At 34.1% G+C, this 104,448-nt stretch overlaps 5 protein-coding genes across 10 annotated transcripts; 1 reads left to right on the top strand and 4 right to left on the bottom strand.

Annotated features, from left to right (window-relative positions):
* Positions 1–2,649: 2,649 nt before the first annotated feature.
* On the bottom strand, positions 2,650–7,074 carry LOC126978493 (actinia tenebrosa protease inhibitors-like). Its single transcript, XM_050827326.1, has 5 exons — positions 6,868–7,074; positions 6,172–6,265; positions 4,855–4,964; positions 4,027–4,120; positions 2,650–2,823 (listed from the first exon to the last, which is right to left on the bottom strand). The coding sequence occupies exons 1-5, from the start codon at positions 6,950–6,952 to the stop codon at positions 2,697–2,699; spliced, it is 510 nt and encodes a 169-aa protein (XP_050683283.1). The 5' UTR covers positions 6,953–7,074; the 3' UTR covers positions 2,650–2,696.
* Positions 7,075–10,276: 3,202 nt separating this feature from the next.
* LOC126978474 (chitinase-like protein EN03) lies at positions 10,277–33,070 on the bottom strand. Of its 2 annotated transcripts, XM_050827296.1 has the most exons (10): positions 32,891–33,070; positions 25,131–25,381; positions 21,858–21,990; positions 17,299–17,469; positions 16,035–16,203; positions 14,818–14,948; positions 13,258–13,383; positions 12,713–12,745; positions 12,249–12,348; positions 10,277–10,554 (listed from the first exon to the last, which is right to left on the bottom strand). In XM_050827296.1, the coding sequence occupies exons 1-10, from the start codon at positions 32,997–32,999 to the stop codon at positions 10,443–10,445; spliced, it is 1,335 nt and encodes a 444-aa protein (XP_050683253.1). In that variant the 5' UTR covers positions 33,000–33,070; the 3' UTR covers positions 10,277–10,442. The 2 variants fall into 2 exon arrangements, with proteins under 2 accessions (XP_050683253.1, XP_050683255.1); XM_050827298.1 differs by lacking the exon at positions 12,713–12,745 and having other exon boundaries at positions 32,891–33,069.
* Positions 33,071–45,732: 12,662 nt separating this feature from the next.
* On the bottom strand, positions 45,733–61,207 carry LOC126978463 (nucleobindin-2). 3 transcript variants are annotated; one of them, XM_050827278.1, is made up of 11 exons: positions 60,949–61,207; positions 60,487–60,602; positions 56,558–56,665; positions 56,181–56,288; positions 55,495–55,662; positions 54,224–54,346; positions 50,721–50,823; positions 47,367–47,600; positions 46,948–47,051; positions 46,144–46,648; positions 45,733–46,110 (listed from the first exon to the last, which is right to left on the bottom strand). In XM_050827278.1, exons 2-11 carry the CDS (start codon positions 60,592–60,594, stop codon positions 45,911–45,913), a joined length of 1,761 nt encoding a protein of 586 aa, XP_050683235.1. In that variant the 5' UTR covers positions 60,595–60,602; positions 60,949–61,207; the 3' UTR covers positions 45,733–45,910. The 3 variants fall into 3 exon arrangements, with proteins under 3 accessions (XP_050683235.1, XP_050683233.1, XP_050683234.1); XM_050827276.1 differs by having other exon boundaries at positions 45,733–46,648; XM_050827277.1 differs by lacking the exon at positions 50,721–50,823 and adding an exon at positions 50,880–50,979 and having other exon boundaries at positions 45,733–46,648; positions 60,949–61,206.
* Positions 61,208–64,084: 2,877 nt separating this feature from the next.
* On the top strand, positions 64,085–72,608 carry LOC126978485 (N(G),N(G)-dimethylarginine dimethylaminohydrolase 1). The gene is made up of 5 exons (XM_050827316.1): positions 64,085–64,506; positions 67,105–67,207; positions 69,108–69,205; positions 70,994–71,221; positions 72,436–72,608. The coding sequence occupies exons 1-5, from the start codon at positions 64,255–64,257 to the stop codon at positions 72,562–72,564; spliced, it is 810 nt and encodes a 269-aa protein (XP_050683273.1). The 5' UTR covers positions 64,085–64,254; the 3' UTR covers positions 72,565–72,608.
* A 6,414-nt stretch (positions 72,609–79,022) lies between these two features.
* Positions 79,023–97,846, bottom strand: LOC126978469 (sodium/potassium/calcium exchanger 4). 3 transcript variants are annotated; one of them, XM_050827287.1, is made up of 10 exons: positions 97,630–97,846; positions 85,813–85,992; positions 84,006–84,193; positions 83,380–83,566; positions 83,225–83,311; positions 82,876–83,153; positions 82,001–82,163; positions 80,234–80,335; positions 80,039–80,160; positions 79,023–79,694 (listed from the first exon to the last, which is right to left on the bottom strand). In XM_050827287.1, exons 1-10 carry the CDS (start codon positions 97,646–97,648, stop codon positions 79,467–79,469), a joined length of 1,554 nt encoding a protein of 517 aa, XP_050683244.1. In that variant the 5' UTR covers positions 97,649–97,846; the 3' UTR covers positions 79,023–79,466. The 3 variants fall into 3 exon arrangements, with proteins under 3 accessions (XP_050683244.1, XP_050683247.1, XP_050683245.1); XM_050827290.1 differs by having other exon boundaries at positions 83,225–83,293; XM_050827288.1 differs by lacking the exon at positions 97,630–97,846 and adding an exon at positions 97,467–97,620.
* Between the last annotated feature and the right edge of the window lie 6,602 nt (positions 97,847–104,448).

Here is a 104,448-nt window from a genome sequence, read left to right as displayed (position 1 = left end):
CCTGGGGCTCCTCTCTATACGAGGGATACCACAAGGGTCTATTCTTGAACCGTCGCTCATCCTTATCTACATAACTGATTTACCTTATCTGGTAGAAATAAATGAATTAGTAATGTTTTCGGATAACAGTTTACTCATATTCAAACTAAAAAGAAACCAAGTTACTATATACTAGTCTATAATACATTTTACTAAATACTTTTAATATTAATAACCTACTAACCTATTCTGCTATTTTTAATTTCACATCTTTATTAAAAGTAAACACACTGTATATCTCTCACTGTGGAATGTATCTCATTAGGATACCGATGTGGTTCCCTGTATACGTACAACATAACCATTATCTGAACGACAAGGTCAGCCAGCGGTGTAACAATTAATGCCTCATATTATAAATACAGAGGTCAAACTAGAATGAGAATTTTCTAGACCTACAAATAGTGTTATTTCAATTAATAATTCACAAAATTCTGAAAGCTTTTATTTCCGAAATAGCTATTGATGTCGATTATTCTTAGAGTGTTGAAAGTATTGTATGGATTATTAATTAAGGCGAGGATATAACTTTTATAACAATTTCAGATATCTGATTGAGCTAAAATTTGGTACACGTGCATAATTTCAGTTGCAATGCAATAATATGATTTATTTGATAATCTGACGCCAGGATTATCTCTTCAACAGGGAACTAGTTATTAGCAGGTTATTAGCAGGGACGCGAAACATTGTACGTAAATTTAATTTAACTTAAAAAATAATGATTTAGTGTTAATTCCGCAAAACCTTCAAAAAAAACACATTGACACGTGTTTTGCCTCTACACGAGGCATCTTCAGGAGCTGTCGACTTGCCAAAAGCTGGAACTAGACTTCTATAGATTTTCTTAAATTCATTTGCCAAACATGATTTTCACAATGAACTGCAGAAAGAATTTTCCTCACGAGGGAACTCCTCAACGGCTAGTAACATTAACACGAAATTGTTATTGCTTAAGTTAAAAAGCATTTTTAATGAAAGTTAATAAATGAATGAAAGAAAATAAGAACCATGACATCCATATGTCATTCTTATTTCTTCTCACGAGCTCTACTTTACCAAAATTTTTTATGACTATTCAAAAGCGCCTAGTTTAAGTCTTATTGAATAAAGTTAATTTCACTTTGAATTTAAACAATTAAGAAAAAGAAATCTATGCTAAGAACTAAATATAAGATGAAACAAATTAATTACCTAGCGGCTTTCACTCCTTTGATCTCTGCGCTCGTAAAATCGAGATTTGATGCGAAGTATATTGTCATCATAAATGCACCTATTTTCGGTAGATTGTCCAGTTGTGTTTTGACAAAACCTGTTGCAGTCATCGTCCTAGATTCACTAAAAATATAGATACACAAGAAATCACCACATGAATACAGTTTATTTTTGTCACAAACACCACTAACACAGTATAAATATCGAAACCGATAAATCCAATGATGTATCATTTGATGTCACATGTTGTTTCGACCAATCGTCACACGTTTTGTAAGTTTTAATTTGCCTCCCTTATTTTTCACTATGTATAGAATATTTTATAGATTAAAAGAATAAATTAACAAAAAAGTACCTTAAAATTACAATGTGACGGTAATAAATAATCGAAACAAAAATGTTTGAGGCAAGTTTAAATTTCATGTATATTCCCTATTATGTAATTATATTAGGTCCTTACATATGAAATTGGTGTTTTGCATGGTCGGAACATAATGCCGATTTTATATATATTTATATATTCAATTAATCAAAATATGTACCATTGCTATCTATGCCCTTTTTCCATTTTATTAGTAGTTCATTGATACCTTTACTAAAAAAACCATTCGGACGGGAATCAATAAAATGTTTGAAAGCGGTTTGGATTGCCCCTAAGGAGTTGAATTTTTTCCCTTGCAAGAAGTTAAATTTTGAGAAAAATGGTAATCTGTTGGAGCAAGGGCCAGGGAGAACGGTGGATGTCATAGACATTCCATAGTGATGGATACTCTTCTAAAATAGCCTTTATTTCTTCATTATAAACTTTGGTCTGCGGCCGTCCACAGGGCTGGTTTTGCACGTTGAATTTTCGAGATCAAAAACGTTCGAACCAAAAACGCACTGTGTTTTCTTTAACGACACCGCAGCCATACACATCATTAACTCTTCGAGCCGTTTCTGCAGCACGAGTGCCACGGTGGAACTCGTACTCGTAAATAACACGATATTTCAAGTTTTCTATTTTAACGTTGCTAGGTGGCCAGCAGCGCCATTCTGGCGAGAGTCTGCGGTACTAAAATCAGTAATGACAGCCACAGCTAAACAAAAATCCATAGGAAAAACTATTTACAAAAAAATAGTGTACTTTATTACGTTGATTCCTGAAGAATAAATAACACGGAAAACGACCGAAATTTATTTAAAATGCAAAAATCCTTCAGAGTATTGTACGCTTCTCTCGCAGCCATTGGTATTATACGTCAAAATTACTTTTTTGGACGCTCGCGAGTGACGCTTCAAATTGGCACAAAAAATTTGCTGTAAAACATATGGAACCGCCTGTCCAGTGGTATTGATACTGGTCAGTGGTGTAATCTACACTCATCACTCGATGTCAGAAAAATAACATTTATCAAGTAACTCTTTATTTTTTATTGCTTAATTTGTAACAGAGAATCAATTTAATATTCGATTTTAGAGAGGCAAGTTGTTACGCAATCTTGATGAGTCGGAAATCTGTTTATATTCCCTCCACATCCACTGTATGAAAATCCTCTGCATGTACGAAGAGTTAAATCAAAGTAAAACCTGTGAAATTAAAAATAATGGTGTTTATTAGCAGTTAAGCATAAATATTGTAGTGACAAAGAGGCCCCTCACTCAGTTCTAAAATACTCCTTAACAATGTTATTTCTTACCGATGTAGTAGAAACGACAACATTCCTAGGCATTACATTAGACTATAAGCTACAATGGGGCGCACATATAAAAATCTCATGAAATAGACTAAGCTCTGCAGAATTTGCGAAAAAAATAATAATTATATAAGACATCATATTCGTGCTGCAGAAAAGGGCAATTCGAGCAGTCTAAAAAATGTGTTCAAGAGATTCATTGAGAGCCAGTACATATACGAGAACCTCCTGTACGCTCATAAACATATAAACCAATTTAAAAAGAATAGTGATGTACATAATGTCAATACTCGAAACAAACAAACTCGCAATTCCATCTAGTAGGTTAGACGTAAGATTGCTAAATCTTTTAAAGTTTGTGTTATATTTTATAATAAACTCCCAAATGATATTAAAATGTTACCAATCAAGAAATATATGAATGTATCGTAAAAATAAATTAACATCTAAGGCCTATTATAATGCGAAAGATTATTTGAATGGTTAAGATAGTAGGGATGGACTAATATTTCAAAATATATTGTTAATGTTATTGTAACTTTTGTACTTCATCCTTACACTAGATAACTTATAAAGTTTTACAGTGACTAAAGTTTTTTTTTTAAATTGAATTTGATACTGTTTTTTGATTAATGATAAATTTGATGAGTGTGTGGGTAACCAGGTGTAAGCAACTATCGGCGCCTCTGCTGCACTGACACCAGACCTGAGAGGAATCGTAAGATTGTTGCCGACCTTTGAAGCTACTCTATTGATGAATGTAGTCATGGAGTTTCAATCTAGATACACTGCGGAAGAAATTCCACAGTTGATTCCTACGTGGAACGACTTATGATTGGGAATGGCCGCCATACATCTGGATGATAATAAACATTTTCAAAACGGACATTTCTGAAATTTTGCGGCAGGATTAAAGTAAGTTAGCTGTTCGGAGCTTACTTTGTGATAGATGCCATAGAATATACCAAGTTCTCACTGTATCATACTACATAGTAAATAATACAATTCGTAAATAATATTTTTAAATAAAAAGAAACATGTTCGCTATTAGTTTTGTATGGTGATTTGTTGCTAGCAAAGTAATACATGTACTTACATTGGATGATAACCGTTACACTGTCCAAAATCTGGCTGCAATCGGCAAAACACGCTGGCAGTTAGGTTCCCTTTCATCTCCTTACGTGAGGCATCTATAGCGTACATATTATGAATTACTTACAACTTAAGTTATATACCCTACTCGCCCAGATTCAACATAGAGCCATACTTTTGTGAAAAAATAATCAAAATATCGGCACAAGTGTATCAAGATACCACTCTTGAGAAGGTAGCAAAGCCCCTTTACAACACAATGTTTGAAAACCAAGAATGGTCCTTCTAACAAGACTCGTCGCCGGGTCATAAACATCGGTGTACGCAGTCTTGGTTCAAAACGTACGTTTCGGACTTCATCAGAGCTGAAGACTGGCCGTCGTCTATTCCCGACCTTAATGATTTATGGTCAGTTTTAGAGAGTACAGCTTGCTCTAAACGCCATGATAGTTTGGAGTCCCTAAAACAAACCGTTCGATTGGCAGTGAAGACATTTCCCATGGAAAGAGTTCGTGCTTCTATTGATAACTGGCCACAACGTTCAAAGGACTGTATTACAGCCAGTGGAGACCACTTTTAATAAGCTTTTATTTTTAAACCGTTTTATATTTATATATTAAACTAACATACTGTAAAAGTAATAAATGTTATTTTACTGTAGATCTTTTTAGTAGTGCCTTGAAAATCGCACTGTAGAGGAACGCCACAATTCCAGAGGGCAGATGGTAGAGATGATATCCAGGTTAGTGACATGTTGTGCAATGGTGGAAGTCGGATCACTCCCCGGGTATATATTAGTGATTAGTATGAATGGTGTATAATGGTCATTTACCTCGGCAGTTAGATTGACACGCCCGCAGGCTGCTGAAACTGTTATATTGATGGGCACAATCTCCAACGTATTTTGTTTTACAATCCTCCAAAAGCACGTCATAGTAGAATCTAAGAAAATCAAATCTTATCATCTATTTATCATGATTTTATCACTGTATACCTGGGTGTTCTATGCTTTTTGTCATTAAATATATGTGGGTGTTCACGATTACGATGATTACAAACTCAAAGGTAATATATTCTCTTCCTAGTTAGTCTGTCACAAACTGTCTATTCTAACAGGATAGACTTCTACAAATTTTAATATGTTGTCCTAGCAAATGAATCCTATATAATTATATTATAATTATATTATATAATTATATTATATATATAACACTACAAAATGAGGGATTGCTTGTAACTAATTCTAGTAGGCTTCATAAGATACATACTAGCTTTATGGGTAAATGTATACACTTTTATAATAAAGTCCCAGCCACTGTTCAGGCATTATCTATAAATAAATTTAAATGTTTTATTAAAAAACGGATCTGTCGCAAAAACTCCACAGCTAATCCAAGTGATCGGACAGCCTGCGACTAGATTATGATCATTTTATAGCAATAGCTATGACAGTATAATATTGTATATTTTTATATAAAACAGCGCAAAATAAGAATGCTGAGAGAGTGAGAGCGCCGCTTCTTCTCTCTCAGAGCGCCATTTGTTTCCGAAGCGTTAGTAGTATCTAATATATTAGAAATGACATCAAAAAGAATTCTAAAGGAATGTAATAATAATAACTGTAAATTATCAAGCTGTACCTGAAAAATATTTGAATAACAATTTTTAACTCAATATGTACCACAACAATGATTTGTTCAACTGATTTGGATGTAATATCTCTGACATGTTACAAGTAGTGAGCTTGGGGTAAAATATCTTTAACAAGCGTTGGTTGTATTGTTTCAACTGGTTCATAAAACCATTTAAAAACACCTGTGTCTAATTAACAAATTTGGAAGGCTTTGCTAACGAGGAAGCGAAGCGAGCTAAAGGCTGTACTAAAAATATAAAAATAAAAAGAGGCTTGTATATAGCATGTATGTAATTATATTGACGTTTCACGGATGAAATATGCTCACTCACACAAATATGGCACTCCCTCTTGGAGTTTTCTGGTGCCGTGTTTCCAGGGCAAACCGACATTGGGTACCTTCAAAAAAAGCGCGTACACCTCTATAAAAGGCTGGCAACGCTTTTTTGATTCCTCTATTTATTTATAAAGCTACGCTTAAAGCTGATATAATTATTGAACTAATATAGCACTCACACTGGAGTAAACTTTCCTTTATTGTCACAATTGTATCCATTTGGTTGTAGGTGACATTCTATAATGCGATCCAATTGCAATTTAACTATCCCACCTATGAATCAAAGTTGATAATTTATTTTTGTTATCTTATACTTAAGTAACTAAAATGACAAAATTAATATTTAAATTTTTTAAAAATAAAACTTTAGTGAGACATGTTCGAATGGTTTGACACAAGTCGGTACTGACATAGATGAACATATTTTTTTTATGATAATAATGGACGAGACGAGCAGGACGTTCAGCTGATGGTAATTGATACACCCTGCCCATTACAATGTAGTGCCGCTCAGAATCCTTGAAATACCCTAAAATTCTGAGCGGCACTACTATAATTGCGCTCGTCACCCACGTCACCGTCACGTAAGATGTTAAGTCTCATTTGCCAAGTTATTTCACTAGCTACGGCGCCCTTCACACCGAATCACAATAATGTTTACACATTACTGCTTCACAGCAGAAAAAGGCGCCGTTGCGCTACCCATAATCTAGCAGGCATCCTGTGCAAAGGAGCCTCCCACTGGGATCGTATCGATGAACATGACGTTGATTTAAATAAATAAAATAATTATTTTATGTTTAATTATTACTACTAATTTCAAAGGTTTATTTTTACTATAATTAACATGTGACCCAAGAAAATTGAAACATTACCTTGTGAATTTGTTTCTGTTGTATTGAGTATAACAGATGTAACAAAGGTAAACAAAGATATTGTACAATACAACAAAAGTAACATATTATTGACAATCTTTAATATTGTTCACAAGCCATCGTCAATTAAAATCATACTTCCTTAGATGAAACCTTGAAACACTATGATTGAAATATTGTAATCAATTACATGCATACACGAGTATCTGTAGAGCATTTTTTAATTTTGCTTGAACGTAAACAGAGATAACAGAATTTATTTATTATCTTAGATTCGATATGCACAAAAGCAATCGTGCGGGCCATCGGTATAAACCTTAAGATCTCGCTGAAATTGTTGCCAAATCAGCGATTGCTCTTTCAAGTGCTTTTTTTTCGAATTCTGGTGTTATAGCTTTTTGAACATTTTCTAGAATCCACTGTAGCATCCACTTTTGATGAATTCTATTTAAAACTCTTTGTCTCTTCACTTGGTATTCCAGTCTACCCTTGACTGCGCTGTATACCTTCACCAATCGTTCCCGATAATCCGCTTCGAGCTGCATAGCCACATTTTCCTTTTTAGCGTCCATCAAAAGCTTCTGCCCTTTTGCTTGTTCTTGTGCTAACTTTGCTTCATTAATAATTGCCTCTAAATTATTTAGTTCATCTTTGCGGCTTTGTTCTAGTTCATTAGCGATTGCATCGATTTCGCTATCCAGGGCCGCCGCTGCACTCGGGCCGAGCCTGGTAGTTGCAAAATAACAAATTACAAATATGGATAATCCGGTATAATATTCGTGCTCCATTACGTAAATCTCTTTACTAATAAGGTAGTTTACTATACCTATACCAAATACATATGGTCCACTTACCCCCGTGTAGGGATAAAAAAATGTAAACCATTCATCCGGAAAAATAGCCAGACGTACCTGCCCTGGTGCTAAAGCTCTCTTAAGACCACTAGATGCTTTTACGTCTGTTTTCGATCCTGCAGAATCGCATGATCCAGTATTAACCGGACATTTTGACTTCGAATTTGCTGGACACGTCGTGGTATGTCCATGCATTATTATAGGCATTCTAAATCGAAATGGATTACTAAGCCTCAATATAGTTGTAAATATCATATTGTTTCCTTAATAATCGTTTTAAATTTATATGCGGCTTAATAAAATAATATTGAGGTTTAAAAAGCTAATGTTTCGTATGTCACTGTCAAACAATAACAATATTAACTTAGTAGACACCAAATAAACATAAAATAGCGATACATAAGATACATATAGTCTGTGCAACATTCATACTTTTAACTATATTATAATTTATATAAATAAGAAAAATTTAACTAAATATTTTATTTAAAAATATTTAATACTCACAGTTTCACTGTGTTATTTTAAATTCGCAGTTTTAACATAATAATACTAAATGTTAATATAAACATATATGAAAAATGGCCCAAAAATTATAGATTAGGCATAAATATAGAAACCACGCAAATTTAAAGTTTCCTTATTTACGGGTTTGATATCTGTTAAAAAGTATTTTTTTTTATTTATTTAGGATACATACAGTCTTCAACAGATATTCAATATTATCAATAACGTTAAAACGATTTAGTAATATGACGCCCGCAACTTCCCACGCGAAATACCTGGTTTATTTTTGTGCGGGGAACTTCCAATTCCATTTATTCTTCTTCATATGTGGTAAAAGAGGACAAACAAACATATTATGCATTAAGTAAGCAGCTGTTAATTTAACCGTTACTTTTACATAATATAAGCAAAGATATAATAAGCTTCATATTATTGATATTGGCATTCATATAAATTAAATTTATAATAGTACTAACTTCTACCCGCGACTTCGTGCGCGTGCAACAGTTAGTTTGGGAAGCATTTTTTATTTTTTAATATACTCACTTTGCAAATAATACACTACAAACTGCTATGGTTAATACATTTTTATAAGCTACAAACTCTCGAACTTTTTCCCCCTTTTTCACCCCACACAGGTCTACATTTTAAAAACGCAAGAACAAATATTATAATGTTTCATGGTGCTATCTTCGATAATGACGAACTTTCATACAAATTTCCACCCCCTATTTCAACCCCGCCAAGCTTTTTATTCGCGATAAAAGATAGCCTATGTCCTTTCCCAAGCTCTTGTCTACCTCTGTAATAAACTTCATCAAAATTGGTTCAGTGGTATAGGCGTGAAAGCGTAACAAATAAACTTACATTCACATTTATTATATTAGTAGGGATTATTTTGTTTCTAAGCGTATTAACGACTCATATAGCCGAATGGTTAGTGACCCTGACTACTAAGCTAGAGATCCCGGGTTCGAACCCGGTAGGTGCAATCATTTATATGATGAATATGAATGTTTGTTTCCGAGTCATGGATGTTTATATGTATTTATGTATGTATAAGTAAGTATATCGTATTAAATATATCGTTGTCTTGTACCCATAGTACAGGCTGTGCCTATTTTGGGGCGAGATAATTTGTGTGAAAGTGTGTCAAAAAAATTAATAAAAAAATATATAGTATTGCAGTCGTATGATTCATGTGCCTTAAGTTAAGTCCTGTTGGAGTTGGTATTTTCCTTGTTTTGAGACAAAGTCCTTATGCATATAACCGTCGTGAAAATCGTAACAATTTCCCAGTCTGACAAGTCTAACAGTCTCGCGTTGCAAGAGAATAAGTGGAACAATATTTAACCAACGATTTTTTTAAATGAAAATAAGAGTCAAGACGGGCAGGACGTTCAGCTGATGGCAATTGATACGCCCTGCCCATTACAATGCAGAGCCGTTCAGGATTCTTGAAAAACCTAAAATTCGAGTGAGCGACACTACAACAGCTGCACTCGTCACCTTGAGGCATAAGATGTCAAGTCTCAATTGCTCATTAATTTTACTAGATACGGCGCCCTTCGGACCGAAACACAATAATGCCTACACATTACTGCTTCACGGCAGAAAAAGGCGCCTTTGTGCTACCCATAATCTAGCCAGCATCCAAATGCTATCTTTTCAAAGATTTTTTGCCTTTTATATTTATATAAATTTTTTTGCGATATATCCTATTTCATTTATTTGAATAGGAATTAATCAGAAGTTGCATCGCCTAACGTACGTGCTTACATATGTAACTTACTTTGATAAGGTTTAATTATTCTCAATTAGTACTATTTCAACCAATATACATAAAACCAAATACAAACCTAAAGCTTCCTCTTAAATGATTCTGTATATGAATCAATAAGTGATTATTGAAAATGTAAAATTAAAATCACTTTAGTAGGTTTGACTTTATCACGAACAGACGGACAGACTGGCGGAGGCTTTGTGCTTTAATACTGTGACAGTGTGTGTGAACAGGACACTCGGTGACAATAAAATACGACTGGCGATATAGTAAAATTGATATTTATTTTATTTTATAAAGCAGTTACAACATTAACTACTATACACATTTGCAAATCCATTAAATAGCTCAAATTATAAGAAATGACATCAATAATTATCGCGGTAATTGGGATAAGAAGCACTTATGCTATAAAATAAATACAGGACGTTCTAGGAGCGGTACTTTGCTGCTCTCAGGATAGGATACTTGTCACCAGTGCATAGACCTCGGAAGTCATCCAGGGACAGATCCACGATGGAGATACCGCCAAGATTCTTTGACCTGAAAGGTAATTAATTATTTAATAAAGATAACATTCTCACTTTACTTTAGGGACTATATTATTTTTAAGCCGAAGGAAGCTATTAATCTTATGTATAAAATTCTCGTGTCACAATCCTCCGAAACGGCTTTACTGATTTTAACCAAATTTTATATGCATATTCAGTAGGTCTGAGAATCGGCTACTATCTATTTTTCATTCCCCTTAATGTAAAGGGAAGTCCAAATTTTTTTTTAATTTTTTAATTTTTATTTTATTATGATTCAACATTGAAAAATACATACAAATTTAAATTTTCGTCCTTCTACGATCTACAACTATTTTTGTATCACGATTTTTATATTATTCTGTTCTGGGTTGCAAGATGGCAATCGAATAAAATAATTGTAGTACGATATATTTGGTAGGTCTAAGAATCGGTTGTATCAAAATTTTAATAATTTTTTTTTAATATGTTATATGGCAATACAACGTTTGCTGGGTCAGCTAGAATTTAGATACAAATGATTATTTAGATTTTTAAATCATTAACCATTATTTCAAAATTCAGCAGCTATCCTTAATTATATAGATAGTTAAATCGTTCACGTAACGATCTTCAACTTTTGTGATATTCATAACTTTAATATCAAAAATCCCGCATCGTCAAAATGAGGGACATTACTTAAACTTAACAGAATCTTTGTAAGTAGCACTGTCCGGCCTCTACAGAGAGGCTATTCAGCAAGGACTCACGAGCGAGCAGTAACTGTCGCGCGAGCTTTATTCGATACCTACTTAACCGGTCCGGCCGATCATGTAAAAATGGAGAAACAAAAAAAAATCAAAGCATATTTAGGGTCAGTGCGATCCTAATAAAAAAAATTAAGCTTCCTAAAGATGCTGAAACAATCGAATTTAAAGTGATTATTATTATAATGAAACTAGCTGACCCAGCAAACGTTGTATTGCCGATATTAAAATCGCGATACAAATGTAGCTGTTGGACGTAGATGGGTGAAAATTTGAAATCGTGTGTATTTTTTAATGCTGACTCATAATCAAACAAATAAAAAAAATGTAAAAAAATTAAAAAAAATAAATTTGGTGTGGACCACCCTTAACATTTAGGGGGATGAAAAATAGATGTTGTCCGATTCTCAGACCTACCCAATATGCACTCAAAATTTAATAAGAATCGGTCAAGCCGTTTCGAAGGAGTTTAACTACAAACACCGCGACATGAGAATTTTATATGTTAGATTAGCATGATAGCTACCTATTTATTTCCAATATTAAGTATAGGTTTGACTATGTCACGTTCTTCCAACGCATACATTAATATCTGTAACTGATGTAGGTTTGACAACGAAAGAATATTGATTTAAGATTACCATTATATACATATTCATTCTAAAGAAAAAATTGAGCTGTTTTTCTAAGTTGCCCTTATTCTAGGTAGGTACAGTTATATGTAAATAAGATAACCCTAATGTCTTCAGAAGAGGTAAGAGTCACGCGATAGAAAGAGAGGCAACGTATAGGTGAATAAAAATGTAGGTTAATAGCGTTGTGCGATCTGAATTACACCTTACTGTATGGACGCAAGAGTCCTTATTTCTTTGATAGATTTTGAGTAGTGGGACTTCTGTACTTGTACTATTACATATTCTATGGCACTGTACCTATTCAAGTCAATATCAATCTAACTTACTTCACATAGCTTGCCTTTTGACCGGCTGTGTCAGGGTCTTCGTAGCTCACCCAGAGACCGGCTTCCCCATTGTCGTCGGGCAGACGGAAAGCGTAAGTGCCTGGAAATGAAAATTATTTCAAAATATAGAACTAAATCAGTTATTAGAAATTAAATTAGTTATATGTGCAATAAAACGCAGGCTGAATAAAGATAATCAAGTGATAGTGCGGTTAAAATACCTACAGCAGATATCAATCATCATACATACACGTAATCGGTTTAACTAACATCAGTGAGACTTATTAAGATTTTGTAACTACGCCAGACTAAATAATAATGAAGAATTTCAAGCTATATTTAAACACAATAACTCGAGAGCCAACTACACATTTAAAAGCTAATACTTATATTAAACAGACATAATTATTACAAAATTCCTTCACCACACAGAACAAAAAGCTAAAGTAGCATTAGGTACCAACCAAAGAAGTCTCCATCCTTAGTTAAGCCCACGTCTGAAAACGTAAACCAGCTGCTAACATCCATGTATATATTTAATAGAGACATATTCAAGTTGAGCGCGTACATCGTCACAAAAAATTGACACAGCAAGTGAAACAGGCAAACTTAATTGTTAATTACTAGCAGCCTAGCGAAACTCTCTAAAAAAAAAGCGATTGTATGAAACGTGCAGTTAATAGATTGAATTATGACGGCATCTTATCTTAGTAAAAAACGGAGATATCCGAAATAAACTACGTTTTAAGCAACTGTTCGCTTTCAAACTTAGCCGGATTATACTTTGTCGCCTTTATTGCTATTACTATTTCAAACTAATGTCAAATCTCACTGTACGTTTCATACTAAACTAAATTTTAATTTTTACTTAGGCATTCCCGCCTCTTATTGCGTAGTACTTACATTCTCTTTGACTACTAGAAAATGATTGGTATTAGTAGCATAAAGAGCATAAAGCTATAGAGTAATATCATTGGATTAGTAAACTATCCTAATTGGGCAGCCTTACCAAAACGTTTGCTTGGGTCAGTGACCTTCCTTAAATGAGGCCGCATGCCCTTTTGGTGGTTGGGGTTGATAAGCTTAGCGCACACTTCAGGGTAGCTTAAGAGACCCTCCGTCTTTGTGTATGGACCTGCAGGATAAAAGCTTAATATTAACGAACTTAATCTATTTGTATTATAAATCAAAAGCTTGCCAAAGTGATAGATATACTAAACTAATTAAAAAAAATTAAGAAATGATAGTAAATAATACACGTTGTAAGTTGGTTTATATCAGTGTAAATATTCACAAAAATCGTCATCTTTGTGATATAAATAGTGATTTTCATTATTATAACACTAGAAATAAGGGATTGCTTGTAACTTATTCTAGTAGGCTTCATATGATACATAATAGCTTTAAGGATAAATGTATATACTTTTATAATAAAGTCCAACAAGCCACTATTCAGGCATTTTCTTTAAATAAATTTGAATGTTTTATAAAAAAAATGGTTGTCGTAAATCCTACTACTCCACAGCTGAACATCTAAATGGTAAGTGTAAAGCCTGGGACTAGATTATAATTATTTTATAGCAGTAACAATGACAGTACAATAATATTGTATATTTTATTTAAAAAAAAGGGCATAAAAGAGAATGCTGAGAGAGTTTCTTGCGCCGCTTCTTCTCTCTCAGAGCGCCATTTGTTTCCAATGCGGTGCTAGTGTTAGAAATGGTATCAAAAATAATTTTAAAGGAATCAACATAATATAGATAATTTTTTGAGACAATTGCGTATCATCGAGCTGTGGCAAGTGACCTTGAAAGGGCGTGTTTCATTACAGTCGGCTCACAAATAAAATAAACCTTAAAGGCCGGCAACGCTCCTGTGATTCCTCTGGTGTTGCAAGAGATTGTGGGCGGCGGTGATCACTTAACAATAGGCGACCCATACCCTCGTTTGTACTCCTATTCCATAAAAAAAAAAAGAATGCACCCGAAGGTACCGTACATATTAGTAGCTCTCCCCTATACTTATGAAAATGGGAAATGGTTTTTTTTTATTATTCGTTATCAATCGGAAACTATACATAATTAAAATAATAAAAAAAGCTATTTAAGCTTATGCCAACTAAGCTTTTTCAGACTATACCCCACTTTGGAACGCCATTCCTTGCGTCAAGATCCTGCTTTTTTTATGATTTAATTACAAATGTAGATATAGTTTTCAGACTTCTCCCTATATTTGTAGTATAAGATGTTAGATATACTTGCCAAATTTCGTAGCTATAGTTGAACGGAAAATACCCTATAAATTTTGATTCCCTTGAGAGTATCGAGATATACGTAGCTAAGGCCGTACCATTTTTATCTTAACTTAGAAGTTTCATTTTTTAACAAGAAGAGGTCTAACTCCAAGAGGCTTGTAGACTTGAGTATATTTTTTAATTTCAACTCGATACCTCCACGCGTTCCCGAGATAAAGGGTCTTAACAGACAGACACTAATGTGAGACTTTTTTTTCCACATCCAATTTCTAATCGTGTAGTTCTTTTATGAAACAACGAAAAAAAAAAATTTACCAGCTTCGCCGGGTCCGTCGGCATGTAGAGGTGGAACACCAGAGATCTCACTCTCGGAATCCAGTTTCCAAGTGCGCGCGAATGTTGCGATTGCCACTACGATCTTGTTAGATGGCGCACCAGCTGTTAACCTGCGTCAAGTTTAATTGATTATATAAATCCTAATATCTTAGATTAAGGGTTGGTCTCCGCTGCGCTCAAACTAGATACCGCAGGCATAGTCGCAAAGTGAAATTCGAAAACTCGAGCTATTCTCGTAGTGACGTTGACGTGCTACAGCACTGTCCTCTTAATCTTTGCTAATAATTGAAACTAAAATGCCGGGTTGAGTAGTAAAACATTATTAATTAAATCGACAAGAAAATAGAAAGAGACTGGGATCATATATCATCAGTAAGTATTTTGTATTTTATTAATTTCAATGGGAAATAACACGATGCGTATGTTACGAAATTTGAAAAATGCCATAGGGTGTTAAAATGCCACGCACACATGCGTCTAATAGTTGCTGTAATAAGAAGAAAAAGCGCAGCGGAGAAAAATCCTTAATCTAAGATTAAAATGATCATATAGTTTATCTACAATAAGTTCAAAATATTTAACTCTTTCTACCAAATTTGAAATAACGTCAAGAGATGTTTCTCTCTAATTCTGTGTAACAAATAATACACAACGATGTTATTACAAAAAAAATATTAAACATGGCAGCAATGTCTTAACACGTGTTTTGTTAAACAGTGACCAAACAATAACAACATCAGTTACCAACAATAACGACGTAAAAATGGAGCTTATCTTTTTCTACTACAAAACATTGCTTAACTTGTGTTTAACTAAAACGTCGTTAAACACAACATAATCTGAACACGAGACCCATTAAAGGAATGAAACGCAATTTTTGACAGCTGTCATCTATTTGTCTTCATATAATCGAAACCTTTAAGAAACCTTCCATATGAATATAATCTGTCAGTTAGATAAACCTTAGACAAGCTTCGACTCGTGTTTAAATATAATCAATCTCTAGAGATTAATGTACGCTAAGCAACAGAAAGACACAGATTTGTAATAGAACTTTCTTAAAACAAGTGAACATGTTTAACTTTTTTGTAATAACGGAGTCATTATTCTTGGACAGAATATAGAATTAAGATGTTGTCGTGCATCTAGATCAGCCTATTGAAAGTCGATAATTGATTTGATTTGAATAGTATTACCAGTAGGACACAGCGCTGTCAACGTTGAGGAGCTCGTTGCGGTTCTGTGGCTTGTACGTGGGTGCAGTGTAGTCTGCCTCCTTGGGGTTACGGTAGGGCGTGTTGTAGTCGAACGCTTGCAGGTTCACGATGTCAACCAGGTTGATGATAGCGGGCACGTCGTAGTAAACTGACAAGTAATTAATTATACATTTTATTAAGGACTAGCTGACCCGACAGACGTTGTTCTGTATATAATAAATAAAATAATGTTTTTATATGAATTTGTCAATTGTAATATATCATAACATCAAAAATTACTTCGGAAAATATTATGCACCCTGCTGTCGTAATGAAAATATTGTTTCACAGCAGAACTGTCAAACCGTGTGTCAATAAATTCTCTCATAGAAATTATGTATGGACACATCAAAGTAAAAACAAATTTGTTGTTTTTATTTAACTTAGTAGCATTTTCCTATTTGTTCACCTTTTTAACCTTCTCTGGACTTCCACAAATAATTCAATACTAAAATTAGCCAAATCGGTCTAGCCGTTCTCGAGTTTTAGCGAGACTAACGAACAGCAATTCATTTATATATATATATATATATATATATAGATATAGATTGCCAACGAAAGATTAATTGAACAGCGCGCTCCAATAATGACAGCAGCATGGAACCCACCTTTATTCATAACCATTGAAAATGGCTGGCCGAACAGGCTCTCAATCCGTCCTAAGCATCAGATTTATGCGTTACACGAGAGCGTCAGATTCAGGACCGTTACATGATATATATATGTCGCAGGCAAATTTCATAATTTGACGTTTTACCTAAAAGCTCGTCCGTTTACAATTTCAATTGTTATATTTTCGGCATTGACCATTGTAACTGTAGGGTTGAAGTACAAATATAAAATGCGAAATCATACAATGTGCCTGCGTCATATTTTTATATGTATGTAGTGAGTGGTAGCTGCCACGCGCTCCCCAAAAACAAATCGTAAACAGTTTTCGGTATGGAATGACGGTTTTGACAACTATTTATTTATACTTTATATTTCTGAATACCCAGAGTATTCTTATTTCTTCACGTTGCTGTGAAATTATATTTGGTTGCCGCGTCAAAATTAATTACTTAAACATTCCTTCCGAAATCTATCGTATGTGAATTGTGAATGGTGGTTCGTTGCCGCGACGGACTTTATTAGTTAAATATTCAAGCACCAACATCGCAAACAAACGATGGAGAAGATCATAAATAAAATATTATCAACTTACTTGATGCGTTCACGTTTGGCAGTACTGTGATGGATAGTTGCATGTTAGGTTTCACACTAAGAGCTTGTTTCATCTCGCGGACTAGAGCTGTGAATCCTTCACGATGCTCCGCTTCTTTCTCATCAACTGGTGTGGTTCCGAAGGTCTTCTTGATGCCATGCCAGATTGATCCTTAAAACAATTAGATTAAAATAATAATATAATAAAATTGACACACTTTTACACAAATTATCTTCTCCCAAACTAGGCGTAGACTGTACTATTGGTACAAGACAATGATATATTTAATACAATAAACTTACTTAAACATACATATAATAATACACATGACTCGGAAACAAGCATCCATATTTATCATATAAATTGTAATTGGAAAGCTCACGTTGATTCATTATGCAAACGTCTTTAAGTTTGTTTTTGCAATAAGGAGAATAAAAAAAACTATATCGGAAAAAGCGGCTTTAACGGCTTACCACGCTTACGTAGAATCTATAATTAGGTATGGTATCATAATATGGGGTACCTCAACAGTAATAAATAGAGTCTTAATAGCGCAAAAAAAAATGTTTGAGGGCTGCAGCGGGAAAAGGACCATTTGAAAGCTGCAGACCCATATTTAAAAAATATAACTTATTAACAATTGTTGAATTATACATATTTGAGTGCTGTATGTTTGTTCGAAAAAAATTTAGCGAATTCAGTAAACAGGAAAACACTTTCCCATCCAGGGACCCCAAACTACAAGTACGTTGCTGTATAACTACATTATTTCAGAGAAACTGTTTTTGTATGTGCATAAAAATCTATAATCACATTACAAAAATAATAAGAGAGGTATCGTCAAATAGGAATTTCTCATCTAAATTGAAAATATACCTTAGTAAGAACTGCTTATATTCATTAGACGAATATTTTCAACAAAAAACTTGACTATATATTATATAATACTGCTAATAATCTTTTGTTAAATTGATATTATTCTTACTAATGATGTAGAAATGTATTTTATAAAATTTGCACGTCATAAATGTGGCAAACGTGTACTTTATAATATTTATGTAACATCAATCTAACATGTTTATGCAAATAAAAACTTTGTCTTTGACTTTGACTTTGAAGGAAATATACTATTTTCAAAGAAATACGAAAAAAATATCTAACCTAAAACGGGTAAATCACGTAAATAAAACGCTACATGGATGGCATGGCGGCGGGTGGCTTAAAACTGTCAAGTGTGAAAAAACTGAAAGGCGAAAAATAGTCTGGGACTTTAGACGGCTTCATCAATAATCATTATTAGACTAAACAGGCTAGAACCTGGACTTGTAAAGCCAGTTAAAAAAAAAACAATAATTATTTTTCTTTTATTTCTTATATAGTTTATTCTGTTTCTACCGTAGTTGCATAAATATTCCTGTGTTCTGTTTCGTGTTGAACTTTTAGCCTCTTTTTATTTACGTTTGAGGTTGGAATTTTGTTTCATTATTTTCTTGAATACTGTACCTATCTTGTAATAAGAGTATTAGCCCTATAATCGTGGCCCAATGCTCTATCAACTTCAATTTATAAAAGTAGGTTAGGTTATGTTAGAAAAGTTACCACAACGCACGAGCCGAGCGTAGCGTGCCGCGGCAGCGGCCGGCGATTTTCAGAACCAAATTGTAGGCGTTTCCCTTTCTCTCCTCCCGATTTACAAATAAGGGAGGGAGGGGGGTTAACCTTGACTACCCTTAAAAATTTAGTAATTTGAGGTTAGTTTATAATGATTTTTTTCTGAAACGGTGCATAACCTTGTAATAAGAGTGGTAGCATTATAATCGTGGACTAAAGCTCTATCAACTACAATATAAAATAATATAAAATTTTACCTCCTACTTCGTGCTACGGGATACTAAGTCTTAACCGTATTTAATAATACATGAAATAAATAAACAACCTAAAGAAAATAAAACAATAATAAGATTAAAAATAAAATTAATGTAATCAAATCATGTTAAGTGGATTTGGTAATCAGTCTCGTCTCGTCTCGGGCGTGTTGCGTTGTATTTGTATGGTAACTATAATAATAATGAATTACTTTTTAAATGATAACTCTCTGTGGGAATGGATCCCCAGACTACTTATTGAATTGATTTAATTGTAATGAAAAAATATAAATTAAAAAAAAAAAACAGATAAGTGCGAGTCGAACGCGCCCATCGAAGGTTCCGTACATATAATGTGTGTGTTCATATATTTCACTTTGCAGCTAGAACTGCACATCGCAGACGCATAGTTTTTTGTATGTTACAATGTAGGTAAAAGGCTCCCATCGTGTACTATGGTACTGGTGGGAGATGGTGGTTGCAAGTTCATACCTATAACGGTGTAGAAGATACGGAGGTTGAAACATGTGATTTCTAAAAATGTGTGATTATCATTAATCTTAAATGATTTGGATTGTTCTAGAAAATTCTAGGATGATCTAGAGATTTTTCGTATTCTTATGAAAGATTTCGAATGTAACCTATAAATAAAAATGTTTTAGAAAATTTTAGAATGATCTATAAATTTCTTGAATAATTTAGAACATTCCAAAATAAGTATTCCAAGGCCCCAATTGATTTAAAAATGTTCGAAAATAATCTTGATTGACCTAGAAATATACAAATTTACATTGATATAGAATATTCAAGAACGATTTAGAAAGCTCTAAAATAGATGCCACTGTTCTGAAATTAATGTTAGATGATTTAAGATATTAATGTCTACTTAGTCGTAAGATATTGATTTAAAAACAAGTGAGATCAATAAATTATTGAGAAAAAAGAAAATGTGTCTTTTACATGAAAAAAATTGTGTAGTAAGTTGTGGTAGATTATTAACATTTACTATACAATTAAAGATGACCCAGCGAAGCGGGTATTGACAGCTAGTTTTTTTTTAGTTTATTGGCCAATACAGTACAAATACATAAATTTTTATGAAATAAGTACCACGAAAACCTCACGGGTTTATCTGGGTACCTAGAGCCATTCAATTCTTTTTTTCCAAATCCTATTCTTTTTTCAGGAAGTATCTAATTTTAATGTTAGGTTTTATAATAGCTACCTATAGTTATAAAAAAAGGTAAAAAGTTTCTTCTTTCATAGCTATTCTTGTACCTATTGGCGAGATATATAGCGACGACCTGTATAGCCGAGTGGTTACCGATCCTACCTACTAAGCTAGAGGTCCCGGGTTCGAATCCCGGTAGGTGCAAGCATTTATATGATGAATATGGATGTTTGTTTCCGAGTCATGGATGTTTAAATGTATTTATGTATGTTTAAGTAAGTATATTGTATTAAATATATCATTGTATTGTAACCCATAACACAGGCTATATATGCTTAACTTGGGGCAAGATAATTTGTGTAAAAAGTGTGTCAATATTATTATTTTATATATTATATAATATATTAGGTAGATATATTATATAATATATTATATTCGTTCAGGTAGATGCTCTTGGACGCCACGGGTTGTCCTGCCTAAAATCGGCAGGCCGTATCAGTCGTCACGCCAGCATTAATGAAGTCATCCGCAGGGCATTTGCCGCTCTTAATATACCAGCTGTTTTAGAGCCAAATGGTATTACCCGCCGCGATGGCAAGCGTCCTGATGGAATGACGCTGGTGGCTTAGGCACGGGGAAGGGCGCTGGTGTGGGACGCTACTTGCGTCGACACTCTGGCTCCTTCTCATGTCCATGTTACGTCATTTGGTGCTGGGGCTGCTGCTTCGACTGCCGAAGACAGCAAGCGTCGCAAATATGTTGGTCTCAGTGAGTCATACATCTTTGTGCCGTTTGGTGTCGAGACACTTGGCCCGTGGGGCCCAGAGGCGCGGAGAATGTTCAAAATACTATCTTCGCGCCTCAATAAGGCTACTGGAAACCCAAGCGCTGGCAGCTATTTCGGTCAACGGATCAGCCTTGCTATCCAACGGGGTAATGCTGCCAGTATTCTTGGTACGCTTCCACGTAATGATAGTTTTAATTTTATGTAGTTGTAGTATTGTAAATATAGTTATAAGATTTGTTTTGATTAAATAAACATTTAAGTGGTAACTTATATTCATTCTTCGTCATAAATGGAAAACATCATAAAAATAATTAAGACTTTTCATACGATACTTCACATGTCACGGTAAATTTGGCCCGACGTTCCTTGCATAAGGACCCTGTATTTTATAAATTAATTACAAATATAAAGTTTTCAGACTATACTTGTAGTATAAGACAGTATTAACTGCAAACATAGTTCTAGGTGAACGGAAAATACCCTTTTAATTTTGAATCCCTTCAGAGTGTCTTGTTTTTCTTGTTAATTTTTTCAAAGCTTTAAGAGACTGCATCGTTTTAATTTCCACACGTACTTACTCGATACTTCTGCGCGTTCTCGAGATAAAATGTCTGGACAGACAGACAGACGGAAGGAAAAGTTCCTATACGGTTTCCTCTTGAGGTTTCTTGCGCATGTTCTTTACAAAATTTTAATATGCAGGAATTCAAAGAAGAAAAATGATGGAACCACTCACCCCACGTAGAGCGAATCTTTTTGGGCTTAATTCTAGCAAACTGCCACGCCAAGTCAATTCCATCGAACCCGTGCTGCTCAGCCAGAAGTACGCCGGAGTTGACAAACGCTGTACGCGACTGTGGCGACTCCAACTGTGGAAATATATTATTTTAGTGAGCTATGACATATCGGGAGCACATCGTAAAAGTTAAAAGTACATTTTAAATGATTATGACAATACAAATATTATATCACGTATAAATAGTCTAACCTATTGGTTTTTGACCTCACCCGTGAAATACATATATTATGAAACATTTTCTCCTCATTTGCTTTTTTTTTAATAATTTAACACCCAGAATGGTTCAGAGAGGTAGTCAGTCACTCAAGTCTGTGCATAGATTTGCACTAATGTCAATCAGTGTTAACCTTCATAAGAGACGCATTCTTCTCTAGGATATTATCTCTACATGATATTCATGACATTATACAAAACAGTTTATATATCTATGTACAATTAAGGAACCTTATTGCTACAGACGAATAAAATAAATTAGTCTACGTGTCGTTCAGGCAACTGTTCTAGGCAATACTACCGCCATACTTATTTCTGCCACAAAGTGTAATCTGTTTAGTTCAGTACCGTTCGATGTGTTCCGATTTGAAGAGTGAGGGTGTCAGTTAATTACAGGCTTCTGGGGCTTTGAAACCTATATATCTCCGAGGAACAAACAGATTATTAATCTGATCGCATTTCTTGTAATGAAGCTGACTACAAAGCTGTGGAATGAACTTCCTTGTGCGGTGTTTCCGGGACGATACGACATGGGTACCTTCAAAAAAAGCACGTACACCTTCCTCATGGCCGGCAACGCTCCTGTGATTCCTCTGGTGTTGCAAAATAATGTGGGCGGCGGTGATCACTTAACACCAGGTGACCCGTACGCTCGTTTGTCCGTTTGCTCGATGGAAATGGATTCCATAAAAAAAAGCTGAACAACTAGTTGGACATATGTGCGTTTTCTCTTATTTTATTTCTTTTATATAATAAACCATTTATGACAATTATTGATATTAACTACCCTTAACACGTTTCGACTTATGTTGCTTCTGCAAACCGTTGGAAGGTTGTCCTTACAACGAGTCACCTCCAAAGCTTTGTATGTATCTAGTATAAATATAATAAAACAAGTTCCTTGTAGAATGTTTGCGAGACGGGACACACGAGCAGAATAACAAGTGCAGTGTAACCTTCACATTTGAATAAAACGTTGAAGTATCACGCGATTTATATTTATATTTATGGAACAGAGCACAGGAGTTGGAGAGAGTGTACTATCAAATGGAATCCTAACTCTCTTGCAGCTATTCTCGAGTTACGAGACAATTAAAGGACTCTCACATTGCTATCAAAGGTTGATTTAAAGGTTAACAGTTACGGGACGAGCAGGAAGTTTGACGTGGTAAGTGTATGCTTGTACAACAGGATACTGAAAATGTGCAAAATATAGGTGCAATCATTTAAATGATGAATATGAATGTTTGTTTCCAAATCATGGATGTTTATATGTATTTATGTAATGTTTAAGTAATTATATTGTATTAAATATATTGTTATCTTGTACCCATAGTACAGGCTATGCCTAGTTTGGGGCACAATTATTTGTGTAAGAGTGTGTCTATGTATACCATATCATATGATTAATAACATTAATTTATTTTTAAACGATATTACAGCAATTAACACCAAACTAAAAATGAATCGTTTATCACCAGGCATTTACACAAATAAAATTTGAAAAACAAAATTTTATGAACGATGCGGGACTCGAACCCACGACCTCCGGCGTTCTGTGCCAGTGCTCTAACCAACTGATCCAACCGTTCGAGTACCGCCTCGTTACAAAATTTTTTTTTCTTTGTTCAACTCTCAGGTTGTGGCTTCATCTACAGGATCTACTTTACAGTTGATAACCTGCTCAATCCCAATATTTGCATATTAGGAAATTGACTTGAGATGTCGCTCTTGTAAATCTCTAATCACCAGGCATTTCATTTAATAAATAATTTATGTGATTGGGTATTATCTTTAACGGTTTACTACAAAATTAAAAAAAAATTGATCTTTAACTAATTTCTTTGGCTACATCACATCGCCTTTCAACCCAAAACACAACTAGTTCTTAAATACTACTTGGCGATGGAAAGAGGTGGTTATTGTTTTAAATGGTTTAAAAAAAATTCCATTTCGTTTTAAATGTCTTATAATGAATTGGTTTTAAAAAAAAAACAATCCATTGAGCGTTTCTTTATTGGATAAATTGTGTACAATTGAACGTTACGTGATTCATGCATAAATATCAATTCAACTGTGACAAAAGCTGGAGAGTCATGCAAATATAACTTCTGTGTGAGAAGACAATATAATATGATACTAATATAAATAAAAATGATGATTTGTTTATTGGCTACATTAAGCATTTGTTTCCCTTATTCATCTTGAATCACTTGTAAGTTATCTCAAATACGACCAAACTACGTGGACTATTTCAATATCAATAAATGGAGAGCCGGATTTTTGCTCGCCTTTACTGCAAATCTACTAAACCGATTCGATTAATACTTATACTATAAGATATATTGTTTGGGAGAGGGTTTTAGTATATGATAATTATGTTGGTGATTACTTATCCGAAACCAACAAATAATATATATAACTTAGAAATTCGTATATATTTACAATATAAATAGTTCAGTCGATGACATTTCATCACATAATAATATGACAATTACTAGCTCACCCGGCAAACGTTGTTTTGCCATATAAATTGTATTGATCTTTTGCTTGCTAGTGGATAAGAGATGGCGCTAGTTGTATTAATTAGCAGCAATCACACTTTTTTTATATTTTGTATAATTCACACTATAGTTTTATAAATTATAGCCTATTTGTTATTCTGGTGTGTAAGCTATATTATTGTAAAGTTTCATCAAAATCTATTCAGTGGATTTTGCGTTAAAGAAGTTCAAACATGCATCCAGACATACAAACTTTCACATTTATAATATTAGTAGGATTCATACAGTGAGCGGGTGCGGGGTACTTAATTTATATGGCAAAACAATCTTTGCCGAGTCAGCTAGTATACCTATGTAAGTAATAAGAAACATATAAGATTACATGATGACTTCCAGCTAATGCTATGTAAAAATATTAGTATAAAAATCCGCAGTATTTAATTTTGATAAGTATTTTTAAATAGACCTGCTTTGTAATAAGGTTTCAACTCACCAACACATTGTACTTCAGGGTTTCGTCGACGTCTGCATCCCCGCCAATAGACAGCAGCACTTTCAGGCCAGGGTACTTGCTCTTGAAGTTGGTGATGGTGCGGTAGTTGGCGTGCGTCTTGTCTACGTCCAGGTTCTCATTGAGGGGGACCATCTTGAAGGTGTCGGGCTGAATACCGGCGTAGCCGTACACCAGGTGGGTGCAGAACGACAGTGCTGGATCCAGGTCCATGGGTAGCATACGGGCTTGAGCTGGATAAATGCATCCTTCAACTTTATTAAGATGTAATATTTTGGGACTGGGCTGGGGTGATCATCTACCGAAAGATGAGCTCAAAGTCAAGGTTGACGTATTGACAGACATGTGGATTAAATTTAAAGGGGTTCCTTTAGTTAGTGTTGACGAAGTCTAAATAAATAAACGCATTTCGATCCGCCGCTGAACTACAATATGACACAATAACAACAATAGGGGACATATTAACACTACTTCGTGGCTAAATGGGTTGTTTATTTCATTTACTGACATATAAATATCTTGAAAACAGACATAACGGTGTCGGAAAAAAATTAAACAGAATTATAGGAAATTTCAGAATCTTTCCCTGTCCATTAAAATATACTAATTTTATACAATTTTGGTTCATTCATTAATTAATTTTGGAATACTGCCAGTATCTTCGGAAACTTGCCTTAAGGGACTCCATATAAAAATATATTTTAGTTTTTATACTATTCTGTATAAATAAATATGTATTTAATACTTATTATAATGACTTAAAAATGTTGGTTATTGTTAATAAAAGTACCGACCCTCGTAGTTAACATTAAATGTATAGTGTATATAAGTATTTTATCATTATCATTGGTGGTGTGATTATTTAGTAGGGCCATAATAGAAAACTGTGCTTAACTCGACATCCGTAGATTTTCTCATTGAAGATATTCGATTCATAGTCAGATATATTTACGTCTGAATATTATGTAATCCAATGTTAAAGTATATAGTTGTCTCTTTTATTTACAGTTATCAAGACGGTGACAATATTAGACCAGAGTACTGAAGTCTATACAAATTCACATTGATTGATCACATAGTCTGTAGAGTTTGATATTCACAAGTAAATAATCCAAGTGACACACAAAGAAGCACCGAAAAAAGGAAATAGAAAAAAAAAATCTTAATATTTGTTATGTTTTTAAAGTGATAATGCTCACTTCTAGGATTAAAACACAAAAAAAATTTGAAAACAAAAATTTTTGGACCATGCGGGACTTGAACCAATGTCCTCTGGCTTTCCGTGCCAGTGCTCTGCCAACTGAGCTAACCGTTTGAGTGACGCATCGTCATAAAATCTTGCTTGCTTAGTATGCTTTGTTCAACTCTCAGGTTGTGGCTTCATCTACAATATCTACTTTACAGTTGATAACCTGCTCAACCCCAATATTTGCATATTAGGAAATTGACTTGAGACGTCGCTCTTGAAATATGTTTGTATTTCTAAAATAATAGTACAAAAAAACAAAAGTATCAACTATGCAACCCATTAGCTCATTTGGTAATCGGAAGAGCGTATTTCATGCTATACAGATGATTGATGAAGATTATTACCGAGAAGATGGAATACCAAATATGGATCCACCATATTTGGCGAAAGACAAAACAGTGGATTGATGACCTAATGCAGATTTCAAAGAAAGGTGCATGGAAAAAATATATTAGCTGCAGGCCTTTCCTTAACGAGATCCGTACCACAAGAAAGTAGAAACGTAAGCAACTAATCTTACTAACCATCCCAATTATCTAGATTTTAACCTGCTAATAATATTACTAAAATCTTTTGAATTGTCTAAGAAGCATAAAGGAATAGCTTAGGTTTTATTATTATTATCTGCAATCGTGTCATCCGAGGTTAGTCTGCTAGTAATGTTATACATAATGCTTGTAACAAGAACAATGGAGCTGACTTGTTTGGTGTGGGTGTGAATTAGTCTGAGTCAACGGAGATCATTAGAGCATGACGCAATAGAAGGATGTCTCGTATAGATTGCTAAGTGATTCTTCCCTTGTTCGTTTTTTTAGCACTAGCGCAAACATAAATTAACGTTAGTCCCATATAATGTAGTCATGTTAAATTTATTTACTGATATACATTATTTTAACTTTATTTTACTACATAATACTACTGACTGTGATGGCTGGATGATCTTGTTACGGGGAGGTCTGCTTGGTGTATTTTTAATTATTATTATTTCCTTTAAAGTTATTATATATTTTATTTTATGAAATGCTCACATAATGCCTCTATTTATTTACGGTATGTGTGGATTGATGCATCTACTATACTCAATAACTCTTGTGTTTATAAGTATTAATTTACTTTTTTTTTATTGTTTTTTTTCTTACGTTTGTAAGCCTTTCATTTTTTGACATTTGAGTATTTTTGTTGCGTCACTTTGCATATATTGAAATTGAAATGATTTGTAAAACAATTAAAATGTAAATCTTGACTTAAAAGAGTGGCAATGTGAAACTTTTCTTGCTACTTCTTCTCATTAGCGCAATCCTTTACGAAGTAGCGGTAAATTCAATAAGAAACACATTTTTTTTTTTACAAACATAAGAGTCATTTCCGTGACCTACAAGAATAAAGTGTTTTTGAATTTGAATTTGACATATTTGCTGATTACTTAGCCAAACTCCGCAAGACCATTTGCAGCATCATTGGTAATCTTTAATAATGTTATAATTGGAAAATTAATGTAACTGTGTATAACTATGTAGCATACTCATTTATTAATTTAAATCAAATGTTTAGTTCGTAACTTATTCTATATAATACCTAAAATTAATTATTTCTGTCCATGCTGTGTTTATTTGTAAGTAATCACTACATTTAGTTCCTAGTTTTTAGTTCTACTTTTATATTTGTGTGCATTATTGTAAATGATTGTAAATAAACTTAATAAATAAATAAATAATACTTCTATTATTAATATTATTTCATTAATATATCATTTATTTTAGTACACTAGTAAAATTTTTATCACAAATTAAACTCAAATGGCCAGTGCATAGAATCGCAGTGAATTTTTACACGGTTGTTTTAACATTAGAATAATTAACGGTGCATGATGCAAATAAGAATTCATATAACAATGATATAAAGTGGAGCAAGTGACGTAATCAGCAAAATTGCAATCTCCTCAATTTAGTACAATAAAAGTAAATCGTCACGCCAGTCTTCATTTTACCACCTTGTAGCTTTCTAGACAATGAACACTTTTCACTATGCATTGTCTAGTTAATACCCACTTAAGCCCTTTAATTGGGAGATTAAAGATAATGATAATTATCAGCGATGCACTTCTAAATATATTGACATATATATTTTATATTATAATCAAGTCAAATTTTTCTTCTATGCAAGATATGCGCTTGGTTGCGCTCGTGAGGGTTACCCCATACACTTTTATACTCACTTGTAGGTAACATTATGAGCCTTGCCTTAAGATTGTCTTAGTGGCAGATTCTAACAACGGGTCCACATGGAGCGATTTTGATTGAATAATTACTACTGATGCTCACCAAAAAATTTAAAATGAATTCGAATGATATATACATAAATATAACTTGTTATATAAAACAATATAAAATAAATGGTTGAAGATATGTGTTAAGTTTTTAAATAAATGCATGCATTTTGAAGGACAGTTGACTGTTTACCTGTGGGAGGCTCCTATGCACAGGTAGCAGGCTAGTTAATGTTAATTTAAAATTAATTTAATCTTAATAAAACATTAATAAACTACTATCAAATAAGCATACCAGTGGGAGGCGCCTTTGCACAGGAAGCCGGCTAGATTATGGGTACCACAACGGCGCCTATTTCTGCCGTGAAGCAGTAATGTGTAAACATTACTGCATTTCGGTCTAAAGGACGCCGTAGCTAGTGAAATTACTGGATAAATGAGACTTAACATCTAATGTCTCAAGTTGACGAGCGCAATTATTTTAGTGCCGCTCATAGTTTTTCAAGAATCCTGAGCAGCACTGCATTGTAATGGGTAGGGCGTATCAATTACCATCAACTAAACGTCCTGCTTGTCTCGTCCCTTACTCTCATTTAAAAACAATTCAAAATGTGAGGTGATGCGGTGAACGTTGAAAGGTTTCAAACTTTGATTGAGCCATTCGTGGTTTGGATTTTTTTGATAGTCTATTCAGACAGTTCAAATCAATCTATTGGACATATTATAACATTCAATCAATGATCACAAAATACAATTTGAATTTGCTGTACCAATGCGAACATTGCCCGCATCGTTGTCAATCTACTTCAAACATTGAGTCGATGGCCAAAGTTTAAGTATTGGATGGCCAAATATTGACTCAGTTGATATATGAGTAAAACACCACTATAGGTAATTTTCAGGGTGACCGGAATGGAATAAATAAATTTAGATAGGTCAACGAACCGAATGTTAAGTTTGCGTTGGACGTTTGAGACACATACCATTTACCAGAGGGAGGATGCTTTGCACAGGATCCCGGCTAGATAAGGGGTACCACAACGGTGCCTATTATCACTGTGAAGCAGTAATGTGTAAGCATTACTGTGTTTAGGTCTGAAGGGCGCCGTAGCTAGTGAAATTACTGGGCAAATGAGATTTAACATCTTATGTCTCAAGGTGACGAGAGCAGTTGTAGTGCCATTCAGAAGTTTTGGCATTTTTCAAGAATCCTGAGCGGCACTGAATTGTAATGGGCAGGTCGTATCAATTACCATCAGCTGAATGTCCTGCTCGTCTTTTCCCTTCTTTTCATAAAAAAAAACATACTTTATCTGTTTTGGCCGTCTCGATATTTGATAATAATTTACAAGAAATACTCTTTCGGTTGTCGGTTGTTAACATTAAATACTAAATATCTACTCTTATGCTTGAACAAATAGCAAATGACGTAACGCTTATCAACGAAGGCAAATGGGCGACGTGGCTTTTCTAGAACTTTGTTCTTTATCTTTTATTGTGTGTCTCGACACGGACGCCGGGTCAGAAACATTTATGTACACACAATCAACACAGCCGGACCCAATAGCTTTATCACACTTGATAATAAATATGTAATAATAATATATAGGTACATACTCACATAAGTTTTAAAACATATAGTCTTAAAACTTATGCAAAACTTATAAAACGGCTCTACTTTTAACCTTACTACGCAATTATGATCTTATGGCGATGACTTTATAGTTTAATAATGTAAAAAAATTATAATTTTTTCTCTTTAAAAAATACTGTTTTATGAAAGATCGCAACTAAAAAATACTGGGAGAATTTTATTGCGAATTTCTTCATTTGTTTCCGAAACGGCTACTGGAATAAATTTTAAGAAAATAAATGACTTTAATAATATTCAAGTCAAGGATCAGACCAAGCCAGAAACGAGATTCCTAGGAATTGTATGATAGTGAGACCATTTTTTTGTATTAGAAACTATTAAACCAATATTGGGAGGAAAACGCCGAGAAGCAACACCGCCAATTGGGTTGAAAAGGTGACCTATAGCCCAATATGGAAAACATACATATATGGAACACAAAAAAATTGGCCAGCTAAAGGAAGATTCCACCATTATGATAGAAATGGATTAAAGAAGTAGAAAAGAAACTTGGATCAAACAATAACATAGAGTTTATGAAACTATGATATTTATAAACATAATCCTTTATTAGATGCAGCGATCCTACCAAATATGGAATATATTACTACCAAATATATTCCATATTTGGTAGGTCGCTGCACTAAGTGAGCACCGCCGCGTATCCAGTTGGCTACATTATTCCACAATACCCGCATAATATCAAGCAACAAAGAACGTACATGTTTAAACTTTAAAATCTATTGTGCTGTAAGAATGATGAATCACTTTTCACATCACATAAGTAGATATGATATATCACATCTATCTAGGCTTCTCAGCCAAGCTAATAATCATATACAATAATAAAGCATTTTATTAGTATTTTGTATTTAAATACAAGATTTATATCGATGATATAATGTGATGTCACATTGAGATTTCTACCAGCTTATAATATTCTGATAATATTTTAATAACAATAAATAGAAGTTTGGAAATTCTGAGTAAAAAATATACTTATATGTTTAAAAAGTTCCACTGTATTGTGAACATAATCTGATTCAGTAATTAAATCGGCCAAACAAAGTAAAATATGGATAAAATGCCTGATGTAACTATGTGCTTATAATCAGCTCATTATAATGGATATATTTAAATAAATAGGCAAATTAAAAAGTTTTGCAGCGATTCATAAAACACAAAAATAAATCCTTTGTAATGAGTTTTGTGTTTGTTAACGTTGTAAGTAAAATAAATGCTACGTATTTTTATAGCATACGTAAAACCGTAACAGCACAATGTTTGGTTTTGAAAACAATAATATACTTCAGGTGTACAAATAGAATAAACAGTGAAATAAACAACTTGCAAGACTATCTCAGATTCTTGATTCTTCAACTGGCATGGTGACTAGCTAAGGTATATTACATAAGGTATATGGGTAGGTACATATTAGGTGCGTTGGCCTCTGACATTTAAATTGGTGCGCGGTCGCCGACGGACACCAAGCCAACTCAAAGGAGTGCCATTGTAGATGTTTTATTCTTATAAGTTATATTATTTATCTTTTTAAGTAACGCTCAAACATGACGTAACCTGCGATTGTTGCGGGTGCTCCTACCGCCACTTGCTTGGCTGTGAACTAAGAGACGGTAGCTAGTCCTTGAAACTGGTAGAACACCCATCATAATGGGTGCGTTGTGTGTTCTATGGTTGTGGTCACTTGCCATATTATGTAATAAACTTGATAGACCACCTTGTTTGTTTCGATGTATAAATTAACCTTCACAAAATATTTAGCGAAGGCGCTAGACAAACTGGTTCAATTTTTTTAAACAAAAACCTGACAATAGCCCAGCTATGTTGAATTGATTGACGATCGTTTTGAATACTTAAATAATTATAATATGTGTGAACAAAGAAGTTTACTTTATGAGTCATACGTAGTCCATACGTAGATAAATACAAGATCTTTTTTTGTTTCATTTTAGTTTAATTAATAATCAATACTGTGTTCTCTTTGTAGTCTCTTCATCATTCAGATCTCCGAATTCAGTAAACTCTGACAATAGTAAATACATTATTATTTATTATATTACACATCGTTACCAAGAACATGTTAGCTACAACAAACACGTTAATAACAACAGGTGACACTATTCTAGTAAAGAGTCAAAGTAAATATTAAATAATTGATAATATTATTGGTAGTAAAGCTACAAACCAACTATACCTACACATAACCATAAGTTGGTGATTGCCTCTTTAACTAAAACTATTCTGGACAAAATAAACTCTAGTTAATATATGTATTGAGTGTTGTTTGACCCTGTACTCACGTTTACGACAAACTTAAATACTTATTTCATTTTCGATATTTAGAAGCTTGTTTAAAATAATATGATTTCAGTGTCGTTTATGGGGCGGAAATAATGCGAGCAGATATACAGCCAACCGTGGGTACGTTTTCGTTGATTATAAAATTATCAGCAAGTTCTTTTATGAGATGAAGTCTGCATGTAATTTGAATCCCCCATTGTTACGAAACATACTATATTTTAATTCGCCTTTTAGAAAGTCGCTCAGCTCTATAAAATAATAAATAAACTTACATTCTCGTACATAACTCTTGCTGTCGTAGTAACAGATGACTTTGCTTGGGTTGGGCTGGTTGGCAAATGCCAATGCCAGTACGCTGAAGAAAGTGATGAGGCTTCGCATGGTGAGAGGTTGCACCGTGAACGACTAGTCACCACTGTGAGTGTGTGGCGAGTGAGCATTAATATCGGCCGGCAAGCTAAGATGGCGTCTGCATAAGAAGGTCAAAGATTAAAGATACACAGCAACGACAATAAATTGTCTTGTGTCTTGATATGGAACCCTGATTGAGACGGGTGCGAGAATATACAGGTTTTTGATAAGATAATCAAGAAAAAAAAATGATCGTATAGCCACGATTTATATTATCATAAGCGTATTTTATTTATTATTAATCAGATATTTATTTAAAGAAAAATATTTTTTATATATTACCGAAACCCCAGTAAGCATTTCATTAAACCACTGTCAGAAAGATAAACGCTTTTTACCACTAATCTCATACTATATATGTGTGTTTAATATCAATATTTTGGATACTTCTGGTTTGATTTTGAAATAGTTATTAATGTCATTTTACTGCTTAACGGCCGTTCCTAATATACTACCTACAGATAGAGATAAATTACTACCTGCTACTTTCAGTAATTAGCTGTCAATAATCTGAAGCTGTCCCAATATACCCGATAAGTCATTCTTATCGCCTTATATTGGGACGCGTGTATTGCAATTTGTATACAAACTTGACATTCTGCGTGTACGGATAAGGTGAGTTACCGTCGATAAGTCTATTGGGACAGAAACGTCAACGATGGTTACGATTTTTATCTCAAGTAAGAGATATTGGGAACGGCCGTAAGTAACGTAATTTCGATATCACTCTAAAGTTTTTTGATATCGATAATAGTTACGGAATAATCGGCTGGTCACACTTAATGTTACTTATCTATTTTTCAGTATAATTCAATAATTTCTTCGTATGTATATGAAATTAGCTCACTAACGAATTATGAGATACACTCTAACAGACGGATATACATTCGTCCCCTTTTCTTAAACCTTTATGGACAATGACGTTCTTGTGTTTATATCATTGCCTACGAAACCGAATTAGTTAAATCGCAACAAACAAAATACATACTTCAAACACAGGCAACGACAAATGACCATGAGCGGCCCGGTTAACATTAATATTATTATATGTATCAATATATCGTACTGCATTGAGTGGTAAAATGATACCATTGACTACAACGAGATACAGTAGGCATTATACTATAAGATTGTCGTATAATTAATGTTCTTTGATCATGTTACATTGAGGTTGACTTCGTTGATGTCACGAACAAGCTAATAAAACATTGTGTTCTAAATTGTCTTGTTTGTATCAACTCTATATAGAACCTTAAAGGTCAAATTTTGTTGCCATCTATTGTTTTACTTTAATATGACCAATGAGAAACATATTTTAAAACGACCTTGACTTAATAAAAAAGTTCAGTCGTGGATTTTTTTCGTTTTTTTACTTCAGTACTCCGTCGGTTATGTACCTAATGATTAGATTCGTTGTGCTTTGAAAGGGAATATATAAAGCTTAAATAGCATTCCTTGGGTCGGATTCAGGGGGTTGAAAGTTATCTTCTCTAAAATATTATGAGGAAATCACGGGCTGGTCCAGACCTCATAATGAAATAAAGTGAACGGGTGCTACTTGTAGTGCCTGGTCGCTCCTGTCATCAAAAACTCTGTTCTTATTTATATTACCAGTGGGAGGCTCCTTTGCGCAGGATGCCGGCTAGATTATGGATACCACAAGGGCGCCTATTTCTGACGTGAAGCAGTAATATGTAAATATTACTGTGTTTCGTCTGAAGGGCGCCGTAGCTAGTGAAATTACTGGGCAAATGAGACTAAACATCTTACGTCTCAAGGTTACGAGCGCAATTGCAGTGCCGCTCAGAATTTTTGGATATTTCAATAGTCCTGAGCGGCACTGCATTGTAATGGGCAGGGCGTCTCAATTACCATCAGCTGAAGGTTCTGCTCGTCTCGTCCCTTATTTTTATAAAAAAAATATATATTATGTCGCAGGCAAATCGCATAATTTGGCGTTTTACATAAGGGTCCGTTTACAAACGCTCGCTGTTATGAAATATGCCTTGGACAAATTGGCAACTCGTTCAGTTGTTATATTATCGATATTGATAATTGTAACTGTAGCGTGACCATCATAAAAAAACAGGTTGAACAAAGTAGATTTTACTTCAGTAATTAGGTACCATGAAATCTAAGTCAATTCTTTGAAGTCTGATATTTTGATGATATTGTGAAACATCTATGTAAAGAAAAAAATTAATACATCAAAGAACTTTTACATTATATAGTATTTCCATCCTCCTTGATTTTATACCCATCCCAAGCAAAGTGTTCAACGCCGCTAAAGAAGTTTTTACTTCTAATACAATGGTAGGTACAAAAAAAAAGAAACATATTTTCTTTGAAGTTTTAAATTATCATCACACCCAGAAGACAAAATATAAAAAAAAAATATTAATTATTTATTTGCAATTGTCAAACTTGAGTGACATTTCGACAAAGAGCATTCTTTTTAGAAAGACAAAGACAAAAAACATTTATTACTATTCTTTCGTCAGACTCTATTAATATTCATTAGTATGTTACAATATCCTTATAAGGCTCGAGTTCATCAACTACAATATAATCGTTGATTACGTAACCGATCTGTTAACAGCTTGTAGTTGTATAAACAAGCCACATTTTTTTGTGTTTATCATTTATTTTTATCCAACGGTTTGCTAACCAGGGTTTATGTATGAGTTACGAATTACCAAATGGTATAACTTTACTGTGTAAAGATGACATATGTTCAGTTAAAATTGCTTTTAACCAAATTACATCAAAAATGGAAGGGTAACATAATAATGCTGCAAAATGTAATGCTCGTTTTGTTAAAGTTATGTCCATAGCGAGAACAGCTTTTTAATTTAACTTTCCTTCTGTTAATGTAATTGACATTGTTGTTGTTGCCAAAGAAACAAGTAAACAAAAAGAAAGACGTCAATTTTGTCTTTCCCTTGTATTCCTTTTGGAAAGTGAAAACGGAAGAAAAACAGAATCGGACAGTTAAATTATCTAATACGTCTTCTACATAAATATAATTCAAAATATTTTGCATTTTTATATTGAAACAGTCATGTCACAAAATTTACCTTGTCATACGTATAGCAAAACAATTGTTAAACTGCGTGTGCTACTTCGTTTAAGTTTTTCAATCGGTTGAAGTACCTTTGCAATGTTTAGTGCACGATGAACACAAAAATATTAAAAAACTTAAAAAGTGCAAGAAAGGACAAACGAGAGTACTGGTCACCGGATGTTAAGCTATCACAGCCGCCCACATTCTCCTGCAATCCAATCACAAGAGCGTTGCCGGCACATACCCTAAAACCGTTAAAATGTGAAATGTTACGATGTTATTGTACTTTATTTAAATAAATTTACATAAGATGTTGCACTAAAATGCAAAAACGATTTAAAGGTTAAGTCTGTTACATCACATCTGGTAAATCTTGAAAGTTTCTCAGAAAAATCGAGAAGGCAGAACAACGTAAATACATCGTAAAGCAATTAAGGCTTATTACAACATTATGTATAAGCAGAGTAGAAAGCAGAATCTACTAAGTTGTCTTGTACTTCGAATTACAGCAGTACAGTTAGCAAAAATATAAAACTTGCTATAAACTGCAGTTCCACTCGCCTTCCCGAAGATTTTGAATTATTAATCATTTATTGCTGACATTTTTGCACGTAGTACTGCATCGTGTGTGAATAAAGATGGCAATGCAGATTGAGTGAGAAATAATTTTAGCTTCAGCTAGATAAACTTCCCAACACCATTGACTCTGACAAATTAACCACTAATAGATTATTTTGGTACTTTATTTGAAATACTGTTCTTAGTGCTCCATTAAGGTGTTCATATCATATAGTAGTATATATATATATATATATATATATATATATATATATATATTATATAGTTCATATCATAATAGTGTACATTGGTGGAAACTGCCTGTGATCCTACTACATATTTATTTATATTTCAGCCTGAATGTTGTGATAATCTGAGTCTTATGATCTTTCTATAGTATCTCTCGCCGGTGAAGTTTCAAGAGCTAATGCAGTTGGTAGTCGCCCCGGTCTGGTGACAACATTTAGGATATAACTACATTAAAATTTACGAAACCAACAAGTCACTGTTGCTATAGCAGTGACAGACCCAAAAGCGGCTTTTTAATTGTAGTGAGGTGAGTTGAAGCTTTTAGTTATAGAAAATGGTCGCACATAAAACATCCTGCGAGACGTCTAAAAAGCAAATATTCTTTATAAATAACTAAATAATGTTTGCCAATGATTTTGATCAACACAACTGGCAATAAATTGGGTATATTCCAGTCTGCAATAAGTATTTCTTTTCCAGCATAAGTGTTGCGAAATTTTTGTGTTCAAAATATGGGCTATCCATCTCTTACAAAGCTTCCTGTAACTCAATTTATTATGTAATGTAATGACATGATGAACCAATGCCTAACAAATTTGAATGAACCTTGTGTGACGCCCATAACAAGATATATTATAATTGTTAATAAACAGCTTGATTTCGGTTGTGAACGTACTTATGATGTGAACCATCGCAATAAACCAACCCTGATGTCTATCTATTTAAGTTTATTAATAAGTAAACATCGATGATTTTCTAAACGACAAACAAAAATAAATATGGGTATAATGTATATAATATACTACGGTCTGCTGTTCAGATCAAATTGCGACATCCAAACTGGATATCCTTAATACTGCCCTGTACAATTATAGAATTTACTCCAAATCTTATATATAAGGAATGTATTTATGGATTTGCAATAAATTGAAATTGAAGCAGTGATGTATCCCGTCCAAAGCTTTACTGTAGTCAGGGTTAACTACGTAATACAGGATATAAGTAGGACTGTATTTGTAGGAGTAGACCTATTTCTTAAAATCCGTGTTAATGGGAGCTAAGAGAATATTTTGAAGCAAGGTAAGCCCCAGATAAATATTTTTTTCATATGTACAACAACACATTTAAGACTCACAGAATATACATATAGAAATTGGTCGGTAATTTTCAGTATACTTTTCTATGAATAAGAGTACTTAAGGTGCGAATAAAAGTGGTGGGGAGGGACAATGTCTTTAGCTTACGATCATTGGAACAAAATCGCGAGACAGATAGATATAATTGGTAGATTATGTGGACCTGAAGATTTTTAGAGATCCAAACATAACAAAACCATTTTTTATAAACAAGCATCTACCTCAATATTTGATCTGAAATAGACCTATTGATTATCTAAATTATAAAGTATCTAGACAAGTAGAAAAAAAAGTATAAATGACTAGGAAATTGCATAAGAAATTAGAATAGCCGTAACCTTAACATATATACAGACAAGCAAAAATTTTAAATTTCGTAGACTTAAAACAAACATCTTTCAGAATATGATGGTATGTGAAAAAAAAAAGTTTTATTACAATTTGTAGATAAATATTATTAGAGTGAGACTATATTGACATTCGGTCAAAGAATACGTAATAGTACAATTAATAGTGTGTCCTATATCGTAGTATTAAGTACTTAATATCCTTGCAGTAGTTACAGTTTGTATTAAGAATACAAAGCGGTGAGTCAAGTGGGTGATGCAAACACAAGTTGTTATCGACTGCCTATTGTTATGTGGTGCCCGCCACACTATGTTATACAGTACATAACTACAGTGGAATACTAGTGAGTATTCGGATAACAAATTAAGTAGGATAATTATTATTATTATAGATAGCAATTCTTATAACTATATTTACAAAACTATTATTATGTGGAAGCGTACTAAGAATACTGGCAGCATTTCAGCGCTGGATAGCTAGGCAGCGCTTGGGATTCCAGAAGCCTTATTGAGGCGTGATGATAGTACTTTGTACATTCTCCGCGCCAATGGCCCCATGGGCCAAGTGTCTCGATACCAAATGGCACAAAGATGTAAGACTCACTGAGACCGACATAGTTGCGACGCTTGCTGTCGGATAGTAGGTTTGTTTAAGATTTACATCAAGCATCTTTAAGCAGGAAATGGACTTATTTTAATTTTTACATTTACGAAATTCAGCAGGACTACACAGGTTTGTGTAAATGTCAAATGTTTTCTTTTTTTCACATTTAACACCACTTTGGAAAAGATTGAGCTTTAATAAGATCATTTAAATTATTACAATATAAGCAAAGTGATGTAAGAAAGATACTCAAACGTCAGGATCTAAATGCCTTATACACGTTAGTCAAAAAAAGTAAATGTAAATTAACAAGTAAAGACACAAGAGTTCACCACACCGTAAATAAATAAAGGCATACTGGCAGCATTTTAAACGCGGTTATAAAAAGATATGATAACTTTATCTTTAATAAAACATGTTGAGTTGCTGGTAACAGGATCATCCTGCCACCACTAGCAGCCAGCCATCACCTCCCTCGACCATATTTTAGGGATGGGAAGACCCGCCTTCTCGTGAGCGTCGCCGTCACCCTGTCACAAGAACTCAACCAAATAATAAAAAAAAACGTTTATCTACATATTATGCAATACTCACTAAAATCCTCTACTTACAATTGTATACATTTTTTTAATTTTATTGTCATTTTTAGAGCTTGTACTAAATTCATTTTTCTTCATTAATTAAAATAACTCCTAAATTGTAACCATGTGCCCACTAAGTTATCAACAAGCTGATAGTAGAGCGTTACTATACCTACCATTATTTAGTTAAATGTTTTAAAAGTGATATAATATAACAATTTATCTCAGCAAGTCAACTGAAGGCGATCACCTTCACCGCTGGGGCCGGCCGATGAGGTCACTTCTTTAAACATTGTCCAAAAAGTTGAGTAACTTATTGTTGAAAATATTCGTTTAAAGCAGAAACAAATTACATAATAGTTGAAGCGATCACCTTGGCATGTCAAGGTCAATACAAGATTGGTGTGGAAAATGTTATCAACGGTTCTATAAACTAGAACAGGGAAGAATATTCTAGCACCTGAGTCAATGCACTGGCCAAACAAACCCGCAGTTTAAATTATGACAACTTTGGGATACATGTATGGGAATATGAAGGGTGTAAACAGACAACCTCTGAATATGTTGAGTCTCAGTAGGCCATTCATGTGTAAATAGAGCTTGCAGATTGCACAGTAGTCTTCAATCGAATGTGTCGCTTCTTGAGCCTGCTTGCCTTTCATATCATAAGTTTTAAGTTTGTGACACCTGATTGCTCCTTGATAATAGGTACATGAAATATGAACGGTCCTCTCTCTTCCTAGTGCTCCGAAACTTACGACAGTAATATTATTTTATTTAAGTTTGAATTATAATAGGTCACTAATAAACGAGTACCAATGACTCAATAAAATAAAGGTTTTCAAACGGCTGGTTAAGTGGTTTTTACTCGGATAAGGCTACTTAGCTGGTAACAATTGTAATGTAAATATTATTACACTTCTCTCAAAGTATGTTACAATGATAGAAATTACTTAGTAGTAGAAGTTACTAGAAATCTATCTATATATATAAAAATTAATTGCTGTTCGTTAGTCTCGCTAAAACTCGAGAACGGCTGGATAGATTTGGCTAATTTTGGTCTTGAACTATTTGTGGAAGTCCAGAGAAGGTTTAAAAGGTTGAATAAATATGAAAATACACGGAATTAAATAAAAACAACAATTTTGATTTTCCTTTGATGTGTCCCTCGTGCGTCGTTAAGAAATCAAATAAAATGAATAGTTTAAAATGAATTTTTATATCTTTCTAACTTTCTCAGGAGATAAAAAATAAACTTCCTTAAAACACGGGTAATGACACTTAAAAAAGGATTCCTTTTGTTTGTTTTAAGTTTATTTTATACAAAAGTTTAGATCGTTTATCGATTGAGGCGCTACGAAGTCTGCCGGGTCAGCTAGTACTTTATAAAATCTTAATTTATATGAATTACGTGACATGTTGTTTGTCCGCGACGGACTCCTAAACTAATGAACGGATTTTAGTGGGGATTATTTCATGGAGTCCAACTTGAGAGGTAGGATACTTTTTATTTCGATTTGAGACCCAAAATTTTTTTTTTTCAATATTTGTTTTGGCTGGACATATTTTCTATGAGATAATTTAGTGACGCACGGTTTGACAGTTCTGCTATGAAACAATTTCATTATAACAACAGGGAGCATATTTTACAACATAATAATTTTTGATGTTATACAATATTATTGAAAAATTCATATAAAACCGTCTTTTTTATTATCTACAGAACAACGTCTGTTGGATCAGCTAGTAGTTTATAATTTTAGGTAGGTACTATTGATGGAGATAATTAAATGGTTCTTTTTTACAATGGACTGCATTTTGCAATGCATAAATATTATACAAAATTAAAAATAATCTGCATGACATAATATATTTTGGTAACATTCATAGCTGTTTTTTTTTAATGTTTTTAAAACAAGATGTAATCAACCGTATATCGTGGGTACAATTTGTGTTAGAGACGGTTATTTAGTTATTAAAATGATACAGCTAGAGTCATCAATTAGAAACATGATTATATTTGTGTTGATAATATTACTAGCTTGCATTTGATAAATTTGTTTACGCAAGCTGCAGATGTCACGAATGACCTAATAAAATGATCAGTCGGTCTGATATTTATTGAGATTGTACCTATTGAATAATAACAATTGTGCGTCACGTTGATCCGGTGCTAGGTTCGAATGTAACATATGGATTTTATGATTAATTATTTTTTCAAAAAAACATACTGACAATTAGTATCTATAATATTCATTTATTTAAATTGTCCTTTTTAGCCAAGGTTTATCCAAGCTAACCACTGATATAAAACTACTAGTTTTTGGTTACCAAAATAAAATCAAGCTAGGCTAATTATGAAATCATAATGATAAATTTCATCGTTGGTATTTCCACAATTCAAAGTGCGTTTAGTCGGTTTGACTCTTTAGGTATCTAGACAGGTTATTTATTATATAGATACATACTTAATATTATACTCAAACGTTTAAGTATGAAGTAACATCCAATGGCAGTTGTTATGACTATTGTTATCAAGTTCGGCATGTTATAAAAACATAACTAAGTATTATTTCTACAATTCTTGTTAATCACTTGCGGTACTTTCCAACTATCAGCCTTTATCACTGACCTTTACTCTTGACTTTATACCGAAGTAATTACGATTAGTACAGTAGCTACTGTGTTAGGATATCTCATACGACACTTAAGAATATATTGTTTTAGGCTTTGTAAAATCAAAGTTAAATTTATTATCTACAGCAATATTTCTGAAATATTAGTATCTATCTCGTACCTACCTCTGACCTGGTGCTATCTATTACTCAAGATGCTCACCACCCATGTTCGGAGTTTCCCTGCGAGATCGAATCAGAAATGAGGAAATCAAATGTCGGTGACTTGGCACATAGCTCGACGGACAGATGGCCGTTGGGGAAGTAACGTCCTCGAAAGGCAACCACGTACCAAAAGACGTAGTGCTGGTAGTGCCCCCACAAGATGGACCGACGATCTGGTCAAGATCGCCGGAATAGGTTGGATGAGGGCAGCACAGGACCGATCTTTGGGGGAGGCCTTTGTCCAGCAGTGGACGTCTTCCGGCTGAAATGATGATGACAATGCTCAACACCTGGATTTTGATTGTCAAATAACTTGTACTCCATGTTCTTCCACGAACTACCCAACCGGGACATGAGCTTAGCGCTCGGTGTTTACAGGACGATACATGGCAACTTTCAATAAAGCTTGTACACGTTCCTTGAACGCCGGCAACGCTCTTGTATTCCTCTGATGTTGCAGGACAATGTGGGGGACAGTGATCACCTAACATCAGGTGACCCGTACTCGCGCTGGTTCTCCTCTTCCATAAAAATAAAATTACAAAATATGTGAGTGCACTCGTAAGTACTAGACAGCATACGAGTACATTCGGATTCTGGTTTACATCCGAGGCCAGAGTCCGTGAAGCATTTGTCTCCGAAATCAGTATTGTCATGTAACTACCTAATGTCAACAGAATTATTTCTGCTGGACTTTTATAATGTCTCTATAATAAATAACACATCATAAAACGGTCTTATAGACGAGTGCTGAAGCCTTTGAAAATGATTAAAAGATGAAACCGTAACCGAGGTAGGCTATGTGAAAAGAGTGCAAAATCAAAAGTTGTAGATCTTTTTACTATCTACAACTTTGCTATCAAATTATTTTCCATAGGTCTATAGATTGTATCCGAAATGGAGTATCGCCAGAAATCTATATAAGCCTTTTTTACCCTTAAACACATCCACTTTTCCTCTTTTCGACATAAGATTGACCCTAAATTATTTTTTGTTTTGTTATATTCTCTTTCATTTCCAATGGATTTCATTCTACTATTATTTTTTTGGTTTTAAAAATTATCGACGCTTCTCTATTAGCCTTACTCCGATACACACTGTTTAGATCATTCTGCACTCGTCTTCTTGAGAGTTTAGACGAGGATGTAACGTCTCCTTCTTTTGCGCAAGAATTGTATTATTTAATTCTATAAAATAACTGATAAGTTTTTATTTTTGTCTAACTTATATTATTATTCTTTGATAGGAGTTCACGTAATATGGATAGAACCACATTTGTCAAAATAAGTATGAGCTGCCTGATCTCATATATTTTTTATATAAATATATATAATTAATAATATAATATAATTGCTCATAAAATGCTCACAGAATACTTTTATTTATTTACGGTGTGTAGGGTGTTTGTTTTGAATTAATTCACATTTATTTTCTTGACTTACTCGTGTAAGGCATTGAATATTTGACGTTTGAGTATGTTTGTTGCATCACCTTACATATTATATCTATTGTGATTGAAATGATTTGTAAAACGATGAAAATGTAAATCTTGATTTAAAAGAGTGGCAATGAGTTTCTTGCTACTTCTTCTCATTAGCTCAACCCTTTACAAAGTAGCAGTAGATTCAATAAGAAACTTTTTTTTTTAGATTTATAAGTGTCATTTCCATAACCTACAATAATAAAGTGAGTAATGATAAAGTGATTTTGATTTGATTCATTCCTACTACGAGATGTAAGCTTACATCCTCACGTTTTAAACATTTTAAATCATTCAATATAATAGGATTTAAAGTATGAAATTGTCGTTTTATTGTAATAGTTGATTCGAATCGACATAGAACCTTCATGGTTTGAGATTTTAGAGTGAAATTTTTTTCACGTGGTACCTATGTAGTTCTTCGTTTAAAAATGTGCAACATTCGAATTTGTTGTTTTCTTTATTCAGCTTAGACAAGAAAGTTGGATAATTCGAAAATTCGAGTGATTTTTGAATACGAGTCTTTTCGCGGAACTAACGCGGACGAAAACAGCTCGCAATATCAATGTTGCATTTGGAGAGGGGACTGTTAATGAACGCACCGTGCGATTTTTTTTAAACGCTTTCGTGCCCGAAACTTTCATTTGAAGAACGAACCACGTGGAAGACCGCTCACACAGGTGATTAACAATGAATTGAAGGAGATGGTAGAAGCGGATCCGAGCCAAACTATTCAGGAATTAGCGACATGTGTTAACGTTACCTTGCCAACAATATTAATCATTTTCATCAAATCAATAACATTAAAAAATATGAAAAATGGGTGCCTCATTATTTTACTAATCTGCAGAAAGAAACGCGTGTTAAAACTGGTATTGTCTTGTTGAATGGATACAGAGATGAAGGAATATTTATTAGAAGTGGATCTTTACGATAACAGTAAGCGAAAAATGCAATAGCTGACCCCAGGTCAAACGCGGCGTTTGTGACAGTGTCCTAAAGCAAAGCTTACCAATAAAAAGGTAACTGTTTGGTGGTCTCAGTATGATGTTAATAACGTCATAAAAAGTTTTCTTCTCAGGAGGCAGTAGAAAATGCTTTCACAGTTTGTCGAATCTAGATCACCACAGTTCTACCACAAAGGCATTAATGACCTTCCTATAGATGGCAGCAATATATAGATAAAAAAGGTAATTATTTTGAATAAATAAAAGTAAATAAATATGTTAAATTAATAAAAACTAATTTCAATTTTTCGGTACAAATCGGCAATTTCATATTTTAACCCCTAATGATATTATTATAGTTCTCCAGTAGTGCTCCTGTGGCAGGGTTTGGAGTGGATGCTAAAATATAATTGCTCGTGGGCGTTGCTTGAGGTGAGATGTCATTAACTTGCATTTCAAAGATATCATGTGTTGCAACTGTATGTATGCTGAACTGTATATATGATTATGTAATAGATGATTTACGAGACTGGCAGTTTCTTTCAACTTTTAATTAAACTTTTTTTTTAATTTAATTATAACAGGGGGTCGTAGATAACAAAACGTATAATTTTGACATTCATAAGCATCGTTTATGAAATTTCATATAATTATAATTATGAAACAAATGCTTTTTCAATCGTAAGCAACTGAAATCTGAATCCGGATTAGTGAAGAAAACTCAAAAAGCCAATTTCGAATATTTATAATTAATAAAGCATAACTAATTTCTTAATAAAATAAAACTCAAATCATTTGACGTTTTTTTAAGATTAGGTGATAACACCTGGAGAAAGTAAGAGGAATCGCAGGTACTTTGCCTCCTGCTGTTTATTAAAAAGAAAGGAGACTACAAAATAACATACCAATCATTTATTTCATACTATAATATTATTAATCTCGATACAAGATAGATGTAAATATTAAGCAGGAGTATGAGTGTAGTACACAATATGCAGATGAGTTCGGCACTGGATTAAACAATGATAAAACTAGTATTGACACAACACATATAATTAATTAAACAGATACTGATTTAGTGTTTTATTTGTGCATTCTGGTTGGCTTGGTTTATGTTAGCGTTAACAGGAGGTTGACCCTGCACTTGGGGCTGTTGGAATTGACCCTGAGGTTGTTGAGCTTGTTGCTGTTGTAATTGACCCTGGGGTGGCTGACCCTGTTGTTGTTGGAATTGACCCTGAGGTTGACCTTGTTGCTGTTGGAATTGACCCTGAGGTTGACCTTGTTGCTGTTGGAATTGACCCTGAGTTTGTTGAGCTTGTTGCTGTTTTAATTGATCCTGGGGTGGTTGACCTTGTTGTTGTTGGAATTGACCCTGAGATGGTTGAGCTTGAGCTTGTTGCTGTTGGCCTTGTTGCGATTGGAACTGTGTCTGAGGTATTTGACCTTGTGCTTGGGCCTGTTGTGAGTGGTGTTGATCTTGCGAGGCTTGACCTTGTACTGGTGGTTGCTGACCCTGTTGTTGCGGTTGGAATTGTCCCTGTTGTTGATATTGTTGTTGTTGGTAATTACCCTGAGGAGGCTGTTGTGCTGGAGGTTGTTGACCTTGGTGTTGAGGTTGGCCCTGGGGATATTGTGGCATCTGATTTGGATGTTGTTGATAGCCTTGCTGACCAGGTGGGGCAAATTGTTGACCTTGATATTGTGCTTGTTGGTACGCTTGTTGCTGCTGCTGATGATAGGCCAATTTTTGTTGTTGATACTGATGAAGTTGACGTTCAGCTCCTGGTACCGGGCGGCCATGAGCGTCAACCTGGAAAACGATTATTATTTTATCTTTCCACAAACTGATTTTAATTTTTAGTGCCCATTTTTAAAGAATGTAATTTAATAGGCATTTATAACACCCTACAACTCAAACAGGAATTACTAACCAAAAAACAGCAAAAGAGTATCTATAGTGCGAGTTCCAGCGAGAAATTATTACGTACATATCAATACCTACAGATACCTATTGAACGAACAGACTTTCTACAGAAGGCGAAAAGTAACTTTGTCTAACTAGGACTTGTCAACCTTGAAAGTGATGTAAATCTCTAGTTAAATACGAACCAATCCACGTTGTTGTAAATATGCCAACTCTTCCAGCCTCCTACGTTCGTACTCAGCGTATTCTGCTTGAGAGTAGATTTGATTCTCATCAATCGATTTCCATCCTGCAACATATTAATTAAAATCAATCAAAAACAATTACATATTATCTGTTGCTTAATTCTTTATGTTCCTATCTTATAACATTTTATTTTACTATCTGCACTAACACGTCTAGATTGAGCCTTTTGCTGCTAGACAACGAATAAAAACAGCCAGATTTATTACTTTAGTGTGCGTGACAAGCTACCTCTTACACTCAAGATTCGAACGTCACTTTGTGTTAGTGTGCGCTCATTGTTCAAAATATAGGTCTGTCAACTGTCAACCTCAATTTTGTCATAGTCTATCTAGACGTATAGATGATCTAAGATTATTACCTTCGTCCTGGTTAAAGTTGGCGCGCTGCGTTTCGAGCATGAACTCCTGGAAGTCGATGAGGCCATCCCGGTTCTTGTCGTACTCCTTGAAGACGTGTTCCCTCATGCGCTCCATCTCCTCGGCGCGCTCATGCATATCCTTATTGGGCCCACCCGGCCCGTACACTTTGTCCAGCTCCTTTATAAACAACGCCTTCACTTCGTCGGCATCCCAAACACCGTTCCCGTCCACATCTACATATTACAATACCAACACACTTATACAATAAATTAATATTATAACTTATGTCGTGGTCGCAAAATATGGGCTTTATGAGGAAGCTCATCATCGCTCAGAGGGCAAAGGAGTGCTATGCTCGGTCTCCATGCGAGATCGATAGATAAATGAGGAGAACCCGAGAAGTAGAGGTGGTCGTTAAATCAATAAACTGTTTTTATTAACAGTTTTATATTCGTTAACGAATTAACTGTTTTTCTTCAACGAAAAAACCTGAACCTGAACATAATAAGCTAATAAATTCAATCAACGTCTTCGCCCGTAACTCGCAATAAATGAAGAATTTTAATGCCTCACGAAAACAGCTTAATTCAAAAGAGTTGACGAATTTGCGAACGATAACGTTGACTTGATATTATATTGACGAAATAAAAACCTAATAAAATCTAAATTATTAATAAATGCATTAACCGATTTTTCAAAACCCGTTGACGAATTAACAGTTTTTTCAACCTGTTGACCATTGACAAAAAACAGTTACATTAAATTAATTTAAAAACCTTCAATGACACACCTCTACCGAGAAGTTACCGAGCCCATGTGGTTGCGAAACTGAAATGGCAGAGGGCAGGGCTTCGAACGGCGACCACGTACCGGAAGATGTAGTATTGGTAGGCCTTCGAGTAGTTTGGATGAGGGCAGCGCAGGACCGATCCTCATCTAGAAGTTGCCTCTCTTTCTATCGTGTGACTCTAACGACTCTTCTGACGACGTTAGGGTTATCTTCTTTGAAAATTTCAATCTGAATAAAACACTTTTTAAATGATTAAAATGCGTGTTATTGTAACTGTGTTTTAAATGTATTTGTATCATTAAATTTTTGAGTAAGATTTACATTTTATTTATTAATTTAGTTCACCCGACATTTTGAGACCTTTCCGCATCACGTTTTCAGGTCGACTACTCTCTCGAAACGTGGACCGCCGTTTCACTTAGTAAAAAACATGAATAAGTGAATAATTTTAAACATTGTCTAATTTATATTATTAATGAAACTGAAACTACATTTATTGACTTCTTAATGTAAACTTTTAGATTTTTCACATCGGTTACAATAAAATAGCCTATTACTAATCCCCCAAGAAGACCCAAGTTTAAGCGTTCACCGCTAAAAAGTCTCCCTTTGTCGTATGTCCACAACTGCATATCACTCTTCTAACTACCACACCTTTTATCCACATACTAGGCTTCGATTTAACGATAGACGTTCAGTTCCGTGATACTTGGAAGGGAAGGCCAATTAAGCCTCTAAGAGCCTGGTGTACTAGCCTGGTGTACTCAATAATAAAACAGATCTTTGATCCTTCATGATGTATTTTGTTCGATAGGTGTTTGTTATGTTTTCATCAAACTATTTTAATTAACAGCAACTTTGTAGTTTTCGTCAGTGTGCTTCAGAATGTCGGTGACATAGTGAACTTGGCTGCATTTGGTGGAATAAAGGTGTACTGGTGATAACTGATTAGTCTACAAGAGCACAAAAGAATTAAGAATTTATTAATAACATCTACAAAGTGCTTTTATTAATACAAATTGAAAAATTAGGTTGATTAATTATAAATACTTTCATAAATACTTTCTTTTCTAATTGTAAATAAAAAAATAAAACTATTTTACGGCTACCTATATAGGTATTGCATATGCAATACTCTCATCAGTGTTTTTAGTATACATGAAAAATTAATTAATTAATTAATCTCGCATATATAGGACGACCCGTATAAAGCGAATTTAATAACTGTTAAAAATGTATATTTTCTTTGTGCTTTGGGTAAATTCACAACAAAAACCGACGCTACGGCAACCAAGTATGGTACGTTACTTAGTCGGAATTTATTTGTAACTTATTCACCTACCACCTTGGATTTAAAAGATGTTATTACATGCTTGGTATTAAGACAAGACTATACTAATTTTATTTCTAAAAATAAAACAACACTAAAATGTAAGTACATACATAATAAAATCCAAAATGCGTGCAACTAAGCCAAAAGTACAAATAAATTATAATATGAGTGGACCAAATAAAAAGTGAAGTGTGAAGTGTTGCGTCAGATGTGTTTGTATGAAACGGTTTGAATTGAACGAACACAAAAACGAACAAACGTATGTTTTGTTTACAAAGTATTTATAAGACCGTAAAGTAAACATAAAATTACTTTATTAAATACATTATTTGTATTTGACAATATCTTCAATTACTTTCATGTACATACTCCGAAACCATACCAATAGGTACGACTTAATAAGTATTGTGGAGTGGAGATATTATAATTTAGGAAAAATTATTTAAAAAGGAAACCGTCATAAGTGCTTCAAACTGTAAAATAACAATTCTTTGTTAGAATTACATTAAATTAATTAAAGTGACAAAAATTAAAATTTGATAATTTAAGTAATTTAAACGTATCGACATCTTAGTCTGGTTTTTATTGAACCAGCCTGGGCTCTATATACAATACAATCTAATCTTCGAATAAAAATATCTTAACGCGCCTAAAAAAGTTTTCACCTTATATGAATAAATGTTGATTAAAACGTGAAAGCAAAAGTTACGTGCCGGAACCAAATTGTAGGCGTTTCCCCCCATTAACAAATTAGGGAGGGGGGAGGGTAGACTTTTATTTTGGTTTTTCTTGAAAACTGTGTATTACGTTGTAATAAGAGTGGTAGCACTATAATCGTGGACCAAAGCTCTATCAACTACAATTCATTAAAATTGGTTAGGTTAAGTTAACAATTAAATTTCATTCAATGATGTCTTTTTTCTCTCTAATCCGATAATCGGACGACTAATTAAATTCATTCGTCCAGTTGCCGGACGAATAGCAACAGCCTAATAATAAATTGTTTGTCCAGTACCCGTATTGATAATTATAAATTGTTCGTACGGTAACCGTATTAATAATTATAAATTGTTCGTACAGTACCCGTATTAATAGACTCAGCCTATTTTTTATCTCCCCTAAAATTTTCTTTTTAGCGTAAAATAATGAAACAGCAATATGTTTCACAACACGTCTGACGCAACCATAAACAACAAACAAACAACATAGAAAGCACGCCGTGGACCTTACCATGCATCATGAAAAACACCTTTGGGTCGAAATCGCTTTCGTCCATTTTGTCGACACTTTTCCACAACTCTAACAAGTGATTTCTCGTCGCGGGGTGATGCAGCTGCCACAGACAACATATAATACAATTAATATCTCTATCGAACCACCGACACTCACCGTGCATCATGAAGAATGCTTTCGGATCAAACTGTTGATCCATATGATCCTGTTTCTCCCAAACCTCCTCGAGTTGTTGCTTAGAGCCAGGGTGGTGAATCTGTATCGTTGCAATGTTTCGTTATGATAAAAATGGCAACTCAACAAATATAAACAAAATGTACAATAACTCTAAATTAAAACTCTAAATTATTATCTTTAGAATTTACAAACTGAAATCTTTTGGACCCAATCTGAACTTTTTTTTATGAAAATAAGGGATGTGACGAGCAGGACGTTCAGCTGCTGATAATTGGTACGCCCTACCCATAACAATGCAGTGCCGGTCAGAATTCTTGGAAAATCCAAAAATTCTGAGCGGCACTACATTTGAGCGCGTCACCTTGAGACATAAGACGTTAAGTCTCATTTGCCCAGTAATTTTACTAGCTACGGCGCCCTTCAGACCGAAACACAGAATGTTTACACATTTCTGCTTCACGGCAGAAATAGGCGCCGTTGTGGTACCCATAATCTAGCCGGCATCCTGTGCAAAGGCGCCTCCCACTGGTAAGCTTATTTGGTAGTAGTTCATTAATGTTTTATTAAGATTATATTAATTTTAAATTAACATTAACAGTGTTTGCTGTAGGCACACTAACCCATCGAATAAATCTGTATCATTTAGAATAAAATAAATGTCTCTAAATAAAAATTAAGGCTTATTGAAACCCCTTTTACCCCATTAATACATAAAAGGCGCAAAATGTAGGTACAACAAGTCTATACTACTACATAAGCGCCACATAACTTTTTTTTTAATTTTAGATAATATAAGTACGTCAATTAAGCGAAATTCTAGTTTTTATAAAAAAATTCTAGAATCCAATAGAATTCATGGGTAACAACATAAATATTACATTGTTTGGTGGTGAAACCGAAAAACATAACGCGCTGCATATTCTTTAGTATTTCTGTTAATAATGTTCATCTATAAAATATATTTTAATCGTGCAGCCCTTTGAAATATTTGGAATAATATATTCATAAACGTGACAATAGACCAGATGATAGATATTATTTATGAATATTTCATGCTAGTTCCTTCAAATATCGCCGCAACTCCACAATGCCGAATACAATAACAGATAATAATAAATTAAATACGAAATATTTCAAATAAACATAGACGACACGAATATGTCCCCGATATGAACGATTTCGTGGTCACGTCGATTGGCGCAGCCGATAAGAACTCGAGAAAAAAAAAACGTTGCAAATGAAACAATTCAACCTTATCAAAGTGGGTTGTAAGCGAATGCGAATAATAACCCTACAGTTGAGTGAACTAATAGGTTCTGTTGCGATCCACCTGATTCAAGGATAAATCAAAACTCATGGAGAACTTCTATCTCACTGGCCTAGTAGTAATTACTAATAATGGCTCGCAGATGGAAAAAAAATATTTGTTGTCTTATTCTCCTTATAAAATATAATATCGTATCATTTGTCCATTTTATTAAAAGTTTTTTGACAGCTTGACGACTCACAAGTTATAGTGATGTTCTAAATTTAATAATTTATTGCTCCTACAGGGTGAGCACCAATACACTTTCTTAATAACTAAGTCAGATATATTTTTAGGTGACAACCCAATTATAGGTGCAAACCAAAATCAAGTTACAAAAGGGACATTAACATACGTTTAAGCAGATTAATAATAAAAATATTACAAATAAAATGTAAAGGACGTAAAAATCGATATTCCTTTGTTATTTTGTAAAAAATATAACATTTCTTTTCGTGTTTATTTAATATTAAAATAAACATTATAATCGTAGAAATTATACATATGAAAGTTCTCAAAAAATTTTAAATAAAACACATGAAATTATCACTACATACTACGCGAAAATGGAGAAAATGTGGACTATTCAATGTAAAAAATATAATATTCAAAATCAAAAGGAAACCAGAACGGTATTTGATCGATGAAATGGCAGCAGAATATTTTCAAATCGTCCTTAGGATTCCTCCATATATATCATAGCCAATACAACGCCATAGGGCTCATATGGGCACAAGTAAAAGGGCATGCTGCAAAAACAATACAAACCCACCTTTCACAGCGAATGTTGAAAGAGAACTGGGCAAGTTTGGTGGAGAGAACTAAGAGTCATAATGTCTGATTGGGACCGTGACATTGCATTTGATAACTTATGCACACAAGAGCTAATCATTAATATTGGCTGGATGATCTTGTTACCAGGAGGTCTGCTTGATGTGTTTTTTATAATTATTATTTCCTTTAAAGTTAAAGTTATTATATATTTTATTTTATGAAATGCTCACATAATGCCTCTATTTATTTACGGTATGTGTGGATTGATGCATCTACTATACTCAATAACTCTTGTGTTTATAAGTATTAATTTAATTTTTTTTTTTCTTTTTTTTACTTACCCGTGTAAGCCTTTCAGTTTTTGACATTTGAGTATTTTTGTTGCGTCACTTTGCATATATTGTAATTGAAATGATTTGTAAAACAAATAAAAATATAAATCTTGACTTAAAAGATTGGCAATGAGTTTCTTGCTACTTCTTCTCATTAGCTCAACCCTTTACGCAGTAGTGGTAAATTCAATAAGAAACAATTTTTGTTTTTTAATTTGACACGAATAAAGTGTTTTTAAATTTGAATATTACCGAAGTGTCCTCATGGGACGAATCTAGTATAAATGATGATTGATTCTGACGACTCATGTTCATAAATGAAATTAAACTATTTTAGTTTTTTTTATATGTATACTCTAATACTAAAAAGAAAATAAAATTTACATAATGTTTAAATAATGTTAATATTTTAATTTATTGGTTTCAACAATTTGCATATTATCATTTATTTCTACCGATTATTTGTTAACTGTTACACAATCGTAGTAATCGTTATGTGTGGCACATCACTAAGGGGGTGGTTCCGTCCATGCAGTACAATATTATTTGTATGATATTAGAGCTTCAACAATACGAAACTTCATGGGTGTGAGCTGTTAAAAACTATTAATAAAATGGATAAAGTATAGGTGATGTCTCCACACAAATGTTTTCTTCAATTTCCTTCTTATTTAAAGCTGCCAGAGTAGCAGTTGTTCCTACAATTGCACTTGCAAACTTAGATTATATGGGCAATTCGCTAATAATGAACTAACGAGTTACAGCGAAGCCGTGATTTAGAAAGTGTTTGTTACAACCCGTGACGCGCGAGTATAACAAGTCTGCGGATGAAATGACATGCATCAGTTAACGTATCAGAAATATGTCATGTAACACCATGACTCATATTATGGTATGCTTAAAACGCTCACCGGTTTATGGTGTTTCTTTGCTTCCTCTTCTGCTTTCATTTTCTCCATGTACTCCTTCTTCTTCGCTTCATCCAACGCTTCTAACTTCTGGTGCTTTTCAAACTCTTTTTGCATTTCGTACTCCTGAAAATATTATTTTTCTGTTAATTTTATTGTATTTTTTTACGGTCTGGGATGTAAAGTCGGAGTTGATAAGTCGTTGTACAACGATTTCAGAAGAGGGAATCTATACAAGCCCAACCCAACCGTCTCCGCATTACCAAATTGTGGGCTGGTAGACAGCCAGGTCGGAGATGTTCTGTATGTTAATAACCACATTGAGGAATTTGCTAGAAACTGCGACAAATATTACGCTAACACGAGAAGCAAACATAAACTTGTTATGCCTGAGACTTTATTAAGTCAAGTTAATAAGTCTTTTAACTTAAGTTACAACATATTATGCTTTAACGACATGATCTCAGAAGATGTACTAAACAAATGTGTTGTGAAATTTAAGAGAATTGTTGAAAACGTTTGTGTAGTAAATGTTATTATAACATAAATGAATTTCTTAATGATACCACAGACTTGGAATCGAGCGAACACCCTCGGGCTATCTAAATAATGTTTATTGTACAATATTACACTGTAATCCATATTTTTATATAAAAAAATCCGCTGAGTTACTTGCCCGGTCTTCTCAAGCTGAGGCACACTTTTTTGAGGGGGTGGTAGCTTTCGACTTTCATTAAATGATATAACATCCTATTTTGAATTAACATATTTGAATTTGAGTTAGGTTTTTTAAATGCAATATTGAATGGTCCCCCACTCCTGTGTGGAGGACACACACAGGAGTCTTGGAAATTTTTAAAATTATACACATACACAGAAACTTAATAATGACCATTTTATTCGGTCGAGAATAAGGATTTGGCGAGAACTATTTTACTGCTTTTTAGTTGCTTCTCTTTAATTATATATATTGTAATTGAAATGATTCGTAAAACGATGAAGCTGTAAGTGATGATATTTTAGAGTGGCAGTGCTACTTCTTCTCATTAAAGCTCGACGTTTCCAAAAGTGGTGGTAAATGTAAAAAGAAAACTTTTGACATTCATAAGTGTCATTTCCTTGACCCACATGATTAAAGTGATTTTGATTTGATTTGATTACTACTCTGAAGTACTATATTATTACACTATTACTTACTAAGCTATGTAAGTAAACTGTCTAGGTCCTCAAAAGTAGGTCACGTGGATAAATGACAGACCAGAAAATAAACTAACCTTAAACTGTTCCTTTCTCTGCTTATCGGCTACTTCAAGGTCCGCTGTGGTTTTCTTGATCAACTTTTTCAGATCTTCAATTTCGAAAGTGTGTGGGTTCTGGTGATCCAAATGGTCACTGGAGGCCACTTTACCTTCATGTTCCAGATTATTCTCCAGCTCAAATTGCTATAACAAATAAATTTATCTATTATTTCTGCTCTGAAAGCATGAACTGACAGCATGAGTCATTTGTGACCTTCAGTGAGGTGGACCTCGTGGAAATGAAGTTTTAAGCCAGTGCTTCTTTGCATAAGGATGCCGGCTAGATTATGGGTACATGAAGCAGTAATGTGTTAGCATTATTGTGTTTCGGTTCGAACGGCGCCGTAGCTAGAGAAGTTACTGGGCAAACGAGACTTAACATCTTGTGTCTCAAGGAGACAAGCGCAATTGTGGTGCCGATCAAAACTTTTGGGATTTTCAAGAATCCTGAGTGGTACTACATTGTAATGGGCAGGGCGTATCAATTACCATCAGATGAACGTACTGCTCGTCTCGTCCCTTATTGTCATAAAAAAAAGTGATAATTGCCCACCATTCTGACACTAACGTCGCTACCGCCCTTTTCTGTAGGTACCCCAGCATTGGATACCTATTGAACCTATAAATATAATTAGGACAGTTAGAAATTTTAATTATTTTACCTTGGTGGCAAGATGCCGAAGCCTTTCCAACTCACGACGTTTGATTTCATCCAATTTACTCCGGACATTATGATTCACAAAGTCCAATTGCTCCGCTATTCTGCCCGTCTGCAAATAAATACTACTGTCCTATTATCATTGCAATGGTTTAATATGTGTAATATTGAGTTTATTTTTGAGACTCATATAACATACAATTATAATCAATTATGAAGGAATTTACTCCAACAGGGGACTCACTTAACACCAGGTGACCCATAGGCTCGGTTGTCCTCCTCTTCCATAAAAAATAAATAATAGTAACAATAACATTCTTAATATGAAAAGCAAGTAGCTGCACGTAACATGACTGAGTAACATTTAACAGAAACTCTTACCCTGATATCATCTTCATCAGCTTTTTCCAACCGTTCATTAAATTCAGGATCACTCTCCAGGGCTTGCACCACCTCCTTCAAATAGCGATGGTATTCCATATACTCTTCCTATTGACAGAAAACATTTATCTCCATGTAGTTATTTATCTTGCAGAATTTAATACAGTTACTAATAGTAATTTATAGCGACAAGTAAATTAAATGTATTTCAGTTCAAACTTTTAACTGCTAGGTTGCAGAAAACATCTATAAACTTAATGTTTCATTAAATAAAATACGATCACTTTCTGTTTCATTTTGACAGTCAACGGTAGCATGTGATTTAATGAAACATTAACTCTAAGAATGCTTTCTGCAAATACCGGTAAATCCCATTTGTTTAATAAGAATTTAGAAAACAATACTTAAATATAATGTGTTCATTTAATTGGTCATTGTTAGTGGGCATTTTTGTTAACTGCCGTGTATTAAGTACTTGTTGCAACACCAGATTGATTAGACTATCAATAACGAAAGTACAAAGCATTGAGTGGTATACATTAATTAGCCCATGATGCATGTTTTTTTAATATTCGCTAGCTTAGCCCGGCCATGCTACACTGTGGCTATTATTTTGACTTCATGTTTAACAGTCAGTTGCTATAACATTTGCGCAAACCCGATGTTTAATATAAAGGGTGGCGCAATAGAACGTGCATATTGCGTCCTTATTTTTCTTGGGGAATAAAGCGCGCGGGCGGGGTCTAGTATGTTTAGTGGAACTCGTGGAGTTCTAGTCGCCAGTCGTAGATTAAAACACATTCATGAATGTTATTAGTATCTATTTAGTACAAATTTACTAAACAATGGCGACTCTACATCTAAAGCTGTTGGGTGTATGGAAGAATGAAGACTGTCTAACAGATAATCTCTGGAATAGGGTAACAAAGCATCCTCGCAAAACTTCCATCATTTGGGCTTCCCGAGAGCTTATGCAAGTGGACCTCCAGCTTCCTCACTGGGCGCAGCATACAGGTCGTTATCGACGGTTATTGCTCGAATCCCAAGCCCGTGAACGCTGGAGTGCCCCAAGGCTGTTTCTTCTGCATATCAATGATATGTTGGACACCGCCAACATGCATTGCTATGCAGACGACAGCACTGGTGATGCCGTATACACGGGCCATGCAGGACTCTCTCGGGAAAACGTCGACCAGTGCCGGGAGAAACTTGTGTCTTCTATCGAGTCCTCTCTCGAGAAGGTCGCGGAATGGGGTAAGTTGAACCTTGTCCAATTTAACCCCCAGAAGACTCAAGTTTGCGCGTTTACCACTAAAAAAACCCCATTTGCCGTATCACCGCTCTTCGAGAACACTTCCCTTAAAGCCTCGCCTAGTATCGGAATACTGGGTCTCGAAATCTCGAGCAATTGCCAATTCCGTGGCCATCTGGAGGGCAAAGCCAAACTGGCTTCAAAGAAACTGGGCGTCATAAATAGAGCACGGCAATACTTCAGGCCGGCCCACATTCTAGCGCTCTACAAAGCGCAGGGCCGGCCTCACATGGAGTATTGCTGTCATCTCTGGTCTGGCGCACCCCAGTATCAGCTCGATCCATTTGACCGCGTGCAACGCAGAGCAGCTCGAATTGTCGGGGACCCAGTACTCTGTGAACGGCTGGATCAATTAGCGTTGCGTAGAGACGTCGCTTCATTTTCCTCGTACCACGAAGCTGTGGAATGGGCTTCCTTGTGCGGTGTTTCCGGGACGATACGACATGGGTACCTTCAAGAAAAGCGCGTACACCTTCCTTAAAGGCCGGCAACGCTCTTGTGATTCGGACTATGCACAATGCTGACCAGTCTGGTGTAAATGAATTAAGAATTTACACAGACGCCTCGAAAATGGCTACTGGAACTGGTGCTGGCATCTTCTCACAGGAACTGAACATACACAATTCCATACCCTTACCCCGACGAGTGTCACCAAACCCTTGAACAAGTTGCCCCTGATAACCGGGTAACTCTGCAATGGATCAAGGGACATAGCGGTTTGTTGGGAAATGATGCAGCTGATGAGCTTGCAAGGCGGGCATCGGCAAATCTAGTGACTGTTCCATTGGCACTTCTGCCACTGCCCTTCAGCCAAATGCGCTCATGGATACGCTCTAAGCTGTAGACGGTCGAAGGAGGCGATACCTGCACTATCGTCCAAACTGACACGTAGACTTATCAGCCTCAACAGACATGACATCTGTATAATGGTGGGCACCCTAACGGGTCACACATCACTAAACAAACACCTCTTCACAATCGCCGTAACGGACAGTCCTAAGTCTGAGGCTGTCTGGCCGAAGACGAAACGGTCGCTCACGTAATCCTGGAATGTGCGGGGGTGGCTAACCAACGGGCAAAAACCTTAACCAATACGAGGTCGCTCCAGGAAGTCTGCGAACACCCCAGGCATGTTCTGAACTTCTGGAAGGAGCTGGGCTGGTTGGCACGCGTTACTGCACGCAAAATGGACCCATGCACTAGCAAGACCACTAGGTCTAATTGCGGAAACAGGAGCCCCTATACCATACCATAGTACAAATTTAATTAAAATATGGATAAAGCATTTCGAAGAGACCTCTAAGAGATACTATAGAGATAGAGAATCTAGATACTCGGAAGAGACCGACGGCTTTACACTTGTCTACTACGAATTTTGACGTTGGGTCTTAAACTGCATCCTTATTGCTGCAATTAACGCAGCAATTGAAGGAGGCCGGCTTCGGAGCAAGGTTGGCATTTGCTGAAGAGGCTCAATTTCATATAAATTTAAGGGTTCGTAAAACGTCAAAATTGTCGTTATTGGAGCAGTGAAAACCGTAAGAAAATAACGAAGCACCTAAAACCTCCCCAGAACTTTTGAGGCCAAGAATAGCGGAGACAAGAACTTGGTTCCAACAAGATGGAGCTCCCAGCCACACATCAAATGACTCCATGGCGTTTTGAAACAGATATTCCCAGCAAGCCTCTTATTTTTTATAAGCAATTACCACTGCAACCCACAAGCACTGCATTTGTAATGTTCCTTAGCAAATCGCTTGAGGCAATTAAACATACCAATAACACAATATAACTACTGATCAAGAAAATCGCATGGCAGGACTTAAAACATGACATGACAGGTTCCAATTTTTAACAGACAATGCATAGATAATATTCATATACTTTATTACATTTAGGTTAAGAAATTTGCCCTGCATTAAATCATTAAGTTAGTTAATTTATTCTGTGTTAAATTAATGTAAGATGAAGGATGGTATTAATGGGTCATTACAAACTGCGACAATCATAATGTCAATATGTGGAACAAACATAAACTTTTTATACTTACTACTTGGTTAAGTCGAGTTAGTAAGTTTTTTATTGGGTGATGTATATTCCTTTACAACATGATCCCAGAAAATGTACAAAAAAATTTGATACCAAATTCAAAAGAATTGTTATAAAAATTGTAATGTGTATAAATGATTTTCTTTATAGACTGGGAATGGAGTGAACATGCTCAGGTTTTAATAATTATAGATACTACATGTATTTTAACTAAATTAAGAAAAAAAAAGTTAACTGAGTTTCTTGTGCCCCTTTTTCTCAGGTCTGTGGCATACTATTCCATTTTTTGTCATTCAAAAAGTGATTTTAAATTGTATTTTTTATACAAATCTTTGAATTTGAATTTTATTTTGATCTTAATTGAATTCATATTTAAAACCTTTTATATTTAATATTATCATAGTTGTACAGAAAAGTTTTAGGTGGCCGTTTTTTGGCAAATGGGTTTAGTTGAATAATATCCATAGTAATATACATATTTGATGGATAGCAACTACTTCATAATTTAAATAATATACACACACATAATATATCTTCAATCTTAAAAAATTAAACAGCATTAGCTTACCAAGTCATCTTTGATCTCACTGTCTTCTTTTGCCTTCTCATTAACTGGTGGTGCATATGAACAATGGAGAATTGCTATAAGTAGCATCAAATATAGAATAGGTCTCATTCTGTTATCTGCAAAGCAATGTAACTAGTTAAATTTCTTTTGTAACAATCTTAGGTATCTTTTTTATGGTAGAGGACAAACAAATGTTCAGGTCATCTGCTGCTAAGTGATCAACACCACACATTCACATTACCCTACAACACTAGAAGAATCACAGCAGTTTGGTTGTAGAAATATATTAAAATCACAGAGATTTTATGTAAAAAATGACCACAAGTCCATCAGTTCCAAATAATATAAAAATAAAATTTTGAGTGGAGGAATGTTACATCACTGACTGATCATTGAAAAATATCAAGATTTTACTATAAATTTTAAAGGGTAGTATTGTAGCTACTTGTACTTTCTATTTACCTTGTAAATGTACATATGCGTTATATGTTATATAGTTGCTATACACCTCATTTGGTTCGGATTTCGACTATTGTAGTACTATCAACTACCTATGTCAAAAATTTACTAAGTAAAACGATAATGCATTAACTTAACAGTACTTCCCAATTCCTAAGAATAATGCTATGAAGTTAATATGTAGGTAAGACCGTCCAACGTAGGTAATTATTCACAAAAGTCAATACATAGGTAAGTAGGTACCTACTTTACTAGCAGAACTGAGTTCTGACGTGTACTTATTATAATAAAATTTGTAGGTATTGTTTTTTTTTTTGGGATTTTATGACCTGGTAACTAAGACCTTTAAGTCTTTAATGTAGGTATAGAGTTGTAGATATTACAAAGAATACATTTACTCTAACATTCTACCACAGAGTAGGGATGGATACCTAAATAGTTATTATATTATTTTGTGAAAAATAATTTTACTTGCACCTTGGCTTCATACACAGAACGGAAAAAACTAGTACAAGTGGTATCAAATTATTAAAGTGAAACTTTTATTACACCGTCTCAAACATGTTCGTCTGTGTGTTGCATGACGCGTGACGGTCGGGCGGTGCCTATAGTTCGCAGCACCTGACCGTGTTGTGTATAGACTATTACTCATTTGTTTCAGTGCTCCACGCTATTTTGTTTGTTTTTGTCAGTGTTTAATGTAATCCTTTTCAATCATTATTTAAAGTGAAACTTTTATCACATCGTCTTAAACTTTTTCGTCTGTGTGTCGCGTGACGGTCGGGCGGCGTCTATAGTTCGCAGCAGCTGACCGTGTAGTGTATAGACTATTGAATTAAACCCTTATAAAATATTGTTTTCAGTTTTTTAATATGTGTATATAATCTAAATAATTGTTAAGTATTATGTATGTCGTACTCGCCCTGATTAAAAATATTTATTGAAAAGTATTGGAAATCAGTCACCCCATGTAAACTGTATATCTGTATATACATTAGTAAATTGAAGTATTCAAATTTCATCATTTTTAATTCTTTTCAATCAATATTTTTATTCCAGGTTTAGGAGTTCAATAAAAATATTAGCCGGAGACTTAGTCTAATATACTATATTATTTTCCATTATCATTCCAATTTTCCAAGTATAAAATTGAGATTGATTAAGCGATTTTTATACACTTAATGGCATATTATTCCAAAAATTTTTAGTTAAATGTCTATAATGTGAAAAAAGTTTCACTTTTACCGTGGTTTCATAAAACCACACATCCATTTTTACTATGGAATCCGATGACACCAAACTCACACATTATTTTATCTATTAAATATGTAACACTTAATTCCGGCTCTATGATACTAAAATGAATTATTTTATAATATTGATTAAAATAATACTGGATTTAAAAACCTATAATTTAATTTAAAGTGCCGGCATAGAATATATACTTTGTCTCTACCTTTTTTTACCAGCTAGTTCTAGATATTATATTTCAAATCAAAATAATGATTTTGTTTGGGTAAGAATTCTAATTTCAAATTAATTTTATTTTAAAAACATGGAATTCTTTTTCCAAAAGTAGTCATTTGTTTATTGATTAGTGTTACATTTTCATCGGATTTCAATATTTTTCGTCATCATGGATACGTTAAGAATTCGAGTAATTTTGATGATATTATGAGTACCGTCGTGGCAGCAACGCGGCACAAGCGGCACGAAACATCAACGACGCTTACAGAGCTAACACTACAAACCAACGCACCACCTGTTATTGGTTTACTCGCTTCCGTTCTGGAAATTTCAACCTGAAAAATTAACCTCGCGGTCGTCCGGTTGGTCGACAATGACGAATTAAAGGCGATTGTGGAAGCTGATGATACACAATCTTCGGCTGAATTAGCAGCAGCTTTCGACGATAGCGTCAAAACAGTATTGGTCCATTTGCGTCAAATTGGCAAGGTAAAAAAGGTTGACAAATGGGTGGCCCCACGAACTCAATGATCGCCAGCGCGAAGTACGCTTCTTGACGTGCTTTGCACTGCTCAACAGACACACAAATGAAGGAATTTTGAACCGCATCGTTACCTGCGATGAAAAATGGATTCTGTTTGATAACCGCAAGCGCTCAGCAAGTTGGTTGGATCCTGGTTCAGCAACTAAACAATACCCTAAATGAAAACTTACTCCTAGAAATGTGATGGCCACTGTTTGGAGGTCTAGCGCCGGTGTGATTCATCACAGCTTCTTTCATTTCTCTTTCGTAAAAAACTGAACACAATGATGGAGAAGCTTGCACATCTCCAACCAGCATTGGTCAATCGCTCGTCTCCGCTGCTCCTGCACGACAACGCGCGACTGCATACTGCACAGCAGATAGTCTCCAAGTTGCAAGAACTGGGTTTTGAAGCTCTCTTTCATCCGCCCTACTCACCAGACTTTGTACCTACAGACTTCTACTATTTCCAGAATTTGGATAACTTCTTGGCGGGAAAAAAATTCAATATCCGAGAGGCAGTACAAAATGCCTTTGAAGAATTTGTTGCCTCCCGTCCAGCTGATTTATTTAAGAAGGGCATCAATAAACTGCCACTGTGTTGGCAAAGATGCATTGATTGCATGGGTGATTACTTAGATTAATACAAATAAAAATACATGAAAAAAATTATTTTAATTTTTTTCATAAAAAAAGGCAGTTTCATAGGTAAAGACCTAATACTAAATTTAACACAGAAATAAAAATTAAGCATGTTAATATGTAATGCTCTAAAGGAAAAAAGAATTAATTAAATAATGAATAAAAACCTATGTAGATTGTAGTTTGCAGTTGCTAACATAAATAAAATGTTGGGCTAATGTTAAATTAACAAATGGTTATATGTAACTATGCATTAAAATAATATAACGCTGTGGTTACTTTTAATTTTTAACAGTGTTATAATAATTATAGTTTTCAGTTAACAATAATTTCGCCAGAGTAGTAGGTACGTTATGTCTCTTAGTGTTTAAATTCTCTTTGGTGTCTCCTGTGTCGTTGCTTTACTCTTTGGTCGTTGCTATATAGTCTGTGCCAAGTACTATATATAGCTAGTATATAGCATAGTATAGTATAAACCTACATATTAATGCAAACATACATACTAACTACTAGGTATTTAAAAGCTAGGTAGTAACTATATAGGATCCATGGTTTTTTTTTATTAAATTAGCCGAACTTCAAATTAGGAACGAAAAGGTACTCTACAATTAATATTTCTCTACTTTTATAAAAAGTAAAAACACTGTTTTGTCTTTTGGTCCATAAATAATATAAGGATGGATTTTAAAATGCATGAATTTTCTCATGCTGTCGTCGCTAAAGTCTCTTGTGGAACAAACCATAAAATGAATGATCTACGGTGTCAATATGACAGCTACATAAGGCTTTTGAAAGAGTTAAATTTGGAGATAATTGAAGTGGACGTTGCATCATCCTCTTCTGATGTTGTGGTTCTTGAAGATTTAGCAGTTGTATGCCATGGGATTGCGCTTTTATTAAAGCCAAAACCTGGTAGTCCTGAAGAAGCAGTAAGTTTAAGATTCTTAATCAATCTATTATTGATATATTTTGTGCCCTGTTCATAAAATTATTTAAATTATAATTTGTATATTAGTGGATTTACCTTGGCAGTAGGCATGTTGATTTTGCTGTAATAGTATTTTTCGCAGACCCTCAGCTTTGTCTCTCACTGCCTTTCCGAGTTTCGGAATGCGGAAGAGCTACGGGCTGGTGGGTCTGTATGCCCATCTTCCTGGTGTTAGTATAACAATCACCTTCACCTCCTGCCATTTTCTGGGAATAAGCTAGATAGAAATACCTGACATGAATAAAAATAACTGGAATATGTTTGTGAAAAGGAATGTTCTCTCCTTCCCTGTGTAGTGATGCTGTAAAGTTATACAGCTGACTGATTTTTATCTTTGGGCTATTTTCTCTCTTTTCTTGAGCAATTGTATCTTCATTCTTCTTCAGTACTCAGATTGGAGTACCCTGCACTACAGCTTTAGGATGACTCAGGGATAAACAGGTTTACTAACATGTGTTCTCCAGCTGCAGCAGCAAGCTACCAAGAGTTTCTAATAATAATAATTTCACAATTGGAATTATTTCCATGTTTAGTTAGTTAAAGTTGTCAAAAATTATTCTAATTATTTTATGGCCCTTGTTATACTAGAACTTTTAAATAGTATTGCCAAATATATTAATAAACCTGGCCTGTTAGTAGACCACATCATAAAAAATAAAGTAAAAACAAACAGGTATTTTTGAAGATTAATTAAGTTAAATTAAAATTTAGTTATTTTGCTTTATAGCTCGATTAAGGAAATATATTTGTAAAGGTTCTAGGTTTTGTATACCTATATTACGCATTTGAGCAGCAACCAGAATGGAAGGTACATACAATGACTTAGTTCTGAGACTGTCATCACTTGTATTTATGTTCCCCCATTTTTATTGTTATATTGCTGAGTCAGAAGCAAAACCGTCATTTTGCCTATAAAAGTCAAATTAAAATTTTTAGGAAATGCTTTTGGAAGTTTGCTAACAATAAGATGCCGTTAGTAATAAAAATAAATCAGATAAGAGAGTGTTATTATCTAACCCCCTTATTCAAAATAGTCTGCTAACTTAAAGCATTGCTAATTCTCACTCTGACTATTGACTTCTATTGACCTAAGTCAGAATGAGAAAAAACACTCCTTAGCGGACCATAATGAATAAGGGGGTAAGATTTGAACTTATTATCTAAGATTTATGTAACAAAAACATGCATATCTGAAAAAGTAATGGTCCTATTATTATAGGTCTTTATATTTAAGCAAGTTATAATATTTTTGCTTGAAAGCCAGTTGTAGAGTTGAGAAATTCATTCTGAAACAAATTTTTAAAATACAAAAAATTTGATGGTTTTGCGTTTATAATTATTAATAATAGCATTAAAAGTTACTGATATTTATTGCTTATATCATTCAAAATCTGTATCGGCCAGTACAAGAAAATGCTTAAAAAATAAAACTGACAGGTAGGTAACAAGAAGAAGCATTCATATTATTTTTTACTTTGTAATGAACAGAAAGCCGGCCTTTAGCGGCCTTTAAAAACACGAATAATGTGTTATTTATAAGTATCATATAGTTTTAAATTCTTAATAAATTGTAAATATGATTTGATAGAATTACAATTGCACATAAAATAAAAAATATGACTTAGGTTGCAAGATTTTTACAATATTGTTCTTTCTACAAACATAGAATAGCATGAGGAATAAATAATTTTATGGATTTTTGCTTTGTTAGGCCAAAGAAGCATGACTTCTTGTGTGCATACTGTGAATTTCTTGTGTGTACTTGTACACATTTATTTTTTATTTTTCAATAATACAACTTTCTAGGTTTTTTTTTTTCTAAATCTATATAATCAGTATTTAGTATTATAACACTAGAAATAAGGGATTGCTTGTAACTAATTCTAGTAGGCTTCATAAGATACATAATAATATAATATAACAGCTTTAAGGGTAAATGTATACACTTCTACAATAAAGTCCCAGCCACTGTTCAGGCATTATCTATAAATAAATTTAAATGTTTTATAAAAAAATGGCTCTGTCGTAAATCCTATTACTCCACTGCTGAATATCTAAATAATCGGACAGCCTGGGACTAGATTGTGATTATTTTATAGCGACTGTACAATATTGTATATTTTTATTGAAAGAGCGCAAAAAAAAAAGAATGCTGGGAGAGTTTCTTGCGCCGCTTCTTCTCTCTCAGAGCGCCATTTGTTTCCGAAGCGGTAGTAGTATCTAGTAGTATAAGAAATGACATCAAAAAGAATTCTAAAGGAATCAATTTTGAGAAAATAAATGCCTTTTATGCCTTTTTATGCCTTTCGCCTCGATAACTCGGCAACTGGAAGTCCTGCGATTTTGTCGGATTTACCACTAGATAAAAAATATAAAGGTATATTAAAGTAAAAAATTTGTTGATGGTTTTTTCGGTTTTGCCTCTTACCCGGCGATATGTGATAACATCTCATTTATATTGCAAACTCCAATCATAAACAAAACTCTGAAACTTAAACATAACTTTTATTGATTTTAATTTATAATGTATGTTTTCCAGACAAAAGCAATAAAAAATGTTTTACAGAACAATCTTGATCAGACTATTATACAAATTTCCGACCCAGATGCCAAGCTGCTAGGATCTGATGTCTTATTTACAGGTTAGTTTGCAAATTGTTCCATTTTATCATTTTCATTTATTTATTTTTAATGATAATAAACTGAAAATTATGATTGTATTAAAATTTTATATAAATAAGTAACTATGAATGGTTGGTATGAAAGTTCTATATTCTCTCTATTGTGGCTATTGCAAATTATTATTATATAGAGGTAAGCTACAAAGTACAGAGTATTTGTATGTTTTGAATAATATTCCATGTGTGTATGAATGAATATTACAGTTTTTATTTTTTTATTCAGTTTCACCATCCTTATTACTAAATGTTTTCAACTTTTAAGGTGAAAAACCCATGCAAATATAAAAATATGTTTGAAAGTTGTATATTGCGTCCTGCCCATTACAATTAAGTACCGCTCAGGATTTTTGAAAGACCCAATAATTCTGTGCGGCACTACAACTGCGCTCGTCATTGAGTCTCATTTGCCCAGTAAATTCACTAGCTACGGCGCCCTTCAGACCGAAACACAGTAATGCTTACATATTACTGCTTCACGGCAGAAATAGGCGCCGTTGTGGTACCCATAATCTAGCCGGCACCCTATGCAAAGGAGATCAAGTACTGGTCAAAAACTTCAAAGTAGCTGGGTGTCATAAATGCTCTATTTATGGCAATACTTCAAGCCCGCCCACATTCTTGCGCTCTACAAAGCGGAGGTCCGGCCACATGGAGTATTGCTGTCATCTCTGGTCTAGTGGACCCTAGCATCAGCTCGATTCATTTGACCGCGTGAAACCCAGAACAGCTTGAATTGTCAGGGACTCAGTGCTCTGTATAAGGCTGGATCATGGCGTTTTTGAAATGAAATGAAATTTATTGGGTCAATACAGTATACATTTATAGATCTTTAATTTATTGTAGTGTTTTCTATTCGGCTAATTTAAATTAGCGTGCATAAAGTTTACTTAAAATTTAAAAAATCCTTAACACTATAAAAAAAATGTCCATTAACCATTTAAACAGGAGTCCAGTAAATTGTTTCTGTGGTAAGTTTTTCTAGAGGTAGATGATATAGTTTTATATGTATAGTTTTATATACAACTATTTAGGTTTAATGTTGTTCGAGGACAATGGCCATAAAGCAATCTATCCGGTCATCATGGAACGAGGTTTCAATTCAATGGTCCTTTTAAATAAATTCGTTAAGTAGAGACATCGCTTCATTGTGTGTCTTCTACCGCATTTATCACTGGGAGTGTTCTGAAGAGCAGTTTCACCTGATTTTTGTCGCCAAATTCCACATTCGACGACACCACGACACACAGCCACACGATCTGGATGTGTGCGGTTTTCAAGGAAATTTCTAAAAATAGCATAATCTCTGGGGAAGCCCAAATGGAAGTTTTGAGAGAAGCGCCTTGTTCCATACCCGATCAAAGGCCCCTCGCTATATCCAGGCCTTCTCCCTTATTTCTTTTCTTACTACCATTCATGATAGGTACCTATAATGAATTTCATAATGATAATTGAATGACAATTTCATAATAATAATAATCACTTTAAATTAGATTATCTTTCATCATCTTTAGGAAGCTCAATTTTTTTTAATTAGGATCGAAATGACCTTTAATATGTTTTTATTTTTTTATGTTTCTCCATTTCTAAAATATCAGTTGCATCGGTGAGTGACGAACAAAGCTCGCGAGTGGGTGACTCCCTAAAGGATAGCCTCGCTGGTGTAGCCGCTCCGCGTACATAATATGATTTTGATACCTACACGGAGAGTGAGACAGGTCTATTAAATCATTGCCTTATCAGTGCCTGACATTTCGCATCCATTCAACTGTTTAATTGGTTTTCACATGCTCACATTAAGATAGTGTTAAATGGTTTGTTGAAACATATTGACTTTGATAATGATTTCAAGTCTTACTTTCAGGGAGGGAGTTCTTTGTTGGTATTTGTGATACCAGTAATGAAGCGGGCGCCAGTGCTGTGGCTGAAGCATTTCCAGAGTTTCCTTGTACTCCTATTAAGGTAAATCTGTAATTGTTTATTGAAAATTGAGCTTCATGCATATACATACTAAACGTTTACTAAGGGCCGTTCCCAATATTCAGTCTATCTCCAGATGTGGCCTACTAGAGATAAAAATCGTAACTATGGTTGACTTTTCTGTCCCAATAAACTTATCGACGGTAACTCACCTTATCCGTACTCGCTGTCTGTCAATGGGAGGACGTATAGCTTACCAGCGATAGAAATCTGTGTGAAAATTGCAATTCATGCGTCCCAATATAAGGCGATAAGAATGACTTATCGGGTATATTGGGACAGCTTCAGATTATTGACAGCTAATTAATTACTGACAGTAGAAGGTAGTTATTTATCTCTATCTGTAAATACTATATTGGGAACGGCCGTCAGAGAATTTACCTGGCGTTAAGATGAGATTTAAAATACATAAATAACAATGTAATTACTTTAATTTCTTTTTCATTTCAAATATTTATAAAAGTACTTACTTACGATTTATAATCAGTATCATCACAATGGTTAGTCTTTCCTCTCATTTTTGCGAAACATAAAACAAAGTTCCAACTAAGAAAAAGGGGGTGTAAATAAGTAGGCACCAAATAATGACTGCCTAAAATAGTCAAATAACTAAAACTTAATAAGATAGTCCAACAACCTAACAATTATAACAAAACGAATTATTACAATACGACATCAAACAAATCAAATCATTTATTAATAACACCATTGTTACAAGTCAAAAAATAACTCAATAAGTCTAATTAGGTAGTTTCTTATCAGTTTAGATGGGCAATAATACAATATTTGTAATTACAATACATAAATGTTGTTATAAAAAAAATACGTATGGTAAATAAGTGTACGTATGTATATTATTATTATTATATATATATATACAGTATATTTATGTAGGCTATTAAGGCGGCAAGTATGTACGACACACGTCCCTGGTTTGGATTTTCTTTCCAAATTTTATTGTATCAATTTCTGGGTATCTCCTTTCTAACAAAAAACTGATCATCAAAATCGGTTCATAAACAATGATTTTGCTTTGCGTCTGCAAGCTTTTTCCGTTGTCAAAATTCATAAGTGATAATTTATATTCATTCATAGTGATTTTGATTTAATTGGAAAAAAATCTGAAGTAAATATAATACTTAATTCCGCAAATAGTACCTAATAATAGCCGCTAAACTTAAATGATAATTGCGTTTGTTGGACCAGCAACCAACAAGTCAAATAAACAAAAAAAAAATCAAAGTGAATTAGTTATCATTCAAAGAGCTTTATTGAAACATTTTTAAACTTATACTTCTTAAGGCGCGGTATGAAAAAATAATGAGAGTGAAATTTTAAGATGCGCGCGCATCACTTTCACACAAATGTAACAGGTTGAAGTTGGTTCCTAAAATTTCCTGACGTTTGCGTCATTCGTTATTTATTTTTGGTATCTTAGTCCATTATTAGGACAGGCAAAGGATTCAAGCCCATACAGCCGTATTCATTATTTAATAATTAATTGTCAAAGCCATCTTTGCAAGATTTTTACAAAATTGTTGTTTCTAAAAACGAAGAGTTGAGTTAAATATATTTCTTTAACTTCACCTATTAATTCATATTTAATAGTATGTTTTTAATAGAGTTTTAAAAGTCATTCTTTCCCAGCACTTATTATGTTAAATTTCGTAACTTGTCAGCAGGCCACATGACGAGAAATAGAGAATAACAAATAGGTAGGCCCTTAAAGAGAAACATCTAAGTAAAATATCAGTTTATTTTTATTTTCAGGTGTCAAAAGGGTATGACCATATAAAAAAATACATCACAGTTGCGGGGCATGATATTCTATGTGTTGGTGCGAGCAAAGAAGCACAGGAGATGCTGAAGAGAATGGAAAGAGAAGCTACATTTTGTTATCAAACACTCACTGTGCCCGAAGATGAAGCAGCAAATTGTCTGTTTGTTAATGAAACCTTGATACACCGAGCAATTGAAGAAATACCTAACTCCTTTAAGGTTTGTAAATTTAAGTAGAAGTTCATCCCACAGTTTTGTTGAAAACACGCTGCGGTGCGAATACCACGTATCAAACTTGTGATGATGATGTTTTAAGTACTTCTACACTATGAGCTTGCTCCTTGACATGAGTTGAGGCTAGTGTTAATAACGGTATCGTATCTCTCGATTGATTAAAGAGACCGCATACGATTTTTATGTTACTTTCAACATCACCAGGGAATATTTGTATATATTTTTTGACTTACTCGTGTCAAAAAAATAATTCAGTTTACAGTTAGAAATCATCATCATTTCAGCCCTACACTGCCTGGACAAAGGCCTCCCCCGAAGATCGCCATGACGATGGGTCCTGCGCTGCCCTCATCCAATGTATCTATCGATATCATCATCAATAATACAGTTAAAATATCCTGAAATTAATTGTCAACCCATTAAATAGAAATAATATTTTCTGTTGTCACATCTAGTAAGTCGTTATCGATGAATCTACGTAATCTTGTGTAGTGAGTTGTGACTCAAGCGTGGCTCGCGTCGGCTGTTGACGTCGACCGGCCCGGGTTGGTATGATTTTGATGCGATGGTGTTTTAAAACTACCCACTAGTATTATAATTTTTATAAAATATTTATATTATATATATATATTATAAATATTATAATTTTTATTTAATATTTGTTTTAGAAATTAGAAATGTATATAAGCTATACTTACCTAATTAGCCTATTTTAATTAGTTTATATTTACTGTACGCTTTAAGATGCAATTTTGCTACCCACTTTTTATTAAATAGCCTGTTAGTTCCATTTAAGTGGAAATTCCTTTATGGAACAATAAATGTCTTAAACCACAAAATATATTGAAATGAAATAAAAGTATTTGTAAAACGATTAAGCTGTAAATGTTGATTTAAAAATGAGTTTCTGTGGCCACTTATTAAAGCTCAACCTTTTCCAAATTAGTAGTAAATTTAAAAAAATAAAAAAACTTACATTCATAACGTATTTATATACATTTTAGAAAATACAACCTTTGTTACTTCATTCCGAAACTAGAAAATTCAATTCATATAATATCTTAAGGAATCGTCTCATCCACAATAAAAAAAAATGATAGTGATACAATTCGAGAGTAGATTTTTATCGTTACAACATATCCATGGTTTAATTAATCGTTAAGAGTTATCGGACACTTATATAAATCATTTTGTTTCAGGTGTTCTGTGAAAAGATTGATTTCGCAAGGCGATCCATTTGCTTCTCTGAGCTCGCCAAATTATCATACGGTCTCAGCGCACACTGTTTGTTGGTGAGGAAGCCTCTGACCATTAACAATACTCAGTAATTATATCTACTCGAATAAATTAACAACTATTCAAATACATCAACCTCAACTTATTATACATTAATTAAAATAATTTTATTCAGTTTCCGAGTAATGTAAAGCGGTTTTTTAAGCTACCTCCTCCTAAAGACTACTTGCACAGGAAGCCGGCTAGTTTATGGGTACCACAACGGCGCCCATTTCTGCCGTGAAGCAGTAATGTGTAATCATTATTGTGTTTCGGTCTGAAGGGCGCCGTACCTAGTGAAATTACTGGGCAAATGAGACCTAACATCTTATGTGTCAAGGTGACGAGCGTAATTGTAGTGCCGTTCAAATTTTTGAGTTATTCAAGAATCCTGAGCGGTTCTGCAACTTGTAATGGACAAGGTGTATCAATTACCATCAGCTGAACGCCCTGCTCATCTCGTCCGTTAATTTCATGAAAAAACAGCTGTAAATGGTTCAATAACGGCTAACCCCGTAGGTTGGTACTAATAACGGCTTGTTAGCAGTGATATTTCAGCGTTGTATCACAGGTGTCGCATCAATACGCTATTTTTCACTCTTAGGTGTCTACTTATTGACATATCCACCAATAACTGCCACCTATTGAGTAATTCGTCGTCAGATAATAATAACATCTGAAACAACGTTGAAATAAAAAATCGTCAAATCATCGTAAATGTTCGATTATTAATTTTTACTTCGTTGAAAACCCTTAAATTATTAAAATTATAACTATGTATGATGTAATTTTAATTGTGTACGACTCGTGATTATTTTTAAAGCAAGTGCGGGCTGTCATATATAATATACTTTTTGTTGACATATTTTAATGAATGTAGAATGGTAGTTACCATACAACCTGATTGCTGAGATCTGCGGGGGAATTGTGAACATTTTTGAACATTTTCTTTTATAATTTACCTTTTTTTCTCTTATTTTTAATAATTGAATATTATTGTTTTTACATCGTTAAAATTAAAAATAAATATACTAGAGAAAAAATTGAGGTTACATAGCGCTTCCTTTAACATTAACATCAAATTACATACTGAATTGAACAATTCGAGAGACTAACTTTTTAACAATTTTATCGTGAAATTTGTATTATGCTGTGTCTGGCTGTGTTGTCGAATGTCACAGTTTAATACAAATGTAATAGAGAATAACACAAGAATATTGCCATATTTTGAATGATTATTTAACCCACTTGAATATAATAAAGATGTCAGTTCATTAGAGCGACCTAGTAGTGAGTAAACTCGCACCGCCTCCTTGTCAATCGCACTACGAGATACAGTATACTTCCATGCAACTTGCTATTTGTATGGATATATATGGAGGAATGGTTACTGGGTTCATCTAACAAGCATTATATAACCTTTACTCGACTTGTACGAAGCATAATATTTGAGCAATGTGTATCATTATTGAGTTTTAGTTTTACTTTTAATGACAAATCCCATTGGGATATAATTTTTAATATCGTTACATTTCTTATATATCAACTATGATAGTTGTAATTAGTGCATAATATATTATAATTATCTTTATATAAACTAAACAGCTTTTGCTAAAACCCTAACTTAAATACAAATTATTTTATTGAATAATTGATGTAATTTTAAGTAATTATAGAAAACTGACTTAAACTAAAATAAACATCACACCCAACCCAGAAGTGTAACATAACCTATGATATTATAGTAAGTATATTTAATGTATAACATAGTATTTCAAATATATAATGCATAAGGGATTCAAATAGTATTATATTGATAATAAATTAAGACAATTATCTATATTAACCGTTTTATAAATAATTAGTTAAACCCGGCCATTGGTTCTGTGTCGCTCGTCTGTTTGTATATTAATAATCGTGCCCCCTATTTCAATACAATGTTGGCGTTATTATTTAGGTATTAATTATTATATTCTTTTGATTATTGTGAATCTCGAAAGCCTCCTATTCTACCGTATTAACCCATTCCCTTACCTTAATCATTAAGACTGAATTAATTCCATATTTTTTTTAAACTTTATAATCTGATTAGGGTGTTAAATTATTCCACTATCCTAAACATTCCTTAAAGTCGCTCTCATTGTTAATGTCAAATATATTTCATTTATTGTACGTTAGTACATCACTATTATAAATATTATTTAAGTAAACTTATTTGATAATCGGACGATTTATTTATTCAATCGCAATCTTAAATTGTCGATTAAAGATTCGTATTTCAATCCGTTTCCTGCTTTAGGCATTTGCCAATTTATAAAACATTTTAGTGATGCATCTTTCGTCAATCCATCTATTGGATAACGTATTATACATAAATGTTTAGCTTGTTATTTGTACAAATGTGACAGTTATTAGTTTCTATATTTTCTATTACTAGCTGACCCGGAAAACTTTGTTTTGCCAAATTCCCAAATTAGTTTTTTGTAACTACAACTTCCCGAGAAATAATTAATATGGCAAAACAACGATTGCCGATTATTCGTGATGGATGAGTGAAAATTTAGTGTTGTATGTATTTCTTACTGCCATATATTTTAAGCTTAAAAAATCCAAGAAATAAAACAAATTTGGGGTAAACCAAGGGTGGTTTACTACTTAGGGGTATGAAAAATAGATTACGACCGATTCTCAGGTCTACAAAATATACATATAAAATATCATAAAAATCGATAAAGCCATTTGGGAGTAGTATGGTAACTAACAGTGTGACATGAGAATTGATATTGTTGGATTGAAATACAGATTCAGGGTCGATTGATAAATCTGTTGACCGAATATTGAACACGCATTGTATGGTGAAGTCTCTACACATTTTAATATTTTATTTGTATTTTGTTTGTTTGAACTGATTGTTAAGTTTTCCCACATTGGTGTTAAAATAAGTAAGAAATTAATGTAATTAATTATAATATTTTACTTTCTTGGTTAGTTATTTAACATCAGCTAATATTTATTGTCTTTTAAAAATAGTTATTACGTTTGAAATTTTTATATGAAGTAACAAGTAGAAAGAATTAAAAACAGTTAAAAAAAATCGAGTATTATTACAATAAGCATTACAATTTATAAATTATTTATAACCAATTGTATTGTTAGATGCTGACCTTACGACTAAACGCAAATGTTAATATGACAAGGTTCCGTCCTTGTGCAATTATTAAAAAATTTAATTAAAATGTAGGATGATGTGATAATATGAAACGTATTGACAATTATTCATATTTATAGTTTTATCAATAATATATAATACTTGGAATCAATCATAAGTTGTTTACTTTACTATATTCAGTGTTTGAAAGTAACTTAAATTTTGTACCTCTTAAAAGGTAGCATCGTCACAAATAGCTGCTAATAAAAAATATTTGTTAGATTACTATTTCTGTTCCATTTTTTTTAATAACTTTGAAGAGTTAACCGAAGCTAATAAATCTTGAAACATGTATTTTAGTAATATAAGCTCTCTTTCTATCTGATTATAACTAATGTGAGATTTTTAAAGTACAAAATTGTATTTTTTATTGTATTTGGATTATACTTAATATGTGTAGACTAGTTTATTTATTCATCTTATGTCGTATGTTAATGTTTTATTATCATTATTTGTAAAAAAATATGCGTTTGAATTAGAAGTTATATTTTCAGTGTTGTAATAAAGGGTTATTCAATAAGGACTTGGCAACTTTTTTTCAAATTAAAATGAAAACCATTAGAGATATTTCAAAAACTTGATCGTCGGGTTGAAGGACATTCAAAACGTTTATGAATGGAACTCGACTTCGCTCATATGGCTACTGCGGGCACGTTTGCAGTGGTCGATTCGTTGGACCCACATCACACAACGAATACTGCCTGTCTACTAGGGATAGAGAACTATGACTATGAAAATCGGAGTTAACGCTCTGAAAGTAGCGGCCACTGATGATGATTAATGAGAAGGTTATGTCTACTGAATAAACTGACAGTGACAGTTCGATGTTAAGTGAAAAGATGCGTTCACAAAATATATTCAAAATTGTCAAGTCCCTATTGGAAAAACCCGTATAAAGAAATAAAAAATTGTATTAGTTTCTAAAACATTAATCAGCTACAATATGTTTCATAGAAGTTATGTATTGTTATAGTACAATACCTGTTGAAAGTACAGTAAATTACCCATAACACGTGTTACTAAACAATGGTACCATGCCACGCACAATCTTAATTTAGAAATATATATAATATATTAATATGCACAAATAGCTATGAGCTCATCCACGTATTAATAAAGCTTTCTTATTAAGTATTTACTTTAATCATTCCCAATATTACCTATAGGTAAATTACTTTCGAGACTTTACTGCATTTATGTGTGTGTATGCGTGTACAGTCAGCATATAAATAATAAATACAATTAATATTTTTTTATAATTTCCATAGCCAGGTTCATCGTTTGGAACTAATAATGTTAAACGATATTTTTTCATGCTTTTTGCAAGGAATTTCATTCTTTTCCATTAACAGTTTTATCTTCCGTTGGTTCGTTTTAAATTGAATTAAAATACAATGAAATGACGTGTTTTCGTAACTATTTAATCATTTTCTATTTAAACACCTGTTTCTTTTTAAATTTTGCGTATAGTATTTTGATCATTGGAATTTCTTTATTTGTAATGTGAAAGTTGTGAATGCTTCTGCGGATTACTTGATCAAAATCATCTATTACGTATAATCATCTATCGTAGGTTTCAGATTTAGTGTCTATTAAGGTGATTTAAGGTTGGTCCCGTTCTGAAGACATTGCTTTCAGATAGGACCTTTTTGACGGAAGCCAATGATATTCCGTTTGATATAGCAACCAATTGAGCGGGAGACAGAATGCTTTTCGAAGTCTTATTCCATTCATTTGCAAATTATACAAAATGTCTTTAGTTTGGGAAGTCAAAGTTTTACCTCGACCATGCTTCAGCATCGGACCATTTTTAATTAACGACTTAACAATAATAACACTGAACAATAAATATAATAAACCACAGGAAACAAATAGTCAACCTCACAACAATTCACACCCAAAATATTATATTATTATTTATTTGGCATTCACAATTGACTTTGGACTGTCAATATATTTTCTTCTTCGAATCTCCTCTTTATAGCTATTTTATTGTACAAGGAAATAAAATTTCATGTAATATAAATATTACTACAAATGCAAAATCGTCCCGAAAAAAATTTACCTGTAGTATTATTGTGATTTGTTGTCATAAAGCATTAGGCACGTCGCTCACTAGTAAGTCGCGTCGGTTTGGGTCTGAGTGGCGCGACCGAGTCATCGCGACTTAATACAAATTATTGGAAGAAGTTGGCAGCTACTCTATACTATGTTGCTCGTTGACTTCTATGTTCCTTAAGCAGCTGTACAAGTATTCCTAGCTCATCACTGTAGCCCTAATCCTTCCATATAATTTATAATTTCTATAATCAATGCTAAGATGCAAGCGAACGGTGGATATGAGATACTCATCCTGAATTTTCGCTTTTTTGGACAATTTCGTAATAGGCGACGTCCGCGCCCCCACCGACTCTTGATCATGTGAGCGACGCCCCTTATTGTTGTTGAAGTTTACTATCTATGTAACATTTATTTTTTGTTGCGGTGGTAAATATATTGTTGCACTAGTACATACGTGTGTTTTATTTATGCGACCAGTATAATACCTAGTAGATAAAGAAATAAGTTTTGTTTGTGTTGCAAGCTTACGTGGCAAATGCCAGAGTTACAAGTGTGGCGGCTTAGGTACATCTTATTAGTGCGACTTTGAAAGTATTAAGTGCAGGAATTTTCAAGTTGTGAATAAAATAGATAAAGAAGCCTTTACAATCCAGACTTGTAAATAATTGTAACATCGATGCTTCCGATAACAACCAATAGAGACAGAGAGTGGGCTTTGAGGAAAACTGTAGCTGTAGGGGATTCCTCCACATAATAGTCAGATTATAAGTAATGATGACCAGGACATTAAGATGAACCATCAATATAATAATCACCTCTCACACGTCACCCTGCACAATCCAATAGGTGCCTACGACGCTCGAGTAAATTCCTATGTAGTCTCTTGGGCTCCCCTACTATTATATAAATTGGCATTACTTTGTCAAATGCTTGTCACTCGTCAGGCTATAAGTCGCAGAAAAATATGAAATTTTGCTACTAAATCCATTATTTGTACAGTCTCCAAATAAAATAATTGAGACAAATTATAGTACGTGCCAATTATTTTCGACCACTCGGCATCTTGGGCTGAGTCCTGGATATTGAAAAGTCGCCTCTCTGGTGGGTAAGATGCATGAAAGAATTAATTGACTGATTTTTGGCTAAAAATGATCGGCGCAAACGCAATAAATCACCAGAAATAAAATTGTATATAGAGTTACTTAAGAAAATCAATAATGTATAATTAAATAAAAAAACCGGTGAAATAAAAATCTATATGTTTATTAACTATTCAAATTCGTTACATATCAACTGTTTCATATTTACAATTCGATAGTTAAAATTAAAATTGGTTTAATTTAACTAATTAAACAGTTAAAAATAAAAAAAATAATAGACGTCATAGACACATTAATTGCAGTATCGCGATATAAAATGTAATCGAAAATATTTCATAAACCATCTTATCTAATTGAAAATCTTAACATTACTATAAAACTGCTTTGGACTTTGGTTGTATATATTGAGATTCATTTAAGAACATAGGTAGCTGTTTATCTAATAAAGTGTGAGTGAGTATGAATTTTACTCGAAAGTTAATTATGTCGAGGACAACACCTCAATTTCAATAGACAGGTGCCAATCGTTTTACAGAGTATTCACATGACAATACGTAATGTATAATATAGATGTTCACTATTCAAGTTATGAGTTCAGTTCCGTTCTCTTGCAAGTGCGAACGTTAACGGGGAAGAACACGTTGAGCTCGATCAGGGTCGCCAGAACGAGGAACATGGCATACATCGCAAGGCATGCCCTTCCAACGGCAGCATCCAATTTGAATTTGTTAAACCAAAACGTCAAATACAGCAACAAGAGCGTCGACAGTAGCGATATTGCGGAGTATTCCAGACCCATCGAGTTTATCTTCACCTAATAAAATAACAATAATTTAACTATTCAATAATATATACTTATAACATACAAAAAGATTATCATGGTATTCAAACTAATTGATATTATACTTCTAGATGTCAAATGTCAATCGAACCATTTATAATCATTTTTTTATTATTCACTATATAGTTATGGATTCTGTCTTAACAATTTAACTATTGTTTTGAATTGTTTTATAGTTTTTCAAAAAATATTGTATGCAATTTGGTTTGATAAGGATTAAGAAAGTCTCCATAACCAGACGAGGGCCCAACATCGCTTTGCATTAAAATAAAATCGCCATGCTATACAATTCGCCTTAATAACAGAAAGATCCTCACCCAGTAGTTTCCTGGTTCAGCCGGTGTTAACGAAGCTTTTATTAGCCATGGTAATCCTAAGCACAGGAGAATATCGAAAGTGTTCGACCCAATTGAATTACTGATGCCCATAGAGCCATGTCCTGGAAAATAGAATGAAATGTTATACCAAACACATGGTTACGAAAGATTGGGAAGGATATCTCGTAACTATACCTTGCTTTGCCACAATCACACTTGAAACTGCCTCAGGAACGGAAGTACCGGCCGCTAAGAATGTTATGCCCATAACAGAATCTGGTATCATCAACGTATCACCTAAAATAATTCATTGTTTAAAAGAGATGTTATGCAACACATAAATTCTTCGAAAATTATTCTCATTGATCAGGTCTTTAATGTAAAAGAAAGTTGCATGCGCGTTGCATGCTTTTGCATTCCCTTGCAGTTGCAAGTTGCATGCTTTCTGCCACTGAAGTATTTCTTCGTTAACTTTGCTCTTAAATGGGTTGATACCCTTAAAATAGTTGTATTTTTAAATAAATTCAAGCATGTCTATATTAAAATACACAACACTTGTGTTAACTTTAGTCGTCGCTGTAGAAGCACGCAGACACGCGTAGAAAATCGGAAAGATTAGTGCGCTTAAACCTAGTGTCGGAATACTGGGTCTCGATATCTGGAGCGATTGCTAATTCCGCGGTAATCTGGAAGGCCAAATTGCACGGCAAAGCCAAATTGACTTCGAAGAAGCTGTCCTTATAAATGGAGCACGGCAAAACTTCAAGCCACCCTACATTGTAACGTTCTACAAAGCATGTCCTGCCACAAATAAAATTCCATATATGGCTGGACCTACGCTTACTGTGATCTAGTGCCACTCCAGTATCAGCTGAACCAATTGACGGCGTGCAACGCAAAGCTGCTCGAATTTTCGGGGATCCAGTGCTCTGTGAACCGCTAGATCATTTGACGTTGCGTAAAAACGTCGCTGCATTCGCTGGAGTCGAAATCGTCGACTGGTGCCGGGAGACACTTGTGCCTTCTATCGAGTCCTCTCTTGAGAAAGTCGCAGAATGAGGTTAATTGAACCTTGTCCAGTAGAACCCCCAGAACACTCAAGTTTGCGCGTTTACCACAAAAAGAACCCATTTGTCGTATCACCGCTCTTCGATAACACCTTCCTTAAAAGCGTCGCCTAGTATCCGAATACGTTTCGAAATCTCTAATGATTGCCAATTCCGCGGTCATCTGGAGGGCATAGCCAAATTGGCTTCGAAGAAGCTGGAAGTTATAAATTAAGCACGGCAATACTTCACTCCGGCACACATTCTAGCGCTCTACTAAGCGCTGGTCTGGCTAAATATGGAGTATTGCTGTCATCTCTGGTTTGGCGCACCCCAGTCTCAGCTCGAAAAATTTGAACGCAGAGCTGCTCGAGTTGTCGAGAACCCAGTGCTCTGTGAGCGGCTGGATCACTTAGCGTTGCATAGAGACATCGCTTCATTGCGTGTTCTACCGTATTTATCACAGGGAGTATTCCGAAGAGCTGTTTCACGTGATTCGTGCCTCCGAATTCTATCTTTGCACGACACGCCACAAATTAGGATATCATCCCCACCATCTAGACGTGTGGCGTTCTTCCACAGTTTGGTTTTAAAGGAACTTATTTCCACGTACAACAAAGCTGTGGTTTGAGCTTCCATGTACGGTGTTTCCGGGACGATACGATATGCGACTAAAAAGCCCGTACACCTTCTTTAAAGGCTGGCAACGCTCCTATGATTCCTCTGATGTTGCAAGAGAATATGGGTGGCGGTGATCACTTAACATCAGGTGATCCGAACGCTCGTTCGTCCTCCTCTTCCATATAATAACCCTTAATAATTAATAATACTAAGTTAACTAGCAAAGTTAAAACAATAAAAATAATTAAATGTTCAGTGCAAAATATGTGTTAATACTAGGAATCTATTGTCTTACCAATAATAGTAATCATCCAAGCAACGACATATGACAAAGATCCAATCCACACGATGCACATTAGAAATGTTAAAGGAAACCAGTTTTTGAAACGAGATTTTTCACAATCGGGAATCGTGAATAGAAAAACGAGATGTATCGGCCAAGTGATGATCCAAGTTGCCTAAAATAGAAATAAAAAGAAAACAATACAATATTTTTTATGGGACATAAGTAGATTACTTTTTTAAGGTTATTCCTCAGTTTTGGGATTAATTATACAAATTAAATTTGTAGCCCAAATTGATGTACGATGCGGGTCTCTTGGACTTCGTGTGCCGTAACTCGATCGAAAGATAGTTCTTTGCAAAGTTTAGTCGTACGTAAAAGTAAGTTAATCTTGCTTTCCCAAACTGCTCTGTGAATGAACCAGCTAGTAACTGCTATACAGACGTTTTCAAGCCTTACAAAGGTGAAAATTTTTGGTACCTAGATAATATGTCGATGATATTAATGATCGATTGCCAGCAATGAAGGTAAGAAATTACGATTCCTTGAAATGCATCAGCTCCTCCGGTACTTATGAAGGCAGTTCGTCAATTGTCGTTTTAATGTTAGGATTTATTTGTTGTAAAGATGTGAAAAATCTATACATAGTTCTAAAAGTTCCATAGTAGTAATTTGGTGCGTGAAACCCAATTTTTGAGGATTCCACTGTGGTTATTTATTAGGATGATGGCCATGATTAGAAAAGTAAATTAAACATCACTTATGAATACGTGAAGAATTAATGCAATTAGTTGTGATAATCTAAATACTGCCAAGAGGTGAGCCCGCTTATAGCGCTTTGGGTAACTAGACTTAAAACTGAAATAAAAAAAAATATTATTACTTACTTTGGTCAGTGCACTACGTCCAGACGGCCACTTCCATAATGAATGCTCATAACCATCCAAGGCTTCCTTATTATCAGCTGCCGATACTATCTCCATTACACCCATATCGATATTAGACTCGTCATAAACCACGGATCCATCACCTGCATCACATCTAACAACTGCATCAGCATTTTTCTCAGTTCCGTCGCTGGCTCCAATTTTAATGTTTCCGTTGTGTTGATGATGTTCACTACATGTTTCCCTTTTCTTACTTGAAACTTGTTTCTCTTTCCCATCTAAAACATTTTAATGTTTCATTATATGTAAAAAGTAATGTTTATAAGTTATAGGTATTGATGGAACAAACCAATATCAGTCGTATTTTCTTGTTTCTCTTCGTCAGATTTGATCATATTTGAAACACATTTCCAACTATCTGAAAATAAGACATTTCCTTGACGTTTATTATAATAATTTAATTCTTATCCTAATTTCTTCAGATTGACAGATTATAATACTTACTCTTAGCAAAATTTTGAATAGATTTATCATAATACATAATACATATGTATACGCCATACAGAAGTACCAGTAAAAATGCTTCATACCACATTACATACTCGTCATGCATGATGCAAATAAGTATTGAAACGGTGATTCCATACGCTAAACAATCTCGCGTTAAAGGCCACCAATCCAACGGCACAACCTGTAAATAATAACTTGCTTTTATAAACAATAGTAACATTATATATTTATCTAATTAAAATAAAAATAATCAATCAAAGCATATGTAGTTAGTTGAAATAGAAGAACTAACGTGACTGTTTAACAATTCTAAAGAAAGGAGAGAAGTGAAAAACTTTTTAATATTTGTTAAATCTATGTACACTGACGTACACTACAATTTCGCCGAGCCGTGCACTTTCTCCTTGTGTTAATTAATTACTGCGTTCACATTCTCTTGCAACACCTGAGGCCTTAGGTACACGCTTTTTGAAGGTACCCAGAATAGTTATAGATAATATACACAGTAACTAGGTAACAGTTAATCAAAACAGATCTGCAGCTGAAGTTGCGGACACCATTTGGATTTCCTTAGACACGCCATTTATCTTATTTAGTTATATAATTGAAAAAAATCTTACCATTCCCGCACCAATTCCACAGCATGCTGCCACTGCTAGGATATTGAAGACAGCTGAGCCGACTATGGTTCCAACACCGATGTCACCTTCAGTAATGAAGGTGCCAATGACGTTCACGAATAACTCTGGAGCTGAAGTTGCGGCTGCCATAAAAGTTGCTCCAGCCACGTCGTTAGTCATATTTAGTGCTACAATTTTAAGCAGATTGAATGTATTCCACCAGTTCTCGACAATGCGAATGTTAATTTGTACAAAATAATGATCCTAACAGTCCTTTGATTCCAATTTTCTGTAAATTCTTTACTTCACTACAACTATATAAGGCCTCACATGCAGTACTATTCTCATCTCTGGGCGGGCGCTCCCTACTTCAATTTGACTGCATACAACGAAGAGCGGCTCAAATAATCGACGATCAAGTCTCTCTGATCTCTGATCGGCTTGATTCTTTGGCGTTGCGAAGAGATGTAGGTTCTTTCTGCATCTACTACCGCATTTATCACCTGGAGTGCTCAGAGGAATTGTTCGGGTTGATACCAGCGGCTAAATTCCACCACCGGATATTACGTCAAAATGCCTAAATCCCACCCGAATCACTTTAACGTCTGGCATTGCACAACCGCGCGGTTTTCAAGAAATTTCTTGCCTCGTACAGCCACTTAGTGGACTCAATTACCGGCTCCTGTTTTCCGAACCGATCCAACATTTCCGTCCGAACCGAACCTTCAAGAAAAGAGCATACCCCACCTTAAAGACCGCCAACGCATCTCTTGACCCCTGGTGTCCATGTCGGATGTCCATGGGCGTCTGCCTCACTACTCTCTATCACGTGAGCGACTTGCCCATTTGCCTTCATAATTATAAAAAAAAAATGTGAAAAAATGCAAGTGCTCCTAAAACATTCGGAATCCTCTTGATCTTTTTTATTTATTTAACATGTAAATATCTTAAAATAGCAATAAATAATAATAACTTAATTATCTTGTTTGGTTATTAACTATACAAGATTATTTTGGTTTCCAAGTTTTTTGTTTATCAATGTAACATGGAATCTTAAATTTTTCGACTAATTAAAGTGTAAATTATAAAAAACACCTCAAAATTCTACATTTAAAAATAAATCGGATTCGAGTTTTTTTCGTTTATTTCATTTTCTGAGAAAATGTTATCAGAAATACTATATGTATGTACCTTGTAAATTACACCATCATAAAGTACAGATTTCGACGAATAGAGTCCACCGATTTTATTTTTTTGAAGAAGTTGATATTTTGATGTGAGTATTTTCGACTGAAAATTAAAGGTTCTTTTTCGATATTTAAGGCAAAATAAGGTGAAAAAGATCTTTTTATTACCTACAACTTTGCTATTTAACTTTTTTCCATAGGACTTGTATTTCACCAGAAATCGAGATAAACCGTTTTTTACTCTTAAGCCTCCCCGACCTCTGTTCGTTGTAAATTATATTTGCTTTCAATTTTATTATATTCTCTCCTTTTTTCAATGAATTTCATTCTAATAATATTTTATTTTCAGTTTTTATCATTTTCAAAGGCTTCAGCACTGGTCTTATATTATTACGCATTGCTTTAAAAGCATCAAATGCTGACAATTTCAATCACTATTTTAAGAGTGGCCATGGTTTTCTCGCTGCTTTTCCCACTAAGCTAAGTTTTTCAGTTGGTTCAGTTCAAGTGGTAAGTAAGAAATAATATGTATAATTTTTATATAAATGTGCCGTTTATGCAGCTGAAATGATTTTTTACTTTTTATGGCGATCAAGAAAGTGCGCATTAAAAGAACCTACCTGTACATATCCTGTCTACGGCTGGGACGAAAAATTTTTCGCAGACGACGGCGAGAGCAAGAAAGAGATAGATTGAGATAAATGCGTGCAGCACAATGGCGCCATGTTGACGCTGCAGCTCCGTGAAAAAACCGGCTGGGAAGTCGTCGATAGCCGGCGGAGTACAGTTCCGGAACCCACCTGGAAGTATATGTAATAAATGTTTGTAATGAGGCGTATCAAAACACGAATGTGGCTTTTTATAATATACTATGACGATAGCACTACATGAATGTTTTTTAAACTAATAGAGTTGCGTTGCAGTGGTACACATCTTTATCCGTACCCATCTCCGGAACAAAGTAGATTATAAATTTTGCATCAGAATACAAATATCTAAAAACAATCACTGAAATGAGTGAGGATTCTAATATAAAAATTGATATGAATATAATTCGAATTGGGAAAAAGAAGAACAACTGGAATTATTACAGTATGTAATCGGAGGTCAAGACGTGTTTGTGGCTGACTAAGAAACAATCATTAGTGTACAATCTGTAGACAGTTTTATCAATAGACTTGATCTCTTAGGGTATGTTCCGATATGCTCTGCGAGCACTGCACAGTGCTATCACTGTAGAAAAATTCCCTACGGAAATATATGACGTCATAAATCGCCGCCATATTCTACTGTGAGCACTGGCGTTTTCGAGGTAAGGTACTCGCAGTACTTTGATCACGTGATCAGTCAAAACCACTCGCGTGCCTAAAATATTAATTAAAATATTTGTAATTTGACAGTACTCCAACAAAAGTTTTTTTTAATTAATTAGAAAACTTTAATACACACATTTGAATGCTGCGTCAAAAAATGCGGCTGACAGTATATGGGAATGCGTTCCGTTTTAAATAGTAACCGGTTTAACTGGCTTTAAAGGAACGGCTCCACAGTATACTAAATTGACGTCACACTATACAGTGGTCGCAGTGCATATCGGAACATACCCTTAATAAGTACAACCGCAGTGATATGAAATATGCATACACTGACTGGACTGGCGGCTGTCAAAGTGCTTTTGTGCCTGTTTGATATTCGCCATTTTGGCGCTGTTGGCCATGTAGCGAGTGTCTTAAATACCGAGAGATTAATAAATACCGTGTCGTTCTCACTCTTTCTCTCAGGTGAAAGTGATATCTGTCACACAGAATTGATTTTATATGAACACGAAAATTTTTCTAAATTAGATGCATAAGTTGTTGTGCACTAAGCTATGTAAGTTACTATAGGTTTTTAACTATCCTTTTGGAAGTTTTCTATTTTCCGAGATGAAAAGTATTTAAGATGTTGACCGGGGATATAAGGTAACACCATGCTAAATGTCATTTAAAGCGGTCCAACAGTTTCAAAGATTAGCCCGTACAAATAGACAAATAAAAAAATATTTAAAAAAATCTGATTTTTTTTCTATTTCTCTTCTTACATCCCCCTGACTCGGTTTTCAGTATTTTTTTTCTATATAGAAACATTCGACCTCTACAGTTTTATTATAAGTAGTATAGATTTCGTGTCTAAGTACAGTAACTAACGTGAAATTACTCTATTGCGATTACGTGACAAAAGTGATTTGAATACGATATATTTTCAATTTCACTGCTGCTTATCAATTGATAATAATTCATGCGACAAAGTAGTTTAACATGAGCTAGCAACCATATTTGGTTGCTATGTACAAAGATAGTTGAGCAAAGGATGGAAGCAATAATCGCATAGTTATTGTTCTGTTTGGACCTAATGATAAAGTTCTCTCTCCCAAGCCAAATCTTCTATATAGCACAGAGATGGCGTTGGAAATTTTATTCCTCAACTTCACAATAGGTACAGACCCCCATAGAATATAATCTAGGGTTTCTAGCGGGCCGGGACTTGATCCCGGGACCAAGGGACCTGAATAGCTCTTGAGCTATTCATGTTTTTTTATGGAAAAGGACGACAAACGAGAGTACGGGTTGGGTCACCTGGTGGTAAGTGTTCACCGCCGTCCACATTCTTTTGCAATACCAGTGGAATCACAGGACAGATTAAATTTACAAGAGCGACATCTCAAGTCAAATTCCTAATATGCAAATATTGGGGTTGAGCAGGTTATCAGCTGTAAAGTGGATCCTGTAGACGAAGCCACAACTTGAGAGTTGAACAAAGCATACAAGATTTTATGACGATGCGTCACTCAAACGGTTAGCTCAGTTGGTTAGAGGACTGGCACGGAATGCCAGAGGTCGTGGGTTAGAGTCCCGCATCGTTCATAAAATTTTGTTTTTCAAATTTTATTTGTGTAATAATTAAGGAATTTAATATAGTAAAACAAATGTAAGCAAAAACATCTGGGATAAACCTAAATCTACCATAAAACAGGACTCACCAGTGTACGCCTCCGAACTACTTACTGCTAAAAGTGCTTGATTATTCTTTCTTTATTGATTATTCTCTCAAGGGATGTTATAAAATCTAAATATTGTTGGATATCTTTTGGGAAGGTTTTTGTAAAGAAGACACTTCTATATCGTATAATATCTATTCAAAATGAAGCCCAAGTACATAAACTCTTAGTACAAAATTCTTAAATTAAAATTAATAAAATATTTAATATCTATTTTTTGAAAATCGTTTAATGAGCACATAAAAAGTCAATATAAATTTAAACACCTAAGTTACATGTATTGAAACTACACTCACATCACTCTCACAGACATCACACAACAAAAGCACTCTCATACGCATGTTTATATTATATAATAAACTGAGCACACATAAAATATCAATGCCTGATCAAAACCATTTATGTTTAACTCTATATGGATATTTTAAATAAGAGTATTTAAAATCGAGCAAAGGCTTGAATTAAATCAGAAACAAACTAAATGTGATATTCAAGATCTATCTAATAACTTAAGTAGTTTCTACAATTACTTATATATTATTACTCAAAACATTAGCGGCCTTATAAATATACTTGGAATAAAGTAATACCTGAGAATAAACCAGAATATGCAAAATGTTGACGATATCGCTGACAACGCTGTCAATACAATGATAATTCCAAAGATTTCCGAATGTAATAATTTATTTTATATTATTTTGAAAGAAATCTTAAAGCTTAATATAAAGAAATTAGTCAATAAATACAGAAAAATAATAAAAGCTAATTACAAGTTTCGACAGATAGAATTTACATCTTATGAAAAGGAATAAAACACTGAACTGGGAGAAAGAAAAGTAATAATACAGGGAAAAAATGCAAAGAATAAATAAATAAAAAAGCTATACAATGAGCGGTAATGAAAGCTAATTCACACAGTGGTCAACGAGTTCCTTAAGAAGGTTAAGGAATTATTTATAAGCGTTAAAGAATTCGTTTGCCAGTGTTTTACGAATGGTGGTGGCAGTGATGCAAAAAAGGTCAAAAGTTTTAATATTTCTACAAATTTTATTCAAAGATAAGGCAGATCTGAGCATATACGAGTTATTACGAAATTTGGTATATGAATGTAGTGTAAGAGAAAAGGTATGAGGATGTGTATTGATGGGGATTTTAAAGAGTAAGTTCTCAAGAATGTGCACAATCAACCGTATTATTTATAATATTGATAGGGTTTTAATATATCACTTATATAAAACAATAATAATAACACCGTTCCGCATGATGATTAGTGAAAGCTGAGATAGACAAATTGTCGAAGTACCTAGACCTAGCACACGAGGTTACTGAAATGTGGGTTGTTGATTCAACAATAATTAATATATATAATAGTCTTATAGCGAGAAACCTCGACTTTACTAGATTAAGGGTAAGATACAGAAGGCAACTGTTTTGGGGACGGCACTTATCGTGCGGAAGGTCCTGAGTCCTAACCACCGTCGGAATTGTAGTGAATCAACGCCGGCGCACCTCTATTTTTTATATTTATATTCATAATATGGTTTTTTTTTTTTAATATTTTAATAAATAAATGTAGGAAATAAGATGAAATTATAATAAACAGTATATTAATAATAAAAATGTAATTTGCAGCTAAACTACCAGTAAGTATAAAATAAAAACAATACTTAAATTATATTAAAATAAACCATACCGTACATATTATAATAATAATACCCACTAACCGCAATTAAGTTGGAATAGCTAAAAGAGCACCAGGTGATCAGCGACTGCCAGTACGGTTTCCGTCAGGGTCACGCAGGGTTAAATGGGCGCAATCGGTTGAGTCAAAGGGAGAGGCGTTGGCGATGAATTTGCACATAGCGAACGCCTCCGATCGGGTGTGGCATAAATCGCTTGTAGCGAAACTGCTATCCTATGGGCTTCCCGAGAGGTTGTGCAAATGGGTCACTAGCTTCTTGGCTGATCGGAGCATCACGGTTGTTATAACGGTGCATGCTTCGACTAAAAACCCATAAGCGCTAGTTTCCCGCAAGGTGTATCCTCTACACAGTTTCTTCTGCATATCAAATTAGCAGTATTCATTGCTATGTAAACGACAGCACAGAGTATGCTTCCTACACAGCCGTGCCAATTTCTTGTGTCTGAAATCGAGGCTATGCTTTGCAAAGATTCGGAATAAGGCCGACAAATTTTGTCCAATCCAACCCTTAGAAGACACAAGTTTGTGCGTTCACCACCAAAAAGTCTCTCTTTGTCATATCCCCTCAATTCGACTCATCACTCCTTTGACTGCAACAGCCTGTATCGGCATAGTTGGCGTGGATATCTCGAGCAACGTTCAGAACTAGCCTCTTAAAGCTTGGTGTACTCACTAAGGCGAGACAATACTTCACTACAAGCCACCGCCTGCAACTGTATAAGGCGCAAATTCGGCCTAACATTTTATACTGCTCTCACCTCTGGGCATTCAACGAAGAGCAGCTCCTATCATCGACGATCAAGTCGTCTACGATCAGCTTGATTCTTTGGCGTTGCGAAGAGATGTGAGTTCATTCTGCATCTTATACCGCATTTATCACGGGAAGTGCTCAGAGAAGCAGTTCGACTTGATTCCAGACACCGAATTCTACCACCCTCCATTACAATAAAATGCATTATACTACCCGCATCAGCTTGGTCACTGGCATTGCACAACCGCAGGTTTTTTCAAGAAATATCTTCACTTCATCACTTCACAAAGTGGCTTTGTGAATTCAATTACCGGCTACTGTTTCCCAAACCGATACGACTTAGGGACCTTCAAGAAAAGAGCATACATACTCAACTTAAAGGCCGGTAACGCATCTCTTGACACCTGTTGTTGCGGATACACATGGGCGATTGCCTCACCACTCCCCATTTTTTGAGCCTGTTGCCCTTTTGCCCCCTCTAAAATAAAAAAAACTTAAAATCATTTCAGCCGTCCAAAAGTTACTTCCGATAGGATATGTGAAATTGATCAGTAGAAGAAATGATAGAGTATCCCACATTACTGTCCGCACTACTTTTGCTGAACGCCAGTTGTGCTGTCAATCAGCGTACTTATATAATAAAACTAATCGTGAAATAAAACGTAGGATATACCTATGCCATTACATCTTTGCAAAAAAGCTTTAAATTATTGGCTTACTAATCTTACTTATGATAAAGTGGAAAGTCTTCTGATGAGACTGACATGACAAGCAAACGTAGTCTAAAGATGGAACACAATTAAAGGCCCATTCTCAAACCCGCACTAACTGAGACTCACGAAAACGATAATTGCCCCAACATACTGCCCCTAGACATGTTCGTGGAATGACTGTAGGGAAGAGTTTCTTAAGACTATGGTAGAAGTAAAATTTCAACGGATAAATTTCAAAGAGTAAGAGTGTAGTTTGAAAAATAAAAATTTGCAAAAAAAGCATTCAATAAAATGTTGTTTAAAAATATTACATAACAGTCATCATGTAGACTATCATATTACATATATTGTATAGCCATCACACATTTTAATAACTGACTTTACATAAAATGTTATGTTTTTTATTTTTTTACGCTCCGCAACGCCCCTTAACGAATTTCGTTCCAAAAATTCAGTCGAAATGAGAACTTCCTTCTTTTTTAAAATCGGTTAGAATTATTATCAACAAGGCTTAGTTTCCATACTGTTACATATGTCTACTGTGGTAATAGTTACAGTAGGTTTATTAGTTTTTTCTAAGTATAACGCGTTTATGTACGCACAAGCGTAATATAAGCACAAGCGTAATGTAAGCACAAGCTTACAAGCTAACCTGACTTTAAAAAAACTTCAGAATTATCATATTATTGACAGTATTGTCAACGATAAACTCGGTATAAAATATTATATTTAGTTAATTACCCCCTTATTCATAACGGTCCGCTAACTTTAAACAGCCACTAAGGAGTGTTTTTTCTCATTCTGACTTAGGTCAATAGAAGAAGACAGAGTGCGAATTAGCAATGCTTTAAGCTAGCAGACTATTATGAATAAGGGGGTTAGTATGTAAATATAGTTCCCTCTTAAGAGTAACTTTAAAGCATGTTCATAACTTTAAACAATGATCTCGAGATTTTTTTCTTTAATAGATACTTACCTAATAATGTCCAAACTAGTAAGTACCTACGTTATTTGAACTTGACATTTGAGGTCAATGGACTAAACGAGAAGCAACAAGTGACTCATTAAAATCCTGGCTCCGTAATGTGAGAATTCGGACGACGGGCGTGTAGAGGACAGTTATTAAATTTATTTCGATCCTGTTCAAATTAAATTTGACACAACAAGTTATCATTTGAAAATAGAATATCTTTTAACTACAGAAACGTAGGATTTAAATGCGTTAAATTGTATGTTATTAGTTGTTGTTATTCATTCTTCGGAAAAAGGATTTTTAAAAATCTTTTTATTATTTTGTGAATAGTTTTGAACTGTGTTTAGGAAAGTCCAACCAAAACAAAACACCAAAATCAGGTAGCACAGTAAAACATGCTATAATTTGATTGGTGTTGAGTAAAATGTATGCATCGACTTTAGGTTTTATTTGAGGTAGGTTTGATCAATCACGCAAGTGGAACGAACCAATTGGCAGCCCTTCGATAATTTCTAGAAAACGGCGAGTAGAAAGAGCTGAATATTGGCTCGGTTAATATGAACTTCCTTTCGCCTTGATCAGATAATTTAACTTGAGTGCATCTGATGATTGTGACAATGAGGCCTATCACACACTCTTACAAACTGGCAGCGGCGAGCGGTACTGTGACGCTTTGTCGTTTTATGAGGGTGTTAGGAGCATTCTAATATTTACCTCAGAGAGTGGAATCCTGCGGTTTCCGAGCGTCAATTTAGCAGGCATCCATTCCACAGGTATTGATGTCGATATTACTTAATAAATCAACAAATAATTCTAAAAAGTCTAAAAATCGTGAAGGAAGTTCAAAATTTCAATGTTTTAATAATTATTTTACATAATAATTTGACTATGAATAATATGACTTAGATCGCTGTTCTATAGATAAAAATATTTTTAATAATATATTTTCGATACATGACAATGGTTGTTACAGGGTTATGGCGCCTGAATTGCGAAATTGAAGCTATTAAGATAGGTCATCAAGAAAAATACTGCCGCAAATGAAATAAAAGATTTATCTTTTAACTGTTTCACAGAACTATACAAATTGCAACGAATTATTACCCCATCCATCATTTTTCCTAGATTTGGTCTTTAGTGAATACTACTGGCTTTGCAGACCTTCGCTCCAGGATAAGAAATTTTACTCATACGGAGAGGTAATCAGAGCATGAAAGGGTTATTTTGAAACCAAAGCCAAAGAAAATCGAGTAACTCATATGGAATATAACAGACAGGATTTTGATTATATTTGATGATGATTTTATACGAAAATAGAACCCTTAAAAGTTAGACGAATACATTAACAAAAATTGTTTTTACCAGCTTGCTCACGAGTATCGAACCCGCAAAATCTTTATGGCTTAACAAAGGATGGAAAAACTAAAAGCAGCTTATATAAATGCCTAAAATTGGCAATTAATAGCTAACCGCAGGATTTAGTATGTATTTTTGCAAAGTATTTTTTAAAAATGCTGCCTAAAACTATTCCACGCGAACGAAGTCGCGGGTAAAAGCTAGTTGTTGTATAAAATACGTCGGACCCAGCTTTACGTGACCCCATTATATAAAAATATAATTTAGTATGTCTTCAAAAGTTTGTATAGAATATTTATTATTTAATTTCATTCGTCTGACATGGCCATAAAATATATGTTTGATGACGGTATTTTAAAAAAATTATCTTGCGACCGAATGAAACCAGATTATATACAAGCTGTTGGTCTAATGCTATTAGGATTAATAGAATTGTATGAAGTTGTAGTGTTATGTGGGAGGGCATATCGGATTGCTAAAGCCGCTGGTCGTTTTGTTTTGATGATGTTTACATTTCTTATATTAATAATTCAATATCCTTTTTATTGTGATTTTTATTATGATTTTGATGATACTATTATTTAAGGGCTTATGTTTTTATAATTTTATTATTATAGTAATATTTGTATCGTAGAGTAGGAGTGGGGAAGTAAGACGTATTTACGCACCTACGCAGGTAGATGTTGTGTCCCGGAATAGAACGCTACCACTCTTATTTAGAAAAAAATGGATATTAAACCTAAAATAAAATTATTCGTTAACCATTAACAACCTCTAATCTATCCATGTATATTGCCCGTCCGTTTGAGAACGACACATATACGTAAATAATTGATTCACAGTGGCGTATCGTAAAAATCAATGATATAATGATTAAATTATCAACCATTAAAACGTTTTACTTTATTATATATCTTAATATTTATCGTGGCGTCACCAAATGGACCAACGGAAGACCAGCGTTGGTTTTCAAACCAGCATATATGCTGAGTTGGGACCATTTTTAGATTTTTGCTTGGTTATCAATCGTTTATTTTTAATTTATATCTTTTGTATTTGTATATACTGCATATACGTTTCAAAATAAAACATTATCTTCTTATTTCTTCCTTAAATCTTCTTCATATTTAATTAATTTACTCATTAGATTAGTTTACTCCAAGTCGGGGTGCTATAAGTTCCCATTTCACTTCGCTCGCTTTAACTTAAATTCTCAAGCTTTTTATATTCACACGATCAGTTCGAGTGCTAACTTTCTTCTTAATAAAGTTTTTTCACTTTTATGCGGCTTGAGGGTTAGAAAATATTTTATTAATTTATCGAAAATTCTACATTACCTTTTAAAATAATGGTAGGGTTATAATTGGGGACCTTAAATCTACTAGATTTATAGATAATAGCCCCACTCCTGCCAAGTGATATTGAATTTCAGGTAAAATACTCTTCTCAGTTTCTTGAACGTGACTTGATTTAGATAGATTTTTGAAATTTGAATACATTAAATTACTTTTGTATGGTACTATACACAAACATTCTTAAAATCGAACTGAAATTATATTTTTATATATAATTACATATTATAACTTGTATTAATTTTTTTTTCAGGAGAACGAACTGCAATTATGTTTAAAAATATATATAAAAAAGCAAAAATAAATATTCTCTGCAAGTTTGTGCGCTTTCAAAATAATATTTGTATAATTCCTGCTGGAGCGGTCTTTTTCAACATATCCCCAAACTAATCGGGGTATGTAGGACTAAGACGACCTTTGCTAAGAGTTCCATTCTTTTTCATGCACATATGTACCGCATTTATTCTACTTCATTCTTTTTCAGCCACCAATGCGCCATTTATTTTCTGACTGAGCTTAAAAGCGTTTAGAATTTCGGTCACTTGCTACATACAAATGTCTTCTTTTGTTATCCACTTCCACCCTCTTTTGGACCCCTCAAATGTGCCAGTTTTTATGATATTCAATTCTGTCATACATTAATATTTCATTCATTCATTATTCCCTTCTTGTCCAATTACTCTTGAACAACATATTTATTCATTACCATCTCATTCCTGATCTGTCAGATCATAATCATAGCATTCATCTGGTACAGTGAGATCGTAGTTAAGTACCACTCCTAGCAGCTATTCTTTTTATTAGCTGTATCAAAGTAACGTAAGTTGATTGCAATATTCCGTTATACGTTGTGGAAATTTCTTTGAGAATAAATATTGTGATTAAGCGTTGTTATGCCATAAGCCATGATGAGGTCATTAAGTAATTGAACGTTCAACAAAAATCGGTGCAGATAAGTACCTTCTGCTATAAATGCAGTTAAAACCCTATTTTGAATATTTTAATTTTAGACGCTCTATAAAGAGATATCTTTACGCAATTCCAAGGGATGAAACAATTCACAAGGTATTGTATGCCCAACAAATAGCATAAAAGTGGGTTTCTTTAGCTTTTAGTTTAGTTTTGATCATTCGTGCTGGACTGATGGGCTGGTTCAGGACTCTAGTAAATGAAATAAGTTGTTTTGTGTGATACAACGTATTAGATTCAAATGAACTTATACTGCATAGGTGAATAAGGCCTATATTAGTTTTTGGGCGCACACAGATCACGTGGCAGGTCAACCTTGCGAGCCCAGAGCGACTCACGACTGTTGTCAATTGACAATTATGCTACCGGATCAATATAGTCCCCTTCTTCTAAGTTTGGAACGACTCGGACAGCTTGCTCGAGAGAATCACACATAATAATACCACTATAATGTAATATTTTGCTTTGCTAAGTAGCGGATAGCCGGTGACAAAAATTTTACAAAGCCGCAATGAACCCCCATAATCAGTCTTAAAGGCAAACATAAAGTCAAGGGTTCATCTCCTTCTATTCATCCTATGATCAATTTAAGTGGATCCATTTTATTGTACATACGTAACCGATGTATCATAATCATATAAAATTCTTCATTACCTATAAGCATAGGCATCACATTTAAGCACGCTTATTTAGAAATGGGTATTGGTAAAATTAGATAAAAATACTACACTGAATCCATGTTTCTAATATTTATAATTATATAAGTTTTTATTTGTGAACTGGAGAATATAAAAGATATAAATTCTAATGGAAAGAAAACAACCTCAGATATTTGACTGCCAATGGCGTCAGAGGAATTTAATAATTCTAGTGACATACTACAGTTAGTAAATGGGGAATTTTTTAGGTGTACTTTGACACTTTTTCACCACAACTTGCAGATCACTTGTAAATTATATTAAATCAAATAACCTATTGAAAGTCGCTAAGCAATACTAGTACATAAACGTCATTTCTCGCGTGGAATCTTTAACGGTTTGAAGAATCATGTTATCGGAATTCGTGCAGCCGTTTGTAGCCTTATCTATTGTAATATACATTCGCAGGCTTACTTAGTTAAATCAAATTATAATAACGCTTGTTTTCCACTTTAGCAACCAATAGCATAGAATTAAGAGTGAAAACTTGACACTACCAATTGAAGTCAAGATATCTCTTGTCAAGATAGCGACATCTAAAAATAGAATCCGAACACAATTAGCTTACACAAATTACAGGATCTTTTAATTTGAATTTTTTATCGAATAGAGTTCTCGAGGCGCGGCCAATGTTTGGTTGAATAACGACATTAAAATGTTCACAAAACGTGTCTATTGTAGTCCGCCACGCCTTGCCGTAGCACGCTCTACATTTTAACATACCTCCGAGATCCATGGCGGCTCTTCAGCATTCCATACTTACTGTCCAACGATGTCCTGGACGCACTCACACTTCACCTGAGTGACGCGAGACACAGTGACTTTCACAAAATTGAAGCCACACCCGACCTGTTTAGGTGATAACCTTGTGGCTTGTATATCATACCTCTGTCTGAGGCACTCATCGTCGGGACGGAGACACGAGGCGATCGAGGTTCACGTCAGAGGCGACTAAATGCCGCGACCACCGCTTGCCGTATCATAATGCTCTGAACGCTCTTCAAAAGGAGAATACGCCGGCCAATTATTCTGAATACAATACGCAAACGTTGGGCCGAACTTATTGCGTTAAAATGACTCGACTCCTGCCTCACGAATGCGAATTGTTGATTGGCAATAGTCCACTTATATTTGAGTTCTTGGTGCTTTGTAAACTCATCGAAAACGCGGAAAGAACTGTCCCATAAATAAACCGAGTCACATCAAATGATATGCCAATGAAATAATATATTTTATTAAAATAAACGTCTTATTTTAACTTTAATAAAGTTTTTTATTGTATAACTATTATTCATTGATGCAATAAGTACCTAATAATTACTATTTGATCTGAACACAAAAACCTGTTTTCATTGTTATTATAATGAAACCAGTCCAGTGATATTTTGATGTAGTTTATTGCAAGATTACGTAAGGCTCAATATATTTTGATGTTATTGTGAAACATCAATAAGTTACCAATATTAATATAGGTTAGCATATTTTGTCATACAGGTATAATATAAGGTTCCTGAGATCACTAGATTGTAATATATTTTTATTTGTAGCGAGCTGTACTGGGTTCGACCGTAAACATAATAAAACAACATTTTTTTTACTTCGAGTGCAATTTACTTACATAAAACTTTGCTAAGTTTGATAAAACGCGAACTTGTATTTGGCTGTCTTTAGTTAAGTTCAGCATAATTTCAGCTGTCAAATGACTTTAAAAACAAAATTAAAGATTATGCTAAGCCACTGTACTAAGCCTACACTCAGCTAAATATTAGGTAAGTAAAGTCTAAGAACGCTCTATGGATTTCAGCGAAAGTAAATAGTTTAAGTCACATTTTATTATTTTGGTTAATAAGTGTTTAAAAATAATTATAAAAAATAAATGGTAATTTTGTATGGACATGAAAATGAAAATTCATCGGACACTTCGTTTTTCAAAAGCAATAATAAATTTTAAATTTAGTATTTTTACCCAACTGTAAAAGTAGAGTTATTTTGAGCACGTATCACGCGTGTGTGTTTGTTATTTTTTTTTTCATTACCTCGTATCTTCGAAATGGCTAGATGGAATATGACACTTAAATCATCATTAGATTCATATTAAATACCAAGTGTTCTTAGATAGAGATATAAAAAAATATCAAAATGGCGTACAAGAAAAAATAAACCGAATATGAACAAATTATTACTTTTGCTGACAGAAAATTCTCAGTACCTATTTTCATTACAAATAAATCTATATATTATAAAACTTTAAACAGAAAAAGCTTATCCAAATTAATTTTTAAGCTTAATATTTAAGTCGAATATCAAAGTCAATTTTAAATAATAACAATAAATATATTATTATTATATTATATTTTAATAAATATATTTAAAAATTATATAAAACAAAGTCCCCCACCACGTCTGAATGTCTGTCTGTTCGCGATAAACTAAAAAATCACTGCACCGATTTTCAGGCTGTTTGCTGCGTGCATGCTGCATGCTCTCGAAGAAGGCTTTAGTATAGAATTGGTTAAGCTTTTGTTTATATTTTTGTATACATTAACGATATTTGTTGGTGGTGTCGGAAAAAAATAAGAAGCCTGGGAGCTTTCAACAAAAACGATATAACAAAATAATGTATGGTGGAATTGTGTATCTCACATAGGTCTATAGAAAAGTCCGCGATGTCTTATGTCTATCTCTTAAGGATAACATGTTATATCCATTTAAATACTTAAAACAAATGGCAATTATAAGGCAGTTATCTAAAAGATGTGTCCACAAATACGATATTAGTCCTTATGATTTTATTACTACATATTATAAAATCATTCAGAAATAAGTTTATGTTTCATTTAATACTTAGGACTTTTTTGCCACAATAATTGATACATAGGACTTTTTTGCCACAATAATTGCTGTGTGGAGGCAGAGTTCCCAGCTCCTTTGATTGCGGTTGGCCATCGTATAGGTAATTTTTGCTATAATACACAAAAACAGTTACTCTGGATTGGGAGGCCGTCGAACCCCTTCATGAAAAGTAGTCTACTGGAATTATTCAAAAGAAATTTAAATTTCATTCAGGACCATAATGTCTCTGACCCATCCATTCTGTGTGTTCACGGATATTCTCATTACATCAAAAGTAAGTTAAAGTTTTAAATATGATTTCTTTTTTTTTGTTTCTTTAATTATTTTAAAAGATTCTGGCGTCAAACCAGGTTCATAGCCTAGTATGTCCATTACTAGGTACGCAATGTGTTTACGTGTGGAAGACACAGATAATAATATGCTCTTGGACTATAAAAATGTGTGTTTAGAGCAAACTATCGTTATGCTTCACTGAAGGTATATGGTAGATGAAGACCGTATCTTATCACATCTTTTACCATTAACTCTGTCAATTAGATTAACACTTACCACAGTAGTATTTCTGGTGATCTTTCAATAATTTTAGTATCTGCTACTAAGCTACGTATTTTTTTTATTTTTCCCACAGCTTTTGTGTTAATTTGAAGTTTTCTGACATTTTTCTTTTATTCTCAGTGAAAGTGGAACACTTTGTTTGGACTTCGAAATGTCGAAGGTATATCACCGAAACATACGATGACGGGATTCTCTCCTTTAACTGAACCCTCAAAAACAATGTACAGTTTCAATATAAAATTTTATTTCAAATTTAACTAATGAAACTTCGGGGTAAGGTCCAGATAATCAGGAGATATTATGCAAATAATATTTTGTTGGCATCCGATCTGTGTTTATATGTTTTGGAAAAAACGCTATGAAAAATAATTTGACAATTTGTTTTTAATATTTTAGGACAAATTCACTTTCACATCGGTGTTGCACAGGCCTTCTGTAGGCACAGTATTTTTTTTTTCTGTCTGCTTACTAGTACAATATTGTTCTGGATAATGCTTCCTGCAAATATTAGAACACCTCTTCCTTACATTCCAACCGACTTGTGCAATAATTAATCTCAATCATCGAACTATAAGATATAAAGGTATTGGTTCGAAATAAAATATTTAAATTATGTTAAATGTTGATGTTACTTTTTTACCACGCCGTTCAAATTTTAGACGGTAAGCATAAAACCGTATTTATTTTCATTAATATCGATAATAATTTTGATAAATCTCAATCGGGCACTAAGCGTACATGTAAAATATATTGATGCAGTAATTATTGTTAATATTATAGACGTACACAAAATATCAAAATAAGCCCATTGATTTATTGACATTATTTTTATATTAATAACAGAACAAAACACAATGCTCTAACTCTAACACCGCACAAGGACGCTCATTCTACAGTTTTGTTGTAAGTGGAAGAAAGTTCCTTGAAACCGCACTGTGGAGGAACGCCACACATCCAGATGGTAGGCATGTTATCCTAATTTGTGGCGTGTCGTGTGAAGGTGGAATTCGGCGGCAGGAATCAGGTGAAACAACTCTTCAGAACACTCCTCGTGATAAATGCGATAGGAAATACACAATGATGCGACGTTCACAGAGAACTGGGTGCCCGATAATTAAAGCAGCTCGCCGTTGTACGCGATCAAATGGTTCGAATTGACACTGGGATGGGCCAGACCAGAGATGACAGCATTACTCCATATGTGGCCGGACCTGCGCCTTGTAGAGCGCTTAAAAGGGGGCTGGGTTGAAGTATTTCCGTGCTATATTTATGCCGTCCAGGTTCTTCGAAGCCAATTTGGGTTTGACCTCCAAATGACCGCGTAATTGGCAATTGATCGAGATTTGAAGACCCAGTATTCCGGTACTAGGTGAGGCTTTAAGGGAAGTGTTGCCAAAGAGCGGTGATACGACAAATGGGGTTTTATTAGTGGTATACGTGCAAACATAAGCCTTTCGGGGGTTCAATTGGACAAGGTTAAATTATATACACACACCCGTACCTATCTATCCTTACAAACTATCGCATTTAAATAAGATGAAATATTTAGTACAAATTTACATATATTACACAATATAGTTGTTCGAAGACTTATATCTTGAGAACGGCCGGACTGATTTTCATGATTTTTTATTTGTTGGAATAATAAATAAGAAATATATAGAAACATTGAGGAAATGATAATACACTTTATTTCATCTAAAATCATTATCAAAATTTTCTAGAGGCTTATCTTCTTTTTTATTGGTACAGGGCCACCTGGTATTAAATGCTCACTGCCACTCAAATTCTCTTGCAACACCTGAGATATCACAGGAACATTGCCGACCTTTATCTCTGGATGTACAGAACCGATTTTAAAAGCCACTATTGTTGTGTCATAATATACATATACAAACCTGAAAAATGAAAAGACATTTTGGTGGTGGTGTGGTTTGTTAAGTACTTAGGAGAGAAAGCCCTAAATTATACCTATATGATTATATTTATACTATAAATATACTAATTATAACTTGTGAGATATATTGTGTCCTTATTAAAAAAATACACTGTGTTTTCATGTGATGGCCAAGTCAATATATTTATTTCATTCGTAAAATATTTACACTATTGATATGGTCACTATAAGATGGTGTACGGTTAGCTAATGACGTAATAACTTAAGGCAGAAACACCCTTTATCCACATTTAGGGTCCTTGTGTTAACTAAACTAAACAATTTGACAGACTTGGATCTCTCAACTTTTTGCGGTCGAAGAACTGAGTTGCGAGACTTGTATTTTTTACCAATAACGTTTTTGATGGCATGAATATTGTATTAGTGTTGTCTTTGATAAACGCGAGTAGGATTTTTATTTTACCAAGGGCAATAGAGCATAAAATCAGGGCTTTTATCTGTTTCTGTCTATTTTCTATTTGTTTGTTAGTATACAACTTCTAACTGATTCTCATCTACTTATCACAGATGGGCAGAGTATAATTGAGAACAAAAAATAGGCTCTGTGCAACTTAAATTAGATTACAGAATAACAAAATATAGTCATTTACAATAATTTACTCAAAACTTTAAATTTAAATAAAAAAGGACATTGTATTTTATTTTACATATCTTCCTATTTTTTAAATTGAATATATTATTAGTCTCAAATTATATTCGAGTATTGAGGATATAACCAAAATGGTTGAAGAGCTTCGCCAGATACGAACTAAGCAATTATTTACCAATGCAGTATCTTACCACACGATAACGTTGTATGACTAAAGTTTACTTTGTGCACTCTCACGTTCACATAATGTATGATAACTAGCATCATACTCATGATTTTCTTGTTTCAATCTTGTCGAACGAGCGCCTGACTTGGCTTTTGTATCTACCTTGATTGTTTTTAATATATAATCAATAATTGGTCGATGTATTATGTGCATCTGGTATATTTTTTTAAATAAAGAGGGGCAAACGGTCAAGATCTTTCATTCGCAACATTAGGGGTGAAGAGATGCGATGCCGGCCTTTAATAAATGTATATATGACTATTATATTTATATTATTACTAGTGGAACCAACAGACGTAGTCCTGTGCACACGTCTTAAATTTGAAAAATCGGTCCAGCCGTTAGGAGGAATTCACTAAGATACACATGAGCAGAAGAATTATATTTTATGGACGGAATTGAGAATCTAAACCAATCTCAAATTCACTGGAACACACAAAAAAAAACATCAAAATCGGTCCAGCACTCTAGAGGGAGTTCAGTGACATACACACGCACACAAGAAATATATATATAAAGATTAATACAGATCGCAAAGGACCACCCCTGTCAAACTTGGAAAAACTAAAACTAGGACTATCCATAAAAGATGTTAGTTGTATGTAGCGACAATAATTGCTAAATTTTATGTAAATCATAAAATTTTTTCCTTTATACGTTTTCGAAGCCTCCGAAAATCATATTTGGTCCTCATAATTTAGATTCCAGTATAATGTACAGAATAATTTGAATTATTTATCCAACTAGCAAGCTAAATTAAAATTATTTATGCTAAAAAGAACATTACACATACGTAGACCAACGATTGCGTTGTAAGGATTTATTGAGTATGATGATTGTAACTGAATAATTGAACAAATATGTAAAATTACATTCTAAGGAACTCGAAATTGATTGTGTATAACTTAAGTGTAACATAATTACCTTAAACAATGATAGAATGCACAAATCAAACATGAAAACAAAATTAATGAACGATGCGATGCGACTCTAAATCGCGACCCCTCGCATTCCGTGCGAGCGCTCTTCCACTGAGTGACGTATCGTGGATAAATCTTGTATGTCTTGTTCAACTCTCAAGTTGTGGCTTCATCTACAGGATCTTTAGACTTTACAGTTGATAACAAATAATAATAAAATGAAAACAACTTGGAAAGTTATGAATGAGGAAATGCATCGCACAAATTAGAGAAGTAATGACGAAAATTTTAAGAATAGTGTTAAATATGGCAAAATATGAATAAACTTTATCATTAACTAGCTGACCCGACAGACGTTGTTCTGTTCATAATAAAAAACAACTCTTGCGGGTGGAATTTCGTAAAATCCGTTCTTAGCTGACCTCTACTCGGTGAAAAGAATATTCTTACCAAATTTCAAGTCTTTAGCTCTAATGGTTCCAGAGATATCGTGATGAGAGACTATATATGTGGAAATCTTTTATATATATATAAATAAAGACTTCAATATGACCATTGATTACTTTATTTGTGGATATTGAATAAAAGGGAGCTGTCACACTCAG

This window comes from Leptidea sinapis, chromosome Z (genome assembly GCF_905404315.1).
Source record: "Leptidea sinapis chromosome Z, ilLepSina1.1, whole genome shotgun sequence".
NCBI lineage: Eukaryota > Metazoa > Arthropoda > Insecta > Lepidoptera > Pieridae > Leptidea > Leptidea sinapis.
The sequence above is the reverse complement of the archived record's forward strand: the minus strand, read 5'-3'. Positions and strand labels throughout refer to the sequence as shown.

Coding starts and splice junctions, on each gene's coding strand:
- LOC126978493 (XM_050827326.1), bottom strand. CDS start 6,952: ATGTTACTTTTGTTGTATTGTACAATATCTTTGTTTACCTTTGTTACA. Junction 4,965..6,171: donor AAAGGAAAGTTTACTCCAGT/GTGAGTGCTATA, acceptor TGATTTTCTTAG/ATTCTACTATGACGTGCTTT. Junction 4,121..4,854: donor GTGTCAATCTAACTGCCGAG/GTAAATGACCAT, acceptor TGTACGCTATAG/ATGCCTCACGTAAGGAGATG.
- LOC126978474 (XM_050827296.1), bottom strand. CDS start 32,999: ATGCGAAGCCTCATCACTTTCTTCAGCGTACTGGCATTGGCATTTGCC. Junction 13,384..14,817: donor CGACGGACCCGGCGAAGCTG/GTAAATTTTTTT, acceptor TTTATCCTGCAG/GTCCATACACAAAGACGGAG. Junction 12,746..13,257: donor TGACCCAAGCAAACGTTTTG/GTAAGGCTGCCC, acceptor TTACGTTTTCAG/ACGTGGGCTTAACTAAGGAT.
- LOC126978463 (XM_050827276.1), bottom strand. CDS start 60,594: ATGAGACCTATTCTATATTTGATGCTACTTATAGCAATTCTCCATTGT. Junction 56,666..60,486: donor GTGAGATCAAAGATGACTTG/GTAAGCTAATGC, acceptor TTCTGTCAATAG/GAAGAGTATATGGAATACCA. Junction 50,824..54,223: donor CAAAGAAACACCATAAACCG/GTGAGCGTTTTA, acceptor TGTCTGTGGCAG/CTGCATCACCCCGCGACGAG.
- LOC126978485 (XM_050827316.1), top strand. CDS start 64,255: ATGGATTTTAAAATGCATGAATTTTCTCATGCTGTCGTCGCTAAAGTC. Junction 69,206..70,993: donor TTCCTTGTACTCCTATTAAG/GTAAATCTGTAA, acceptor TTTTATTTTCAG/GTGTCAAAAGGGTATGACCA. Junction 71,222..72,435: donor AAATACCTAACTCCTTTAAG/GTTTGTAAATTT, acceptor ATTTTGTTTCAG/GTGTTCTGTGAAAAGATTGA.
- LOC126978469 (XM_050827287.1), bottom strand. Junction 84,194..85,812: donor CGTAGACAGGATATGTACAG/GTAGGTTCTTTT, acceptor TTAAAATTGTAG/CACTAAATATGACTAACGAC. Junction 80,336..82,000: donor TTGGATGATTACTATTATTG/GTAAGACAATAG, acceptor GAATTATTTTAG/GTGATACGTTGATGATACCA.